Raw genomic sequence first — 108,413 nt, forward strand, 5'->3', positions numbered from 1 at the left:
GCCTTTGTTGTTAAGTTATTAATATAGTCCCTATATCACTAATTTTCAATACAGAAGTTAATTACATGATATATTACTAATAGTAAGGCCAAAATTTGAGATTTTTTCTACACCAATTTAAAATAATAAGATTATATGCCAATAAAAGATCTTACTTGGACATTTAAAAAAAAAAAAAAACCAAACCAACCTGTATTTTAAGTAAAAATTCCACGCGCATGAACATTATTTTATTTTATACATCAAGTATTTTGTTTGAAAATAATTTAAAGCGTAGGTCCAATTCAAAATTATTGAGTTCCTCTAGGAACAGAAAGTTTGGGGACAGATCTGACTAGGTTAATAATAATTCCGAGTCGGCCCCATACTTACAATTATTCACCAAAAACAAAATGGAATTATTTGGTGATGACTTGTAACCTTTTGATTATACTCCCCACCATCAACTAAAAAGAAAAAAGATTTGAGTTCTCCGCCACATTTACATAGTATGTATTTATACAAAGAAACAAAATGCCAAGATTACAGGAGCATATGATATAGTGATATAAAGACAAATAAATCACTGATAATTGAGGTCTGCTCGGACCTCCAATGGAGGTCTCCTCTCTCTCTAGATCAGATCTAGATCTAGAGAGAGAAGGAATTTTTTATTTTTTATTTTTTATGGTTGAAGGTCGCCGGCCGGAATTGGCCGGCCGGCGACCTTCACCGGTGAAGACGATGAGGAGGCGAATACATGAGGTGTTAGAAAATATTCCCCATAAAATATATTTCCCCGGAAAATTTTCAAAATTCTACATATTCCCTTTAAAATTTCATACTCCGGAAACTATTTAGCTTTCCCCAAAGTGCTGGCCTAAAAAAAAATGGAATTGACTCTAATGTTTGAAAGATGCATAAGAAGGTGATATGTTTCTTCTCTCATTTTTTATTTTATTTTTTTATAATGTTGTTTCCCTCCATTGATGTTTATATTAGTATCATACTACTATACTAGTTATATTTATGATCTAAAATAACCCTATAGTGGTTGAACTAATTTACTAGAAAAGCTTGACCAAACAATAAGTTTTATTTTGTTCTAATTACGGAAAATGTTTTGGGGAACATATCAAGAAAAATCATATATGGCACTCTAAGTGGTAGAGTTTGAGTCATTGAGTGTCTCACTGGAGATGCTCTTATTACCATTCTTTCTCAATTCCAGAAATGGTCGCATGCAGACGGTCGACGATCTTAAATTTTTTCTAGATCTCTCACTCTCCTCCTCCAACCACCACAACAGCCACCATTATTTGTATACCCCCTCCCCCCTCTCCTCTCTCTGTGCAGTCCGGTGAAAGGGGTCGTCGCATTTGTGGGAATAGAAAGAGGAGGACAGAGAAAGAACAAAGATAAATGAAATGGTGGAAGGAGAGGAAGATCAAAAGAGGATATAAATGGTGGTGGGCGGAAGTGGTGGTCAGAGATGGTGGCGGGGGGTGATAGCCGAAGATCGTGACGGAAATGCGGAAGAAGAACGATAAGTTTTGTTGTCCAAAAAATTTGACAAAACCTACAACTTCTTCCTTTTACAATTTTAATTTTTGACAAAATAATATCTATTATCTATTATCTATTATATAAAACAGAAGGAAAAACGATGTCTGGGACAAACATCCTTATTTAATAAGAGATATTGTCTAGAAGTCCTTCTCAAAATTTAAGATATAGTCCTTCGTAGAAATAAAATTACCTTTTTAAAAAACAATAATCATTTCCTTCTTAAAAATAAAATAACTAATTTAATTAAAAAAAAGAAACAAAATAAATTTGAAGGGTTAAAAAAAGAAATTAAAATCTCTCTCTTTCTCTCTCAATAAAATAATAACTAATTTAAGAGAAAAGAAAAAAAAAATAATAACTAATAAAAATCTCTCTCTCTCAATAAAATATAACAATAAATTTCGTGACATTTGATTGAGACAAGTGTCCGTGCCATAGGGCACGGGATATACCCTAGTGTAAAAAAAAAGAACTTTTAACAAAATCTATAATTCCAATTTAAAATTTTCCACCATAAAGTGTTTTTTTGTTGGCCAAACCTCTGGCCTTAACTATTTGATTATTCTGTTCTTGTTGTCATATTAGACATGGAATTTACCATTCCAAAACAACTAAACATGATTAACTGTAAATCCATTTTATGCCCACTATTTTTTTAAGTTATTGTGGTGACAATTTATTTAGGTGCATTTGTAGTAATTTTTTGTTTTGTTGTATTTCAGTATTTGTAGTCATTGCTGACAACTTAAACTACAATTATATTGTCCATAGTATGAAATTTGGTTGAGATCCTGTAACACCCCCTTGCTGATTCCATTGACATAGACAATTTCGATTTAAAAAAACAAGAACATCATATTCACATGAATTGCTCAAACATCGTTGACTAATGAAAACATTATTTTAATCAATGATTGATAGTTTAAAAATCAAAATTATTACGCAAATAATTCATTTCTCTTAATCTGGCCGCCCCCACCATTCTTTCAGCTTTTCTTAAAGGGTTAATTTCGTTTTGGCCCCCGTATTTTGACCAACTTACCTTTTTGGCCCCCAATTGTGTCCCGCAGTTCGTTTTGACCCCAAAGGACCAAATCTTTTACCAAATTATCTTCGGGCGTCAAAATGCAATTATTTTTGAAAAAAAGGATAAATGCACAAAAGCCACATCACCTATTTATTTTTCCTCCACTTCACCTTTCGGGGGATGGGATTTAAGTCCAAAATCGCATGATCAACGAGTCTAGAGACCAAAGATAATCTGAAATAAAAAATAAATCCACTCAAAGTAAATTACATGTTTATCCTGTTATTATCTTTTACTGCATAACCTATCCTAAGTTAAAAAAAAACAACCCAAAATAAAAGATACCATAATATATAGAGATTCATTAAATTATTTCTTCAAAAACAAACTTTCTTTCTCCGGGAAAATTTGCCTTTTCCGTTTAGCATAACAAAAAAAAAGTAGTCTTTTCTGTTTCAAAAAAATAACCAAAAAAAAAGTTGTCTTTTCCTCAAATATCAAATCGAAGAGAGAGAGAGAGAGAAGGGAAACTCGCCCAAAATAAACCTAACAGAGAGAGAGAGCATCGAGTAGGAGAGAGGGAGAATCCATTGTTGGTTTCGTTCATCATCATCAACAGTAAAGAGTAAGCTATTTTGGTTTTCATCATTTTTTTTGTTCCTTCAACTTTGTTTATGATTTAGATTGATTTTTACAACACAAAACGAATTAGGTTTTGATTTTTACAACTTTAACTATGATTTATTTTTCTGAAATTGATTAGCTAATAAGAAATTTCTAGGGTTTAGTTGTTTCGAAGTGGTTTAATAGAAGTTATTTTCAAAACCCTAAATCAGTTCAAAGTGAAGAGTATGTTTCTTTTTTGCATGCAACAAAAAATTTGTATGGTTACCTTGTCTCTGTTGTTGTGTAATTTCTTTGAAGAAATAACATATGAAGCTTGATCTCTTTACAAATTGTAGTTACTACTACATCTTCTGCTTAAATTTTTTTATTTTAGACCGATAATTTAGGGTTCTATCTAATTTAGGGGTTTGTATGGTAGACTTTCAAGCATAGTGTTTAATCCATAATATAGTTACTTTCAATAAAATTTTAATATTTTGTCTAGCATTATTAAGTTTCTTATAAAACTTTATCAATGGTTACCTGTCAAACCTGATTTTTTGACAACCATAGAACATTACATGGTGTAATATGGGAAAAAAATTAGAGAATAAATTGGATTGTAAAAACAATGTCATTTTTTTGTCTAGCATTTTTGAAGTTTATCATAGAACCTTGAAAGGGTTACTGTTCAAAACTGGTTTCATAAGAAAAATGACCTGTTTGACTAGCATGTTTTAGTTTCTTATAGAAATGGATAAATGATTACAACCCAAAGATGTTGAATTGGTTTGTTGTTTGAACTTTGACAGACCTGAATGTGGATTGTATGTGATTTTACACATGTAAGAACTTTATATCGAATCGAACTATAAACATTTTCCTAACGAGATGCCAAAAGATGATTGGACAAAACTAGCGCAAAGGAAGAGGGGTGAACTAACTTGGTTGTTGCTGAATGAATCGAAGGATATATGGAGAAAAAAAATTTAAGTACTTTAACTTGTATTTTGTAACAGGCTATGTGATAAAACGTAGCAAGCATGTTTATGTTTTAAGTTTGAATAACATCTTAAGAAGTTATGGGATTATTTATCAATGTTCTATAATACCACAATTATATTATGTTTTAGATGTCGTTCAACAAGTTTATAGATACGATAAAGATGTTACTCAAATTTCTTAGACACTACTGAAACTATACAATTATAATACGTGGTAGGGCAAAGACATGATGAAATCAAACACTTCATGTTGAATCCATTGATAACATATATAACTAAGGAAACAAATAGTTCGTACAAAAATATATCAAACATCTAGACATTTTAATTAAAATATAACAAAGGCTAAAACCAACCTGCTTTGATTGTATTGAAAATTGCTAAAAACATTAAACAAATTTTTTTAGCATGGTCCAATGGATATAAAGATACCAGTAAGATGTTGACAAAATTTCACCAACACTACCAACATTTTTTTCAGTTTTTCGATATTTTGTAACTTACTCTAGCCAAATCATAATACCAACTGAAACATTGATCCATATACATATGAGTACAACTACGATAATATCGTAACCATTGATAAAATTTAATAGAAAATAGGAAAATCCTCTTGTTTAAATACGATAATCTGGTAACATTGATCAAATTCTCTAAACATATAAAAGACATAAGTAGAATATTTATGTTTCTAGCAGAATAAGTAAACCTGCATAATCAAAATTTAAGTCAGTTATTATATAGCTGCCGTGCATGAGGCACTATTATGATAAGCCGATTTTTTACACCGACCGCAAATCCTCATTTTTTTTGGTATGTTTTCTGAGCTCTCTCTTCTTACTGTCCTTGGTCTTCCCGTTTTCTCTTTGTTAACGGAGGTAGTGTTCTTGTTTCATCGCTGTACTCCATTGGCTAGACATAATATTGATAAGTGTTGACGAACGCTTGTTTGGTGAAAATGATCAAAAAAAATTTGTCGTATCACCATCATACTTCTTGATGCACAACATGACATGTTGACAAGGGATACCATCTATCGACCACCTACCGCAACTACATGTGAGATCAATGAGATTGACAGAGTAGGTAGGAAATGAGCATACCTCATACACAAACTACTGTAACAAATTCATAATAGATGTCACTAGAATCGTTAAAATGCTAGTAGAATACGGAAAATGTAACAAAAACAATTTCACCTTATACATTTTAATTACTAAAACGTATTTGTTAACCTACTGTAACAAATTCATTCAACAGATACTGATAGAATGTAGAATATGCTAGTAGAATCAATAGGATGCTAGAAAAATAGTATTTGAATTTTAACCTACTGTAATAAATACATTCAACAGATGCTAATATAATATAAAAAATGTTATTAGAATCAATAAGATGCTAACAAAATAGTATTTGCTTTTTAACCTATTGTAACAAATTCATAACAGATGCTAATAGATGTAGAAAATGCTAGTAGAATACAGAAAATGTAGCAAACACAATTTCACTTTATAAAACTTTTTTATGAAAAAAATATTGAATTGATAGAGATTTCAACATTCACTTTTTGCCAAAAAGTGATAAAAAATGTTACATATAAGTTTTTTGTTAGAATAAATAATTTTTGTAAGAAGATTGTAGTAATAGAGATTTATAGATTCTAACGATCAATTTAAGTTGGACATACCTCACAAACGAATTTGTAGATGTCTAATTAGATATAGGTAGAGATAAAACGCAAATCAAAACTTCATACTTTCTTGAAGTTCAAAGAACAAAGAGTTACAGAGAGAGAAATTCGTTTTTGGGATTGAGCATCTCGTTTTAGGTAAATATCCATTGATTTGGTAGGTTACTTTAATCAAATACAACGGATTTAGAAATAATATACTTTGTGGAATTCAAAGAATATAGAGTTACATAGATAGAAACTCGTTTTTTGAGAGGGCAACTCGTCTTTGTTAAATATCCACTGATTTGGTTAAATATTTATGGAGTTTAGGGAAATAAAGATTGGTATTAAATATCCAACATAAATATTCTTTCATAAAATTTATGGAAAGAGTTATTAACTTAACCAGTATAAACCTTTGGTTTACCAATGGTTAAAAAATATTTATGAAAGGGCAAAAATGAGAGATAATTAAAGGATTGATGCATGGGGCACACCAAATAGTTAATTTTTGGACTTATTTTACATATGGTTATTTCCCTAATGGCCCCCAACTTTGTGACCAGCTTCCCGCCTGACCCCCAACTTTGTGACCAGCTTCCCGCCTGGCCCATATGGCCCCCTTCCGTTATAACACCGTTACTCTCTATCTTCCATTTCTTTTCTCTCTCCTTCAGCATGTTTTCTCTCTCTGCCACCTCGTTAAAACCAGCCAATTCATCATCTTCTCCGGCTAAGGTCGTCGGTCGACCAATTTTTCGGTCGGCGACCTTCAAACCTAAAAAAAAATAATTTATTTCATCTCTCCTCTCTCTCTCTCTCTCAAAAAAAATAATAATTTTTTTTTCACCTCCCTCTCTCTCTCAACTCCGGCGAAGGGGGTTACCCTTCGCCGGAGGACCTTGAAGGTCTGCCCGAGCAGATTTGGAAGGTCTGTTCCGGCAGATCTGTTCGAAGAGAGAAAGTTTTTTTTTTATGTTAAAGGTGACCGGCCAAACTTTTTATTCCGACCGACGACCGTTCGCGCGAAGAAAAAAGGTGAAGTGGTGTGATGGAGGGGAGATAAGGTGAAGTGGAGGATAAAGAAATAGGTGATGTGGCTTTCGTGTATTTATCTTTTTTTTCAGAAATAATTCCATTTTGGCCCTCGAGGACAATTTAGTAAAATATTTGGCCATTTAGGACCAAAACGGTGAGTTGGTCACAATATGGGGGTCGAACGGAATCAACCCTTTCTTAAATGACTTTATACTTGACAACTATCACGGTTGAATTTCAGCCGAGTCATGTAGTCTGACAGAACTTTTTTTTTTTGAGACAGAACTTAGAGAGAAAAACTGTTTGAGGTTCTAAATTCATTTGACCACACTTCAGTCAGGATTCTGAGTGGCCTAATGGCATCATGGCAGGACATACTATCCTGGACTGGATGGCAAACATATAATATGCGTTTTTGTGAGTTAGCTTTCAGAAGTGAAATGCTATCTGATACGAATATTTTTCCCTTTACTTTTCTTTTTCATTGAAAAGGAAGCAACATATCACTTTCTTTACAAAATTTAAGCCAATGAGGTGGGTATCAAAACCTAATCTGATCTACTAGGTGGTTGAGATTAATTGGAGCTCAGATTTTTAGTTCGAATTGTCCGAATCCACCATGTTACATGTTTCTCTAGATGAAGTCGCTTATCTTGATGTGTTAGAAATTGAGGCCAAATTCAAATCGAGTACATAGTGATAGAGTACTTAGAAAGAAAAAACTCGGCCAGAAACTGCTAGCTAGGCTTATAGGAATTAGTCTAAAGTTCTCCCTAAAACAGAACATAGAACTAGCAAATGGGGTAGAAAGTTGCATGAAAAAGGATAAATTGAGTTGTTTAAGTTGAACAAAAAAAAACTGTATTTTGAGATCTACATAAAAATGTTACCCATGTAAACTTCTGAGAGAGAGAGAGAGAGAGAGAGATCAATAATGTCATGTCATACATGGAATGACATAACAACTAACACTAAATGGTGGCTCCCTCAAGAATTGGAGGTTGCTCTGTCGACAATCCGGCTGTATTACCATCAGCTATGCTCTTGCCTATAACAAAAACAACCAAGAAAAACGATCATCACGGAGAAATGACAAAAAAGAAACACTATCAACATATTTACGCCGGAACTGTGTGATTGAAAAAGTTTTACTTCTTGTGTCTCAGACGGTAGCTTCAATTTCATCAGAAGTCGAAGCAGCTCCATTTGGGACGTCTTCTGCACGAAGCTGAGAAGAAACGTCATCAATAGCTTCGTTAAGCTGTGCAATCTTCTCGCTCAGTATCTTCCTCGTCTTCTGTTCTCGTCAATAAAGTCATCAATTCAACATCAGCTAGTGAGAGAACTAACTAAAAGATTGTATTACTCTTAGATTTCGGCAGTACCATTTGCTACAAAAGTTTACTTATTTTAAACAAATAAACAGTCAAGAGTAGTGCTTACCTCCAGAGCTTTTTCTTCGTCATATATAAATTTAGGCAGCTTTCTCATCAAGTCTTTTTTGTCAGCTCCAGCAAGAGCTTTACTGATCTGAAAGAAATACCCTTAGTGAACAACCAAAGATTGGATCATTGGACTACTAGATATGATTTGTGCTTAAGGGAGTTCAGTAGAAAAGCCCACTACGATAAGCCAATCATATAGCTGTTAAAATTTCTAAAAAGTATTTAGCTGGGGAGAGCAAATAACAATACAACTTAACGAACAAATTCTAGAGCATCCAAGTCCCCTAAACAACTAAAAACTGTGTTACAAAGATACCGGATCTCCCCGAGATATTTTTAACAACGACAACCAAGATCAATTAATACATAAAGTAAAGAGACTGCAATTACCTGAGGTGCATATACACAACCAAGTGTTCCAACGATTATTCCTCCTAGAACAAACCCACCAACAAAGATACTTCCATTGCTAGGTTGTCCACCATCTCCACTGTACTTGCACGAAAAAGAGTACTTTATAATTCAAAAGCTTGAATACGACTCTTTGGTTCAAGAGAAGTGTTTCGGTGGAAAACAACATGAAAGGGTGAGAGTTGAGACAGAGATGCTAGCTTATCATGACTGAATATTCACTCAAAGTAATACCCATTACACAAAAGTAATCTGAGGGGGCCTAACTGAATGTCAGAGTGAAGAAAATAAAAAGCACATTAAGTGAATTTCGTAAGGTACAAGTGAAATTCATTTTGCAGATATCAATTACACAGAACTAGCACTACCGATATCTCAAATCACTTTTACTTTGAAATTTCATATAGGTTCTTCGTGGAGAGTCTCCGACTTCTAGTATGAGATTGAAGTATTAAGAATGAGTTCAAACTGAAACTTTGGTATGACTGCGAACCAAAAGTGTAGTGTCCATGTGACATGTTAACCTATGAGACTACGTTGCATTTCCAGTCTACAGATCAGAATCAGGTGAATGGACAAACCAGAAAAAAGATAACCGGGCGATGGGTGACTTAGTACCTATAACCTGCACGAACAACAAGTGGCTTGTTCGAAGTTGAAAACTTCGTTTTCCTCTGGTTGGTTGTGTTGAAAGACAATTTACTGGGAGCTAAATTCACTAGGCATTGATCCATAGACTCTAAAGGTGAACCTACAAGGAAAATTAGCAGATGGATTAGAGAGGCAAACAAGCTCGCAGAAAAAGAAAAACTAACACATGTTAATTGCGAAAAAGAAGATAAAACACATTCTTTCGGTATTTCGGTTTTTTCAGACAGTAAACATTGTTGTCCTTTTAATGATCTAGAAATATTTAGTTCATAAGAGAACCTTATTTATGCCTAGTCAAACATGACAACTCTAACTGGATAGGCAAGTGAGTAGCAAATAATTGTTTTTGGAATAAAACAGGTTTGAACACATTTATGTGGTATGAACCAAAAAGTTCTAACTCAAACAAGTTAAGATCGACCTCAAATGTTTCTCCGTAAGGATGAAAGAACCAAGGTCATAACCTCAAGAGTTATCATGGGATCCACCACCTCCTGGTGTAGTGGTTGGATACCCACTCGCAAACCCAGAGGTCCCAGGTTCGATTCTCAGTGGAAGTAGAAATCAACGATTTATTAAACATGAGTTATTAAGGATATAAATAAAGTAAGGTATGGAATAAACGTTCTCTAGGCTCCATAAAACAGCTTTAAGGGTCTTTACACAGCCTTTAGGGTCCTCCAATATGACTTTGACTATGGCAGCTATAGGGCTTATTAAATTCATGATTATCAACATATTATATATTTATGTCGTATCCATGCCATGTAATGACTCTTGGAGTCCATGTAATAAAAAAAATAGTTATCATGGGCCATGAACAAAAATTGGAAACCAGATGTCCGATGACACTCGAGTTCTTGTTCCGCCTATCTCGAAAGGTTGTAATTCTCATTAGACGACACCGATGACAGAAAAGACCTACTTGTACATCCAAATTGTGTTCATGGAGGGCTGATACTAGTTTGTTTTATAATGATCCAACTCTCGAAGGAACCCGCCTACTTTTCTAAAACAACTACAGTTTAGTACTCCAATATTGTTGGTCTAATATAAAACTAATCATGGCCATTAAATAAGTATTTGTTCGCGCATTTGTTAGATGAACAAAGAGAGGAGGAGCTAATTGGAAATCAACTAATTGCAAAGTTCAATCTATCTGTTTGAAAATCAGACCAGTAGAATCACGAACGAAATAGATTTATAACTTTAAATTAGGAATTTGTACCCAAAAAAGAAGAAAAACACACAAATTACGAGATGCTAACAGAAAATAAAAAAAAATGGACAGATCAGGATGAACAAACACAACCTAATAGAAAATGAGAGTATTACCAGAGTGGATCTTAGGGTTTCGAACAGAGACGAAGGAACTTGCTAGAGCTGTCATTGTTTAATGGATTTCAGGAACAAGAGAGAGAGAGAGAAAGAGAGTGACGAAGAAAATGAGGGAGGAGAGGCAAACGAGAATTGTCCTTCTATTGTTTACACCGATGCTTTTTGTTTGTATCATGATCTTATAGGCACCTCCAACTTGAGCATGAACTACCCAGTTTCCATTATTAAGTACCGCCCAGCTCTAGTGGGTCTAAAAACAGTTTATTTTCCTCAAAATTCGAAACCTGACACGAGGTCTGATTGACTCCGAGTTTTCTAACTTTTTTTCCTAGCATGTAATTTCTGATTCGTCTGAATAAAGCATTTGAGTTAATCTATTTGATTCAGACTAGTCCGATTCAAATCACGAGTACCTAAAGCTACCTTGGGCCCTCTAGGTTCATTTTATAGAGGCATAGGCAGAGTGTTCACAAGTCACAACATATGCTATCTCTAACATTAAGCTTTGACATCATAACCCAAATCACTTGGCCCAATAAGCATCATTGGGCACATTCTCTAGTTATTAGTGTTATTTACAAGAAAACTGAGCAACTATTTTGGTTTATCAGTTTTAAAGGAAATTATTAAGTTTGTGGTAATCGAACTCAAAATATAACTGTAAAAGATTTAAAATAATAGTATATTTTTTATTACATAATTTTTTTTCCTCATGTCAAACTATTATTACATGTCCGGATTATTAGAGTGTCATTGTTCTATGTGAGATTATTCTGTCTAACTTAAAATATCTATTGGCAATGAGTGGAAAGGCTTCCGATATTATATTTTGTTGGAAATACGGGGGAGAGAAATAAATAATAAAAAATATAAAATCTTCGTTTGTTGTGTCGTGGTATGGAGGTCATTGCCCTGAAACTGCTTTTCGTGGTAAAAGAGTCATTTCACTTTAAGCCCCCAGCACCCGAGCCCTGGGGCTCACAGCCCAAAGGCCCCAAGCTCGCCACGCTGTGTGTGTGCACGCGCGTTTGGGAACCTTCTCTACTTCACCTAGTTGTTTACAATAAGTTGTCAAATAATTCATTATAAAGGCTATCTAGTTTCACTAGTCAAAAGATGTGAGACTTTGAGTTATAAGGAAAAATGACTATGAAGACAAGAAAATCCTGACTAGAAACAAGTGGGTGAGGTTCACTCTCAATTAATTTCAAGAATGAAATAAACCTAACATACTCTTTTGTTACTTTACTTTTCACACACACTGGTTACTTAAAATATCATTTCCTCATGTGCGACTTTTCTCATACGTCTCTCGACATATTACGTTTTGTGAGCCTAATACTTGTCTTTTTTTTTGTTTTGTGCCGTAGGACATGTGTGACGATAGTCCTATCACACGAGACCCAATTCTTATACAATGTTATGTCTGGTATTCAACTCAAAACGAATTTGTAATGAGTGGAGAAGGCTTATATTCTTGATTATTAGTGTACATTTTTTCCATACAGAATTATTCTCACAGGAAAAAAAGAAAAAGAAAAAACACCCTCTATTGCTGGTAAAAGTGTTTCTCGTTGTTAAATTTTTATGTAATTTTACTTAAACTCAAAATTGTTTTTATTTAATTAAGTTATTAGTGAGTTAAGTTAGTGGGTAGTTATTTTCTTTAGTTGATTAAGTTAGTGGGTTAATGGATGAATTAGTGGAATCATGTTACTAGTGGTCTTAGTTAGTGGGTAGAATTTGGGTCTATAAATAGACCAGTCTTTGTAGTTTATTCAATTCAAAAAAAAAAATCAAATCAAATCAAATCAAATCAAATCAATTCAAGTATTCAATTCAAGTTAATATCTTCTTTATTCTTCTTTGTTTGTGCAAGTATTTTTAATTTCCAACATTTGGTATCAGAGCTAGAATTATTTTGTGATTACTAACCGAATTACAAAATGAATGGATCAATCCAACCTCAGCTTCCGCGATTTTGTGGGAAAAATTTTGATCAATGGTGTATCCAAATGAAAGCATTATTTGGCTTCCAGGAAATTTGGGAGGTTGTCGAATTTGGGTATGTAGAACCAGTTGATCAGGTAGCACATGAAGCTATCTCTCAGGTCCAAAAGGATAGTTTGAGAGAGAACAGAAAGAAGGATAAGAAGGCATTGTTCTTTCTCTATCAAGCTGTTGATGAGATTGTCTTCGAGAAAATCTCAAGAGCTGAAACAGCTAAAGAAGTGTGGGATTTGTTGCAAAGATCCTACAAGGGTGATGAGAAGGTAAAAAATGTAAGGTTGCAGACTTTACGAGGTGAATTCGAATCTCTTAATATGATTAACTCTGAAAATATTTCTGATTATTTTTCTAGAGTTCAGTCTATTGTTAATCAATTGCGGGTTAATGGTGAAAAGTTAACTGATCTACGTGTTATTGAGAAAATCATGAGATCATTGACAGGTCGTTTTGACTATGTTGTCGCTGCAATTGAGGAAGGAAAAGACCTCTCAACTATGTCAGTTGAAGGTTTGATGAGTTCATTATGTTCTCATGAACATAGGATGAACCAGAGAGCTGCTGCAGGGTCTATTGAACAAGCTTTTCAAAGCAAAGTGACTTTGCTTGAAAAAGGTGGTTTTAATGGTGAAGAGAGCCATGGTAAAGAACCAAAAAAATTTGGAAGGTATGAAAAATCTAAAGTTAGATGTTTTCGTTGCAAAAAATTAGGTCATTATAAGTCAGAATGTAGAGTTTCCAAGAAATATTCAGAGCATGCTAACTTTGCTGAAGATGATGTAGAAGAGGGAGAAATTCTTTTATTAGCTTGCAGAATGGATGAAGATTCGGATGAAAATTTAAATGAAGATTCAGATGAAGATTTAGATGATTATTCGGTAGAAAGTGATGAAGGTGGAGTTTGGGACTGTCCGGTTAAAGATCATCAAATAAAAATTGATACTGATGATGAGACAGTAACTTCAGAATCTCAAGTAATTGAGATTCCACCTATTTCTCCGAATATTCATGAAAACTCAAATCTAGAATTATGTCCCAGTTCAACTTTTATTCAAGTTATGTCATCGAGGTTTGATGGATACGTTGTAAGCAATGATAATGATGATTCTGACGAAGATTTTGCAAGTTTTGCAGATTGCAATCCTATCACTTTTAAAGAAGCAGTAAAAAATGTGGGGCAAATTTTAGCTACGAATGATGAAATTCATTCAATTGAGAAAAATGATAATTCGAGGTTAAATTATCTTCGTACAGGAAATAAGACAAATGGGTTGAAATGGTCTTCCAAAAACAAGTACAAACCAGATGATGGTCAAGTAGACAAATTAATTGTGAAAGAGTATGATCAAGAACCAGATTAATGTGCAGTTTTAAATTGAAGAACAAGTGGCTAATATTTTTATTAAGCCATTGAAGGTCCATTTATCTTTCAAGTTGAAGATCATGATGGGCGTTATGTCGTTTGAGTTTAAGGGAGGGTGTTAAATTTTTATGTAATTTTACTTAAACTCAAAATTGTTTTTATTTAATTAAGTTATTAGTGAGTTAAGTTAGTGGGTAGTTATTTTCTTTAGTTGATTAAGTTAGTGGGTTAATGGATGAATTAGTGGAATCATGTTACTAGTGGTCTTAGTTAGTGGGTAGAATTTGGGTCTATAAATAGACCAGTCTTTGTAGTTTATTCAATTCAAAAAAAAAAATCAAATCAAATCAAATCAAATCAAATCAATTCAAGTATTCAATTCAAGTTAATATCTTCTTTATTCTTCTTTGTTTGTGCAAGTATTTTTAATTTCCAACACTCGTTTATGTTTATATATCAATCATCAATGTTTATGATACATTCATTCTTCAATAGTGGTGTACCACCGGTCAATGTTATTTTGACACGACTTGTCAAGGTTTGTAGCGTGTCATACCCGTTAGTTTCATTTGGCACGTCCAAAAAACAAGATTTGTGGTGGCATAACCATAGGACAAAAATCTTGCCTCTCCCGGCCCCATCACAGACCGACTAAGGCATAAAAATCTCAAACCTCATTGTCTTATAAGAACCCCATAACATCTGACACATATTGGTTCCCAATCCTAGCCCCACTCCAATTTGTACAAATTCACTATTGTGGCTTGGAGGCTTTTAAAAATCCCAAACTCCAGTGTCTTGAATGAGAGTTAATGGTACTTGATTTCTTAGGTTTTCATATTGGTGGCCAACTAACTGTGTCTTGGCGGATAGTTGGATTGTTCCGTTTGAAGCCGATATTCCTTAATACTATACCTTTTAGAAAAAACTGGTGTTTTTTTTTGTTAAAGGAAGAAAAACTGGTGTGACCTTCACTTTCGATGAAATGGTTGAAAAAAAATGGCCCGAGCTTTGGGGAAAGCTAAATAATTTCCGGGGTGTGAAGACTTAGTAAAAAATTAGTCAATTTTGTTTGACAAATTTATTTAGGGGAAAGCAAAATACTTCTCCACCTCAACTCTCTCTCTCTCCAACTCACCTCTTTATCTTCTCCGATTAGGTCGCCGACCGGAAAAATACTTCTCCACCTCAGCTCTCTCTCTCTCCACCTCAGCTCTTTATCTTCTCCGATTAGGTTGCCGACCGGAAAAATACTTCTCCACCTCAGCTCTCTCTCTCCACCTCACCTCTTTATCTTCTCCGATTAGGTTGCCGACCGGAAAAATACTTCTCCACCTCAGCTCTCTCTCTCTCCACCTCACCTCTTTATCTTCTCCGATTAGGTCGCCGGTCGGAAAATTTTCCGACCGGCGACCTAATCGGAGAAGACAAAGAGGTGAGGTGGAGAGAGAGTGAGGTGAGGTGGAGAGAGAGTGAGGTGAGGTGGAGTGTTTTTTTTATTTCCCCTTAAAATTTATTTCCCCAGAAAATTTCTAAAATTCTATATATTCCTTTTAAAATTTTACACCCCGAAAACTATTTAGCTTTAACCAAAGCGCTGGCCCAAAAAATGACTCATATCTTAAAGAGAGTATGAGAACAAAATCTCAGGTCCTGTTTTACCAACTACCCCCCCAAAGCCCTAGCAGTCATTACGATGGGCGCCTCTTGATTTTACCAGGCAGAATTCTTTCTAGGGGTATTTAAGTCATTTTCACTTACTCAAGTCACACAAAAAAAGCCCTTGTCAAGTTTTACGTTCTTCCCACAACCAACCCCCATTTTTATCTATCTCTACTGAAAAGAAAAAGAAACTCTCACTCACTCATCTTTCTCTCTCTACTCTTTCTTTGTTTACTGATGACTTCTTCACCATTAATTCGACCTGGAATTTTCAACACTTCTACAACAACAACAACGGCAGAATCACCATCATCAGCATCACCAATTATAGTAGAATCAGATTTCGTTGTTATTCTAGCTGCTCTATTATGTGCCCTAATTTGTGTAATCGGACTAGTTGCTGTTGCTCGATGCGCATGGTTACGCCGTAATTCTACTACTAATTCAAGAACAGGAATCAATTCATCATCATCATCATCTCAAACAGTAGGAGGAGCAGCAAATAAAGGACTTAAAAAGAAGATACTTCGATCATTACCTAAACTGAGTTTCAATGATTCAATGAAACAAAAACTAATCGATTGTGCTATTTGTTTAACTGAATTTGTTAATGGTGATGAGATCCGTGTTTTGCCTCAATGTAATCATGGTTTTCATGTGACTTGTATTGATACTTGGCTTGGTTCTCACTCTTCTTGTCCTTCTTGTCGTCAGCTTCTTGTTGTTTCTAGATGTCAAAAGTGTGGTGGATTTCCGGCTAATAACTCCGGTGCTGATGTTGAATCTGAAATTCAGATGAAAGCTAGAGAAGATGACGTTAATCGCTTTTTGCCTTGAATTTACCTAGCTAGGGTTTCTCTAGTCTCTCTCTCTGTAGTCTGTACTGATGTTATACAGAAAAAGTAGTAGAGACAAAAGAATGATACTGTATTTTATTATGCAACAACCTGTTTCTGTTTTCTATTTTATAGTCGTTCGATGTTCTTATAGATACAGATATCAGATAGTACGAGAGGATCTGACGGTCATAAACTCGAAGCTGAATACGTAGGAAGTGCCAGAAATACAGATTGGTAGCTTCACTAACTTACGCCAGGTGTGCAAGTATGTATGAGAAAAAAGAATAAGGGTATTTTGGTCATCTTAGGAAAATTAGACAGTGAATTACTAACCAATAATTAAGAGAGTAGGTTAGGATCTTTAGTGTTAATAATCAAGTTAGTGTGATAAGTGTAGGAGGAGTTAGTTGAGTGCATTAATAGTTGATTGTGAGAGTTATAAGATGGGAATCATGTGATTTAGATAGAGAAAGAAAAAGCCACCATGGTGGTTGAGTTGATCCTAAACTTGGAATAATGATTCAATGTCCTCCAACTCAAACATTGTGTCATATAGTAGCTGATGGATGTAGACATCTAAATCAAAATTAATCGAAATCAACAACTAAGGCAGACAACTTGCTTTTCGTATCTTGTTTATTGAGTATTATCTCTTTGTGTAGGATTATTTTCACGAGTTTTTTTTTTATGTGTGTCGTTGTTTGAGCTTAATATGTTATCGTCTTTTAATTACGTGACGTAGAGTGCTACAGATTTAGCTCTGATACAATATTAAATTTTTGTACATTTACATTAAAATTAATTGACAATAAATTAATTGACGTTGAGTTGATCATTGGAACACATTTTCATTTAACTATATAACATTAAATTGTAAAACTTAGTTGAAAGTTGAATTGTAGTTTAAATGCATTTGGTGGTAGTTCAACTACGTCTTATTAATTACGGAGTGTTGTTTACACATCTTTGTCTTATTTCTATACTTTCTTCACCTCTTACGAATTAGTGAACATTTTAGCATAAACTCATTATAACTACTTCTTTCTTTCTTAACTTTTATTTCCTTTTTTTTTTTTTGAAGTAACTTTTATTTCCTTTTATGATATAGGAAAACGATTTTTAGTAGATATTTCTGGCTAGGTCCAATAAATTATTTTCTTTTGTAAGTGTAGTATGACTAAAATTATGCTAACAAGTGTTAAGTCAAAATAATTAAGTATGATTAAAGAGATAACACCACTACAATCATAAGGGAAAAAAGAGTGGGTAGTGATTTTCTCTCAATAACAATGGGAGTTAGTGAATGATTAGGCTAATCCACTAAGAAATGGCAAGAGTAGTTGGTAGTTTTTCACTTTTTTGGTTGGTTTTGTACTTTACTTAGTAGAGCACAAGAGAGAGACAAATATTACCAAATTAAGAATACCCAAAAAATCCCAAATTTCCTCACTAACTAATAATTAAGAAATAAATACAAATAGAATTTGGTTGTGTTTTCTTGTGCAAATTTCATCAGCAAAAATTGCTCAACAACTTTTTTGATTTCTTTTATCATAAGTTGGAAATGGCATAAGCATATTCCAAGTCCCATTGCATTAGTTGGCATTTTCTTTTCTTTATTGTTCTTTTCAGAAATTTAGGTTGCATCTTGTTACCAATAATTTACTCTGTAAAACCACGAGATTTACTGAATCTGCTATGAAGTTCACGATTTTCTCAACTATTTTTAGGATATAAGAGGATTTTACAACAAATGCCCGCATACAACTACTGTATGTTTTGATTTGTTATTAATATGTGGGGTTCTACATCATTTTTGTTTATTTTTGACATAATCATATACAATAATAGTTGATAATGCTAAACTTAAAATCAAGTACGACCTTGTGATCTTTGAGGCATAAATCACATAACAAGAAACTAGAATCATCATATTGTCTCATATAATTCACATCTCATCCTCTACTTAATGAATTGACCACTTCATAAAAAACAAAGGGAAAAACTAAGAGTTAATTCCTATATGGCTCCCTACTTTGTGACCAGCTTCCTTTATGGCCCCCCTTTTTTCGTAAATTCAAATATGGCCCCCTATTTTCAAGTAAATGTCAATACTACCCTTCTTAATTCTAAATTTAAAACATTTTAAAAAAACTTATTTCCACCTCACCCCTCTCTCTCTCTCCACCTCATCTCTCTCTACAACTCACCCCTCTCTCTCTCTCTCCAATTCACCTCTCTCTTTCCAACTCACTCCTCTCTCTCTCCAACTCACCTTCATCTTCTCCGATTAAAGACGCCGGCCGGAAAATTTTCCGGCCGGCGACCTCCAAAAAAAAAATTTTTTTTTTTTCCCTCTCATCTCTCTCTCTCTAAAAACTCCGGCGAAGGGGGTTTCCCTTCGTCGGAGTTTTTAGAGAGAGAGAGAGATGAGAGGAAAAAATTTTTTTTTTTTTTTGGAGGTCGCCGGCCGGCGACTTTAATCAGAGAAGATGAAGGTGAGTTGGAGAGAGAGAGGAGTGAGTTGGAGAGAGAGAGAGGTGAGTTGGAACTTGGAAGAGAGAGAGGTGAATTGGAGAGAGAGAGAGAGAGGTGAGTTGTAGAGAGAGATGAGGTGGAGAGAGAGAGAGAGAGAGGGGTGAGGTGGAAATAAGTTTTTTTAAATGTTTTAAATTTAGAATTAAGAAGGGTAGTATTGACATTTACTTGAAAATAGGGGGCCATATTTGAATTTACGAAAAAAAGGGGCCATAAAGGAAGCTGGTCACAAAGTAGGGGGCCATATAGGAATTAACTCAAAAACTAATTAGGCTCGTGACCAAAGAGACCTCTCTACCTCAAAGCTCAAGCCATCATCTCGTGTTGAATTGGATGTCATGACAACATTAATTGTATACTTAGTAGACCGTGTGACACACAAAAATCTACTCATACACCTACAAGTTGGTATCATTTTTCAACGCTCAATTTGAGATTTCTTTGAAAACAAGATTTGCATTTACAAAAACTTACATATTTTTTAGAACAAGTCATGATTTTCCCTATAAACCATCAAGTGGATAGTTGCTGATAAATTCTTTACGAAATTATACAATTCTAGATTTAGTTAAATAATCTTATTTTTATAAGTGTAAAAAGTTATTTTTGTTCTTTCAACTGCGAGCTTAACTGAGTCTAGATTTTTTTTTTTTGTTGAACTGAGTCTAGATAGTTTTGGGGTCATGTAAAGTGTGTAATTAATAGTTAACCCCATAAACAACTTTATGATGGTTAGTTAAGGGTTTTCCGTTCACACGAGGTGCATGTTTCCTCCAAACTTTAGTTAAACCCCTTTCTGATGAGAAGTTAAACCCCATTTTACACATAAGGTTTTTGTGAACGTCTAAACAAGGGTTTTTTTCGCTAAACTGTTTCATATGAGCTACTATAGATCGATGTCCTATTTCACCATGACCCATACTTAAAGCAGTCAAAACGAGTACTTTGGCCTCGTCTTACTCAAGGCCCCGTAATCTAACCCAAGAGACCAACGTTGATTCAATTTTTAGTGTTTAGATACACTAGGAACATAATTCAAGTTGTAATTTAGCAGGCGATGCGATTTGTAAGTTAAAAGTAACAAGTGAATCAATTTCCAGCTATTGTTGAAGGTGATGCGATGGTTGTGATTAATAGTTGTCTATCGACCGAGAAGAGCATGACATGGGGGATTCAACCAATAATGACTGATATACTATCCGAACTCAATAAACTACATGATATAGAATTCACTTAATGCTCAAGATATCTTAATTGTGCAACTCATATTTTAGTAAAGGAAGCTCTTATATTAAATGAAAGTAATGGATTAACTCTAATTAGACTCCAATTTGCATTGTAAGCCAGTTGCGGGCAAATAAACCTAACATTAATTAACTCTTTTTCAATCTATAAATAAAGTCAAGGATAATAATACCTATTTTCACAAGAAAAAATGTCTTCCGTTTTCAATAATTTTTTTTTTTACCTTCTAAGACTAATTAAATGATGAAGCATGTTTTGTTCACGACCAATATCTAATGAGCACCACAACACTCTAGAAGTAATCATACCACACCACGTCGTCTAACTCTGCCACATCATGAGTTACCATGTAAGCATACAAATGAACATCTCCAAAAGTGCATAAAGAAAAAGTTTGAATTTCTTTGAGTGGCCACTAACCCTACTTTTGTTAGTGGGCATTCAAAGAAGACACGTCCAGAGAGTGCGGTCTCTCCTTAATACAAGTAATGGAATGCAATAATTGGATCACACATAAGAGAACAAAAATTTAGATCCTAATATTCCAAATTGGGAGTTTAATATGAAGTGAAAAAGTTGGTTTTGATGATTGTCTTTTAAAAGTTAAAAATGGTAGTAATAAAATACAATCTAAGATAGCGATTCTTTTAGGTTACCACCATCACCATTTGGATGGTGATAGTTGCTCACTCGAGTCAAATCATTTTTAGGTTCTTAGGGTTCTTTTATTTTATTGACACTCGGAAAGAGTTAGTGCTAAGAAGCATAAAGTACATAAGCTCTATTGTCATATTAACTTTAGGTCAAATTTAGGGATAAAAAGAAGTTAACTTGCTGTATTTCAAAAGTAACATCATATATAATCGACAATAAACACTACGAGCTAAACTAGCTAGCAAGTAAACACGTGGAGGAGTGATAAAACTGTATTTAGCTTTGTACGAGAATTGACAAAAAGGTGACAAATGATCAATACGTACGTATACACTTAATCACTACCACAAGAACTAAGAAAACTATTTTAACGCCCACGTACCTTGAGAACTAAGAAAACTATCGGTAAAATCATTGGAGGCCAGAAAACTCCGAAGAACTGAGAAATTACTCTCTTATGCAAACAATTTAATACCTTATTCTCTCGTAAATTCATACTAGATGAACCTTCTCTCATTGGAAACCAAGGGAAAATAGAAGTCTTTGGTGAACTTTCTACTACTCCCTCCCTCTAAAATGGCTGGCTAATCTAACATTAAGCCCCTCTCCTCCCCTGAAGGTTATAAGGCTCCTCCAGCAATGATGCCTCCCACCATCATGAGAGGAAGTGTGATGGAACGTGAGAGGAAGTGTGATGTGTGTCAAATGGTGAAAGTAAAAAATCAACATCTATCGGGGTTTTCAAAATGATTGCCCCTTCAGGAGTGAAAATGAGAGATTACAACCATTGACTTCATCACGGGTTTACCGCGTTCAGTTATAGGCTTTAACGTTAGAGGCTTCAACGCCATTTGGATGATATTCGACTAAATTGGCTCACTTCCTACAACGAAGATGACATATAGTGTAAATCGATTGACTCAACTTTACATCAACAAGATAGTCAGGTCGCATAAAGTTCCAATGTCTATTGTATCAGATAGGGGTCCATCCTTTACTTCACGATTTTGGAAAAAATATTGGGCCTTAATGAGAACATCTCTACATTTCAGTACACCATTTCACCCTTAGACGGATTGGCAGACAGAGCGAGTAAATAGAGTACTTGAGGATAAATTATGATGCTTAATACTATAATTAAGAGATGTTGGAAATATAGGGTAGATCAACGGAACTGTCGGATAGAAAACAACTGATTCACTGTGTCGTGGTATGGAGGCCACTGCCTTGAAAGTGATTTCGGAGTAACCGGGGTGCTAATTACTTGATTCCGATCACTCCCCAAGGATTGACCACAACTTACTTCCTCTGTCTGCACTAACAGAGATAGTAATGGAGATAACAGAACTCGAAAGCTTGAACAGTCAGAAAGAGGAAGATAGCCGAAATTGAGTTGTGTATTTTCTCTCTTGATTTCGGCCGGTATATATAGCCTCTGAGAAAACCCTAACCGCCTAGGAAACGTGGTAGAGAAGTTAAGGGAGTGGGAGATAAACTCAGAAACTGATTAACCCTACGAAATCAGTTAGAGATATACTCAAATACTGATTAGGTTAATCCCGCCGACTTAGTCAAAATCCGAGTTTGAGTAAAACTACTCTTCGTGGCAAAAGAGTCTTTTCACTATAAGCTCCTAAGCTCCTAAGCTCCTAAGCTCCCAAGCTCCCAAGCTCGCTCCCAAGCTCCTAAGCTCCCAAGCTCCCAAGCTCCCAAGCACCCAGGCACCCGAGCACCCAGGCACCCGAGCACCCGAGCACACGGGCACGCGGGCACGCGGGCTCACGGGCCACGGCCCAAAGGCCCAAAGGCCCAAAGGCCCATAAGCCCAATAAGCCCAAATAACCCAAGTAGCCCAAATAGCCCAAATAGCCCAAATAACCCAAGTGGTCCAAATAGCCCAAATAGCCAAAGAGACCAAATTGGTTAAAAACCCAAATGCCTCATATGTGTGCGCGCACGTGTGGGAGCCTTCTCTACTCCACCATGTGCTTTACAATGAGTTGTCAAGCAACTTATTATAAGGCACATTTAGTTTCACTAGTTGAGAGATGTGGGACATTAATTGTCTAGAGAAGGAGAGCTTTGAATGCCATCTTACATCTAGAGGTGGACCCCACCCATGTGCTAACTAGAAGACAAATAGTCTTGACTAGTAGTGAGTGGGTGAGGCTCACTTCTCAATTAATTATTAGATGGTAATGGGCCCAACCATGGAATCACCCAAATGGGCCCAACCATTGTATAAACCCAACAATCCCCCACAAGATGGCTATCAAAGACTTCTGACTGCTAAGCTGGAAGTGGGACATGTACTTAAGTGTTCAATATCTTTCGATTTGAATTGACACATAGTGGAGTGAGGCAACAACCAAAAATAAAGCAGCCAAGTGAAATTACTCTTGAACTTGGAGATTTCTGGCTGAGACCCCCACAACACATACGATACCCGGTGAGTTCTGCGTTCTCCGCGATTCGTTCATGTTCATTAAGTAGGCCCTGAACATACCTTGGGACTGGTGAGGTTTTAAGAAGACTGCTGTCTGTCTTCTATAGAGGGCGGCCTTACACCCTCGGGCTCACTTAGGTGATTTCTTTGAGTCTACCTCATCGCAGGCTCTGACCCCTTACTCGGGTCTTGAAATCATTAAGAACTTTGGAAGTTCATCCTCATCATCATCATCAGCAGCTAAACACCATATAGTCCGTCTCAATAGGACCACCATTACGGTAATGGATATATTAGCTATCGGTGTATTCATCAAGTCCGTCTCATTAGAACCACCACAAAGGGCTATGAATACATTAAGAGCCTTAGGCTCATCCTCAGGTCCAACTCTGACCCCTTAATGGAGCTCTGCTAGTTTTACTCTAGCTGACTCCGCTCCACGTCACAGGAATGGAAAATCAGCACAGGGGCTTTAGCCCCATTCCTTTAGACGTCTCGAGAACTAGTCTCCTCGTTAAGCCTTTAGTAAGTGGGTCTGCCAGATTCTGTTCTGACCTCACATAATCCAAGGCTATTACACCATTTTTCAGCATATGCTTCACTGCAGCATGCCTTATCCTGATGTGTCTCTTCTTGCCATTGAACACATTATTCTTTGCAACAGCAATGGCAGCCTGTTAGTCACAATGAAGGGAAATTGGTGTAGTTTCCCTTCCCCATTGTGGTATGTCTCCCAAGAGACTCCTCAACCACTCTGCCTCCTGACTTGCCAGTTCAAGAGCGATAAACTCAGACTCCATAGTGGAACGTGCTATGCATGTCTGTTTTGAAGACTTCCATGACACAGCACCTCCACCCAACACAAAAACATAACCACTAGTTGAACTGACTTCATCATTGTCAGTGACCCAGTTAGCATCACAGTAGCCTTCCAGCACTGCTGGGAACTTTCCATAATGCAGGCCTAGATCAATTGTGCCTCTTAAATACTTAAGCAGGCGATGAAGTGCTCTCCAGTGTTCTTCACTTGGGTTGTGTGTGTATCTACTGAGTCTATTTACTGCGAACGCAATGTCAGGTCTTGTGTGATTCATCAGAAACATCACGCTTCCTATGATCTTAGCATACTCGGATTGTGAGACACCTGGTCCTTCATTCTTCACCAGAGTTGTGCTAGGGTCATAGGGAGTTCTCACAGGATTCACATCATAGGAGTTGAACTTTCTCAGTATCTGTTCAACATAATGAGGTTGACTCAGAGAGATGCCATCTAGGGTTCTCTTGATTTTGACCCCTAGTATGACATCTGCCTCTCCTAAGTCCTTCATCTCAAACTTAGATGACAGAAAGGTTTTTACCTCATTCACATCATCTTCATTGGCACCAAAGATGAGCATGTCATCAACATACAGACATATGATGACATATCCAGACGTACACCGTTTAGAATATACACATGAGTCTGAGTTATTCACAGTGAAGTCATTGCTCAACATGGTATCATCGAATTTCTCATACCATTTCTTGGGTGCCTGTTTTAGACCATAGAGGGACTTCTTCAGTCTACATACCTTACTCTCCTGACCATGGATTACGAATCCCTTTGGTTGAGACATATAAATCTCCTCATCTAGATCTCCATTCAGGAAGGCCGTTTTAACATCCATTTGATGTATTACCAGGTCATGCATGGCAGCCAACGCGATAAGAGACCTAATTGTGGTGATTTTAGTCACTGGGGAGTAGGTATCAAAGTAGTCAAGTCCCTCTCTCTGTGTAAAGCCTCTGATCACCAGTCTGGCTTTATACTTATCTATGGTCCCATCTGGCCTAATCTTTTTCTTAAAGATCCACTTACTGCTAATGGGTTTACACCCTTTAGGTAAGTCGGCCAGCTCCCACGTATGATTAACTAGGATAGGGTCTAGCTCACTTTTTATGGCCTCTTTCCATAAGCTTGCATCTACTGAAGTTATGGCTTCATGATAAGTCTTTGGATCAGTCTCAATTAAGAAACTAGATACAAACTCATCGTTAAGCCAGTCTACACCTTCAGATAGAAAAGCAGTAATGAAGTCGGGACCAAAAGTTTTCTCTATCCTACGTCTCTTACTTTTCCTAAGTTCTGTTCCATCTTCTACACTATCTGTGGTGGAGATAGATGGGAGCATACTGTTAGGCACTTCTTCATGTGTGGGTAAATCAGTAAGTGACGAATCATTCCTAGGAATATTTTCAACAGGTAGTTTCAAAGGAAACTCATGCTCAAAGAATTCAGCATCTCTAGATTCCGTTATTGTTTCATCTTCCAATAACATGAATCTATATGCTGCACTATTTTGAGCATAACCAATAAATATAGAATCAACTGTCTTTGGTCCGACACTGACTTTCCTAAAGTCAGGTATACCCACTTTGGCCAGACACCCCCACACTCTTAGAAATTTCAGGTTAGGTGCATAACCTTTCCATAATTCATAAGGTGTTTTGTCTAGCCCTTTGTGGGGTACTCTGTTGAGTATGTGGCAGGCAGATAAGATCGCCTCCCCCCACAGTTCATCGGGTAATCCTGAGCTTAGAAGCATGGCATTCATCATGTTTTTGAGTGTCCTGTTTATCCTCTCCGCAACACCATTATGTTGTGGCGTATAAGGAGCACTAAATTCATGGATGATTCCATGTTTTTCACAGAAGGATTTAAGGGTGTTAGAGTTATACTCTCCTCCCCTGTCAGACCTAAACCTCTTTATTTTTCTGTCTAGTTGGTTTTCTACTTCAGCCTTGTAATTCAGAAAAGCTTCTTCAGCTTCATCCTTAGACCTCAAGAGGTAAACTTTCGTGTACCTTGAGTAGTCATCTATGAAGGTAATGTAGTATCTCTTACCTCCTCTGCTAGCTAGGTTTCTGAAATCAGCTAAGTCTGAGTGTACTAGTTCTAAAAGTTCTGTCGTTCTAATTGTGACATTCTTAAAGGACAGTTTCGCATGTTTAGCTTCTACACATATGGGACATCTAGTGTGATCATCAAGATCGTCTGCACTGATGATTCCATTCTCTTTAAGTTTCTTAATAGAAGCGTAATTAACGTGTTATAGTCTACCATGCCATAAATTAGAAGACTCAACGATATAAGCAGAACTAGAAGTATTATTAATTTCTGAATTGACGTTCACTACAAAAAGGCCCCCACTCAGATATCCCTTCCCAACAAAGACTCCATTCTTAGAAATTACAATTTTATCAGACTCAAAAACTAATTTTAAACCAGCTTTGTTGAGAAGAGATCCCGAGATCAGATTCCTCCTTAGGGTGGGCACGTAGAGAACATCGTTCAGAGACAGATTCTTTCCAGAGGTGAGTTTCAGAAGAACCTTTCCTTTGCCCACGATTCCAGCTTTTGCAGAGTTGCCCATGTAGACGCTGGATCCATCGTTCATCTCCTCGAAGGTCTGAAACATCTCTCTGTTTGCACACATATGCCTGGAAGCTCCTGTGTCTAGCACCCATTCATGTTTGCTTTCCACCAAACAAGTCTCGGCTACTGCAGCAATGATCTCTTCAGGTTCAGCGATATTCAGTATAGCAACGTTTGAGCGTTGGTCCTTCCTCTGGTTGCACTGGTATGCTTTGTGTCCTGATTTTCCACAGACATAGCAGAGACCTTTCGATTTCTGGATCTTCGAGTTGGACTTGACTCCTCCAGTCTTACTCTTTCCAGACTTCTTCTTCTTCTTATTAGTTTTGGACCTGTCTTTGTTTCCAGAGGGAACAGATTCAACCAAGTTAGCAGAAGGGGAATTCAAAGAGAGGTTAGCAAACTTATCCTTGAGGCGATTTGCCTCTTCAGTCCTCATGTGACTGATCAGCTCCTGAAGGGACATGTCCTTCTTCTTGTGCTTCAGATGGTTTCTGTAGTCACTCCAGGATTGAGGAAACTTTTCCAGCAGAACATTGGCTTGAAGGATTTCACACATCTTCATGCCTTCAGCAAGTATTTCAGCAACCAGGTTCTCATAGACATGAACCTGCTCCATGATGGAAGAGTCATCGTTGATTTGGAACTGTAACCACTTTCCCACGATGTACTTCTTCCTTCCAGCATCGTCAGCTCCGTATTTCTTTTGAAGGGTATCCCAGATATCCTTAGCCGATTTGTAGTTGACAAACAAGTCGAATAACTTGTTGTCCATATGATTCAGCAGATGTCCTCGAACGATTTTGTTGTCTTTCTGTTGTTTGACAACATCACCATTCGAAGTAGAAGACCTATCCTTAACAGGGGTAATATCGATGTCGATTGAAGAAACAGTGGATAAATCCTCGAACAAAATATAATCAACTTCGAGTTGTTCGAAGAAGATAAGCAGCTTCTGTGACCACCTCTTGTAGTTAGTTCCGTCAAGAGGGATCATCTTTGACATATCAGGTAGGGTTTTGAGATTAACAGCAGCCATTGATCAGAAAATCACTTTCAAATTGTTGGAAATATAGGGTAGATCAATGGAACTGTCGGATAGAAAATAACTGATTCACTGTGTCGTGGTATGGAGGCAACTGCCTTGAAAGTGATTTCGGAGTAACCGGGGTGCTAATTACTTGATTCCGATCACTCCCCAAGGATTGACCACAGCTTACTTCCTCTGTCTGCACTAACAGAGATAGTAATGGAGATAACAGAACTCGAAAGCTTGAACAGTCAGAAAGAGGAAGACAGCCGAAATTGAGTTGTGTATTTTCTCTCTTGATTTCGGCCGGTATATATAGCCTCTGAGAAAACCCTAACCGCCTAGGAAACGTGGTAGAGAAGTTAAGGGAGTGGGAGATAAACTCGGAAACTGATTAACCCTACGAAATCAGTTAGAGATATACTCAAATACTGATTAGGTTAATCCCGCCGACTTAGTCAAAATCCGAGTTTGAGTAAAACTACTCTTCGTGGCAAAAGAGTCTTTTCACTATAAGCTCCCAGGCACCCGAGCTCCCAAGCTCCCAGGCACCCGAGCACCCGGGCACCCGGGCACGCGGGCACGTGATGAGTCATGAAGATGTCTCATTCGAATCTCTTAATTTGGGCTAGTTAGTCTATTTCGAGCAGTTACTCTCATGAATTACTTGTTTCTCTTTTCCAGGTATCTTTTACGAAGTTCGGTGCGAAAAATTGCTAAAATTGGAAGAAAGACACAATTGAGGGGGCATTTTGGTCATTTGTTGGTTATGCTAATCCTGGTCGACTTTAATACTCAGATGAAAGTAGAGTCCAAGACGAGTCTAATGGCGAAAACGAAAGTGAAATCGGAGCCCGAGTGCGAAAATTATATCAGGTCAAAGTTCGGGTCAAGATCGGATCTTTCTGTAACACGTGACGCGAATCCGAAGGGAGAAATGAATATTCCGGTACGTTGGTGGACTTATCGGGACAGCTCTCGGGATTTCATTTTAGCTTTTAGTCGGTGTTAGAGGAGCAGAATACTGCCGTAGCCCGAAAGGATCTAGCGGTTGTTATCAGTTGGCTGACACGTGTTTCAATCCTAAAGGGGGTCGCACCATTTTGAAGTTCCCGCGAGACACTTTAGCGCCCAGTCTTAATGCTACGTCATCTCCAGCGCGTGAAATCCAATTGGCCTTAACAGCTCACGTATTTCCTCTCTATCTCTCTTTTATCTCCTATACTGTTATTTAGGAAACTTCCTCTCTCAATCCATTTAGGTATCACGACCAGTAGAGAGAGAGAGAGACGTTCTCTCTGGACAAGCAAGGAAACAACTGAAATTAGAAAGAGAGAGAGAAGGAAAGAAATTCTCAGTTGAGAAAGAAATCTCTTTCTCTTTTGCAAACCGAGAGATGGAAGAAGGAAATCCTATTTTTGTTTCCAGTAGAGAGAGAAAACCGAGAACAACTCGGCTTTTGGTTGATATTTTGAAAAAGGAAGGAAGATGTTTGAAGAGGGATATTTGGAAAGAGGTTTCTCTGTTTAGAGAAGGTATTTTTGAAACAGAATTTTAGTGAGAGAGGAGAATACAGGGAGGATAATTCACTTCCTCTTCTCGGCTGAATGTGGAGGGGATTCGGATTATATAAGAGAGAAGAAACAGAACCAGCAACTTATCTCATCTTTGGGGTCCTCTCGGCTAAGAAAGAAAAAGAGGTTTAGAAAGAGAGAAGAAGACCAGCTCGGCCATTAAAGACATAACCGAGAGCTAGAGAGAGAGGGGGAGTTTGAATCTTTTCTGTGTTTGATTCTTCTTCATCTTCTAATTCTTCTCTTTGTGAGAGAGAGAAGATTAGATAGAAAGAGTTAAGAAAGAGAGAGATACTGTAGAGAGAGAGATTGAATCAAGTTTATCAAATTCAATTAAAATTTCATATCATCTTTGTCTCCTTTCTTTACTGTTCGGTTATAGAGAGAAAGAGAGAGTATATTTCTGGTTTATAGAGAGAGAAAGAGAAGCTTTAGAGTGAGAAAGAAGGATAAAACAGTAGAGAGAGAGAGAAAAACCAGGTGAGGAAAATAACTTTCCCACAGAGAAGTATTTTCCGGGAAGACGAGAAAATCGTTTTCCCTGAGGGTGTGTTTGGCAGAATTTTGGGAAAAACAGAAGGAAATCATTTCCCTAAGGCCCTGTTTGGTTTGGAAATAGCGAAAAAGTTAAGTTTTCTTCCATTCTCTTTTATTATTCATATTTATTCAAATCTCGATCATGATTAGCTAAGACTCTCCATCTAGGATTTTACGATGAAACCCATTTTTGATCTTTTAGAGATATATTTTTTGTATAATTAATTCTCTTGATTGCGTTTAAAAGTTTAAGTTGTTATAATTAGTTAAACTTATTTTCTTTTCATTGCCTATATTTTTAATTTGATACACCATGCTTAGATTAAGTTCTTTGATGGTGTATGCTTATCGATTAATAGTCAATAGTTTAGAGATTTGTTTTTCGAAGTAAAACAATTACCAAGTTTATGATTATCAACGGGTTTTAACGAAAATATCTTCCGGAATTCGGGTAGTTCATTACCTTGAATTTTGAGTTCTAGAAAGAGACATTTAATTTGTGTAATTATTTGCTCTTAAAAGTGATTCTATGTGTGAATTCTAAAATCCTAGGTTTCTTCCCCCCCATTTGAGTTCGTTTTTATTTCCGTTATTTTATTTAAATATTTTTATCACCAAAACAAATTTTCAAAAACAAAAAAACCGTCTTACTTCCAAGTCTTAGAATAGGTTTCACTTAGTCTCTGAGGAACGAACCGGACTTACCGGAATTATCACTTGACGCCCGTATACTTGCGGGTGGTGACCTATTTAGGAAACTTTCTAGGCCCATCAGCACGCGGGCTCACGGGCCGAGCACCCGAGCACCCGGGCACGCGGGCACCCGGGAACGCGGGCTCGCAGGCTCGCGGGCACCCGGGCACGCGGGCTCGCGGACACCCGGGCTCGCGGGCACCCGGGCTCACGGGCCACGACCCAAAGGCCCATAAGCCCAAATAACCCGAGCACCCGGGCACGCGGGCTCACGGGCCACGGCCCAAAGGCCCAAAGGCCCATAAGCCCAAATAACCCAAGTAGCCCAAATAGCCCAAGTGGTCCAAATAACCCGAGCACGCGGGCACGCGGGCTCACGGGCTCACGGGCCACGGCCCAAAGGCCCATAAGCCCAAATAACCCAAGTAGCCCAAATAGCCCAAATAACCCAAGTGGTCCAAATAGCCCAAATAGCCAAAGAGACCAAATTGGTTAAAAGCCCAAATGCCTCACATGTGTGCGCGCGCGTGTGGGAGCCTTCTCTACTCCACCATGTGCTTTACAATGAGTTGTCAAGCAACTTATTATAAGGCACATTTAGTTTCACTAGTTGAGAGATGTGGGACATTAATTGTCTAGAGAAGGAGAGCTTTGAATGCCATCTTACATCTAGAGGTGGACCCCACCCATGTGCTAACTAGAAGACAAATAGTCTTGACTAGTAGTGAGTGGGTGAGGCTCACTTCTCAATTAATTATTAGATGGTAATGGGCCCAACCATTGTATAAACCCAACAAGAGATAGTTGACAAGACCATTTACCCTTGGCGGACTTCATGCAAAATAATAGTTACCAATCTAACATTGGCATTTTTCAACAAAAAAAAAAACATTGGCATGACACCTTGAGGCGTTATACGGAAGATCTTGTGGCTCACCATTGTGCTGGACAGAGGCAGTATATGCTAAACTAGAAGAACCAGAGGTGCTTCAGGACACATTTGACAATGCCTTGATATGGAGTAGACTCCAAGTAGCTCAAAGTCGTTAGAAGAGTTATGCTAACAAGCGAAGGAAGGATTTGAAGTTTATCGTTGGAGATAAAGTTTTGTTAAAGGTGTCACCAATGAAAGACGTCTTACACTTCGACAAGAAAGAAAAATTATAACCTCAATTTGTCTTTCAGGATAGTTGAGAAGGCGGGCAAAGTAACCTATCGTCTTGACTTGTCTGCAAGTTTGGCATAAGTCAGTGTACTCCACATTTGGATGCTTCGAAAGCATGTGAGAGATGAAGATTGACATTCAGTGATTGACTACCATGATATGGAGCTCCAACCAGATGCATCATATGAAGAGAGACCAGTTCGCGTCATTTATTGTAAAGAGCATGTTCTTCGAGGAAGACTATTTCTGTGGTCAATGTTCAAACGCATCATCACAATGATAAGGATGTTAATTGCGAGCATATGATGATATGCAACTTCATTATCCTAATATTTTCCTTTCACCGGATATGTTGATAACGATACGTGTGAGATATAATATTTTGTATTTATAGACACATTTACAAAAGCAAATCCATCTTTACTATTTACAATGACATCATGACTTGTGAATATTGTTTGTGACTTTCACAAATGTACATGACATGTTTGTGAATAGAAAAATGACAAACTGAATGTGTAAATCTATGTTGTTTTAGGTTGTCAACTTAGAAAGTGAATGAAACCTAAGAGTAGTTGGCTCTATATATGCTTTAAAAAGCGTGGCCTAGGCTTCGCCTAGGCACATATTGCATGGAAATCGGCTATCAACCGATCGACTAGGGCATGAAGCCGATTTTAAAGCGAGTAAATCGACGCCTGTAGCCGGCTACCACGAAACGCTTAGTTAGTTAGTCCCCGATTAATTCGGGCCAGACCAGAAGGCTTAATTTACCAAAAAAAAAAAAAAACGAGATTTTTTAAGTTTTAGGGTTTTAGGGGTTTTCAAAGCAAGCAACGGAACTAATCTCTCTCACTATCACTAATTTTTCTTCTCTTTCCTTCTCTAATTAAGCAAGTAGTAAGTTTTAACTTGTTTTTCATCTTGCTCTATACGGTAATGAATCAAATGTCTATAATTGCTACAATGTGAGTCTGTGGACTGATTTTGCTCTGTAATGTCTATAATTGTTTGAATTTTGGAGGTTATGGACTAAGTTGGCTCAATAATGTACTAATTTGACTCTCTAATGGACTGATTTGACTCTTTAATGTAAAATTTTGGGTTACTCATGGGTGAAATATGAGTTAGTCGACTAATTTGAGTTCTAATAAACTTAATATTGTGTTAATTGTAATTATATATTATTATATATATTAACCGATGAAATCCGACTGGTCCCGATGACATTCCACCTGGTAGCTAGGCCCTAGTTGGCCGACTAGTCTCTATTTTCGATTTTTGAACATAGCTACATGTGGCTCGATGCAAACATAGGTTTGGTGATTTGATAGTGGGTATAAGACAACCTAGTGGACCATGGTCTTGAGTTCTTATATGGTTAAGTATCAATTCCATGCAGGCCTTATCCGATCGCGGTACGGACTAGACGGAATTGATAGTATCAGGAATATATATCTCTTCTGGGACGGCTCATTTTTCGTCTTGGGTGATAGGGCAAGCAGTTGGTCCGAGGCACAGACATTAGTGGCCATAGATACTATGCTCAAATCAACATTATAATTTCAGGGTGACAGGCTTGCTTAACTCATATAGGAATATGTAGAATCAAACAATATACTAACATGATCATCGCAAAACAAAACAAAAAAAATTAACAAGGAAATGAAAAAAGTATTAGCCGAAGAAATCGAAGCTTTCTGTCTGCTTTATAACAACACCTAGAAATACCATGAGAAATGACTTGCTAAAATTACCTCATTGATTAGTCGGTCTTCGCGCTTCATATCTTGCTCTTCTATGTAATTCTCATCACATTTCGTCCTCTTAATTTATGTCGACTAATTGAATCTTTCGGACTAGAAGCTCGATAATAATGTGTTTGGGGCATTTGAAATTTTCCATTGAAGAAAACTGAATTGATTAATCGGTCTTTGCTGCTTGTTTAGCACCAACAGCGAAAAATTCAGTAATGACTTCAAGAGGCATGCCTTTTGTTTCTGGGACCTTTAGGTAAACAAATACCCATGAGATCACGCAAACTACAGCATAGATACCAAAGACACCAGCAAGACCAATGGAGTTTAGCATCACGGGAAGCGAGTAAGTGACAATGATATCGCCAGTCCAAAATACTAGAGCACAAATTGCGATACAAAGGCCACGGACACGGGTTGGGAAGATCTCTGAGCAGAGGATGTTGGGTATAGGCCCGAATCCCATGACAAAAGTGCAGAAGTAGACTATGACACTGATTGTTGAGATTACCGCGTGAACCACTGAGTTCATGCTCACGACATTTCCAATGACCAGAATGATGAGAGAGATTATCAAGACTGGGAGGGTCGTGAGCAGCAGAGACCTGCAACAAGGAGTAACACACCAAAGAACAATTAATGAGTTTTTTCTTTCAGAAGGAACATGAATCTATATTACGCAAATTTCAACGAAGCAGATTTCGTTGAGTAAAAATGAGGCCGGTTTAGATAAATATACCACCTACCAGATATTAATAACATTTAGGAACGACATATGTTGCAGAAGTAAGCGGTGGGGATTTGAAGGGAAGAAAAAGATTTACCTTCTTCCTGCAAGATCCATGAGTCTCATTGCAACGGCAATACAAGGAAGCATCAATAAGGTTGTGACAGCACTAATAAGGAGAGATGCAGAAGTTGAACTGATGCCCATATTTGAAAGAAGAACTCCAACACCTGCTTGCTGAAGAATCTGAGGCGTGTAGTAGAGAACGCCATTTATGCCTGAAAACTGTATGCCAGAAAGATGTACTAATTAGCGATAAGAAAAATACAGGTATTTTAAATAAGCACGCCTCTAATCGAAGGCTTAAGGTGATTACTGAACTACTTCGCAAAACAGCAACTCTGTTTCATGTTTCAAGATTCAAGGAACTCAAGAAGGATAAAAGGTGCATGATGAGCTGAAATTTTGTGGCTAAATGAATACTAGACGTATTTAAAGCATTTTTCTAGATAAAGTTGCTTAATTTAATGCAGATATTAGATCGTTAATCTGAAAACTTAAACATGATCAGTGTTACATTCAGAATACATGTCACGGGCCGAAACTTCTAATATTAAGAAAACCATCCAATTGACATAAATAATTTGAAAAGCCAGTAAGCGCAAAAACTAAGTACTACTTTTTTTTACAAACAATTAAGTACCCAGTGGCTAGGCACATCGCTCGAGTGGTTACTGCCTAGAAAAATAGCCCGTTATGAAGTCAAAATGTCAACAACAAAGAAATGAATTAGAAATCTTAGTTCAGGAGATTTGATTGTTACCTGCTGAAGTATTTGAATCCCGATACCAACAACCAAAGCATGCTTGACTCCAGGCTCCAGAAGATCACCCCATCTAGGCCCACGGCTAGCAGTTTCAGATGGATGAACCATAGCTGGTCCAACAGGATGCTGCTCCATTATCTCCTTGGAGTAAAGAGCAGGCTGGCTCACTAGAGCAGCAGCTTGGATGAAGTCGCCTTCAGCAGGGACATCACCACCAGGAAGCGAAACAATAGAGCCACGACGAGATCCGGGGACTCCCTCCTGGTGCAAATATATCCTCTTGAATCCTCCTTCTTTTTGCCCATCTTGCCCTTCTCTCTCTGACCATTTCCATGCCAGTTGCCAACCACCACCAATTCCCATACTGCTGACTTGCTCCCCGGTTCCTTGCATGAGACTACTATTACGTCTCATGCTTAAAATGCTCCCATGAGAAGCAGGTGGGACCATGTCTTTCTCCATACTTGTTGTTTGACGTGAGATCAATGGGGTATTCAAATTATCATCAGAATCATTTCCTGCCGCATCAGATGTATAGTCTTCACCTTCTCTCTGTAAGCTCTCCTCATCCCAATTTTCTTGTTTAACATTAGGCTCGGCCACACTGAACATGCTACCAAAATTTGGGAAAAGCATACTTCTCATGCTTCCATTTTCAGGGAGCTTCTCATGAACACTACCAAAGAGGGTAACCATGGGGTCCATAAGACCCATACCACTTTGGCTCAGCATGCTTCCATGTCGAGAGACAGCACCGAGAGTACTCTGTCCAGTCACAGGTTTCGCAACCCAGGAAAGGCCTTCTTCAGGCCCATATAACTTGATTTGATCCTTATCTGCACTTGGATCCTGATCATCATTGAGATCATTTGCTGGACCTATAATGTACTCTTCTATAGATGTGTCACCACCAACTCCAAGACCTTCAACCAGCAAAGCCATCTCACCTATAGATAACATGACATTTAGGAGTTGGACATCAAGACTTTACTTAGCAATGACCACATAACCAACATGGTAGGACGTAAAGGAACATTGTTTCTTTTTCTGAATTCTGAAGTACAGAATAGAAGTCTTACAATTCTACTGCTTCTTTATGTATAAGAACAGCTCATAACTATTATAAATCTTAAGAAAAGATCAAACAAAATTATCTTTAACATGAGATATTTTGGCATTATAACTCTATTCATAATTTTATTGCAAAAAGAGTTAATTCTCTACTTGAATGGCATAAAACAGCTTGGTAAACAAACCTGAGACATCTTCTCTGCTACGCAAACGCTGCAAAACGCGTTTTGCCTCAGCCATTCTCCCTTTACTCACAAGCCAGCGAGGAGATTCAGGCAAGAAAAATACTGTTAATGCGAGGTAGAAAAGAGAAGGTATAGAAAGAACCCCAAGCATCATCCTCCAGTTTGGTGAAGGTGTTAACGAGAGCCCGAAAACCATGCAGTACGACAAAAACATTCCACCAGAACCAGTGAACTGTGGAAGAGTGTTCAGTAACCCCCTAATTTCTGGTGGAGCCGTCTCAGATATGTAAACAGGAACTAGGGTAACTGCTAAACCGATTCCAAATCCATCTAAAAGCCTTGCCAAGAGTAGGATATAGACGTTAGGAGACCATAACATAACAAGACCACTGACAAAGTAGAGAACTGAAGAGATTATCATCATTGGACGACGACCAAGAGAATCTGATATTGGTCCGGAGCATGTTGTGATAGCTGTTGCTCCTATAAGCGACATGGCTACAATTAGCCCTTCTATAGTTGGGTCACTTTCCAAATGGAATTCTTTCTTTATGTAAAGAACAGCCCCTGCAGAAGACAGAGAATTATTTCTTCTACCCAAAACTTTTCATGTCAAAGCATACATTTAGTTCCATATATTTGATCTTTAATCTAGAAATTTCAACCCAGAAAGAAATTCAGCACACTAGAGGCTATTCAGAATCAAGAGGAAGATCACCAGATGCAACAAGCAATCCTATATACTGTTCTAAGTCGGTTTTATGAGTAAACATTCGTCAAACAACTTACCTGCAATAGTAGCATTATCCCATCCTTGCAACAAATTACCAACTGCAGCAGCAATTGCTACAAGCACAGCTCCACTCATATTTCTTGACTGTAATTTGTACTCCTAATCGCTAATTTTAACCTGCTAAAGAAAGAGGATTCAGATCAGAAACCCACAAAAAGCATTACTCTATTATAATCCAGATCAAATCTAGGTATACCAATCATTAAATCAAAACATAATCAATCTATTGAATACCCACAATCCCAACACAAAAATTCAAGCAAATCAGCCCAAGTACAAAATTTAACTAGCTGCTATAAAGAATAATCACTAGCACCAAGCAAATTAGTACTCCATGACTTAATTACACTGAAATCAGGGATGAAAAGAAAAAAAAAAAATGTGACCATTTTATTTCCTGATCATCAGGTAGGTAAGGTACCTTTTGAAGAATCAGAATAACTAGGGCAGCCCTTCAGAGAAAGTGAAGACGAGAGAAACAGGACCAAGAAAAGGCCATATTTATCTATAAGGCTAAAGAAAGTAAGAAACAGAAAGTAGATCAAAACGAGACAGACGATGTCACTGAAATTACAGAGGTGATATACACAGAATTCGATAAACAACAAGCTGTCTATTTGACGGGATCTTCAACTACAGACAAAAAAACTCAGAATAGAAAAAACTTTAAAACACAAAAAAAAAAAAAAAAAAAAAAAATCTGAGTTAATATCGCCTTTTAACTATGAGACAAACAAATACCTGCTATTACGTCAGCTTCTCCTGATCTTCGTCGCTTCAGTCAAGTTTTGTTTAGAGAGAGAGAGAGAGATGAACAACTGTTGTTACTACTCAGAAAACCAGATAAATAAGGAATCAAATCGATTGTTTATGTTCGTCAAATAAGGAAAGAAATCTAAACTCTAATTCATCAAATTTTAACCGCGAAAACTCAAAAATTAAAATTGAAAACCTAATTTTTTTTATTTTTTCAAATGAGACTAATTCAACTTCTTAGATTCTCTCTTCAATTTTATATGCATGAAACAACGAAGAATAATCAATTGAAAACTTCATTTCTCGATTAAAATACCAGTCTCGTCGTTCAGAATGTCAAGACGAAGCTGAATTCCTGATTATTTCCTTCCTTAGTATCTCCAGTTTTCTCTAATAACATCTGTTTTTTTTTTATACTATTTTGAAGCTTTTACTTCTCTCCAACTTTCGAACTTAATCTGAATCATTTCAATTTCTACTGCTAACATTTGAATAAGAGAAAATTAAAGTTTTTCTCGTCATTTTCCAGTAATTACGAGTAAAGGAATCTCTGTGATTAACTAGTTGAAAATTTAGATCTGTCGAATTGTAAAATCAAAAGATTAGTGTAAAATCTGAAAAATTTTAAAATTGATTGATCAAGATCTTGATGAAGGTAGTTTTTTTTTTTGGTGTGTCTGTGAAATTTAGAGAGAGAAAGTAGAGAGAGAGAGAGAGAGCGACTTACCAGCTCCAATCAAAATATAGCTATAGGCTACGGAAGGGAACGTGCATTTGCTGATCTGTTCTTTTCCCTTTTATATGGTCGAAATCGAAACGGGGAGTGATGAGAGAAGAAGATGCCACGACGGAAACGTCTCAAAAATAATAATGTCAAAAAAATCCATTTTTTGAACATTTTTCAAAGGCCAGCGCTTTGGGGAAAGCTAAAAAGTTTCCGGGGTGTGAAGACTTGGTCAAAAATTGGTCAAATTTATTTGACAATTTTATTTAGGGGAAAGCAAAATAGTTTCTCCACCTCACCTCTCTCTCTCTCCACCTCACTTCTCTCTCTCCACCTCACCTCTATCTTCTCCGATTAGGTCGCCGGCCGGAAAATTTTCCGGCCGGCGACCATTAAAAAAAAAAAAAAAAATATTTTTTCACTCTCTCTCTCTCTCTAAACTCCGGCGAAGGGGTTTCCCTTCGCCGGAGTCCCGGTCTGTTGAAGAACAGACCAGTCCGGTCTGTTCTTCAACAGATCCGGCCTGTTGAAGACCGGATCTGTTGAAGAACAGACCGGACTGGTCTGTTCTTCAACAGACCGGAACTCCGGCGAAGGGAAACCCCTTCGCCGGAGTTTCTAGAGAGAGAGAGAGTGAAATTTTTTTTTTTTTTTTTAATGGTCGCCGGCCGGAAATTTTCCGGCCGGCGACCAAATCGGAGAAGACAAAGAGGTGAGGTGGAGAGAGAGTGAGGTGAGGTGGAGAGAGAGTGAGGTGAGGTGGAGATAGAGTGAGGTGAGGTGGAGTGTTTTTTTTTATTTCCCCTTAAAATTTATTTCCCCAGAAAATCTCTAAAATTATGCATATTCCCTTTAAAATTTCACACCCCGGAAACTATTTAGCTTTCCCCAAAGCGCTGGCCTTTTTCAAAATGTTCACAACATATGTAATTATGTTGTTAACAAGACAACATATTTTTTTCATAATTCCATTGTTACCTTTACATGATGACAACATATATCATTGTGTTGTTAAAAAATGTTGACAATATCTATAATAATGTCCCGACTTATTATAAAATGTTGGCGTCATATATAATTATGTTCTTAACAACATATATAATGTATTAGTCAAAATATTATTTGTTCGTTAACGAATTTGTTAAATAGAAAGGATAATATGCATAACGTTTTAATTTTTGTAAAAGGCAAATAAAAAAATGCTTTAGTCTTTATATTTATGTCGAAAGCAAAACAAAAAATGCGGAAACCATTTATTTTTTCACAAGACAAATCCAAAAATGTTGTAGCCAAAAAGTTTGTGTTAGTTTGTCTATGTAAAATGTAAAAGAAAAAAATGCGAAATATTTTGGCAAAACAATGTCTAAGCAAAAACGAATTTGTTCAAAAATTTACAAATTGTTGAGACAAACTAAGATTTGTTCAAAAATTTACAAAATTGTCGAGAGCAAACCAAGAATTGTTCAGAAATGTTCAAAATTGTTTTTGACGTTGATTTAGGCGGAAAATTTCATTTTGGAGGATAAAATTGTATTTTTACCTACTGGATTTTTTCCTCATTATTATTTAGTAGTGGGCCTGATTCTCTTTAACTTCCCCATTTTGGGCCTTATAATTACCGGCCCCCAAAATGAGAAACTAGAATTTGGTCCATCGATATATTCTTTTGTTGAATTAAAAACATATCTTTGTCAAGGTAAAGTTACAAAAATTGTACAATAATAATCATATAATTCCGATATTTTGGTTGACATAGACTCTCATTACAATTTACAAAGGTATTGATACATCATAAGGATGTGATAAACACGATAACTGTGCGAATTTTTTTTTTTTGAAATAAAATACATAAAACATCAAATCTGTCTACAAAAAAAAATAGAAAAACAAAATAACAGAAAATAAGAATTGAATGAGATAACTTCGATATGTTTAGCATTCTTTATCCTGTATCCTGCAAGTCCGACAACTCTCCTTGAGAATGATATGGAATTTGATCTTAGGAGTCCTCTCGGTTGATTGAAAGATAAAATCTGTGCCTAACTTCCTGCAACATAGAAGATGAATCAAACAAACACCCAAAGTTTCAAGAAGAAACGAGGATGTCTGCCAGAAGGAACCAAAAAATTATTTCGATTTATCTCGTAAACACAGAGACCATATCAACTCGAGTCCTAATGAATATAAACAAGTCAGATACCTGGTAATTGGGATCGCCGTCATAACACGAGTATAAATACAAAGCTAATCCAACAAATGATCGCAAATGAATTGCGAATAAGGGTGGAAGTGAAAATGTTAAGGAATTTGGATAAGGATGTGTATCTATACGATGACCGAAGACAAAAGTAATCAACAAAAAGTGAGCTGAGAGATGAGAAACCAAAAGTGCACAACAGAGGTGGAAATTAATATGTGAAATATGGTGTCCTCCAGGGTCGAAAGGTAATATAATATTAACACTAAAATGTTTGTAAGAGAAAGGATATGGGCTCATGAGACGTAAGGTCAAGCGAGGGACCCCGCTAAACATAGCTTGCCATCGTGTATGTAAAACAAGTGGTTGAAGTAGAATGTTATGAATCACTGACCTGATCGAAAGGCAAAAGTAGCAAGTAACTAATCCATTAATATTCGAAAACCGATTTTGGTAAAAGGGGGTGAAACTGGGAAGGATATACGAGCAAATTGAATTGAAGTAGGTGGATGGTAAGAAACGATCAAACTGAGATTGTAATTGAAATGAAAAGATCTATAAACGAAATAAACATCAACATTAAACCTGACTAGTCGACTGATAAACGTGTAATATACTAGATCTTCTACCATAATATTCACCTAGTTTTCTCTATTGGTCTCTAGTAGTGCTATTAACTTTCAAGAGTGATGATCTATGAAACCAAATATATACGATTAACCTAATAGGTAGCTCTATGCATAAACCACTAGTTTAACAAGAAAGTGTTAAACTAACAAGTTAGGAAGAAGTAGATCAGATCGGAAGAAGTTATAGAGGGTGACTTCCCTGATTAATGAGATACTCAGTACTATCGAAGGATTTCTTCACAAGTTTGCTTAAAACCCATCTAAACTAGAGAGTTGGAAAGGTATCGATACATCATAAGGATGTGATAAGCACGATAACCATCTAAACTTAAACATTATGGCCTAAAACTCATCTAAACTACAGACCTAAAAGTCTTACCAAATGAGCTAGCAGTTGTTGGCTGAGTTGTTACAATCATTACAAGACGTGCATACGTAATCAAGATAAATGTGGAGATACATCAAATATTATAAATTGGACAAACACTATATCTTTTTCCACTAAATCTTAGTTAAGTGGTGCGTATGCCACACACTCTTCATGACCTTCAATAATCACTTCCAAGTTCCACCAACTATCACCACTACCAGCAACATCTTCTCTTTCACTCACAACCACCACCACCATTTTCGTATTCTATCCATACCGACCAACACTACCATTTTACTTGCATCACCCTTTTCATCTTCATAAAGTTCACGGTGATGTTGGTGGCGATCTTTGGAGAAGAACATGAAAATGAAGGATAAGATGCAGATAGTGGTGGTCGATGAAGGCGGTTGGTAACTTACATGTTTCATTGTGAAAGACATGGTTTAGTTGGAGTTATTGATTAAAGAAGGGTAATTTTGTCATGTGTCGCACGAGCAATTGGCGCACACTCCCTAGACCAAAACTTGATAGATAGGCACATGGAGGGGCATTTTCACATAGAAAAATTCAAAGGGGCGTTTTTACATAGAAAAAATTGAAATGTCCTCAACTTTATCTTGTTGTCTGAGTGCATAAGTTTGAGTCTGTTTCGTCCATACCGCACGAGGTAGTGACATGCAGACTGCTCGGTCCAAACCAATTCCCCCCTCCCCCTTAGTCCCCTTAGTCTAAACTAATTATATTTCAAAAATACGAATACTCAATATCATAATTGAAGTCGATATGATAGGTGCTTTAATTTAATTTAAGTTTTACAAGGCCTCTATTATTTATCTTTTGATTACTCCAAAAAGAAGAAATGCCATGATCTTTGTTGAGGTTGGAATCTAAAATAAGAAAAGGGATATTCGCAATAAAATTGGTGATTTTAAAGTGTAGCGGCCAGTGTTTCAAAAGAAATCCAGCAGGAGCTTCAATTATTTCATGGGTTATTTCCCTAATGACCCCCTACTTTGTGACCAGCTTCCTGCCTGGTCCCCTACTTTACAAGAAATACCCATATGGCCCCCTTCCGTTATAACACCGTTACTCTCTCTCTTCCATTTCTTTTCTCTCTCCTCCAACATGTTTTCTCTCTCTGCCACCTCGTTAAACCAGCCACATCATCGTCTTCACCGGCAGGCCAAATTTCCGGTCGGCGACCTTCAAACTTTTTTTTTTCTCTCTCTCTCTCTAAAAAAAAAAAAAAAAAATTTTTAAAAATTCTCTCATCTCTCTCTCTCTAAACTCCGCCGAAGGTTTCCCTTCGCCGGAGCTAGGTCTGTTCGTGACGAACAGACCAGATCGTGGTCTGTTCGTGATGAACAGAGGTCTGCTCATCACGAATGAACAGAGGTCTGCTCATCACGAACAGACCCTGATCTGGTTTGTTCGTGATGAACAGACCTAGCGCCGGCGACCCTGCCGGTGAAGACGATGATGTGGCTGGTTTAACGAGGTGGCAGAGAGAGAAAACATGCTGGAGGAGAGAGAAAAGAAATGGAAGAGAGAGAGTAACGGTGTTATAACGGAAGGGGGCCATATGGGTATTTCTTGTAAAGTAGGGGGCCAGGCAGGAAGCTGGTCACAAAGTAGGGGGCCATTAGGGAAATAACCCTTATTTCATTGTCTCGTGGCTTTGTGCGACCATACGACCTACTGTTCAAAGCGTTTGACTGTATGATTCTAACCGTTACTTTTAGGCCGTTAATATAGGGAGTGTTTGGTGTATTGACGCTGTATTCTAATAACATGGCCGCAGCTATAATGAATGGTAGTTCTTGTGGAGTTGTGGAATGTTTGGTTTTATTGATGATGGGCCACATTCATGTGTGGTTTGTGCTGTCCATTTATACAAACCAAACAAGTTCTGATTTAACACTATTTAAATAAAAATTTCATAACAAAATTCCGTTATAGGAGGATGCGTATTAGTCTTCCCGATCACTAGTAGCGCTGTCTAATTTGACATTTCAAAGTCTCACATTTTTATAACACCACCATACTTTTAATTTCTCGAGTGGAACACAACTCTCTTCTCACAGTCAATGTGGGATTGTTTACACTACATATAACATATCCTTGATAAAAGTAGGAAAAGATTATGTCAATAGAACCATGAAAAGAAATTTGATATTCCAAAAATGGAGTTATATTAGCCTACAAATTAAATGCAATTTTGGCACCTAGAGTGATATTATAATGCATTAATTTATTATCATTTTTAATGCTATTTTAAAATCTAATTATAATGCATTTAGCTTTTTTTTTTTTTTTTTCGCAAGCATAATGCATTTAGATAGTGAGTAAAGAAATGTCATGTATATTGCACTTTAGCGGCTTTAATGCCATTTAACACTTCATTAAGACTCACTAAGCCATTTGGGACCACACAAAAATTAGAAAACAAAAAAGAAATATATAAACTAGGCCATACTTAGGTGGACATTCACTAGAGAATCATCATGGGTGGTGGTATATATTTCATAGGATCCATTAGTCAAAAAGGTTTTAAAGTTAATATTTAAAAATTAAACCACTAAAAATATTTTATAGACAAAGAACCCTCCAAAAAGATTCCACCGACGTTTAAACACATTATTATATTGAAATTAACATTTTCAAACAAAAACATTATAAATTTGTCCCGATGATGAGGTCATCACGTTATAACATCTATTTAAGCACTGAAACATCCGTTTCTTTTTCTCGACGAGAGAGATAGAAATATCAATTACTTTTAAGTTCTTGTAAAAGAAAAATATTCATATAAATTTCTTTTACATGCTTGTGATTTTTTTTTTTTGCCTTCAACTTCTTGTTAGACACAATTAGATGTAATTTCTTCTCAACACAAAAAAAAAAAAAATGTAATTTCTTCGAAGCAAACTTTTTCTTAGTTATAATAAAAATATAATTCTTAAAAATGTCTCTTATTTTTTATAAACAAATATTAGGAGGGTTTTGTTATATTGGAAGAGTACAAATGGAATCTTGGCCTCCAAATAAAAGGGGCAGAACATGCATTTCAATACAGTAATCATGGAGATTGGAGGAGGGAGGTATGTAGTCGAATCACATTTAGTGCACGTGAGAGACCCTATTGTCATGAGCTAAACACTTGTCTTTTTATGATCAAAGACACTCCTAATGTCTTTTATGAGTTCCAACCATGACTCCAAGAGATTATATAAAAGTGACAATCAATCCAATAGTAAATGAATTAGGGTGGATTTGGAGATTGACAACCGTGTTTCTTTTGTTAAAGAGGATTGACACAATGCTTTTTTTTTTTTTTTTTTGTTGTTGTTGTTGAAGTAGGATTGCCACAATGTTGGTAATTTGAAAATGTAATAAATATAATGTTCAGAAGGGCATGATACTCGAAACAAATCATGGAAACAATACAAAACAGTCCTCTATTGTGTACTAGTCAAGGAAGGTGACTAAGGTCCGCATAATATGTGTATTTCTTTGATTAGACGAATCACTTACCTACAAAAAAAGATCAACTAAACCACTGCTTAACAGACTTGATTTTTGTGCTATGATCGAGCGGTTCTATTAACACCTAGGTTATTTTTCAGAAAATATATAAGCACTCCACTTCTTTTACAAGCGTTTATTTACCTTTACACATGATTCATTCGAACAACAAATAATAGATTAGAAAATATTTTTATATCTCATAAATACTTCTTCTCGGCTGAAATTTAGTTGGGAGAAACTCTTATTGATTAATTTCTAAATTTTATAAAGCAAAAAATAGAAGATAACACTTAAAACTTGGGTGCTTATAAAATATTCAGGTCAATTTTATTTGGGAGATTTTATAGGGCTCCCTCATTTTTGTTAAAAGGCTCCCCCTCAATTATAATTTACCAAGTAAAATGGTTCATGGGGAGGCCTTTTAACAAAATTGGGGAGGCCTTATAAAACTTCCCATTTTATTTTACTCTAATCAAGCTAATAGGCCATCTGTTTATAGCACAAAGGTCAGGTGCTTTAAGCAGCCTCTTTGGAACATCACAGGCGATAAAGTGTGTTTTTTTTTGTTGAACATCACAGGCGATAAAGTGCGTTAATCCTTTATAAAAAAATTTGTCAAAAAGAAATAAGTAGTTAAATTAACAAAATCATGTGTTTGTATTGATATTTATGAGTGTCTTTGACTGTAAAGTTAACCTTTTAGAATTTAAGAAAGAAACTGTTATAAGCTCTTCTTTTTACATTAGTTTTGGATACATTTTTTTGTTTTTGTTTGTTGCTCTTTCTAGTATCTACAAATACATTATATCAGTAAATTATATGTCATGTATACATCATTAGGATGAAATAAGCACATACTTTCGTGAATTATCGTTATATAATATGACATAGAAATATTAAATATACGAAACAGACTTATAACTGTTATGTTTTCAGAAAAAAAAAAAACTCATAACTATTATTTATCAATTTTCCTACTTAACATTATACTTTTGGACACTAAAAATGGTCTAAAAGGCACAAAAATAATCTTAAGGCCATGTTTGGCGCGCGGGAATGGCGTGGGAATGGAATGTGATTCCCGGGAATCACATTCCGGACTATTGTTTGGCTTGTGGGAATGGTGTGGGCCCGGGAATGCGATTCCCTCAAAAAGGAGTAATAGCAAACCCAAGGGGGAGGTGGGTTTGTGATTCCCATTCTCCCGGAATCACATGTACTTAAATTTGTGGACAAATATATCCATAAAAATATTGAAATTACCTATCCCAAAGTTAGATGTCATATAAATTAGTAAATTAGGGGTTTTTTTATTGTATTACCCGAAGTCCCTCTCTCTCTCTCGTCATAGCAAAAGAATCCCATTGTTCACAGGTAAGCTCGTACTTTTTGTTTTTATTCTTGATGAAATCTATCATGCCAGGAACCCCATTGCTGTAGGATACTATTTGAAATTGTTGAAATAACACCAAACCCAAGGAATTATAATCATTAATTTATGTTGAAGTGGTAGCCTGTAGGTTTCTTTTTGTTGAAAAAGTAGGCATCTAGCTTAATCTTTATCAATATAATAATCAATAACATGAACTAGGCATATAGGTTTTTATGAACTAGGCATATAGGTTTATTTTGTTGAAAAGTAGGCACTTAAGTTTTTTTTTTTTTTTTTTCTTTTTTGAGATTTGACCTAGGTACTGTAATCATTAATTTTATAACTACTAACCTCCATACAATTTTTAGTTCAACAAAAAAAAAAAAAAACCTCCATACAATTTTTAACAAAAATAAATACCTTCACACAACATAAACATGTAATTAAATTAGATGCAACAATTATTAATTTTGGTATTTAGTCAAATCTATATAGCATTTTTTCTTTTCTGGCTTATAGTTTTGTTTTGTAATTATTGGTGCATGTAATTAAATTAGATGCAACAAAACAAATTGTCAGTGATCTAGTTCTTACGAATAGAAATGTCTTCATATGCAGTTATGGCTCGTCTAACCACCTCGAGAAAACGAAAAATCTTGATTATTTTAGATAATTTGAGGTTATTATTAAATATGTTGACGTTATTGTCAGCAATGATCGTCACACAAGTCGAACACTACTATAGGTCTTACATACTAAAGTCATCATCGACTTTTACGAATAAATTACGTAGAGAGAATATGCAGAGAATGGTTTGGGATAGCGATTTAGTATGCAGAGAACAATTTCGGATGGACAGGAAAACTTTTACAATTTTGTGTAAAATGTTGCGCACTATTGATAAAGTGTATGACACAAATGAGGTTTGTGTGGAGGAGATGGTCGTGATATTTTTGCATATACTTGCCCACCATGTGAAGAATAGAACTATAAAAATAAGGTTTTATCGTTCCGGAGAAACAATTAGTAGATGTTTCAATAATGTGTTAAATGGCGTAATTCGGTTGCAATCAGTTTTGCTGAAAAAACCGCAAGCTGTCTCTGAGAATTCAACTAATGCAAAATGGAAATAGTTTAAGGTATACATCTTATCTATGTTTTGAGTAATAAACTTTTTAGGTTAGATTAAGTTAGAAATACATCTTAACCTAATAAGTAATTAAATTTGATGTAGAATTGTTTGGGAGCTCTAGATGGTACGTACATAAGAATTAATGTGCCAGAATATGACAAACCTCGATATCGCACACGAAAGAGTGATATTGCTACCAACGTATTAGGAGTGTGTTCTCAAGATATGCAATTCATTTACATTTTGGCTGGTTGGGAGGGATCAACAGCGGATGTTCGAGTTCTAAGGGACGCCTTACTTAGGAGAAACGGGTTGAAAGTTCCTCATGGTATAACCATATGATTTCAGTGATTATTCTTGTGTCTTTTGTCCCACCTTGAATGAAAATTATAACTTGTCATTTTTTTATTAGGTTGTTACTACCTCGTTGATGTTGGATATCCAAATAGTGAAGGATTTCTTGCCCCGTATAGAGGTCAACGCTACCATTTAAATGAATGGTGGGAAGGACACACACCTACCACTCCTGCAGAGTTCTTTAACATGAAACATTCAAGTGCGCGGAATGTGATCGAAAGATGTTTTGGTTTACTAAAGCTTAGATGGGCCATCTTGAGAAGTCCTTCATTTTATCCTGTTAAGACGCATAATCAGATAATAATGGCTTGTTGCCTCTTGCACAATCTCATACGTCAAGAAATGTCAGTAGATCCATTAGAAAAAACACTAGACCAACATATGTTAAATTATGCACAACCACACGGTGATCCAATATCATATATCGATTCTTCAGAACAATGGTCTACATGGAGGGACGAATTAGCATCCAAAATGTTCAATGAGTGGCAGACATCTAGGAACACTTAATCTCATGCCTTCTTCTTATTATTATCTTGAAAATTTTCATATTAGATAAAAACAAGTTAATTTCTTTTTTCAATTACATTGAATATTAATTGTTATAATAATCTTATTTTTGTTGCAAGTTTATTCATTAATGTTGGTTATTTATTTTAATTATATGTGATATACTTGTTTCTTATACATCCAGATGGCACCTCCTACTGATTTACAATCTCGCTCTAGACCAACAAAACATTTATGGCTACCTAAAGAAGATGACAAATTGGTCGAATGTTTGGTAGAAATTGTTGTTGGTGGACATTGGAAGGCGAAAAATGGTTTCCGATCAGGATATCTTTCTCAACTAGAAAAAATGATGGAAGAAAAATTACCAGGATGCAATATTAAAGGGATGCCTCACATTGAATCACGAACCAAAATATTAAAAAAACAGACAACAACTATCTCAGATATTATTTCAAACGCAAGCGGATTTACATGGAGCGAGGAAGAAAAAATGGTTATATGCGAAAAAAGTATTTTCGATGAATGGGTTAAGGTAAGTCCACTATTGTCATTTATTATTATTCTTATGAGATTTATTGTGCAGGTTGAGTTCTTTATTTATCACTTAAATATTTTTTTTTTCGGACTCACCCATCGGCCAAGGGACTTAGAAGTAAGCTTTTCCCACATTATGATGCTTTGGCAGATATATTTTTGAAAGAGAGGGCAAACGGAAAGGATGCGGGGGCACCAGCAGACGAGGAGGAACAAATTGATGCAAATGAAAATGATTCCTTCATTGATGGTGTTGATGGGGTAATCAATAGGGAATGTGATTATGAAGCATCATTTGCTAATGAGGAAGAAACCCCTAATCCTAGTCCAGCTCCAGCAACAAGAACCTCAAACTCTAACAAGAGGAAACGTTTCCGGAAATCAAATGAATTCGTAACAAGTTTGGGAAATATTGCTAGTTCGATTGAAAAAATTACTGAATGAACGATGGAATATATGGATAATATGGTTGTAGCTCTTACTCATAACCAAGAAAATGAAACTGCAACCAAAGTGGTAGCCGAGCTATCTAAGTTACTAGACGGATTGGATTATGACCAAATGTTAGAAGCTGCTGATATCCTTAATAGTGACTCTTCAAAAGCTGCTCTTTTCTTTGCACTGCCACCTGAATGTCGTCTATATATGGTTCGTAGGCTACTTGAAAAAAATAAGGCCTAGACATAAAAGATTATTAGTTTAATATTTTTTTTTTTAGGATTTGATATTAATAAGTACTATTTAGGTTCATGAACAAAATTTAATTTTATATAAAATTTCTATGTAGGTTTACGAACATAATCTTATTTTAGATAAATTTATTAGTTTTAAATTCTAATCCTTTGATGTGTCTTATTATTATTTCATATTTACGAATTTGAATAAATAATACTGATTTTAATATACAACAAAGTTGATGTGTATTTTATGTAGTTTAAGTAAGGATACAAATGAACTTTTACAAATATTTACATTCCTATTCCTGTACGAACCAAACACCTAATTAGGAATATGGCAGGAATCAAATTCCCATTCCTGGTCTAACCAAACATTAAACTACAGTAATTTGATTCCCAGGAATCAGATTACGGGAATGTGATTCCCAGGAATCACATTCCATTCCCGCGCGCCAAACATGGCCTAAAAGTCTTCAACAAAAGAAAAACTCCCAAAAGGTCATCATAAAAACGGTAAAGTGCAGTCAACACTTGTTTGTCCAAGTGGTTGAAAGTGTTCACATAAATTCAAAAATCCTGGAAGTCTCAAGTTCTATTCTCGGAGGAGGTGAAATCAATGGTTTATTAAACTTGAATTATTAAAGATATAAATAATGCAATAAATGACTAACTTCTACTAACCAAAAAAACTATAAATGGCATGGAAGAACTATCTTTGCTTTACAACAATTTCTACTAACTTCCCTCATTATTGCTGAAAGTGTCCTGCACTCCTACTTACGGACTTACCCATAAGGCCATAAACTCACCACAAATTTTGTTTGTAAAGAAGCGCCTTTTGCAGTAATGACACGCCTTTATTGAACTTCGCTTGCTTCCTTTTTGTGTTTTTTTTTTTTTTGTTGAAAGACAATACATAGATTTAACAAGACAAATCGCGATTCATCTCCTCCCTAGAGTGCCAAAAGCTTCTAGCTTCCTATTTCCTCCTCCACTTTGCCAGTTTGTCGGCTTGACCATTAATAGAAATTGAAATTTTTCCTTTAATATAGAAATTGAAATTCTTTTTATTTCTGATGAAACTTTATTGTTGTTGGATACCATGGCCATGTTTAGAGGACAAGAATAATAATCTGATTCTTAAGAATAACGTCCCACATCGTCATTCTTAATAACTAAAATATTGATTTGTCTCTAGATTACTTAATTTACGATTACATGGGAAGGAATTGCAAACTCACCCACCATTCTAGGTTTGGAATTTGCTCTCCTGGACAGTTATATTTAAAAGGAACACTTGATCCTACAATTTAACGAAAAAAATAATTGTACATCTATCCGCCTTGGTTTGGCACCCTCTATTGTGGACAATCTAATTACATTGAAAATGTGTTTGATGCTTACATACCAAATATTGTCATAGGTACGGCCAAACAATCTAGTTACTAGTAAAGCATTCAATTCCAGAAATGCCCGTTTATTTGTCAAGATTTTTTTTTTAAGAATGACTACAATGGTCATTACAAAGGCATTGATACGTCGATATGTGATAAACACGATAAATGTCGAAATACTACTGGCCTAAAACCAAACAAAATTGAATGACATAAAGTCCACAAACACTACTTTATTTACACTCAAGTTCAATATTCATAGATTTGCACTTTCACTAGGTCGAACCTGAACACATTGTGAAATATATGTACTTATCCATTGGGCTATCAGTTGTTGGCCTTTTATTTGCCAATACCAAGAACATAAATTGAGGTAAGACCATTTTTACTTGCCACACTCACATCTCCTTTGACTTCAACACAAATTACCTTACATGTGAGTGTATATAGCAAAAAATGGTGAGTGCATTTAAAATTTCCCTTGAGGTAATTTAGCACGAGATGTTTTAAAGGCAACCCCCATTCTAGTTAAAAGCCGCCCCCACCAAATTTGGGTTGTATATAGTAGAAATTGTTCGGGCCTTTTGAAATCAATGGACTTCAACGGATTTTGAAATCAAATGGGCACAATAAATTCATAAAAAAGAATGGGAGTGGCCCTCTTGGTAAAGGGCGCTTTTAACAACTTCTTAGAGTAACAGGTGTAAATGAAAGACTACTTTAATATTTCCCATTTAGTAAACCTAATGGGATGATTAGGGTTTTAGAACTTTCTAATGAACAAAAGGTCCATGTTAATCCAACAAAACCTAAATAAAAGATGTCTGTTTCAGTTTCAGTCCTTGCAATTTTGCATGAAACGTGGATCAATCCCAGCTAGAGAACCTCCGGGTCATGGAACCAACTTATTCACATTGCACACTTAACAAAAGTTCAATTTTCAACACTAGAACAAGAATCAACCCCAACCTAACCTTGTTAGAGCTTCTAAATCAAATCATTGGGCACTTTCTCTCTCTAGAAACGTAGTTACATGATCTAATTGAAATGGGTATTCTAGATCATGAGAATTAAGGTTGAAAAAGAAGAAGAAATAGTGGTGAGAGAAAAAAAAGTGGAATTTGAAAATGAGAGGAGGGATTGATGGTAAAATTTGTGAAGAATTCTCTTTGAAATATTATGGGATTTGTACAATAGGAGGAATGCTTAGTGCTGGATCAACCCATTTAGTTTCAACTCCTTTAGATGTCTTGAAAGTGAATATGCAGGTTAGTCTTGATCATCCTAATAATATGTTTAGTTCTTCATTTTTCTTTCTTGGGTATTCATTAGAATTGAAATTTATTATCAGATATGTATTGAATTTGATGAATTAAGATTGGATTCTCTCAATTTTGTTTCTCATTTTGATTATGAAGTTTTAGATTCACATGATCTGTATGGGTTTTGATCATCTTGGGCCATAAGCTTGTTTTCATTATGTTCTGAAAAATGAAACATTTTGCTAGTTTAATCTGATTTAGGGTTTAGGGTTTATCAACTCATGAAATGCTTTGTTATATTGGAATTGTAGGTGAATCCCATTAAGTATGCTACAATTTCTTCAGGTTTGAATACCCTTTGGAAAGAAGAAGGTCCTTCTTCTCTTTGGAGAGGTTGGACAAGTAAATTCATTGGTTATGGAGTTCAAGGTGGATTCAGATTCGGTCTTTATGAATACTTCAAGAAATTTTACTCAGATTTATTGGTAGACAATAGTAGAAGTAGCATATTCTTTCTAAGTGGTGCATCAGCTCAAGTATTTGCAGATATAGCCCTTTGCCCTTTTGAAGCCATCAAAGTTCGAGTTCAAGCACAACCTCGGTTTGGGAAGGGCTTGATTGATGGTTTTCCAAAGCTATATGCAACTGAAGGAGCTCTTGGGTAAACAAATTTCGAAGAACACTTCTCTTTTTCTTATCCTGATTTGGTCAAGTACTGTTGTGGAAGTAATATGACTTATTTTCGTGCAGATTCTACAAGGGGCTTGCTCCCCTTTGGGGCCGAAACCTTCCATGTAATAATCATTCCCCATTTTTCTAACTACATTTTTTCACTCACTTTACAAGTTTGGCTCGACCCTTATTTCAGAAATTCTTAGGCACAATATGCAGTATTAACTTAGATACAGGGTTTCAAAATGGTTTAACCATGTCGTAAATGGTTCAGCCCCATGGTTAGTGACCCATTAGCCACGACATAGCCCATTGTGAACCACTACTTACGTAACACCACAAATCACCTGGTAGGTTCTGCACAATATGATACTTGAAAGGCTCAGTCATGGGGCCAGGAATTTTTTATGGAGCCAAGTTAGGTTTGGAATGGTTCCTATAGGCTACTGCTGAATGGATCCACTCGGTTAATTAGTATAATGCTAAGAATCCTGAGTAGGGCTAGCCTGGTTAGCATAATCCATTAGTCTCAACCTAGTTCAGCAATGCCAGCAATTCATTGGGTGTGGCTAGATCTATAAACTCGCACATTTTGGATCTTTTCTTTTGTGTTCTAACAATAAATAATATGAAACTTTTTGTAATTCTTATTTTGTTCAAACTAGAGGAATATTACATCAAATGTTGACAATTTTAAATACTTCTATGCAGTTTCGATCTTTATGTTCTCAACTTTTGAACATACTGTGGATTTCTTATACCAGAATATTGTTCAAAGACAAAAGGAAGATTGCGCAATAGGTCAACAGCTTGCAATCACATGTGGAGCTGGTTATGCCGCTGGAGCTGTGGGGACGCTCGTTTCTAATCCTGCAGACAACATTATTTCCTCTCTCTATAACAAAAAAGCCGATAGTATCTCTCAGGTATTCTCCATAAATGTACTTTGCCGTTTTCTTCAGTGTTGATCTTCTTGAACCACAACATTTTCCTTTGTTAACTATGCTTCAATATCTCTATCTCTTTCCATGTGCAGGCTATAAAGCAAATTGGGGTACTTAAACTGTTTACTAGAAGTCTTCCTATTCGGACTATGCTCGTCGGACCTGTTATAACTATGCAGTGGTTATTATATGATAGCATTAAAGTTTTAGCCGGATTGTGAGTACATCTCTAATGCTTTCTCTTTCTTGTATAGTTTAGATATACACTATTTCGAAGATAAATGACATTATAGACAAATTGTCATATGAGTTAGTAGATACCTTATCAATAAGCAATGGCAATATTGAAAGCCTTCGATTTTCTCAATTCATATTTGAAATCTCATTCGAGCTTGAGCTAGATTTTCGAACTGTTTTTTAGTAAAGAATCTAATTCATTGAAAATGTTTGATACAAACTTGTTATGGACCAATTTCAATTAGACTTCTTACTAGGAAAAGTGAGACTCGGTCTTGATTCACCATATTCAACTGTTTCAGATTCAGACGAGTCAGATTCCAGAATTGTCTAAAAGGTGCCCTTCAGTTGTTTGTCTACTTAGAACTTGCATAATTAACGCCCTTTCTTTATGTAATTTCAGGCCAACAAGCGGAGGTTTGAGTACTCAATTATCATCCGTTAGAAATGAAGAAAACAACTTAATCGCCTACGAAGGGTGATTTATAGTTCAGTTCTGTAACAATCTTGATCAGTGCAGGTATAATTGTTAAAGTAAGCAGCAAATTCTTCAGAAATTGGTGAAGATAACATGAAACTAATTTCTCTTTTATCAGTTTTTTCGACCGAAATTGTTTTCATGTTCTATTTCAAACTGTTACTAAATGTGTAGGAAATCTAGTTTTTTTTTTCCTTGGCATTTGTATATCTACCATTCATGGGGAACTTTATTATGTTGAACTTTAATCTGTTTTTTTTTTTGGTGAAAATGGGCTTCTGCCTTGCTGTATTAAGAAACAACTTCATGAGCACTACTCGCTCTATCAATGGCTAATGGCCTTACAATGCAACTCGGAGTATGTAATATCTCCTCGGTAAATTCCACCTCAAAATTGGAAATAGACTGCGCTAACAGGTGCGCTACTTGATTCGCCTTTCGGACACAGTGGACAAAAGAACCATTTGAGCATCTCCTTCAGTGATACAACCATACTGATAAAGATCCTTTGCCATGAAAGTGGCTAGGCACGCAGCTTTGGCCTCCGCTTCTAAAGCCGAGGAAGCAGTTGTTACTTTTGTTCAAGCCATAATAAAGCAGTTGTTACTTTTGTTTGAGCCATGATAAACTCACCACACCCATTCCTACACACAACAGCTAAAGCCGCTTTCCCCCCTTTGAATGAAGCATCAGAATTAAATTTTATCTTCTCCGATGGTGGTGGTACCCAATCTTGCATTTTCTCCTGTAATTCATACTGAACTCCACTACTCGAGTTTATGTTTGCGTGAATCAATGAGAAATCATTCTACATAGTAGTCGCCGCTTTAATAATGGAATAACTACATGGGGTGATACCTTCGAACACACATTTATTCCGAGCTTTCCATATGAACCATGTTACGTAAATTCTTTTTGCAATAATACTTTCATCTTCTTCACATTCGATCCATTTACAGATTGTATGCATGAAGTTTGTATCTCCTTCGAGTCTCAAGTTCAACGGGCTTGCCATCCATGTTTCCCTTGCGCATCTGCAAGTCCGAAAATATGATCCACATCTTCATCTTCTAACTGACATATTGAGCAAAGCTTGGATACTTGCTATCTTTTCTCCGAAAAATAGCGACTTCTAATAAAATAAAATACTAATTTCCTAAACCTAATCAAATTCTAATAACAAATTATAAATAAATAAAATACTAGAATCTAAAACCTAGAAGGTTTTCAAAAAATATAAAACTGCTAATAACAATTCTCTACTATAAAGAAATATGAAACGACTAAAATAAGATATCTAAGATTTTTAGATAATCTTCTAAAAATCTCCCTGCATCACGTCCTCTCTCATCACACTGGCTAAACTTTGAAAAGAGTTGCTAGCATTAGCCAACCTGACTTGATGTTTGGCTTCCCATTTTTCGCCTTCTAAGTTCAACAAATGATTGACGGATAATTCTCTCATCGTTTCAACGGAGATAATGTGATCCACGTCTTCCCTTATGTGACTCTCAATCTTAAAATTTTCAATAGCATGGTTCCATTCGTGAACCACTTCTCTGAGGAAAACTTTACAGATATCGTCCTGTATTAAGCCCTCGAAATTTTGGAAAAGTTCGTGAGACCACGACTCTTTACTCTTTGTCTAGCATTGAGTTGCAGTGAAGTTGTCAAGGGCATCTTTAAATCCCTCAAAAACTACAGGTTGATATATCTTCTATAATGTGATTTTCGATATTATAACTTCTTAATTCTTCATTCAATTCCTTGAACATTTCTCGTAAGAAACCCGTACATATATCTTCCCTTATCTGACCTTCTATATTTCGAAGCAACTCGTTCGACAAACAAGAGTCTTTTCGATTATGAAATTAATCGAAAAGCTAAAACCAAAACTAAATATGTAAACAGAATTAACGAGGTTCGGCTTAAAGCCTACGTCCTCGGGCGAACAAAAAATTTTTTATTGAAGGATAGATGAAGACGACTCACACAACACGCAAGTTCGTCCCAAGACGGTACAGTATAGAAATTTAACCTTCTATACTAGATCTTCGACGACCGAGAAATTAAACACCACTCAAAATAATGAATAAAATTTCTCTCTCACTTGCTCTCACTCTATGTCGAATAGTTGTTGTGTTTGTGTTGTGTTTTGATTGGCACTTAACCCCCCTATATATATACATCCACCTTCCATAATAGGATAAGTTTAAACGACTATTGTGGTTTCCAATCTAATACAGTTAACTCCGTGTTTGGTTTCTCATCATGGGATTTAATAACAAGTTAGAGAGAAGTTTCTCTCTCTCAAACTTACTCTCTCTCTCTCTAACCCTCTTTTACGAACCATGTGCGACTTTCCTTGTCGTCTTGTCCACGTGGACAAGACGGTTCAAGGAACGGTCTCTCCACACGGTCCGTCTACGCTTATTGTTCACCAAACCTTTAAAAATGGTAGTATTTTTAAAGGTCCCATATTGAAGAGGTTATCTAAAGTTGGTCATTATTGTTCTTATAAATACTGTTTTCTCTGTTTAAGTGGGTTTTAAGCTAGTGCCTTCCCATTTTCAGGTACGAACTATCCTTTTTTTCTTCTTTTTTATTTTAGGGTTATAATTTGATACCTGATTTCTTTATATAAATCCATAGTTCTTGTTTAGGGTTTGAATAATGTGATCGAATCATCCATTACTTAGGTATGCTAGCAAAATCGAAATCCGCCGCTTTTTCGCCAGATTGTATTTTTTCACTGCATTGATTGTTTTCATTTGATCGATTTGAGTTATATTTTTCTTGATTCTGATAATTTCTTTGTTATTTAAGATAAAAATTTCTATTTGACCTAGAATTCATCTGATTTGAGGTATATTGATCCTTGTCTACTCCACCTGACGTCATACATCGAATCCACAACACATACGTCGAATCTACGACACATATGTCAAACTTCATACATCGAATCCACGTAGGGGTGGGAATAAAGCCCGCGGATCCGATCCCGCCCGCGGGTACCCGTGACCCGTACTCTGAATCGGTACCCGCTGCCCGCTTACGGGCAGTACCCGCCCGTACCGGCAAGCAAAAACGGGCGGGCTCGGGTGGCAACCTTGCGTCGGCTACCGCCCGAGCCCGTACCGGTTAATAACCCGACTTAGCCCGAAGGAGGGAGCAGCTCTAATTTATTAGGCAACTTCATCTTTAAGGCTCTAAGCTTTATAATGCTCAAGTTGTTACTTATCTCTATCAATTTTAGATGTGGGATTTAGTTAAAAAGAACAAAACTTAAGAAGACAATATAATCCCACATTGGAACATTACGGATAGTAAAAAGTTTGAGCTTGTATAAATGTTCTGAAACACTCCTTTTCTGTTGGCTGCATACCATAAACCTCATTAACTTTTTATAGTCTCTAAGAGGATGATTTTTTAACCCATGTACATGTACATTGTATAATATAATGGGTTGAAAAAAATTGACAATAGACTTTCTTCCATTCAATAATCTCTTCTTGGGTGCATTACTTAATGTAGTGAGGGCAAATGAATTCTAATATGAGACAAGGGACTAGGAGAAAGACATGATGAGTTATTCACATATTGGTAAGAATAAGGAGTCGGGTGTGTTTGTGAAATAGTCTCTTGACACATTAATAGCTTAGTCCCGCATTGTCTAGCGAAGAGCCGAGGATGTTGATACATGGAACTTTGGTCGTTCGAACTCTTTGACACATTAGAGTTTAGTCCCACATTTATATTAAAATAGAGAAGAGCTTGGATGCTTATGAAATGAACTTGGTGGTGATGTCTCTTGACCAAATAAGAATATAGTCCCACATTGTCTATACTACAACAGAGAAGATCTTGGGATATTGATAAATGGGACTGTTGGGAGTGTCAATGTTACTTTAAGCCAAGATCCATGGATACATGAGACAAGGGAAGTGTTCATGGGACTGGTGGTGAAGACTCTTGAACCAATTAAGAATTTCAATTCAGTTTTCTGGTCTTGTGTTGGATACTTGATAAAGTGAAGGTAAGTGTTCATGGGACAAGGGAACTGAGACAAAACAAAATGAGTTAGTTAGTTCGTAATGATTTATATCAATTTAGTCCACCTTGTCTCTATTGAAATAGAGAAGGCTTAACAATTAACTTTCTTCAATTCAGTATAGATTAACTTTTTTCAATTCAGTATACATGCTTGGGTGCATAATTGATGAAGTGAAGGCAAGTGTTCTGGTGTAGGACAAGTTGATAAGAGACTTTACAAAGACACAATGAGACAATGAGTTGGTACATAATGCCTTATCAATTTCATCCCTCATGTTTATATTGATATAGAAGAGCTGGGATGCTTATAAATGGAACTTGGTGGTATAGCCCCTTGAATTTAGTCCCACATTGTCTATACTACAATAGAGAAGAGCTTGAGATGTTGATAAATGGGATTTGTAAGTGTTAATATTTCTATAAGCCCATGTACATGCCAAAGGGGGATAGGGCCATGCCAATGGCTTAATATTTTTAGGGTCAACATCGGACAGCCCGAGCCCTACCCGCCCGGTGTTTTAGTTACCCGGTCAGTTATGCGGGCACGGGCGGGCAATGGTGGACCCTGAGTGTTGGTTTGCCCGTCCGACCCGCCCGAAAGAAACATCGGTCAGCATGTTCCATTGCCCGTACCCGCCCGAGCCCGACTATTACTCTGCCCGAGCCCGACCCGCCCGTCCCGATTCCCACCCCTAAATCCACGACACATACGTCGAATCCACGACCCATACGTCGAATCCACGACAAATCAAAAAATACGACAAGTGAAAAATCATACAATATTCGTAAATTTTTATTCATCGACACAACTACTTTTGTGACCCTTGGTGTGAACTAAGGGGATGAATTAATTCTTTCAATTACTTTAAAAAAAAAATAATTCTCTTAACAAAAAAGTAAATTAATTTGTTTATTAAAGGTTGAGATTGACCCAAAAAATCTAATACAGTTAACTCCGTGTTTGGTTTCTCATAATGGCATTTAATTACAAGTTAGAGAGAAGTTTCTCTCTCTCAAACTTACTCTCTCTCTCTAACCCTCTTTTACAAACCATGTGCGACTTTCCTTGTCGTCTTGTCCACGTGGACAAGACGGTTCAAGGAACGGTCTCTCCACACGGTACGTCTACGCTTATTGTTCACCAAACCTTTAAAAAGGACGGCGTAAATTTCACCGAGTATCTCACTTTCCAGATTTGAAAACTCTCTTTCTTGTCTCAGTTGTTGAATTTCCTCTCTTATGCTCGCATTGTCTACGTCGTTTTCATTGTTTCCCAATAAGTCTAAATAGACCGTCAAATTGAACCGTCTTACTAAAAGACAAAAGACCCTAAAAAATAATTAAGTACTTAGAACCTGTCTCTCTCTCAGATAAAGAAAGAAATCTAGTCAAGAATAGAAAAAAACTGAAAAAGGTATCTGAATTCTGAAATCCCTTCCTCCTTCAGAGGTTCGTTATTTAAATTTGATTCATATCATTGTTTTGCACAATTTTTTATCCTCTCATTAGAAGAATTCATACACCAAAAGAACAAATCTCCCCTATAAAAACATGGAACCCAGATTCATGTTTAGAAAAAAAAAATAGCATCTTCTCTCGTTACTTCATTCTCTCCTCTACCATCTTCAAAATTATCATCTTCAAGAAAATATTACAACCCCTCAACTGTGTCAATCTTTTGCAAAAAAAAAAAAAAAAAAGATTTGAACTTGATCTTATGAGCTATATAAGCCACATAAAATCGTTCCAAGAAACAGGTGTCTTGTAAAAATCTAGATTGACAAAAATAATTGCCAATCTAATATTTGTTTTAGTCGAGAGAACTGCCGAAGCAAGAATTTTAAGCCTATAAAAATGTTTAAAGGTAAAGATAAGTTCTACTCACCAATATTCCAACTGATATATTATTTTACTTTTTTCTCCTCTCTTTATTACTTAACTAGTGACCGAACATTGATATGTATCGGTCCAGTTCGAAGGAAAATCTATGTTCAAATAACAGAAAAGGTGATGGTTGTAGAAGAAGATGCCAAAAGATAGGGTCTTCAGAAGGTTTTTGAAGAAGAAATAGAAGAACAAGACATAGAAAATCAAATTGAATGGATAAAAAAACAAGAAATAGAAGAACAAGACATAGAAAATCAAATTGAATGGATAAAAAAAGATAGGGTCTTCAGAAGGTTTTTGAAGAAGAAATAGAAGAACAAGACATAGAAAATCAAATTGAATGGATAAAAAAACAAGGTAAGTTTTCTTTCCCTCTCTCTACATTGTTCTTCCATAATACATTTTTTAGGTTCTTAATTTATCTTGTTTAGAAGTCATGTGACTTGTGGCTCCAAGCCACACCTTAGAATCTGTGTGTTTTGAGATTTCAGAAACTACAGAGACCATGTGAGCTTCCTTATAGTCAGAGTTTTAGAGAAGCCAAAATGAGCCTCATAGGCTTCTTCTTCAGTAAGATTTTCTTCTTCTTTGTTGGAACTAGATGGTTGACCTTCTTCATAGAGATGAAGACCAGCAAAACTTGATGGAATTGGATTATTAGACATTCTCATAGGATTATGACCATTATTGTTATTACTATTGTTGTGTATATATTGTTGTTGTTATTGTAAAACTTGAGAGAATCATCTGGTGTATATCTGTACTGACATTTAGAGGCCAAATGTCCCCATTTTCTGCGAATACCACAAGGTATGCTAGCAAAATCAAAATCCTCCGCTTTTTCTCCAGATTGTATTTGTTCACTGCTTTTATTGCTTTCATTTGATCGATTTGAGTTATATTTTTCTTGATTCTGATAATTTCTTTGTTGTTGATGATGAAAATTTCTATTTGATCTAGAATCATCTGATTTGAGCTATATTGATCTTTGTCTACTCCACCTGACGTCATACATCGAATCCACAAAACATACGAACTTCATACATCGAATCCACGGCACATACGTCAAACTTCATACATCGAATCCACGACATATACGTCGAATCCACGACATATCAAAAAATACGACTAGTGAAAAATCTTACAACATTCGTATATTTTTATTCATCGACACAACTATTTTTGTGACCCCTAGTGTGAACTAAGAATTTGAATTAATTCTTTCAATTACTTTAAAAAAAAAATTAATTCTTTCAATAAAAAAAAGTAAATTAATTTGTTTATTTGGGGTCATTGAATCTCAACCTTTAATAGTTTATTAAAGGTTGAGATTGGCCCAAAAAATCTAACACAGTTAACTCCGTGTTTGGTTTCTCATCATGACATATAATTACAAGTTAGAGAGAAGTTTCTCTCTCTCTCAAACTTACTCTCTCTCTCTCTCTAACCCTCTTTTACGAACCATGTGCGACTTTCCTTGTCGTCTTGTCCACGTGGAAATAGCAATTTGAGGGTGCTTCTATATGCATCCGACCAAATGGTTGTAAGCGGACGGTCATGTCATGGACTCGGGTCAATGACTATTGACCCGAGTTCTCTATAAGCACCCGATCACCAACGTCGGTGACATTCACCTCCGTTTGCTTCTTCCATCTTCTTCTTCCAAAATAAAAGGAAGCCCGACTGATTTATCTAAATGAAAACCCAAAGTAAAGGTCAACTACCATCGATATTCTCCGACACCACCTATTATTTGATGTTTGCAATGATGTAAATAAACATTTTGTAATCCATTATTTAATATTTGGATACGTAATATATAGTTTGGTGAAAAAGGAAATATGAATCTAAGTTACGTACTCGAATTGGGACCTAATACAACATAATAGATCAACTGATCCGTTTAGTCCTCTTAGATCTCAGATCAGCTGATATGTTTGGACCTCTTAAGTCTCGGGTCTTGGGAAGAAGCTTAGAAAGGAGTTATGAGAGATTAAGTGAGGAGAAGTTCGGTTCTTGAGAAGAAGCTTAGAGAGAGAAAATGAAAATTTGATTCGGATGGTTTCATGAGAGGGAAATGGACAAACAGTGAAGATTAAGTCAAGTTGTCCTGTGCTTACAGATTGGCCTGGTGCTTATGAAGAGAATAGTTGTTAGGCCCGATACTTATATAGCTGCCCGCTTACAACCATTCGACCTGGTGCCTTTGGAAGCACCCAATAGGAATTTTGACTTGTTAGTTGTATAACCTAAACAAAATGTTATCATTACAATTTTAAATAAGACAAAAACTGCTACATAACCAATATTTAGTACTCTCAATGAAAAAAAATCAATATTTAACAGGGATAAAATTCGTTCAGTCTTCACTAATACAATTAATTAGAAGAATCAAAAGATAATGTAGATTATCAATTATATGATTAAACTACATAAATTACTATCAGCTTGTAATTTTAGTGAGATGTAAAACCTTGGAACTACCCTAAAACCCTACTATCCGAATTGTAAAAAAATTTATTTCGAAAAGTACACATCTGGGGTAAAAAGTCAACATTTAGTTTTTTTTTTTTGTTCGTGTGACAAGATTTAGGGAGGAGTTTAATATTTTCATGAAAAAAACATACTTTATGAGATTATCGTATCTAAGTAGGCAATATGAAGATTTAAACTCTCTAATCGTATCACTATTTAAAATAGGATTCTGACGTTTTTCTCAGACCGGTCACACCATTTAAAATAAATAGTTAAAATGAAAAACTTGATAGAGATAAAGATTAACTACCGAGAAAAGAAAATAGGTGAATTGATGGGGTGGAAAAGAAATAGAAGAAAATTACAAGATAAAAACCATGATGCGATTAAAGTTAATATAGCAAATACAAGACTCAAAGTATTTATTGTGATTCTTACAAGAAACTAGAAGAAAAAATGAAGTTAACAAAAAACTATAAGAAACTAACTAAAAAAAATGACGCCTACAACGACACTCAAAACCCACAAATCTCTCATGTGCACACAATCTCATACCCCAACCAACTCGGCTACTACTAATTTATTATCAATTCTTCAACCTACGAATAAATATACTATTGATAAGTGATAGAAAGTGACTTTACAAAAAAGTAGGTCTCTTGTCAACAGTTGGTAGCCCAAGTGGTTCCAAGGTGTTGACATAAACTCCAGAAATCCCTGGAGGTCCCAGGTTCGAATCCCAGAGAAGGTGGAATCTTTGGTTATTTGAATTGGGGTTATTAGGGTGTAAATAATGTTGTTGGGCTTTAGGCCATGTCTTGTTGGGCTATAGGCCCGGTTCTGTTAGTGTTTGAGTGGGCGGTTATCGAGCTTATCACATCTATGATGTATCATGTGCCAAATGTAACGACATACGTAGATCGTAGTCGACTTCCAAAAAAAAAAAAAAAAGTAGGTCTCTTGTGGTGGGGGGGGGGGGGGGTCGAGTGCGACCGCCCTGTCCGCACGGGCCCATCCACGGCCCTGTCTCAATTCCATTAACCACCCCATCACAATCACCACCACAACAAATACTTCTCATATTGCACTTTTTCCTCTTTTAGTTTAGTTCAACAAAATTGAGCCACACGCTTCATATTAGTCACACACTTCATATGGTTATGGTGTAATCGACGGTGGAAGAGAACGGCGGTTATGTTCATTAACAAAGAATTCTGTCTCAACAAAGAATTTCTTAAACACAAGTATTGAAACTCCGTTACGTTCATTAACAACGGCGGTTATTGTTGGGTTGTCCAAGATCTGAAATAACTGCTCTCCTATTTTAATCTCTTGGGAAGAATTAGTGTTTCTAGTTTCCTATTTATATACTAGGGTTTAAGGTTTTAATACATACTGTAGTTCTGAAAGAAGAAAGACTTGATTAGTATAAAGATGGAATCTTCTTCTTCTTCAATGTTAAATGGGTTAAAGAAACGCTTGACATGCGTAATTGAGAATTTGAGAAGATTTAGGGTTTCTAGTTTCCTATTTATATACTACTAGGGTTTAAGGTTATAATACACACGAGTAGTTCTAAAGAAGAAAGACTTGATTAATATAAAGATTGAATCTTCTTCTTCAATGTCAAATACATTACAAGCATCTTCATCCAAGTCCACTATTGAATTGGTTAATGGTTCTCATGCATTCGTTATGAAAGGGTACTGTCTTTTGATCGAAGAAGATGCCTTGTATGAATTACATAAGTAGTGATATATTCCAAGTTGGAGGCTACGAGTGGATGTTGAGAATTTACCCCGCCGGTGACAACACTGATGACAACTCGACGTATGTATCGGTATACCTAACCTTCGAAAGCTATGTCACACTGAAAGATCAAAGTGAGAAGGGAAACCATAAAGTTCGAAGGTTTTGTCATTCTTTCTTCTCAAAGTCAAGGTCGTGATATAAATCTTTCACTGAAAGGACAACCCTCGAGGACCATACCCAAAATCCTAAAATAATTCAAATAACTCCACTCGAAATGGGTCACATGAAGGAGTTGAAGGAGATGTCCTTCGACCAAGATGGCAATGCGAGCAATATGTCGGATAGGATAATTGATGTGGAAGATCATCAAGTCCGATTGATTTAGGGATCGTAGAGTTGTAGCTAGAGACCAACTACGATCGTCGAATTACGAAGTAATTTGCGGCTAACTTCGATCGGATCCTACAACGGGTTACACATAAGAGTGACAAATTGATCTAGGATATGACTAGTGGGAGTGAGATATAATCATGGGAGTGTCCCATAAACATATCTCATAGGCCTAAAAAGGAATTAGGCAAAGATAGTACAAAAAGGCCAAAAACAGGGTTTTTGGGCCTTAGCCGATTCGGGCACTTCTAGGGCTCGGATTGGGCTGATTTTTGGAGGGACGTTTCCTTATGTTATGAAAATTAAATCTGCCAATTTTGGCTGGGTTTGGACGTCATCTACTTAGGGAATTGAGAAAATACCAATAGTTGCTATTTTCGACTATTTCCCTTAATCTTATTCTAAAGGGTGTTTTAGGAAACCTAAAAGGAGGTGGATTCTTATTAGGGTTCTATATAAACACTCTTAGGGCAGAGAATAAGGTGTGGAATTTCTCTCTAAGCTTTCTTACTCTACCACATCAAGTAGAGAGGAGAAAGTGAGCTAATTCCCATTACTATCAATCTAGTCAAAGAAGAAGGTATTCTTCTATCCAACCACCATTGTGCTAGCTATACAACAAGGTGGAAGATCAAATTGATTGCTCGTGTCCCAAGTAGAGGAGCTACACTTGAAGCTCTTGGTCTTCTTCAATCAATTCAACTAGTTCGAGGGAAAAGCGATTAAGGTAATCTACTATCTCCATTAGATTAATTACTAGTTTTGCATGTGATCCTGGGAATACTAGTGTAGACATTAGATGTCTTATTTCCGCTATAAACACTAGTAGAAGGGTGTAAATCCCTACATCACAGTCTTAAAGAGTTGATGGAATCAGGTATTGGTACTGATATTGTTTTTGAAGTTGGGGAAGAAACATTTAAAGCTCATAAATTAATACTTGCGGCTCGCTCGCCAGTATTTAAAGCTCAATTTTTTGGACTAATTGGAAGCAGGAGATGTATAAGGTTTTAATAAAGGAGGTCGAACCCTCCATTTTCAAAGCCATGCTCTTATTTTTGTACTCGGACGAGCTTCCTCTTTCCACTCCAACAAAACTGGTGCAGAATCTTTTACCTGCAGATCGGTTTGGCTTGGGTAAATTGAAATTCTTATGTGAGTTAAGATTGTATGAAGAAGTTACTACAAACACAGTGGCATCAACACTAGTATTAGCAGAAAACCACTGTTGTTCTCATCTTAAATCTTTTTGTATCAAATTTTTAGGTGAATCGGAAAATTTTGGAGAAGCAAGGAAATTTGAAGGATATGAATATTTGAAAAGGACTTGCCCCTCATTAGTGTTGAGGCTCTTGGAGACATGTGTGTGTAATCAACCCTTGAGCAAGAAACAAAAAAAAGCGATAGTAGGCCTGCTACAGAGTCAATCTATGCAATAGTTTGATGTTTTGCGATCGACTTTCTTTTACCCTAAATTTAGTTTCTCTTCCTCCTAATTATTATTGTTTCTTTCTTGGAAGTCCTAATTATTATTGTTACCAACTATTACAAGCAGCAAACATATGATTAATCTAGAACCCCATTAATCAATGAGATGTTTTTTTGGTGCTCAAAAGAAAATAAATTGGTGTGCTTGTAGTATTTTCCCACTATAATTGGCGACCTCAACTTCAAAGTGAGAAAGGCATCTCCAACCGAACACTCTAATAGTAGAAAAATAATTATAAAACATTAGAACAAAATAAACAGTAGATCAATGGCAAACCTAATAGAGAGGAAAATTATAAGGTCCAAAATTCGGGTTAAAATATCAAATGAAGCCCAACCCGGAATAATAATGCAAAAAAAACCCAAAATTTGAAATTACAAAACATTTATGAAAATTTCTGAACAAAACACAATTTGCTCTCAACAATTTTGTATTTGCTCTCAACAATTTTGTAAATGTATGAACAAATTTGTTTTTGTTCACACATAATTAAGAACATAATTATATATGTTGTCACAGTTTCAAAAGTGTTCCCAACAGTTTCAAAATTGGGTTTTTTTACATTATTATTCCCGAGTGGGTTTTTTTCGTATTTGGGCCCAAATCTTGGGCTTTTCTTACATAGTTTCAACCTAAATAACTGTCAAGAACACCAATTAAAAATGGAAGATTGAAGGAGTTAGACTTTTCTCTATAACCAAACAGAAATGATAATATCTTCGAAAGAAAAGGGTATAAAGATGTTTCTCGGATACGAAAATGCTTCTCAGTCACACACTTCAGTTGGTTATGGCGTGATCGACATTAGTAAAGGATTTCTCGTTGTGCGCTTCAAGCATTTCACATCCATGCTTGACTATCATTCGTCCTGAAAACCATCTCACCGTATTCGACTAGCTAAGAGTGGTTGTTGATACATTCTTTCAGATGGAGCTACTTCTTTTTGGTACTAGCTTTCGAGTAAGTCATGTAACACGAACCTGCCATTAGACTTGATAACACACCTACTAAAGTACTACTTGTATATACACACAAAAAATGAATTTACTAAATGTGGATAGAATTTTACCTATCTTGTCGAAGGAAGTACTTGTATATACACACAAAAATGAATTTACTAAATGTGGATAGAATTTTACCTATCTTATCGAAGGAAGTACTAAACCCCGAAGGCGAACATGGAGACGGAGCAGAGCAGTGCATTGGATATCTGTAACTGACTCCGAATGAGTAAACACGGAAAAGGGTTACTACATCACGGAAAACAAGAAAGTCGAAGAAATCTCATACGACATATGCAACCTGTTTATTTCATTACTGATTTGTATACGCAATTTGGTCCATTCAACTCTTTCCTTATTAACTCCAAAATCTCCATTACCTATATGAACAACACTAAATAACTCTCAATTCATGGTAACTGATAATCAAATCAAGATTTTCATCCAAAAAACAAAGAATTCCTATAACAATTCGAATCGAGACTACCTCAAAGTTGTTCTGAAAATCGGGCAAATATTGTTCTATTGTTCTATATATTTTCTCAAGAAGGATTATAAGTGCATCAACTTCATCCCCCAGCAAATCCACCTAAAAGTTGGTATAACAATTAACGAACGTATTAGTATGGCATAGAAGTTAAGAGTATAAAAATGCAAATTGTAGCATTTCCGACAACCTCATTTTCCGCCTTTTGAAGGTCATAGCATCTCCTTAGAAAAGCACTTCTATAAAGTGTTTCCTTTTTCCTTAATGAAATAACACACTCAATATCCGCCTGTAGATGACATTTTATTTCTTCTAATCTGAATAAGAAGTATCAAAACAATCGATATTACCATTAGGCATGAGTTAGCAAGAGAAGAAAAGAAATTTGAAGTTCAAAATAGAAGTACCTCGAATTTTTCAAATCTATTTTTTGTTGTACCATCCTCTCAAAATCTACAATTTCTTGGGAGAATTCGCCGATAATTGTGAAGACATAACTCAACCAAGTTGCATCAATTGAAGTTGTCTGATTATTTATTTTTTCCGGGTCTCCAACTACTATCGCTGAACTTATTTCTTGTGGAACCTTGTCTAATTTGTTAACATCTAAACCAAAAGTTTCTCTTGGGACCAATATAGATTGGTCTAAAGTTTCGTGGTCTAGATTCTCACATTCGACGTTCATATTTCTCTCCGTTAGATCGTATCTTGTACTCACCTTCTCTCTCTTATGTGTCTCTCGTTCTTTGCTCAACTTAATGTTACTGCAAAGTTCTAAGATGTTCTCGCGATTTGGGTACGGTTTGTGTATTGAAAACTGTAGATTAATATCCTTGAGGGTCTCTCCAATTACAATTTGATATATATGGCCATCTACGAGAATATCGGCGTTGAAACATTCCATTTCCTCTTTCCACTCCTTAAGCACTTCCCTGAAGAACACTTCACACACATCCTCCCTCATCACACTGGCTAAACTTTGAAAAGAGTTGCTAGCATTAGCCAACCTGACTTGATGTTTGGCTTCCCTTTTTTCGCCTTCTAAGTTCAACAAATGATTGACGGATAATTCTCTCATCGTTTCAACGGAGACAATGTGATCCACATCTTCCCTTATGTGACTCTCAATCTTAAAACTTTCAATCGCACGGTTCCATTCCTTAACCACTTCTCTAAGGAAAACTTTACAAACATCGTCCTGTATTAAACCCTCGAAATTTTGGAAAAGTTCGTGAGAAGACGACAACTCTTTACTCTTTGTCTGGCATTGAGTTGTAGTGAAGTTGTCAAGGCCATCTTGAACTCCCTCAAAAACTACAGTTTGATATATATCTTCCCTAATGTGATTTTCAATAGTATAACTTTGTAATTCTTCATTCAATTCTTTGAACGTTTCTCGTAAGAAACCCGTACATACATCTTCCCTTATCTGACCTTCTATATTTTGAAGCAACTCGTTCGACAAACAAGAGTCTTTGAGAGGGCCCTCCTTATTCCTTTTGGCACTAAAGTAGTTGTATAGACCAAGTTGATATTCTTTCACCAAACCTTTGAAAAGAACGGCGTAAATTTCACCTAGTATCTCACTTTCCATATTTGAAAACTCTCTTTCTTGTCTCAGTTGTTGAATTTCCTCTCTTATGCTTACATTGACTATATCGTTTTCACAAAGGAAACTACTACTGTCGTATGCTTCATCTATAGCAGCATTTCCTTCGATAATACTATCCAGCCGTAAAATTATGTCTTGTATTCTTGCCTTTAAGGTGTCTGGTTCCGTATCTTTCTTTGACGATGAAGACCAATTTTCTCTTAATATTTCTCCTTTAAGCCAATTTGATTCTGCATTTTTTCTTCGTATAATAGTTTCATGATTTCTTATCATCTCAGCAACAAGACTTCCTTTCTCTGGCGAGTTATCTTTCGGTTGTTGCTCTTCGTGAGTGTCCGAATCTTTAATCTTCAAAGGAGTAACATTGGGTGGCTTCCCACATTTGATTAGAGCAGGAGGAGGACTAGAGGAAGCTTCATCTGATATAGGCTTCCCTCTCGATGGACTTGTTCGTCGAGAAAAAGGTCCAACGTCCTTTTGGGATGGAGGGGACATTGACTCGCGTCGTTTAGAAGTTTTCACTTGATCCATCAATTGGTCGAGTTCTTGTCGCAAACTTGTAATCTCTTTCATCAATTTAGACCAATTCTCTGTCAAAGCTAAAGAACTTTGCTTCTTCCCAATCCTCATTTTCTCTCCAAAATCATCTTGAATATCCCTCAAGAACCCTCTAAACACAACAGAATTCATTTCTTTCTCAATTGTCCATCTCCATTTCTCCTCCATCGGTCTAACCTCAGACAAAGAAATGGCATCATTCATCATTCTAAAAGCAAAATCTAATGTTTCTTTCAAAACATCAATATCAGATCTCATCTTATGAAACCCTTCATTTATTTCCGGCTTTAACAAACTACCCGAATTGTCAAAATCCTTAACATTTCGATAAAAATCAACTTCGTTCTCGCCGTCTTCTTTACATAATTCTTCATTCTTCCTCACCCCGGACGACAAATTGACTCGTTCGTCTTCAAGTTTTTGTTGAATATTCAAGAATTGTTGATTAACAGAGTTCTTCAATTCACAAAAATCACCATTAATATTATCATCACTACTAAGACCCAAATCTTGTCCTCCTCCTCCTCCACTCAAAGACCTCAATTCTCTTTCTTTCGATTCTAAAGCTTGTCTAAGTTTCAACTCGATTTCGAATCTCTCATTTAACTCTTTATCTTTTCTTGAAATAGCTAATTCGGTTTCTTCTAAACGTCTCTTAATCCGATCTCTTGTTTCTCTTAATTCTAATACCAAATTTTCTCGTTCGCCACTCTTTTCGACTAGAAGATAACTATCTGTATTTTCTTGAACAAATTTTAAACACCATTCTAATTGCATTACTGCTAATTCACAAAACCTAGATTTTTCGTTTAATCGTTCTATATTACCTTCTTTAGAACAAGCTTTCTGAAATGCTATTTCCATAGTGGAATTAACAATTCCCATCATTATTGAATCTGCTACCATTCCTGATACCCTTAATCTACAATCTAATCCATCTAATAATTCATCCATTTCTTCTACAAATTCAATCATCAAAAAATAGATCTAATCGAAAAATAATTGAAGGGTATTTCTTCAACTCAATCAACTAACCTGAATTTTGGATATCGTCCTAATAGAATCTCTCTTTGTCTATAGAAGAAAGTAATTTCTCTTCCTATAAACACAACTATTGAAATTCAGTTTATGTTCATTAACAACGGCGGTTATTGTCTTACTGGGTTATCCAAGATATGGCCCAAAATCCCAGCACAAAAGCCAGCCCTAAAAGGGAAGGTCCTATATATAGGCGCTTTATAATTTCATAAGGTCGGTTTAAGAAGAATATAAGAAGAAGAGGAGGAAAGACTTGATTAATATGAAGATGGGATCTTCTTCTTCTTCACTGTCGTCAAATGGGTTCCAAGACTCTTCATCCAAGTACACTATTGAATTGGTTAAAGGTTCTCATGAAATCGTTATGAAAGGGTGCTGTCTTTTAGAGAGGATGCCCTGTGAGGATTTCATAACAAGTTGGAGGCTATGATTGGATGTTGAGATTTTACCCAGCCGGCGAGAACCCTAAGTACAACTCGAAGTATGTATCGGTGTACCTAAGCTTGGAAAGCGAGGTTGATGACATTGAGGCTTTTGTTGAGTTCACACTGAATGATCAAAGTGACAAGGGAAACCATAAAGTTCTAAGTTTTTTTCATACTTTTGTCTCAAAGTCAAGGTTTGGATATAAAATCTTTCATTAAAAGGACAACTCTCGAGGACTCAGCTTTTCTAAAAGATGATTGTCTTGTTTTTAGTTGCACAATAGGGGTAGTCAGACGCCATACTCAAAAGCCTCAAACAGTACAAATAGTTCCACCCGATATGGGTCACAGTATGAAAGAATTGATGAAATCAGGTATTGGTACTGATGTTGTTTTTGAAGTTGGGAACCAAACATTTAAAGCTCATAAATTAATACTTGTTGCTCGCTCACCAGTATTTAGAACCCAATTTTTTGGATTAATTGGAAACAAAGACATGGATAAGGTTTTAATAAATGAGATTGAACCTTCCATTTTCAAGGTCATGCTCCTATTTCTATACTCAGACGAGCTTCCTCCTTCAACTACAACAGAAATGGTACAAAATCTTTTACCTGCTGCAATCGGTTTGGATTGGATAGATTGAAATTCTTATGTGAGTCAAGATTGTGTGAAGAAGTTACCACAAATACAGTGGCAGCAACACTAGTATTAGCAGAAAACTATTGTTGTTCTCATCTTAAATCTTTTTGTTTAAAATTTTTGGCTGAACCAGAAAATTTCCGAGAAGCGATGAAATCTAAAGGATATGAATATTTGAAAGGAAATTGCCCCTCATTGGTGTTGGAGCTTTTGGAGACTTGTGCGGAACCAACCCTAGCAGCGACCAAGAAATAAAGTTTTATAAACAAATTCTTTTGGGGTTTTTGCTCCCACAACTAAGGTTGGTGTGAAAAGTGATAGTAAGCCACTAAGCCAGCTAGAGAGTCAGCCTATGCAAAAGCGTGATGTTTTAAGTTTGATTTTATTTTACCTTAAATTTAGTTTCTCTTTCTCCTAATTAGTAGTATTGTTTTTTCTTTGTTAAAGTCCTAACTTTTATTGTCACCAACTTCTACAAGCAGCAAATGTATGATTAATCAAGAACCGCATTAATCAATGAGATGATCTTTTTGGTGTTCAAAAGAAAATAAATTGGTGTGCCTATAAAATTTCCCCACTATAATTGGTTACCGCTACTTCCACAGTCAGGGCAGCTCAGTTTATTAGGCACCCACGGGGCTAATGAACTAAACGAAGATTTCTTTTTCTCTCTCCTTTTTCATTGTGCATCTTCTCTTCTTTTCTGAAGCTGTTGGCAATTTAAAATTCGAGCCTGATTTATATATTTCGTCGGATCAGTTGGATTGGATCTACCTTCACGTTTAGGTTTTTATGGACTCTAACAGAATCACAATGTACCAAGTGGGATTTCAGGTCTCAAGATTCTTTTCCAAGCCTAATATAGAGGTAGGTGGGGACACCACTTTTAACATATGTCCAGTTGGGAAGGTTGGTCTAGCCCTAAAAGAAAACCCTTTTTCTCTGAAATTATTGGATTTCAACTCGGAGAGGGGACTTCGACAAGGATGTCCTTTTAGTCCTTATTTATTTATTATGTGCTCAGAAACTCTGACAAGGATGGTGGTGCAGGCTGAAACTAGTGGACTTTATAATGGTCTCAAAATTAATAGATATGCTCATTCTATTAGTCACTTGATGTTTGCAGATGATCTATTTTTTTTTCGGGAAAGCAGGAGAATCGAATGTGGTACAACTGAAAGGTATTCTTGACTCATATGCTAAATGCTCGGGACAACTTATAAATTATAAAAAGTCTTCTATACATTTTAGTTCTAATCTTAATATTGAGGGAAGAAATATGGTGTTGGGAATTCTAGGGGTAAAAGAGAAGAAAGAAGATGATGCTTATTTGGGTAACTATTTGTTGCAACCTAAACACAAGATAGCTTCTTATTAGTTTATTTCTCAAAAAATTGATAAGAAATTAATGGGGTGGAAGAGGAGTTTATTATCTCATGCAGGAAGAACTACACTCCTTAAAAGTGAGTTATCATCTATTCCTATTTACTTCTTATCGACGAATATACCACCGCAAGCAGTTATTGAAGCTATTGAAAGAAAACAAAAGAACTTTTGGTGGAGGCATGATACGGAAAAATCAAAGATGCATTATATTAATTGGAGGAAATTACAAGATAGTCAAGTTGAAGGAGGGTTAGGCATTCGCAACATGGGCTTCGTTGACAAATCAATGGTAGGTAAACTACTATGGAGATTCATTACAAATCCGGAGGCTTTATGGGTTCGACACTTCGACTACTAAAAGCGAAGTACTTGAAACATGATAATCTTTGGTCTCATGTTACTAAAAATACAAGTACCAGTACATGGAAGAGTATGATGACTATGAGACAAGTTATTGCAGATGGAATGTGTTATTCGGTCGGAAACGGTAAAACCATTAAAATATGGGACGACCCATGGATACCGAACATTAGAGGCTACAAACCAGGGTAAAAACACAATGAAATTGATGTCACCAACCTCTTCTTTGTATGTGATCTATCTAACAGTGAAGGGTCGTGGAACAAGCAGCTGATCACATCGGTCTTTGACTCACTATCGGCGACGGCTATATTGCAAATCCCGTTGTCCAAAATTTTCGTTGAAGACAAATTAATATGGGTGTTTACCGAGAAAGGAGAATTCACCGCCAAGTCGTTGTACAAATCTTTTTCAAAATCGCTGCCTTCAACCTCACATCAGATGGAGTTACCTAATGGCCTCACATGGAGAAGAGTATGGAATAGAGTAAAACTAGCCCCCGAGTACAAATGTTCGTATGGCGAATTCCACGAGATGCATTACCAACGAAGAACTTTAATCTGTAATAACCAACCTTTTTCATGGTGAAATCATTATATAGAATTATAAGCCTCGATATTACCATATGGTCTTTACTATATTAGTAACTGATTTGCGCTGATTGCAGAGCTATATGAGTAAAAACGTGAAATAAGTCCAAATGAAAAGTCTATTATCTACAATAACTTAAATTGGCAATAGAAAACCGGACTTGTAATTAGTGTACCAAAATCAATGAAGTACTGCTGCATCAAAACAGAAGAATATCCAATATGAAAAAGCGTTCAATCAAGAAATCGGAGATGGATGTCGAAGAAAATGAAAAACAAGCCAAGTACTACTTAAGCTCAAGACTAACCCTGAACTTATACTATAGAAAATCGCACTGCATGCTGTTCTAAACGTTCAAAATTAATGAACATAGAGAGGACAAAAGAAAACACAATTTCAGTTATTGATAATTAAACTATTGATTATCTCTTTACTATTAAAAGATTCAGGTCGTTAACTCCTATCTCAGACCTCCTCCACACTAATTTATTTCACCTTGTTTCCAATGAAGGCTGAGTACACCCAAAAAAAACAAGAACTCCGACACTTGTTAGGCTTGAGTACGTGCCTGTAACCCAGACGCTTCCGGCACAGTGAAACTACAATTCGTCGACGCTTGTTAGGCTCGAGTACGTGCCTGAAACCCAGACGCTTCCGGCACAGTGAAACTACAATTCGTCGACGCTTGTTAGGCTCGAGTACGTGCCTGTAACCCAGATGCTTCCGGCACAGTGAAACTATAATTCTATAATTCGTTTGTGGCGGTCTTACATGATTATTTGCAATTTTGCAGCTACACATGTGTAGACAAGTTTGTAGACACATGTGGTTTTTGTGACGGCACACAAGTTTGTAGACACAAGTGAGGGATGACCCGGACATAGAAAGAACGGTGTTTGTGATACTTGTTAGTTTTGCGACAGTCTAACTGGGTATTAGTGACAGTTCATTCATGAACCACAACATGATTCTACATATTTATAACGGATGGGTACACAGGCAGCAACAAGCATGCTCATTTGGACTGTAATAAGATATTTGTTACGTATTTGTGACAGTACTTACAAGTATTGTGGCGGTAACTTGCCAAACATTCAACCTTCAACAACAAAAAAATTCAATAAAATCATGACAGAAGTCTAATATTATATATAATTTAAGTTCATCGACATAAACTCGTAAATAAAAACCCAAAATAGTCTACCTTCGACGAAAACGAAGAAGCAAGTTACGACAAGTCGACAACACAAACATTACCAGCTTCTTAATGTTCAAAGACTTGTAAAAGAGTGGAGAAGATATGTCACTGATTTTTTTCAAACATAGCTGTCGATCAAGGATTTCCTCATCTCGTCGACAATGGCACTAGGCTGGGCTTCCCTCAACTTAAAAACACTTTCAATGACAGAGAGCTCAGTTGCTGTAGTATCTGACCCACAAAATGCTGTCCAGTCGTTGACAGTCATACCAGCTCCAATAACTTCACTACCTCTGTTCACAGTTCCTGCAACTAGAGGTACTTGAAGAAGAGTTGATAGTTCATCCAAGTCTTCAATGGAGGTATGGGGATGAACCTGATAAGAAAAATGAGTGTCAAAATCTATCTCTCCATTACCAAGGAGAACAGGATGGTACGGGAAAAAAACACAAGATTCTTACCAATCCACCTCTGTTAGAGAAGTTACAGTAACTGCCCACAAGTATGTTTCCGGCAATTGTCTGCCTGAAAACTTCAACGCCAAGGACATCGGCTATAATTTCCTCAGTGTCCTGTTAACAAGGAAAACATAAGTAGACATATACGTTTCTGCCAAAATAAACTTCTGCTCAAGAGATGTATTATACTTACCCTGTCGAGATCAGTATGAGTTAGGGCAACATGATCATTACATGCAATACAATTTCCAAGTGCAGATAGTCGCTCGTCAATTCGCTGAACAACAACTTGATCAGGTAAACTGTTCCTCAAGTGTTGAAGCTCTATAAGGGAAACACAAAGAAGGGCTCAAAATTATAAATGAAAGATCAAAGAACAAAAAAGGGGCCTAAAAACAATAAAAAAAAAACATTATCACAGGCTCACAGCAACTTGAAGTAAAATATCAAACACAAAATCAACAGTACACACTTAACAATCTACTTTAACGGAGCTTGGACCTCACAAACCTCCGCATTAGCACATTCCAGTTCTTATAATCGAGAAATAGCCTATTTTAGCATCAATCTGAAATCAGTATAACTTAATTTTTCTTCACTTACCTTGGTCCGTAGTAGTGTGTGGCACGAGAAGTCCATTCTTGTTTCCTGCCATATAAAGACATTATCAAAATCAAGCAATATATCTAAAACAACTCGCGAGTTTCAAACCCGATTAATCACAAAGAACTCACCGGCACAAAGACGCCCAATAATCCGAGTACCCCCAATAGATGTTTTAACCACAGGGATAACATCCGCTAACTCAGACTCGAATGTACTACAAAAAGGAAAACAAAATCAACCCCACCAAAATCCCACTTACATAAATAGACCGAATCAAGTAATTTCAAATCCTACTAACCTATAGAAGTTTTCTGAACCCCCAATAGCAACTAAACAATATGCATTAGTCAACTTCGAAAATACCCCAACTTCACAAGAGTTCTCAAACTGAAGACCTACACCGATTTGATATAACCAGATACAATAAATAACATAGAACTAGCACTATATCATAGTGACATATAATCAAATATAGTTTATACCGAATGAACATAAATGAGCTTAAAACAAATAATATTAGAATTAAGAACTTACGAGTTGCCATAGTTTATATCAAAAACAACACAAATTCAATCAGATTCCAACTAAATAACCTGCATCCATAAATTTAATCATAATAAAAACTCTAAACATCAAAAACTCTGAATATATCAATTATTAGAACACAATATAGCATAATAACAACTGAAAACGTAATCAATAAGAACTTAAAGATTAGTAAAGCAAGAGTATAAAACCCTAGATAGAAAATTACAGGTACCTTCAGAGTTCTTTAGGGTTTTGCGGAATCGCTCTTAAAGAAAGAAGAAGAAGAGAATGAATGGAGGACTGAAAAAGGTGAAAACTTTTGTTTGGGATACAATGGTTAGGTCAAAAGTCGTGAATATCTCTTCGGAGGTATTATTTGTCTCGTTCTCAGCCGTTAGATCTGAGAAGAACTAAAAGAGTTAGATCATATTAATCGTTGATTATTATAGTGTTGTCCTCGTTTAGTCGGTGGGATATAGGCCGCCGTATAGGTTTTTTTTTTTTTTTAGTTGAAAGGCCGTATAGGGAGGGGGTTGAGACTGAAAACTCAAAAGAAAGAGCAACAAGTTGAGCCCGAATGGCCGAAATACTACTAGCGGCCGAGGGTTTGTTTGACTCGAACATTGACCCGAGCGCTCCGTAAGAAACCAACTCAAAAAGAAGGAATTACTTTTGTAAGAAGTATAAGTAATTGTAGAAGATCAATGGATGAATTGAACGAAAGATTTATCAAGTAGTGAAGGTTCCAAATTAAGATAGAGGACGATAAAAATATATATTACTTGACATTTATTAGTTAGAGGATTATTTAGAGATAATTACAAAAAAAAAACTCTTGAAATGGACGACGTTAAAATAGCTTTCAATCTAAATCATTGAAATAGAAAAGGACTTTATTATAATAATGAAAGGTGCTTAAACAAAATCCATGATTAAAAAATGATGTTTATCACAGTCAGCACACATCCTTTCTGTTTTATTATATAGATTTATGGGTTAATGTTATTTTGGCCAGTAATTCGTGACTAATTCATCGTTTTGGTCCGTACAAGTGGCTGACAGTTCGATTTCGCTTTCAAGGACAAAAAAATTCAAATATTTCGGAACCACCCTTGGGGGACAAAATAGAATTAATACCAAAGTTTTTATAAAACATAAACGCGGATGAGAAATAGAGAACAGAAAAAAAAAAAAAAAAAAAAAAAAAAAAAAAAAAAAAAAAAAAAAAAGCAGAGAAAAGGAAGAAGAAGAAGAGAGAGAAAAGAAGAACAAGAGAGAAATGAAGAAGATGAAGAAAAAAATTGGGTTAGGTCGTCGATCGAAATTTTGTCGGTCTCCGCCGGAAGTGAAGCGGATGAGAAATAGAGAGATGAGGTGCCTTTTTTATAAAAAAAAAATTGGACTTATTTTTATTTGACCTCCAAGGGTAGTTTCGGAAAAAGATAAAAAAAAATTGGCCCTTGAGGGCCAAAACGGCTAGTCGCTCACAAATCGGGATCAAATCGAAATTAACCCAATATTTATTAACTCATTATTTGATGTTTAAATGTTTCATGTACAATGCGGTATGAAAAAAATGTAGTTGTCGTGTATTTCGAACTGGTCGGGTCTAAGACGTCTCAAGCGTATTCGGATCGACTGATCCGTTTGACCTAGAGAGGTCTCCAAATGTCTTGTCCGACCCAAAAAAAAAAGTAAGACAATAAAAAATGAACTCATAAGTTTAAGAAAAAAAAGTTACAAATACAAACTTCTTTGACCAAGACCAGTACAAAAGCTTATACAAGGTGACGGGCTATGTGGTCCATATGCTAGCCATAAAGTCCGGATTCTCTGGTCCTTGTGCTAACAAGAAAACCCCCCATGTCAAGTTGGACGGTGGACATTTCATGGTTTAGGTGTCACTCAACTAAAATAAGTTGAACCAAGTCATATAACACATACATAATTAGTATTTCATGTGAAGAAGAGAGAGAGAGAGAGCCGGGCGGAGCGATTTCCTCCCTGGTGGCGCCGCCTCCGGTGGCAGTTACCGTCGACGAAATTGGTAAAACCGCTCCTTTCTCTTTCATTATCTCTAGATAATATAGATCTCTATTCTTCTTCTTCTTCCTCTTAATCTCTCTCTATCTCTTCATTGGTACACTTGATCTTAGATCTCATTTCTTCCCTTTCTCACAATCACATTCAAATCCTTATTCTTTTCTCTGCAACAACAATTTCAACAAAAACAATGGATCTTAGTTGAAGGTTCATAGTTCCAACATGGTGATCTACTAGGGTTTTGTTTATGGTTTCCAGGAAGGATATAAAACTATGAGAAATCATAATTCGGATATGAAGAATCTATCCGAATCAATCTACAATGGAGGGTATGGATTAGGTTTATAAAAACATTCTAATCACGATTGTGATTCGTGAAGAGGAAAATATGAACTTTGATAATGGTTTGTATTTGATTAACAATAAAGATATGTGTTGAAAGAACAAGGAATCGCGTTCATCAGTAACAAAGAAGAAAGAATTGACTCGTAGAGACTTGCTGAGTTAATTATGTCTTCTGGTGATGACGGTGGTTTTTTCTATGGTGACGCCGGTGTTTCGGTGACGGTTTTCCAGCGACAATGGCGGGTTTTCGGCGAAAACGAGGGGGATGTATTTAGTATTTTCTTAATTTGTTTTTTCTGTTATTTTGGTGACCTTTAGGGTCTTTTCATCCGTGATCTATAGGATCCTTTCATTTTCGACCTTTAGGGTCATTTTCTTGAGTCTTGTCTAGTCCAATTTCTTTCTCATCATGAGGCACTTTGCATTTAAAGGTATGCAACTCTCATGATGTTTGAAGAGAGAAATAATTATGACCATCCATGTAACAATTGTGATTCAATCACGTATGAATGAATATGGTTCGCTTGGTTTCACAAAGAAAAAAAATAAAAAAAAATAAAAAAGAAAAATTAAATCTCAAAAATTAGGACTTTTTTGCTTTTCTTTTCCAAAGTCTTGGAAACTTGGTTTTATGCATGAAGAAAGAGTATGAACAAGAGCGGGAGTAAAATCACAGAAACAAATGAGAGAGAAGATAAGTCAAATACAAAGAAAACGAACAAGGAAGAAAAGAAGACTAGGAGAGAGAAGATAAGTGAGTAAACAACGTTAAGGGCAAGGCGGGTGCCAATACATTTTCCGAAGCTAATAGATTTTCGAATTCTGAGACCGCCTGTGAATAACCCCGACCTCTAATAGCATTTTGATGAGGTTCTTTTAAAGATGCACCTAAATTGAAGAATTGGTGGTCCTTGGAGAATTTAGTAATAACTCTGTTGTCCCTTTCTCTGAATTAGGTGGATGGTTGATTTTAGGGTGTGTTTGATATCTCCTATTTCCATGGAAATAAAAGAATTTTCATGGAATTAGGTATTTCCACCGTTTGATACGAAGTATAATTCCATGGCTTTAATTCCCTAGGGAATCTATTTCCATGAAATAACGCACTTTTAATTCCTTGCTCCACCCTAGGAATTAGTTTATGTGGAAAATAAAAAATCAAAATAAAAATATTTTAATATATTCGGATACTTGAAACCTAATATTTATCTCCATATATATTCTAAATGACACTTTACCCATAAAATTTAGCAAAATCAACTTTTATTTATACATTTGCTAAATGACATTTTTGCCCTTCTTATCAAATGACATGTTTACGAAGTTGTTAAAATGACATTTTGGCTTTATATAGCAAAAATTACATTTTTACCCTTTTATTATACCAAAATTGACATATTACCCTTATGTTAAAATGTCATTTTTACCCTCGTATAAATCAAAGTGACATTTCTACCCTTATGTGGTCTGAATGACATTCTTATCTTTATCTTGTAAAAATGGCATGTCTGCACTTTTACTTTGAAATGACACAAAGTTAAATAATTTTACAACATAGGTGCAAAAATATAATTTTGAAAAGATAAGGGTAAAAATGTAATTTAGACAGCATAAGGACGAAAATGTAATTTTGGAAATATAAAAGAAAAAAAATGTCATTTTGACTACATAAGGAGTAACTAGAAACTCTTAATTGAATATTATATTCGTAGAAGTTAGTTGTCAACCAAATAACAGAGTTCGTAATTCCACGAAATAATAAATGACTATCAAACGAAAGAACTCTTATTTCCACAGAATAAATTCCGTGGAAGACTTTCCATGGAACTCTCTTATTTCCATGGAATTATTTCTCTGATATCAAACACAACCTTATCCGGACTGATATGAAATTTTTAAAAGGTATCAAATTGTAACCCTAAATCCAAAACCCAAAACCGTACTTCACATTTCCTACCTCTTCTTCCTCTCCTCACATCAGTGATCAGTCCGTGTTAGATCTAAATAAGGTGCATTCATCAAACTTCCCCGAATTCGTAAAAGATATACAGTTTCGGATTTAAGCACGTAGGATGTCCCAATTTGATAGCTACATCTAATTTCATTTTTCAACTCTATTTGTCCAAACAATCCCCCAACTGTAGGCCAAAGATAACTTGTGAGTTATATTGAAATCCATTAAAAACGCAAAATGTACTATCATTTACTGAGGAAAATGTCTCAATAAAAACTATTTGATTTAGAATTCGTTCAGAAAATATTAATTTATACTTGTATAATTACATAATATTGGTATGGAAGATTCAGTTTGAATTTGAGGATGGGTATAAAATATAAATGTACTACCCACCCTATTTTAAGCTAGGAATGGGAGACGTGAAAATGACAAGCCTTAGAGAAGGAATCCCATATCTTGAATTTAGTTTCCTCATATCAAATGTCATTTTAATGAGTGGAAGGCAACATCATATGTGAAACAATCATGCCCGACCCTTCAAAATTGGAAAACAAAATGGACCAAATTCTTTCTCTCAAAGTTACTTTCTTTATTTTATAACTCCATATTATATTATAAGAGCATCTCCAATTCAAAACTAAAAGAAATTTAATCTTCCTGTGTCTATAAAGATTATTCTTTCTTAGACGATACAATTGAGATCATAAATTCTAAAGATATCTCTAATGCAATACTCTCAAACTTAACAATTGCTTAAGTGTTGTTTCCTAGATAGGTAATTCTATTTTTAATATTGAGTGGGCGGTTGAGATCTCTCGAGAGAATTCATAAATATTAAGTTTCTCTTGAGACATCTTAGAATTAAATGTTGCCGCGTTATCTTAAGGTCCAGATTGAATTTTGTATTAGATAAACTCAAAAATTTCTGTATCCCACTTAATTTTTTTTAATCTGAATTTTGCACTGGAGATTCTCTAATACTAATAGTAATGCAATTGGTTGGGTTATGGATGAGATCTGGAAATTCCATCGTGCAACCTCGTACAACATTATGTCTTCAAAACTAATGTAAAACTCAACAATTTGTTAAAGATTTGATAGGTCTCAACGAATAAAGTGTCAATATTTGTCAAGATGTCAATATGAGTATATATTGGGTGTTATTGATCAATGATGACTATCATTCCAATGAATCATTTTCTCCTGCAACACATCCTCTCGTGGACCTACTCTCTCTGATTTCTTCCTCGTTGTACCTCTCTCCCCCTTCTCTCGAAAAGACGATAGAGATTCCTTCCTCTTAACTAAAGCAAGACGAAGGGCTTTTCTTCGTCATCTTATCTTCTCTTCTAACTTAAAATTGTTCACTATTACTTTTTCCTAAAGCTTTTTTAAGTATCCTGAGAGTTATTACATTTTCTAAAGTTCTTTTAATATGATATAGGCACATCGTGAATAGATACATGCACTAAATGAGTATGATATTTACTTTAAAAGTCATATAAAGACTCTTAAGATCATCTTAAGGTCACAGAGGTTTACTCCTTTCACTTTGTTTATAACCATACACACAAGTATATAAACGAAGGATTTAACTTCCACCATGAATCAAACCTATAACCTACAAATGTTGGGATCAAAACACAAACAATTATAGAAGCCGTTGTTAGCAGTTTTTAGTTGTTACCAAACAATTTAACTTGTATTTAGCTGACTTGGATAAATTTTATATAAAATCTTAAATATCTATTCTTATTAAGTCCATCAACCATATACCCTATTACTTGCACAGTTTTGTTTATAATTGGTACTTCATAATTTTTGGGTAATGTCTTTTTTTTTTATAAAAGATTAGGCAAATGTGACATTATGCAATATAACATTAAAGTATGAGATGAGAATTGGATGAGCACAAACATATACATCATCTTAAATGATTAAAGCCCCCTTCAAACTTATCCAAAAGGTCGTGCACCCTTTTTATATTATCTTTACTTTATGTAGTGCTCCTAATTACATGTGATAAATTTTATAGACAAACTAGTTCTACAAAGACTCGAACTCGAAACTCATAGACTAAGGTGTCGTTTGGCAACCAAAAGTAAAAGTATTTTTACTTGTAGTAGAAATTCTTTTGCTTTAAAAAAGTAAAAAAGTTTCAAAAACATATTTGACAAAAATGTTACTTACAAGCAAAAAAGTCAACAAGTTAGTTTGGTAACTCAATTTACTTTTGATAATTTTATTTTTCTTTCTCATAGAGATACTTGATTTTAATTGAATTTATTTATGATTTCCACGATTACTCTTGTATAGAAAGTAGTGGTGATATTGGTGGTAGTAGTGGTGCCATGAAGGTATGGTTATAGGGTGTGGTGGTGGTGGTGGTGGTGGTGGTAGAGAAGTATGATGGTGGCAGCCAGGGGCAGATCTATGTGTAGACTAACCCAGGCTACAACCTGGGTTAGTTCTTTAAAGTGTCGACGGACCAAAAGATAAACAGTTGGAGGAATTAGCTTGGTGGTAGATGCCAAACCCTTCCGTCCATGGGGACAAGAGTTCGAATCTGCTTGGCGCTTTTAATTTTCCTGCTCAGTTTGAGTCTGAGAAGGTTAATTTGCCTTTTGGCCCTCAAGTCATAACGGAATCCAGATTTTAATCCTAATTTGGAACAAACTACCATCTTGGCACTCAAGTGTGTCTTGGATTCCTTTTTGACCCATCTTTTTCTTTTTCGATTTTGTGCTTATTGTGTTATATTTTAATTTTGTTGTTATTACATTTTTTTTGCCTTTCACCTTATCCTTCTCTCACCTATACTATATATTTATCTCCTTTTTCGTCTTTCGCTCCTTCTTTTTTTTCCCTAAGGTGTTACATCGAAAGAAAGGGTTCGCCTACAATATATTTCTCTTTGTATTTGTCCATTGATGACTTGATGTTTGTTTATCGTTTCATGGCCATGATTTATGAATTATGATTTTTAGTTTCTTATGAGTTAGAGTCATGAATCTTAGATAATTATTTCAAATCTAGTCGACGACTAATTGTAGGTTGACATTGTTTATTGGTTCATATTTAGTTATTTGATTGTTGATTGATACTGGATGATGTTCGATCCATGTTTAAAAAGTTTTTTAGTGAGAAAATTTACATAAATGTGAAATGCATTGTTAAGAATGTATTATTATCACTAGAATTTACCTTTAAATAGCATTTTTACATGTATTACATGCATCACAGGTAAAAACTTCATTTTATTGATTTTCCGATTAAAAAAATTGACTTAAGTGAACTTAAAGTTTAGCCCTGTCTGAATCGAAATCCTAACTCCGCCCCTGGTGGAAATGACGGTGGTGGAGGTATGACGATGGTGGTGGTGGAAGTATGGTGGTGGTGATGGTGGAAATGCGGTGGTGGTGGTGGTGTATGGTGGTGGTCGTGGTACGAACTACGAAGGTGGTGGTTAAGGTGTGGTGGTGGTGGTTGAGGTAGGGTGGTGGGGGAGGTGCAATGCTTGTTGTGGTGGTGGTGAGGGTAGAATGGTATGGTAGAAGTTTAGTTGTGGTAGTGGAGCGGAGATAGACAAAAAAAATCGTCAAGTAAAATTCATGCATGTCTAAAAAACTAGTTACTTTATTTTGAAGACAAAAGTTAAAAATTTTAACTTCAAAAGAAAGTCAAATTTTAACTTGAATGAAGTCGGTAATTTTTGCGCACCAAACTAACTTTTTAACTTTTCTACTTAAATAAGCAAAAAAGTACAGTAACTTATTTTAGGCCTCATTTGGGTACACACATCGCTTATATTATGAGCTTTTTTATAAGTCCATAAATAAAAGAGCTTTTTAAAAATCTGTTTAAATCGTTTGGTATGCTACATAAGAAGTGTTTTTGTATCTTAAAAAGCTAGGAAATGACATTTGGTAAAAAAAAAAAAGGTAAACTTCGTATTGTAGTTATTAAACAATATGCTTATATCATTATATTAGTAACAAAAAATATATATATATATATATTTAAAATAAAATAAAATAATAGATATTTTTTAGTTTTCATAAACACATAAAGATCAAAATTTGAATCTTATGTAGTGGTGATAGACTCAACAGTGTGGACGTGTTATGGTGGTGCTTAATGGTGGCGGAGTTATGGTAATGATGTTGGTTGTAGAATAGAGGGGGTGTTGGTGGTTAGGGGGTAAAGTTGTAATGCCTATAGTGAAATGGTATTGGGGAGGTGGTATAGTGTGGTGGTGGAGTGGTCGATTTGTGGCGACGATGGTGAAGTGGTTGTGGTGGTGGTGGAGTTGCACCGAAGGTGAAGTTACGTCGGAGGTCGTGAAGTCGCGGGGGAAATGGTGAAGCGTCCGTGATGGTGGTAGAGTGGTGGCGAAGGTGGTGGAGTGGTTGTAAAAAAAAAGTGATGGTTGTGGAATAGTTGTGGTGGTGGTGGAGTTGCGGCGAAAGTGGTGGTGATGGAGTTGCGCCGGAGGTGGCATGGAAGTGGTGAAGTGTTAGTGATGGTGGTGGAATGGTGGCAGAGGTGGTGGGGTGATGGTTAGAGGTGGTGGAGTGATTGTGGTGGCAGAGGTGGCGGGGTGGTTGTGATGGTGGTGGATGTTTATTGATGGTGACAAAAAAAAATTATTTATTTTATTTTCATAGCTAGCTTTTAATAAGCAGCTATAAAAAAGCTACAAAATTGTGGCTTCTGCTTTTTGGGGAAAATGGGTTTTTCTAGCTTAAAATAAGTTACAACTTTTTTGAACCAAACGCGTAAAGTTTTTAATAAGCGCTTAAAATATGTTAAAAACTGACTTTTAGCTTTTTTTTAAGCTGAACCAGTGTTGTCAAACGACACCTAAAGTAGGAGATGTAAATCATTGGACCAAAAGTTCATTTTTTTTAGTTAAAGTTTGTTTGAAAGTGTAATGAAGCAGAAAAGCAGTATTGGATAGCAATAAGTTTAAAAAGGAAAGAAAGAAAGAAAAGAAATGGTGTTCCTTAAATATAGTTTTAATGAATGGAACTAATAATACCCAAAGAATGACTTGACGAAAGAGCCATGAAAGATCCTCTCCTCAACCTCAACCGTCTTCTTCCCTTTTATTAGATCCCCCTCCCTTTCACCTCCCTCTTTCTCAGCTGTGTCTGGTAAGATCCCTTTCTCTCTCTCTCTCTCTAACTTACTTTTGAAAATTCCATCTGTAATCAACGCTTTCCTTTTCTGTCACGGGATTTATAGGTTTGAAATGTTTCTTTGACCATCTAAAATACCTACCCATCATTTGTATCTTCTTGTTTAAGTTAGGGTTTTGTTCTTGATTACTAGTACTTTGTATTCTTGTTAATTCTTTGGTTCATAAATCTTCTTCATCATCTTTTCCTTTAATGAGGAAAAGATTATACTAGTCTCTCTCTTTGTGTGTGTTTTGTGATTTTATTTGTTTCATGGGCAATTCATGCCGTGGATCTTTTGGAGGCAAAATCATAGAAGGCCATAATAACGAGCCTATAGATCAATTGACTTCAAAACGAAATTCTTCTCAGCGTTCAAACCCCCCTTCTGATTATTCTCCTACTAGTTTGAATACCCAACAATTGATTTCTGAAGAATTTGCTCAAGAAAACCCTAAAAAACAACATAATTTGTCTATGCTTAGCCCAGGAAAAGATAACATGAAGAGAGGAACTGAAAATCATGCTTATTATGTATTGGGTCATAAAACTTCAAATATTCGAGATCTTTACACGTTAGGACGAAAATTGGGGCAAGGTCAATTTGGTACAACTTATTTGTGTGTTGAGAATTCCACTGGCAAAGAATATGCGTGCAAATCGATATCGAAAAGGAAGTTGATTTCTAAAGAAGATGTTGAAGATGTTAGGAGAGAGATTCAGATAATGCACCATCTTTCTGGTCATACTCACATTGTTTCGATCAAAGGTGCTTATGAAGATCAGTTATATGTTCATATTGTGATGGAGTTGTGTGCCGGTGGTGAATTGTTCGATCGGATTATTCAGAGAGGGCATTATAGTGAGAGAAAGGCGGCTGAGTTGACAAAGATTATCGTCGGTGTTGTTGAGGCTTGTCATTCACTTGGGGTTATGCATAGAGATTTAAAGCCCGAAAACTTTTTGCTGGTTAACAAGGCCGATGATTTCTCTCTCAAGGCTATTGATTTTGGGCTGTCCGTTTTTTTCAAACCAGGTATAAACATAATATTCATATCTTATTTAGAGAAACTGTATAAACATGCATATCATAATTATTGATTACTCCCATTAAAGCTAGGTAATTAGAGATTTACCATTTATGTCTTGAATAATTACTTACCTTTTTTGTGCTTATATAACTCTAATTCGGGTTTGTTCTTCAGGCCAGGTTTTCACTGATGTTGTTGGAAGCCCATACTATGTTGCTCCAGAGGTACTAAAAAAACACTATGGGCCAGAAGCTGATGTATGGACAGCCGGTGTAATACTATATATATTGCTGAGTGGTGTACCACCATTTTGGGCAGGTAAACTTAGAACATGACTCTTCTTTCACTTATTCTGGGATTTGCAAAATAATGAGATTTGGTGGTCAATGGTATTGAAGATATTGGTTTGTTTTGACTTCAGAAACACAACAAGGGATATTCGACGCAGTACTGAAGGGAGATATTGACTTTGACTCTGACCCATGGCCTGTAATCTCAGACAGCGCTAAGGATCTTATCCGCAAGATGCTTTGTTCTCAGCCTCAAGAACGCTTGACTGCACATCAAGTATTATGTATGTCATTCGAGTCCCTTACTTGTCTACCGCCAGCTTTTGAGTTAGGGCTCTCAATTACTTTTTGAAATTTAGCGGAACAAGATGTGAAGTTAGTCTGAGTTATAGTGATTTCAGTTGGTAGTCTGCTCTGACATTTATTTTAATCTCAGGCCATCCTTGGATATGTGAAAATGGAGTTGCTCCTGATCGTTCATTAGATCCAGCTGTTCTTTCTCGGCTCAAACAATTCTCTGCCATGAATAAGTTGAAGAAGATGGCGTTACGGGTGAGTACATGCCTCTATGTAGTTAATACCGGCCTTGACCACTTACAGAGGAGGTCCGTAGACAATACAATTATGATATGTAAAAAGTACACCAAATTGCTAATTTACTAGTATATGTGAAGTGCGGGTTCTTAAGAGACTAATACAAAATGGGATAAGAATGATAAGATGAGAAGTCTCTTCCTGCATAATGCACTATTTGCTGGATATATTTTACTTTTTGCACATATTCTTTAAACTAAAAGGAAAATATCAGTCACCTTCAAGAATAAGTCGTATTGAATTCATGATTTTGTCTCATCTCTGTGTTATCAGGTAATAGCTGAAAGTTTGTCAGAGGAAGAGATTGCTGGACTGAAGGAGATGTTCAAGTCAATGGACACTGACAACAGCGGTGCAATTACATTTGATGAACTAAAAGCTGGTTTGAAGAGATACGGCTCTAACTTGAAGGAGTGGGAGATTCGTGATCTCATGGATGCTGTAAGCTTATCCTTTTATCTCAAGTTCTCAACATATATTGTATTCTCTTGTGCTTAAGTTTCATGGTTGTTGATAGTCACACAAATTCTGGAAGCAAAAAGTTTCCGTGTTTTCTCAAAGCTTTACATCTTAATTGCATACTCTAGGAATTCTTTTCATTCAATAACCTTTTCTTTCAACAACTTCCTTTCTACAAATAATGAAACTATGCTTAGAAAAGGGGATGGATTCATTTAACTTAACAAACAAAATGGCTACATGTATTAAGAGATTGTTTTGTTAACTATTTCTCATCCTGGAAGAAGACATCTTGGTCTGAATGTCTGATTAGGGTTTTCGTGCTAGTGATTTTCATGCTTTTAGTTTGGTGACCAAGCGTTTTATATTTCAGGCTGATGTGGACAACAGTGGGACAATTGACTACGGGGAATTTATTGCCGCAACTGTTCATCTTAACAAGCTAGAACGTGAGGAACATCTGGTTGCAGCATTTGCGTACTTCGACAAAGATGGAAGTGGTTATATTACAGTCGATGAGCTCCAGCAAGCTTGTGCTGAACATAACATGGTTGATGTTTTCATCGAAGACATCATTAAAGAAGTTGATCAAGATAATGTAAGTAACGATCGTTAAAGCTTGTAACTTGCGTAATTCTCACAACTTGATTACCTATCATGGATTTTTTTCGACTTGCCGGAACAACATAAGCCTTGACCATTTATCAAGGCTCTGGTGGTGTTTTATTTTCCTTGTATCCGAATTGGAGAATCGATTCAGGGGCACAATAGTCGTTTGAGGTTATTTCAGACAATGGGCTTTTAGTTCAGACTTAATTTATGTCTAGCTCTATTGGTACTAAAATCACCAGACTTGGCCATTCAGGCAAGTAAGGCACACACGCTAGATGGAAAAACAGTCTGAAATATAATTCGGAGTTAATTTACATCTCGAGCCAGATTTCCGATCTGAATTTGAAAACAAGACACTACCCTCTATTTTGTTTCACCAAGCCTCAACTTTTTGTTGGCTATATGGTATTTCAGGATGGAAGGATCGACTATGGTGAGTTTGTTGCTATGATGACGAAGGGAAATGCAGGAATAGGAAGGAGGACCATGAGAAACAGTTTGAATATGAGCATGAGAGATTCACAAGGAGCTCACTAATCTTTCAAGTTTCATCGGACATTCTTTTACTTGTACAGGTATTCTTAATTCATGTGGTTGAGAATGTAACCTTTGCTTTGTTATGATTAAAATACACTCTTGTGATATTAGCTGTATTACTTGTCTCGAGTTCCACTTTTAAAGTGCTTTCTGATGTGTGATTTGAAGCTTCAAAGTTCGACTCTCTCGATGTAATTGTGCTTATTTTGTTTTGGGGTAAATTAGGTGATAACAATGTGAAACAAATCCAGATTATGTATTTAGCTTCACCTCGCACTCTTATAGTTGAAAAGAAGGAGTTCCAATTATGTGATCAGCTACAAAAACAAGAAGCTCTCGTTCTACCTTATGGCCTTATCTGCCAGTCGGTTTTCCAGATATAAAACACCTAATTTATTACTCTTGTTTAGAAACTCTTGGATTCGCATTAACTCCATAAATGAAGCATTCATATATGAGAAAATTAAAAGAGAACATCTTTCTATGATTCTATTTGTATTTTTTTTTTAACAAGGATGATTGATCATTAACCAGGTTGTTTTGTAAATTTTTTTCGAACTTAATTTGAGAAGGTATCCCTTCAAATCAAACATTATAGGGTTCATTAGAGCAAAGTTGTTTTCTCCTGATGTTCTATCTTAATCTTGATAGAGGTTTTTGTTGTTCTTCCTGACTAAAAAAAGCGAGGCACGCGGTACTGTAAGTTTATGCCATAATACAAAAAGAAATAGAAGAGAAAGATTGACATGAAACGATCTTGCTAGTGTTTATTTGGTAGTTAGTAGTACCGAGTCCACCCCGAAGTCCTGATATCATCTACATCCCACCGAAGTCATGATGATATCATCTACGTCGTACCACTCATTGTGGACATTCAACCAAGGGGCTGGCAGGCTAGTCTAGCCGTGAGCAGGGCGGGAATGGGCTTCCTCGAGCCACCTTGGTCACAACATAAGGGCCACCAATTTTAGCATAATAGAACGGAGCCAACTCACGGGCTTCCTCGAGCCACCTTGCTCACAACATAAGGGACACCAATTTTAGCACAATAGAACGGAGCCACCTAACAAAACGAACCTCTCACGGGCTTCATCGAGCAACCTTGCTCACAACATAAGGGCCACCAAATTTAGCATAATAGAACTGAGTGACTTAGCAAAAGAAACCTCTTGGGCTGCAAGTGGAAAAAAGCAGGCATTGGTCGGCTCACAACCAACTAAAAAAGCCATCCCACCAGACAGAATGGTCCGTCACGAGTAGTCTGTTGTCGAGCCAATTGGTCAGAGACTAATATTTGCTGATCATGATTAGGTTTCAAGCTATTTCTTCTTTAGCAACAAGATTGAGAGCTTAGATCTAGGGTTGGAAAAAAGTTGGAAAATCTGAAATTCGTCATGGACAACTCAGTCAGTTGGAGCATATGAACACTCGAGACTTAGAGATGGGTTTAACCAGAAACCCGACTGGTACGTTGAAATAAGTGGGTTGAACTCGAGTTTTGAAGTGGTACTTGGTGTCTCGTCCAATCCCTACCCATTTGTACCTAACACGACCGATGGTCTCCAATTGCTAATTAGCAGAACCTCTATTACACGTTTTTACACGTTTTTATGCGGTTAATGAAAAGATCTATACTCTAAGTTAAAAGTAGATAGAAATCTTTATAATTCTAACCTAAAATTATGCCCGAAGTGAAAAAAATCTTAAACCTTTTGGGTTCAAGATAGGTCGCTTTGACCCAAGATTAGTCAAAAATGTGCTCTAATTTGTATCACATGGGTTCATATGAAAAGCCGAAGGATTAATTCAATTACCCCATTGCGAGTCCTAGTGAGCGAGCCGAGAGGGAGAAACAGATACTCCTAGATATAGAGAGAGAGAGAGAGAGAAAGTTAAGAGATAGAGAGAGAAAATTAGAGATGGCATTCATGAGAGGAGAACCATTGGTGGCGAAGTTGGCTGCTCTTGCGAAGTACGGTGTTCTTCCCGGTGCCATGATCGCTGCTATGATTTACTCTCCACAACAAGAACCTAACAAGAAAGATCAATCCAAATAGTTTTTATCTTTCTCCTTTTAGGTAGGATTCACCTTAATCTCTCTAATTCCTCATTTAGGGTTAATGTTTCCGATTTGCCAAGTACCTATTTGTTTTAATTCAGATTCGTTCATTATATATTCTGATTTTAATTCTTAATATTAAGTCTTAAATCTAGAACCTAAGAAATCGATATCTTGAAATTGAATGTCTTTTTTTAAAAGCTCTAAAGCCTGAGCAAAAATCCAGAGATGGGGAATTTCATCTGTTAATTAGAGAAGCAAAACCCCAAGTGTTTCTGTTTCACATACCCAAAATTGAAATGAATATACTGGTCTTTGGTCGTAATTTGAAGTGAAATGTTGAATTGGTTAATTGAGGTAGCCTGAACTGTAAGAACTGTTTCATCTGAGAATCTACTAGTATAATACTTAGTATTCAACCAAATTTAGAATTCAAAAATATAACGATTATGATTAACGAATAATGAATAATGCAATTACTAGATTTGGTTTTATTCTACATTTAGGATTGTTTTTCAACTCACCCATTTGTTTTTTGGTGGGTTTGTGTTTTACTAATTTACAAGCAAAGTTTGAAATTCGGTAGATGCGTACGCCTCACCCGCTTCCACGCGAGGTGATCCATTTTCGCCTCGAATTGTACACATCTACTCAAAATAACATTAAACACTCGAGCCTTTATATTATTGCACCAAAGTGAACAAGTATATTATCTTATATTTTTACATAAATGTGGTATCCTTACTTTTTCTAGAAGAATTATCATACTCCTTCTGCGTAACGAGGCATACAACCTAGGTGGCGCTTTGCTTTGTCGGAGCAAACCGCCTTGAGACGGAAAAAGTATTTGGTTGATGATTTGTCACGTCGAAACCCAATTATCCTAACTTCTGTTTTTGGTTGATGACTTGACGAGAACATATTCTTTCATCCCATCTCCAATTCAACTAGAAAAATTTCTTGTGTAATCAAAAAAATAATTTTGGTAATTTCATACTGTAATTAGTTGCTTTGTTGTTAGTGCAATGTTATAATTTATGTTTGATAGACTGCACGGGTGTTAAACCATTGGACCAAGCGTTCAACAAGTAATTCCATAAAAAATTATCCTTAAAATGCCTACTTCCGTTTCCACCCATATAAGTTGATTGGAAAATTTGTTATCGATAGATAAAATTGTGAGCGAAGTCAATTCAAGAGGTTTGTTGTAGCCAATGTTTTAAAAAATGTTCCAGGCGTACGTGTCGAGGCGAGGCGGCAACTTGATGCATCGAGGTGTTTGTTTTTGACCCGAGAATAAAACGTGTGCATTTGAAGTCACTTGGCATTTTTGAGTTGGTGGACAGCCTAATATCATTAACATTTTTGTTTATTAAACGCTTTGCCTTTTGAGAGCAAATTGCCTTCAAGCGTACAAATGTAATATTGATTGTATTTAAACATGTCTAATTGGGTATATTTTGCTGCAGAAACTTTTGACTGATCGAGACACATTAAGAGTGCTTGGCCTTCAACAAAAGGTCTCTTATTTGCAATAAAACCCTCAGGTGCTAGTTCTTTTTCCCTGTATCTGTAATGTGGAAGTAGAACCCTTCAGTTATTAAATGTTTGAGCTTGACTCTTTGTTGTTTTGAATAATATGTAAGTGCTAACTTTATCTTTAAATGACTTCGAACATGAAGATCTGAATGAAACTGGTGGTTGGGTTTTGCTTAGACCTAAATGTTATTCTAAGAGGGGAGTGTTAGAAGTGTCCCTTTTCCTCATACTCCGTCCCTAAAATTTGCCTTGACGGGGGCGCCATTAACACTTCCGGACACCCATGAAACTTTCCATCCACAAAAAACTGAACAAACCCTAAACTGGGTATATATATAAGAGACACATTGTAATAAGATTTTGCATATAATGATAGCATACATGGATCATAATCATCATATACACTTTTGCTAGTCTCATCATGCCATCCTTTCTATAAATAGATAATGAATCATGATGGACATCACATCCATGTATTTTAACTTTACATGTATCCATCCTACATGCATGATAAGAGCTCAGAATATGACATCAATCAGCTACCTTCCATTCAATGTCAACAATCAACATATCACATTCCATCTCACTCTCTCTCTCTCTCTCTATATATATGTGAGAGAAGATGAGTGACTCCACCAGTAAGTCCTTTAATAGGCTAAAACTGCTATAGATTTTCCAATTCATTTCATCCAACAGTACATCCTTATTTACAGCAACAGTCACTTAGGTATTAGATTCTAATATGCTTTTGTATTTCTAGATATATTAGACATTCAAAGGTCCAGATTCTCCTGGATATCTGATGAGTGAAGGGGTATCAAACATCATATGAAAACCAGTAGTCCTGTTAAAAGCAACTGAAGTAGACATCTCATGACCCATATCTTCTGCTGCTGCTGCTGCTGCTGCAACTGTAGTAGTAGTAGCAGAATAACCCCCCAAAACATCATAATCCATCATCTCAAAAGACCCAATGTTTTGGCATTGATTTTGATGAAGATTATGAAATTTATTCACCCAACCCAAGTTATTAGCATCTAGTTGTTGTTCAAAATAGGATAAGTTAGTTTCTGGCTTAAACTGTTTAGAAATAGTTTCTTCTTTCAGAATGTTATCTTGATGTGAAATAAGACTTTTAAATATGATAGAAGATGGAGATGACATGTCTGTACTAATTGTGTTAAATGATGAATTGAATGGTTGTTGATGAAAATACATAGGTAGATTGTCATTTCTGTTAATTAGGGTTTCAAGGTTTGCCGAGTACTCTTGGTTGTTTGAGAGTGGGTCTTGTTGATGGTTTTGTATTGATGGTGGTTGTGACTCTAACAGTGGTGGTAAAGAAGTAGAATACTGATATGATGATGATGATGAAGAAACTTCAAGAAGGTAATTGTGAGCTTGGAGAAATGGGTTTTTCTTCTCTCCTGTTACTGCCTTGTGTACTATTCTACAAATTACCCATTCTTCCTGCTAAACAAACAAAACCCATGAAGTCAACAGTTAGATTAACAAAGAGAGAATGAATGAGTTTAGAGAGAGAGAGAAAGAGTTTAGAGATGGGTATTATTACATTAGAGGCATGGCGATAGGAGAAATCACCATCTAGACGATATTCATGCATGACCCATTTAGTCTTCTCACCACGAGGAGCTCTTCCTTTATAGAAAACTAGGGTTTTCTTCATACCAAGTAAACCTCCATTAGAAGCACTGTAAACTTCTCTGTCTTTACCAGTTGCTTTCCAATACCCAGCTTCTGTTGCTCTATTTGTTCTTAATCCAGTTGGGTATTTTCTATCTCTCAAACTGAAGAAATACCATTCCCTCTCTCCCATCTTAGCTATGTCTATGAAACAAAAAAAAACAGTAAAGAGTTGTCAGGAAGTTGAGTACTACATGAAATGAGAAAATGCAGGAAGGAAATTTACTATGAAAATGACAGAAAAGAATGGGTAAGGAAGTAAGTGATAACTCTGAATTGATAGGACTGTATGTTAAAATGGTAAAAAACAAACTTTGATGCTCAAACAAAAGTAGAGAGAAAGGAAAGAGATGGGATGGGGGTACACCCACCTGGTAGCTCCCAAGGCTCACATCTATTAAGATCAACTTCTGCAATTTCAATACCACAAAAACTTCCATTAAAGACTTTTGAAGCTAAATAAAATGTTATAAGTTCTTCATCAGTTGGATGAAACCTAAAACCAGGAGGTAAACCTTTCTCATTAATATCATCTAAATGAACTTCACTTAAAACATCTCCTCCAATACTTGTTAATATCATCTTAGTTAAAGATATACTAGTATTTTAGAGTGAGAAAGTGATGAGTTTGGGGTGAGGTAAAAAGGTGAAAATGAATGGGTATTTATATAAGAAACAGTGGATGAAATCTGAAGGAAAATCTAAGAGAAAGAGAAGACAGATTTGGTTTACATTAAATGCTATAGAAGGAGCACCTGAGAGTGTGAGGACCCCAAACAGAGTAAAAGATAAAAAAATAGATTAGGGGAGTAGTTAATGCAGAAGATAGTTGCAGAGATTTATGCGTGCGTGTGTGAGTATGTTTCTAATAGGAGTTGTTACAAAATTGAGTCAGGTTCTTTTCTAGAGAGAGAAACTCATAAACATCCAAGAGATCCATCATATTATAATAAAAAATAAATTAGATGTCACATTTGTTTGTAAGGATGTCAATCTATAAAATCTATCAAGAGATACCAATCTTGGTTTGTGATCCTTGCTTGTGTATGTTAATACGTTTTGTTATTAGCATACACGGAATGGGTTGATATCTAATTTGATTTACGATCTTAGAAACTGCTTTGAAGGCTTTTTGACCCGACCCATTTAGCCTATAATTGCCCTCATCTTATTAGAACGCTTATCAACGTAAAGGGTGTACATGTATTTTTGAATTTAGAAAGAGATGGGGTAAGGTGAGGTATGTTTGCTATTGGGCAGCTCTAGTAAACCGAACCATATAAATCTCTTGAGTTTTATGTGTTTGTTTATCTTTTTTACTGTTTTTCTTGGTTGCTCGTCATAACACTTTTTCATCGAATTTTAAACAATTTTAGTTTTAACAAACACATTTATGTCAAATACATATACATGTGTATATATCTTGTCAGTTCTATACACATAGCACATCCGCATTATAATAATCTTTCACAAGTTTTTTTACTTATAGGGGAAAATCAGTCGACTTCATTCTGATTGTGGCATTCCTCCTAATTCAATGTGTACAATTCTATGAATTGCGAAAAGTTCCATTACAAGAATAGCATATGATCATACTAAATTTCTTCATCTTTACGTGTAATTGTAAACAATTACAATTAGTTGCTTTAAATACACTAGTATATAGTCATACAAATATAGTATGAATTCCTACTTCAATAAAGCTTTAATATATTACTTGTGTGTATATGGGTAGTTTCACAATTTGAAAAACTAGAGCTTGGAGATGATTGGAGTGGGTCTACTATTCCTAATCTGACATGAAACAACCCACCACATTCTGTATTGACATAGCTATTAAAGACTTGGTACCTGTCCAAATAATTTAGGCCATAATTTTGTTCATTTTTAATGAGGGTGGGTTTCATAGGCCTGAGAAGAGAGGGGTATAGATGGGGGGATGGGAGGTTGCAGGAGAAATAAAATTCAATGCTCTAAAAGAGACTGTCAACCGTACAAACAAAGAAAAATGGGCAGATTCTCACCTTGTTCACTTGTTTAACTTTTAGGCCCTACCTTGTCAAGATTGAGGGTGGTAAAAGATGGATGGAGTCTCATGGATACGCGAAGAAGTCGGAATCACCTAATGAGAACAAATAATAATCGTTGCAAAGTAATAATAGATGCAACCATACTAGCACAAATGGTTGAAATCCTATCAGAATTCTGAAGTTAAGTGTGTTTGGGTGAGAGTAGTACTAAGATGATCTTAAGCTCTTCTCTTTTGGCGGAAAGTATCACTCTTAACTCGATTTAGTATACGGGCTCAATCTAGTATCCGGGAGGCTTCGAGCAATACCCGAAATCGGATTTCAAGTTCCTGAGGGTACTGTGGATTTTTGATCTAACATACTGATTTTTCTCCATGACGAGGTTTATGCCTCCAATCTCCCAACTATAGTGACCTACATAGAGAATTAGAAGCGGAAAAAATCTTCAAGGGTTAGCTATCCTTTTGGTAATCAACCACATTTTGTGGTACACCGACAAAGTCTCTCTTGCCACACCAATGGGCCTTGCCTATGGCATGCCAACACGGGCCATGACGCACGTTGTCATGGCTAGTTGATCACACCAAGACGGGTCTAGTGACATTGCCCTGACTTCACAACTCCATTAATACTGTATGTTTCAAGCTAATTATGCAACCAATATTCAAGATTGTATTACGTAGGCTTAAGTAAGCATATTATTATGATATATATTCGGTTATGAGTAATCAATGTGACTAAACACAACATCAACTTAGAAAGTATCAAATCCAGAGACTGAGTGAGTGAAGGGATAGGCCATTCTCTCTCACACACACTCTTGATAGGATATTAGGTAAGTCTATTACCTTTATAGGGTATAGAGCATATTTTATTCCTAGTGGGTTTGGATCATATATGCCTAGAAAGAGATTTGGAGTAAGTTACTTCTTAGGGTGAAACTTTTTCCGTGACACTGTTTTACAATACTTATGAGTTATGACTACGCTTGATGTAAATAATAAGTTTGTCAATTAGGGCGAAACTTTTTTTTTTTTTTTTTTTTTTTTTTTTGTTGTTGTTGCAACTATTTTAGGGTGAAACTAGAGAGTTGTTTTTGTTTTACTTTTGTTTAATTATAGACTTATTTTTATAAATTTACTTTTGCTTTTTTTTAACGTTTTCTCTTATTGTTTTTTTTGTTTGCATTTTTTATATTTCCCAAAAGATTCTTTTTAGTATTTTTCTGTTGCTTCTCCCCAACTAAATACAAATAGTTGTTTGTCACTACCAACATATAAGTGTTTGTTTCTATTACTATTTTCTTTTTTTTTTTTGAAATATTTTGTATTGTGAAAATAATTTGTTATGTTCATTCTTGAACGTTTTTTTTTTCAGGTAAATTACGGACTGTTACTCACTAATTATTTTTACAATACGATTTCTCATAAAAAAAAAAATACTCACCTTCTTTTTAGATAAACAAACACAATATGTGTAAAAAAAACACACACATATTTATTTATGCCAAATAGTCTTTTAGATTCGATCGTTTGTATATTTATCCAAATTATACGACAATTGTTTGAACCAATCAATAATATGTTTAAACCAAACCAAATTTTAAAAGAAAATTAGAATCTGTGCAATATGTATTTTACTCGTGTAATTCTGTATTTTGTTAATAAAAAGAACCTTAAGTTTTACCAATTCAATGTTGATATAGTGTCATTAACAATTGCCACAAACACCACAAATATTCAAAAAGTGTGGCTAAAGATGACAAAAGGAATGACTGATTTGGAGATGTAGGTAGGGGATATAGATATCTACTAGGTAGAGAGGGTTTTCTTGTTTGTGTGAACGTCTTTCATCACTCTATTCAGAATTACAGCTACAAAATACTACCTAGGTAGACTTACGTACTATTCCATCGTTTCTTTTCTTTTCTTTTCTTTTCTCTCTGTCCCCATCCTCGAGATTTGCGTTATATGGAGATTGAGTTTTGGAATTTCGAGAACCAGCACAGAGGTGACGTGCAATTCCAACACCAGCCGTAATAGCATGTATTATCAGCCGGGAGTGGATAAAAGCACCTGAAAATTGCTGTTAGCACATGGGGGACGAGATATCCGTTGACTCCAAACGTATGTTGGCACTCGGGTATAAAAGTCTCAGATTGACTCGTCCGAAATTCAAAGAAAATTTTCGTACTCGAATAGTCCAAAAAGTTTCACAATGACTAGTCAGAGAGCTTTCAGATTGGTCGGTCCGAAATTTGGTCTATGGTTTCAGACTGATCAGTCTGAAATTAGTCTCAGATTGACCAATCTGAGAAGATTGTTAATGGTGGTTTCGGATCATGAGTTAAGAACTAACGTTCTTTCTCTCTCTAAATCCTCATTACATATCAAGGTGAAATCAAAGTTCTTTCTATAGTTGTCTTACTCTATTTCTTTCGCTAAAATAAGGTTGTTCTCCCTCTAACTCTTTATTATAGATTAATGATGATAATTTTAGAAACAAAGTTCTTCAATGATAACATGATGACTGTGATATGAAGGAGAGGAAGAAGAGACGATGAAGATGCATCACGAAATGTGACAAGAGTTCGAAGAAGAAAAAGAAAAAAATAATAATAAGGGGGTTGGGGGCACACTGGGTGCCACCGTAATAGGCACCCAGTCCGTACTGAATGCTTACAGGCACTCGGCGGATAGCAATTCGTCCAGGTGCTTTTAGCTAGGGGTGGACATCGGTTGGATACCCGACTTTTTGGGTCAATCCAAAGTCCAAACCGAAGGGTTCGGTTTTTTCAAATCTAAATCTGAACCAATCTGTTCATGGTTTGGTTCGGTTACCAATCTGAACTATGCATGAACGGTTTAGATCGGTTGGATAACCATACCACCTGTGACATTTTACCATATATAAAATTTCGCACTTTCGACTTAAAAACGTGGAATTAACTTAACTATTGAATTAAGCTACAATTTTCCACGCCATTTACTTTCTGTTATACCTACATTAAGTTACAATATCAACAAACATGGAACTAACTTAAGTATTAAATCTGAGCCATCCATCATTCCCATCATATATATTTATATATATATATATATATATATATATATATATAATACATCAAAAATAAGAATAAATGATTTGGTTCGGTTTCTTCGGTTATCCGTCGACCAAATCTATAAACCGATCCAAAACACTCGGTTTTGCCATTATAACATCCGAACTAATCCGGAATACTATTGGATCGGTATCCAAACCGTTCAAAGTCGTTTGGATCGGATTGGATTGGTCGGTTCGGATACTAAATGAACACCCATACTTTTAGCTACTCCCTTTTCAGCCTTCACGCTAGAGGGAAAAACGGGATTGAAAGGAGGGGAGCAAATTGTAGATGTGTCACTTTGCTATCTAAAAGGATATAGACAAGTTGTATATACGAAGCAAATTATTTTTCCTAGTAAATTGTTTTTAGGGATGGTAATGATATTGGATTATGGGCCACTTTATCTATAATTTTTTTACAGCTAAATATCTTTACAAATGGCTAATTAGCTATTGCATTTTTGCAGAGCCCGCCCAAATATTTGGGAGTCCCCCCTGATCTCTTGCATATAAATTAAGATCTGATCATTGAGCTTACCATTCAAATTATGTTACAAGTTTGCTTAGTATATAATTGTTGTTTCAAAATTTACATATACAATTCTAAACATGAGGCCCTTTGTTATTTTGGGACCCAAAGCTGCCGTTTTGGTGGCTTTGGGTCCGGACCGTTCCTGCACTTGAAATCAAGTGGTTGTTTTGACTCCGATTATGTTCGACACCCATTACGACCGAGTGATGATCTTATGCCGACAACTTTCGATTTGAGAAGAAGATGCGGGGTGGAGGAGAAAGGGAGATGAAAGTGGAGAAAAAAGAAAATATTACAAAATAAAGTATAGATGAAAAGAAATGAAAACTTTGGGGTTTGAAAATCAAACTAAACTATCTAACACAATAAAGGTCAAAACGAAATTAATTAACTCTAAACTCTAAACTAAAAACTAAAAATATTTTATACAAGTTAACACTTCACAGGAACAATTCATAAAATCCCTAGCTAGAACAAGCAAAATCTAAGCCTTATTCTATTACCCTTTGACTTTTCTAATGTCCCAAAACCGAACTCCGAATAAATCTTATCATGCCCACTCAGGAGAAAACAATGCTTGCCGTTATGTCAAATGGAGAGTTTTGGCATACACTATTAGAAGTTTTTTTTTCTTTTTTTGTTGAAGGCATACACTATTAGAAGTTGAATCATTCACATTGGAACAAATAAAAGATAATAGAACCATTTTATCATAAACTGGTGGTAGAGCAATTTCGAATCATCCCCACACTCTTCTGTATATTTTACGCCAATCATCAAGATACAATCGTAGTAGAACGCGGGGGAATTTTATTTTCAACTATTTACATTTTTTGTAATAAATTTTATTTTTGTCGAAGGGGTATTTCAGACCCCCTCAAACAAACTAGTATCGAGTTATGTACTTATGTCCCTCCTAAAATGCACTTCCACCAATTGAATGATGCTTCAAATTTCATTTGAAGTGTTAGTTATGTCCATTAACATAATCTCTCCCTTAGCTATAAGTACTATTTGACATCATACCAAATACTCACAGGTTGACCAAACTTTGATCCATGTACTCGACTGTTACAATTGTTATCTTTGGTCCACGGTCCCAAAAATTTTAATGTCCTAACAGCATAATCTTTTTTGTTAAGGTGTCCTAACAGCATAATATTAAGATAATCTTAACAGTTCATTATCAAATATCAATTGAATATTTGCTTACACCTAAAAATATAGGGATTATTTACCCATGGATTCAAAAGTGGGGTTAGATGCAAACTAACATGGTTAACATGTGACATTTTTAGGTCATGTCTGCAACTAACTTTTCTTACTTTAAAAGTTGAATAAATGTGAATTAATACATACTACTTGTTAGCCATTATGTGGTGGGTCAAGTCCCTAAGATCCATGTCGGTGGTATTAATGTAATACTACCTTTTTATATCATTTTCATTATACATTTGCTTAGTCGGTCATTATTTGTTCAATTTCTCAAACAAGGTGTGTACATTTCAACAAAAAGAATGCAGCACATGTGCACTTATTTATTTATTTTTACAAAATAAACTACATCGGTTAGTCGGTCAGGTGAAAAGAACTTCTATATTATATTTGCTTAGTGCCATATTGTCTTGATAGTAAAACATGTGGCATAAAAGAAATCTATCAGAGAGTGTCAATGCTCCTTTTTTTATTTTATTAAAAGGGTGTCAATGCTCCTTGGGAGACAAACTTCCATGACTTATGGGCTATGGCGGAAAACAAAAGTATTTATGATGAGAAAAAATACTTATCGTGTGTTTAGTTGGAGGATTCATAAGTGATTAAATCACAAGTTACATGGGTGATAATTTTTTTTTCTTTGATAATTACGTGAGAGTTACATACGATAGGTTCATTGAACTTTCAAATGTAAAGTGCCTCATGAAGGGAAAGAAATTGACCAGACACAAACTCAAACAAAAGACCTTAAAAGGTCGACAAAAGATTATGAAGATCGAGAATGAAAAGACCCTAAAGGTCGACAAAAAATACAAAATCAATACTAAAATTGCTCCAACCGAGAGAACCACTGCCGCCAATGAGTGTAAATCGCAAGGCCGACCACCACCATCACTGCCGAACAAGTCTTGGAGTCCTTCTGTTTAAGCTTGTTACTTGATAGATCCAAAGATTCAAGAAGCTTCAAACAACCAAATATTGTTGTTTCAATTCCTGTTGAACCAGAAATCCCAAATCTCTCTAAATTTCTTCCCCTCTCACTCCATCAATCTGTTACTAAATCTTTCGAATCCTTTAACAAATTGAAATAATCGATGTGTGGCGAGTCCAGAAAACAATCCCTAAAAACTCAATCTCAGAAGGAAAACAACCCTAGAAACTATTTATTGATGGAAAACAAACTACAAAAGAAACATAAAAGGATTCCGGCAAGGGAGGACCCTTCGCCGAAGGAAAGAGACGTAGATCTGAGTACCGTTGAAGAAAGGGAGAGACGGTTATTTTTTTTACCAGAAAATGAAATGAAATGGAAGTAGTAGGACTCTTATTAAAAGTGGGATTTGGTAGGATTGAAGAATCTTTGTCTATTTGGCCACCAAGAATCCTAGGCCTCTTGAATCTTAAGAATTCCTAATTCCAAAATTCGTATTGGACTAAAATCTCACCCTACCTCATAGAATTTGCTAGGATATTGGATTAATTAACTTAGATTTCAAACTTAAAATCAACGAAAAATATTTCTTTCTACAAATTAATTATTCTAAAATTAAATTTTTTTCAAACATCGTTTTTTTTTTCGAAAAGTATTTTTTTCCAAAATCCGATTTTTTCGACAACTGTTTTTTTTTCAAAAACCGATTATTCTCAAAATAATTTTTTTTCCTGAAATCCGATTTTTTTTTCCGAATACATAGTTTTTCCTGAAACTTTTTTTCTTCTCTAAACCCGTTTTTTTTCTCGAAAACCGTTTTTTAGATAACTGCAATTTCCTGAAATTTTTTTTTACTTTATGAATATCGTTTTTCCCGAATTGTTTTTTCAAGGAAAAAACGTTTTTTGAAAGAAAAAAAAAACAATTTTTGTGAAAAAAAGGTTTTTTGAAATCTCGGTTACCGAAAAAAAATCATTTCGGGATTTTTTTTTTTCAGGAAAAAGGGTTTTCGAGGAAAAGTGACTTTCGGGGAAAATTAATTTTGAAAAAAAAATTGTTTACTAAAAGAATTGGAAAAACGGTTCTCGAAAAAAAATTTATGAAGAAAAAATAGGGTTCTCGAATGAAACGATATTTGAAAAAACGAGTTTCAACGACAAAGTTTCTTCAATATTTTTTTAAAGATGATTTAAAAAATACTCAAATAATAATAAATCATATGATTCTTGTTAGTTGCCAAACAAACCAAAAAATGTTACTTGAATTCATGAATAAGTGGAATCATGAAACTGAAGGACATATGAATCCGCAGATTCATGATTCCATCATCCAAACACGCAATTATTAGTTTTAAAATATACTTTGGTGTTCCTTTTATTTTTGGACAGTGGGTAGAAACATTAGTAGATTATGGGTAGTGTCCATACGCGATTAGTCCAAAATAAATATTTGTTAGGTTTAAGGTCTAAATTAATATAAAATAAGTAAAAAAAAGTCTATTTGTTTTTAATATTTGTTATTGCCTCGTACGGTACAAATACACAAATGTATCACTAATTCGTTGATTGTTTAGTGAATGTGTAGATATGTGAAGGAATAAGTTTGTTTTCTATGTAACACAAACCAAATTGCGTGAAGTTCAACAGTAAAATGTACAAGGTTATTTACGTTGTGTATAATGAAATACGATAACGATGTCATGAAAAAATGATTTATTTGGTGAATCCCAAAAATGGTGTATACAAAAATGATTTGTTTGGTGCATTTCAAAACTTATATCTTTTTCGATCTTTTAGCCTATTTTGTGTTTTTTTTTTTTTTGAGAATTCGACTACGATCTACGTATAGTCGTTACAAGGCATTGATACATCATGAAGATGTGATGAACACGATAACCGCGTAATTTGAACTATGAACGAAAGAGGTCTAAAGCCCGGTAACATGAAAGAGGTCTAAAACCCGGCAACATCAAAGAGGCCTAAAGCCCGACAAATTGATTACATTATTTACTTTATTTATAGCCTAAATTACATGGGATAAATCTTGATTGCAAATTGCTTCCACCGAGACTCGATCCCACGACCTCATGGACTTAAGAGGGGTGTCCAGGTGCCCAACCGTTACACCAAACGCTGTTGGACAACCTATTTTGTGTTAATAGTGGGCTCGTGATTAGATTTATAGAGTATTAATTATTGTATGCGAACATAGATGACACTCATAGTCATAGATGCTCAACCCATTTTTTTTTTTTATGAACAATGCTCAACCAATCTTGAAAGCACTAAAATTAGAAAAGTCTTCTTAGTGAAAGAATCACATGTTATCACCTACATGAAGCCGGATTCACAAATATTAATCACATATTTACTCACTAAAACCAACAATCCATTCTTTCAAATATAATCTGATCACAATTTTGTTTTTTTATAGATCTAAATATCTAATACTAGTAACTTACTCATTTTGTAGAGAGAAAGAGGTCTAATTTAACATCATATCCACTTGTAAATTCTACTTACATTCAACATAAAGTAAGAAAAATAGACAGAAACAAAACTAATTTAACTTAAATGACTTAGACATACAGTAGTAATTATAGTCCCCATTAATGGATTAATCTTCACACATTCATTCTTAGTTGTTCATCTCACCATTATCAAAATTCTGAGCATAACTATATGAATCATACTTGAAACCTTGATTAGTACCCACAGCATTTGATGATTTCATTAGCTTCCTAATTTCAAATCTTACTTTATGAAAAACATGACTTAAAGTACCCTTTTTATGGTACCCAAGTAGTGTTGATTCTTCTTCATTCATCTCAAGATCTTTAGCAAAAATGGGTAATTTTCTTGATAAGATCCAATTCCAACCCCAATCCCACCATTGTTTTACAGAATTTCCAGCAGATTCACCAAATGAAGACATGGATTTAGATCTATGAAATGCCCATGAGGATGCTTGAGATGAAATGTTGGATGGAAGCTTTAGTGAAAGAGCAGATGATAATCTTCTTCTTAGTTTACTTGATTCTTGATTTGATTGAGAAACTGGAAGAGATTCCTCCAAGGGTCTTGATGGTATGAAGCTTCTCTTTTGAATGTTTTCTAACACAGTCATTTTCTCTCTCTCTCTCTAGAATCAAGAAAAAGTAAGAGGAGTTTGATAACAAGAAGAAGAATAGAGAGAGAGTTATTCTAGGAGCCTAGGAGGTGTCGGTGGAGAGAGGTAGAGAGAGAGAAGAGTGAAGAGAGAGGGAAAGGGGGGAGGAGGTAAGATGTTAATTCACAGCTCTAACACAGGCTGTTATATTCGGTTTGGGATTGGGACTTGATTGGGGGGCCACTCCATTTGGATTCAACAATATTTTCCTTCTGATTTTTTCCTTTGAAATAGGATTCCATGGTAAAAGGGGGTTAGGAATCTATACATTTTACCCTGTTTAGAGTTCCTTTATGGCTCGTATTGTATCTTCCTAAGTGTCCAACGGAGGATTGCTTTTTTTTTTATATTAACTAAGATAGTCTTTTTTTTTTGTTGTTGAACTACTAAGATAGTCTTCATCAAAAAAAAAAAAAAAAACTAAGATACTCGCTGCAAGTCGGGTATCAATATGATGTGTTACGTACCATTATCACTGAATTGGAATTTTAGAGAAACTACTGATCTAAAGCCCAACAAAATTATGATATACTTATTTCATCATAACAATATTGTCGTACAATTTAATAAAATTTAATTATGTTAGTGTAAAACAATGAATTCTCAATTCGGACAGATGTACTCAAGTTATTCAAATTCATAGGTAGTTAAAACATAAGCCTCAATCATATTTTTAGTCTTCTTACTTAGAGTTAATCACGTTTTGACCGACAATTGTGATCAACTCACCGTTTTGACCCCCTTTGTCGGAGAGTTTAGAGAGAGAAAGGATATATAGAAAGGAGAAAGGAAGAGAGAGAAGGGAAGACGATGAAGAAGAAGATAGAGAGGGGAAGAAAAATAATTTTTCTTGTTTTTCTTTTTAAGTTAGGTCGCGCCGGCCGAAATTTTTGTTGGTCTGCGACTTTTTGTTGGAGGTGAGGTGGAGACTGTGGAGAGGAGGAGGTGAGGTGAAGTGGAGGAGAGAGGTGATGTGGCTTTTATGTTGTTAATTTTTTTTGAAATAATTTTATTTTGACTCCCAATGATAGTACCGGAAAAAATTGAATTTCTTTTTCATCCTTATTCATTAGGAGTCAAATCGAATTACTTGACATTTA

At 35.9% G+C, this 108,413-nt stretch overlaps 9 protein-coding genes, 1 long non-coding RNA gene and 2 pseudogenes across 31 annotated transcripts; 6 read left to right on the forward strand and 6 right to left on the reverse strand.

Annotated features, from left to right (window-relative positions):
* Positions 1 to 7,706: 7,706 nt before the first annotated feature.
* LOC147566037 (uncharacterized) lies at positions 7,707 to 11,150 on the reverse strand. The gene is made up of 6 exons (XM_086652505.1): positions 10,738 to 11,150; positions 9,370 to 9,502; positions 8,731 to 8,830; positions 8,339 to 8,425; positions 8,048 to 8,192; positions 7,707 to 7,943 (listed from the first exon to the last, which is right to left on the reverse strand). Exons 1-5 carry the CDS (start codon positions 10,790 to 10,792, stop codon positions 8,058 to 8,060), a joined length of 510 nt encoding a protein of 169 aa, XP_086508631.1. The 5' UTR covers positions 10,793 to 11,150; the 3' UTR covers positions 7,707 to 7,943; positions 8,048 to 8,057.
* A 4,737-nt stretch (positions 11,151 to 15,887) lies between these two features.
* On the forward strand, positions 15,888 to 16,735 carry LOC147566038 (RING-H2 finger protein ATL80-like). The gene has a single exon (XM_086652508.1). The coding sequence runs from the start codon at positions 16,010 to 16,012 to the stop codon at positions 16,607 to 16,609; it is 600 nt and encodes a 199-aa protein (XP_086508634.1). The 5' UTR covers positions 15,888 to 16,009; the 3' UTR covers positions 16,610 to 16,735.
* A 16,736-nt stretch (positions 16,736 to 33,471) lies between these two features.
* On the reverse strand, positions 33,472 to 38,919 carry LOC147566039 (monosaccharide-sensing protein 2-like). 14 transcript variants are annotated; one of them, XM_086652514.1, is made up of 8 exons: positions 38,751 to 38,795; positions 38,340 to 38,601; positions 38,009 to 38,094; positions 37,264 to 37,384; positions 36,475 to 37,041; positions 35,216 to 36,165; positions 34,490 to 34,677; positions 33,472 to 34,270 (listed from the first exon to the last, which is right to left on the reverse strand). In XM_086652514.1, exons 4-8 carry the CDS (start codon positions 37,340 to 37,342, stop codon positions 33,832 to 33,834), a joined length of 2,223 nt encoding a protein of 740 aa, XP_086508640.1. In that variant the 5' UTR covers positions 37,343 to 37,384; positions 38,009 to 38,094; positions 38,340 to 38,601; positions 38,751 to 38,795; the 3' UTR covers positions 33,472 to 33,831. The 14 variants fall into 14 exon arrangements, with proteins under 14 accessions (XP_086508640.1, XP_086508644.1, XP_086508637.1 ...); XM_086652518.1 differs by having other exon boundaries at positions 37,264 to 37,387; positions 38,751 to 38,793; XM_086652511.1 differs by lacking the exon at positions 38,340 to 38,601 and having other exon boundaries at positions 38,751 to 38,919.
* A 13,204-nt stretch (positions 38,920 to 52,123) lies between these two features.
* PHT3;3 (phosphate transporter 3;3) lies at positions 52,124 to 55,317 on the forward strand. Its single transcript, XM_086652524.1, has 6 exons — positions 52,124 to 52,721; positions 53,027 to 53,376; positions 53,466 to 53,509; positions 54,099 to 54,313; positions 54,424 to 54,548; positions 54,972 to 55,317. The coding sequence occupies exons 1-6, from the start codon at positions 52,581 to 52,583 to the stop codon at positions 55,048 to 55,050; spliced, it is 954 nt and encodes a 317-aa protein (XP_086508650.1). The 5' UTR covers positions 52,124 to 52,580; the 3' UTR covers positions 55,051 to 55,317.
* Positions 55,318 to 65,187: 9,870 nt separating this feature from the next.
* On the forward strand, positions 65,188 to 67,042 carry LOC147566041 (BTB/POZ and MATH domain-containing protein 3 pseudogene; annotated as a pseudogene).
* A 590-nt stretch (positions 67,043 to 67,632) lies between these two features.
* Positions 67,633 to 72,354, reverse strand: LOC147566042 (WPP domain-associated protein-like). 7 transcript variants are annotated; one of them, XR_015230350.1, is made up of 6 exons: positions 68,988 to 72,329; positions 68,771 to 68,897; positions 68,581 to 68,682; positions 68,395 to 68,473; positions 68,232 to 68,302; positions 67,633 to 68,072 (listed from the first exon to the last, which is right to left on the reverse strand). XR_015230350.1 is itself a non-coding variant. In XM_086652525.1 (5 exons), the coding sequence occupies exons 1-4, from the start codon at positions 71,723 to 71,725 to the stop codon at positions 68,399 to 68,401; spliced, it is 3,042 nt and encodes a 1,013-aa protein (XP_086508651.1). In that variant the 5' UTR covers positions 71,726 to 72,329; the 3' UTR covers positions 68,119 to 68,308; positions 68,395 to 68,398. The 7 variants fall into 7 exon arrangements, 1 of the variants encoding a protein (XP_086508651.1); XR_015230354.1 differs by having other exon boundaries at positions 68,232 to 68,308; XR_015230351.1 differs by having other exon boundaries at positions 67,734 to 68,041; positions 68,232 to 68,308.
* Positions 72,057 to 73,110, forward strand: LOC147566043 (BTB/POZ and MATH domain-containing protein 3 pseudogene; annotated as a pseudogene).
* A 3,211-nt stretch (positions 73,111 to 76,321) lies between these two features.
* On the reverse strand, positions 76,322 to 78,549 carry LOC147566044 (eukaryotic translation initiation factor 6-2-like). Its single transcript, XM_086652526.1, has 8 exons — positions 78,215 to 78,549; positions 77,989 to 78,047; positions 77,753 to 77,849; positions 77,583 to 77,668; positions 77,452 to 77,496; positions 77,042 to 77,172; positions 76,852 to 76,962; positions 76,322 to 76,766 (listed from the first exon to the last, which is right to left on the reverse strand). The coding sequence occupies exons 2-8, from the start codon at positions 77,996 to 77,998 to the stop codon at positions 76,509 to 76,511; spliced, it is 738 nt and encodes a 245-aa protein (XP_086508652.1). The 5' UTR covers positions 77,999 to 78,047; positions 78,215 to 78,549; the 3' UTR covers positions 76,322 to 76,508.
* Positions 78,550 to 87,042: 8,493 nt separating this feature from the next.
* On the forward strand, positions 87,043 to 91,289 carry LOC147566045 (calcium-dependent protein kinase 4). Of its 2 annotated transcripts, XM_086652531.1 has the most exons (8): positions 87,312 to 87,483; positions 87,993 to 88,543; positions 88,713 to 88,856; positions 88,960 to 89,112; positions 89,265 to 89,380; positions 89,696 to 89,863; positions 90,255 to 90,479; positions 90,908 to 91,289. In XM_086652531.1, exons 2-8 carry the CDS (start codon positions 88,009 to 88,011, stop codon positions 91,028 to 91,030), a joined length of 1,464 nt encoding a protein of 487 aa, XP_086508657.1. In that variant the 5' UTR covers positions 87,312 to 87,483; positions 87,993 to 88,008; the 3' UTR covers positions 91,031 to 91,289. The 2 variants fall into 2 exon arrangements, with proteins under 2 accessions (XP_086508656.1, XP_086508657.1); XM_086652530.1 differs by having other exon boundaries at positions 87,043 to 88,543.
* A 1,509-nt stretch (positions 91,290 to 92,798) lies between these two features.
* Positions 92,799 to 94,804, forward strand: LOC147566046 (uncharacterized). The gene is made up of 2 exons (XR_015230355.1): positions 92,799 to 93,108; positions 94,559 to 94,804. It is a non-coding gene; the product is annotated as an uncharacterized LOC147566046 (long non-coding RNA).
* Positions 94,805 to 95,281: 477 nt separating this feature from the next.
* LOC147566047 (uncharacterized) lies at positions 95,282 to 97,123 on the reverse strand. 2 transcript variants are annotated; one of them, XM_086652534.1, is made up of 3 exons: positions 96,704 to 97,123; positions 96,202 to 96,476; positions 95,282 to 96,098 (listed from the first exon to the last, which is right to left on the reverse strand). In XM_086652534.1, the coding sequence occupies exons 1-3, from the start codon at positions 96,912 to 96,914 to the stop codon at positions 95,394 to 95,396; spliced, it is 1,191 nt and encodes a 396-aa protein (XP_086508660.1). In that variant the 5' UTR covers positions 96,915 to 97,123; the 3' UTR covers positions 95,282 to 95,393. The 2 variants fall into 2 exon arrangements, with proteins under 2 accessions (XP_086508660.1, XP_086508658.1); XM_086652532.1 differs by having other exon boundaries at positions 95,282 to 96,101.
* Positions 97,124 to 106,511: 9,388 nt separating this feature from the next.
* Positions 106,512 to 107,491, reverse strand: LOC147566048 (uncharacterized). The gene has a single exon (XM_086652527.1). It carries the CDS (start codon positions 107,269 to 107,271, stop codon positions 106,783 to 106,785), a length of 489 nt encoding a protein of 162 aa, XP_086508653.1. The 5' UTR covers positions 107,272 to 107,491; the 3' UTR covers positions 106,512 to 106,782.
* Positions 107,492 to 108,413: the final 922 nt, after the last annotated feature.

The sequence above is a fragment of the Eschscholzia californica genome, unplaced genomic scaffold, assembly GCF_041429995.1.
Source record: "Eschscholzia californica isolate CP2 unplaced genomic scaffold, dmEscCali1.0.p SCAF_1, whole genome shotgun sequence".
NCBI classification, from domain to species: Eukaryota; Viridiplantae; Streptophyta; class Magnoliopsida; order Ranunculales; family Papaveraceae; genus Eschscholzia; species Eschscholzia californica.

What these genes read in the sequence shown, in the direction of transcription:
- LOC147566038 (XM_086652508.1), top strand. Translation starts at nt 16,010, where the DNA reads ATGACTTCTTCACCATTAATTCGACCTGGAATTTTCAACACTTCTACA.
- LOC147566045 (XM_086652530.1), top strand. Translation starts at nt 87,781, where the DNA reads ATGGGCAATTCATGCCGTGGATCTTTTGGAGGCAAAATCATAGAAGGC. An exon ending in TTCGTGATCTCATGGATGCT is followed by an intron (nt 89,864 to 90,254) that starts GTAAGCTTATCC and finishes TTTATATTTCAG; the next exon opens with GCTGATGTGGACAACAGTGG. An exon ending in AAGAAGTTGATCAAGATAAT is followed by an intron (nt 90,480 to 90,907) that starts GTAAGTAACGAT and finishes ATGGTATTTCAG; the next exon opens with GATGGAAGGATCGACTATGG.
- LOC147566039 (XM_086652511.1), bottom strand. Translation starts at nt 37,342, where the DNA reads ATGAGTGGAGCTGTGCTTGTAGCAATTGCTGCTGCAGTTGGTAATTTG. An exon ending in GGATAATGCTACTATTGCAG is followed by an intron (nt 37,042 to 37,263) that starts GTAAGTTGTTTG and finishes TGTCTTCTGCAG; the next exon opens with GGGCTGTTCTTTACATAAAG. An exon ending in GGATTCAAATACTTCAGCAG is followed by an intron (nt 34,678 to 35,215) that starts GTAACAATCAAA and finishes TCTGGCATACAG; the next exon opens with TTTTCAGGCATAAATGGCGT.
- LOC147566037 (XM_086652505.1), bottom strand. Translation starts at nt 10,792, where the DNA reads ATGACAGCTCTAGCAAGTTCCTTCGTCTCTGTTCGAAACCCTAAGATC. An exon ending in AAACCCTAAGATCCACTCTG is followed by an intron (nt 9,503 to 10,737) that starts GTAATACTCTCA and finishes TTTTCCTTGTAG; the next exon opens with GTTCACCTTTAGAGTCTATG. An exon ending in ACGAAGAAAAAGCTCTGGAG is followed by an intron (nt 8,193 to 8,338) that starts GTAAGCACTACT and finishes TGACGAGAACAG; the next exon opens with AAGACGAGGAAGATACTGAG.
- LOC147566047 (XM_086652532.1), bottom strand. Translation starts at nt 96,914, where the DNA reads ATGATATTAACAAGTATTGGAGGAGATGTTTTAAGTGAAGTTCATTTA. An exon ending in TGAGCCTTGGGAGCTACCAG is followed by an intron (nt 96,477 to 96,703) that starts GTGGGTGTACCC and finishes TTTGTTTCATAG; the next exon opens with ACATAGCTAAGATGGGAGAG. An exon ending in CCTATCGCCATGCCTCTAAT is followed by an intron (nt 96,102 to 96,201) that starts GTAATAATACCC and finishes TTGTTTGTTTAG; the next exon opens with CAGGAAGAATGGGTAATTTG.
- LOC147566042 (XM_086652525.1), bottom strand. Translation starts at nt 71,725, where the DNA reads ATGATTGAATTTGTAGAAGAAATGGATGAATTATTAGATGGATTAGAT. An exon ending in ATAGATTTGAAAAATTCGAG is followed by an intron (nt 68,898 to 68,987) that starts GTACTTCTATTT and finishes CTTCTTATTCAG; the next exon opens with ATTAGAAGAAATAAAATGTC. An exon ending in TTCAAAAGGCGGAAAATGAG is followed by an intron (nt 68,683 to 68,770) that starts GTTGTCGGAAAT and finishes ACCAACTTTTAG; the next exon opens with GTGGATTTGCTGGGGGATGA.
- LOC147566048 (XM_086652527.1), bottom strand. Translation starts at nt 107,271, where the DNA reads ATGACTGTGTTAGAAAACATTCAAAAGAGAAGCTTCATACCATCAAGA.
- LOC147566044 (XM_086652526.1), bottom strand. An exon ending in ACACACTACTACGGACCAAG is followed by an intron (nt 77,173 to 77,451) that starts GTAAGTGAAGAA and finishes TTTCCCTTATAG; the next exon opens with AGCTTCAACACTTGAGGAAC. An exon ending in TCTCTAACAGAGGTGGATTG is followed by an intron (nt 76,767 to 76,851) that starts GTAAGAATCTTG and finishes TTTTCTTATCAG; the next exon opens with GTTCATCCCCATACCTCCAT.